The sequence below is a fragment of the Psittacula echo genome (genome assembly GCF_963264785.1).
Source record: "Psittacula echo genome assembly, chromosome: 4".
Taxonomy (NCBI): Eukaryota; Metazoa; Chordata; class Aves; order Psittaciformes; family Psittacidae; genus Psittacula; species Psittacula echo.
Window position 1 is genome coordinate 49460310 of NC_137738.1, and position 144179 is coordinate 49604488.

The following is a 144179-nucleotide window of genomic DNA, read 5'->3' on the forward strand; positions in this document are numbered from 1 at the left end:
TTTTTTTTTTTTTTTCCAACTACTCTGGAAGTACGCAAATGATAAAAAAGGCAGGCTTTTCCACTGCCCAGTATCCTAGGATAACAACTGAGTCGTCTTCTGTCACTAATGAAGTAATGATACTGATGAACAGTGATCAACAGCTGCATCCCGTACCCAAAATTACAGAGGTGGGGACCCAGCTATTATGACAGTCATTCAGTCAATCAGCTCTCATATCTAGATAATTTAATACATTTAATTGCATTTGCCCTCCTGCATTTCTCCTCCATCTTCTGACTGACTGCTCTCAGTGGATATACATGGGAATGACCTGCAAGCCAGCTTCTCTGCAGTGAAAACTTCTGAGCAGATCCAGTAACTACCACCTCCTCTGTCATGTGTCTGAGCTCTTTTTAGCCAGGCTGCCTTGACCTCTGTACAGATTCCAACTAAAATTCACATATCTTTTTCTTATGAGAAGCTGGAATAGGATTTTGGCAAACAAATCAAGGACAGCAGCATTAGTTTTAGCTATGCTGAAGAGGACCGTCATGGCAGAAATGCTGTGCTGGAAAAAATTTCCTGCCTTCAGGTAATTTTTAGGACTTCAGAAACTCCCACATTCTGCACCAGTTCAGAGCCATCTTTCAGGTGAGGAGAGCAGTCAGACAGAAAGGCAACAAAACAAGGAGGATGTTGGTTGTTAAAACACTCAAGTTGGACAAAATGCAGCATCAAGCTTGTGCCTATGAACTGCTCCAAGTAGGGATTTTGTCAGCTCAGCCAGGCATGGAGAAATATAGCTGTTGGCTAGGACTCAATGAGTTCAGGTTGTTTGTCGGCTCAGGAGAAACTTGAAAAAAAACCAAAGTCATGGAGATGGTGTGTTGGCACCTAACCTTGTTCTGAAAATGGTTTGGCTGACAAAGTTGTGCTGGGACACCACTGAAAGCAAATTCAGAGTCTGCAAAATTATTTCATTTCAATGAGCTGACTAATTCATACAAGAAAACACCTCAAAACCCAAATAAGTTTTATTAAGCTTTTTCTGACCAACTGTATCCATGCCCTTTTTTCCCTAACTAGTCAAAGGCACTTTGTACAGTTTTCTGGCTCAGCATGGCATCTCCTGTCGCTATATTTCAGAGAAAGTCTCTCACACATTCTTGCAGATGCTATGCAAAGCAGTCAATAAAGTCAATGCAAGGAGGAAGGAGGTATTGATGAGTTGCACTACAACTGCACCCTTGAAATAAAGGGCTCTGCTACCACCCTCACCACCTTTTCCTCCAGTCATCCACACACAGACTTCCGAACCTCAGGAACACAGCTGGAAGCAAAGCAAGTAGAGAACAATTTTCTTATCCCAGTGTTCAGGAAGATGATTCAGAAGCAGTGAAAGCAGAGAGGGAGCTGAGACTGCTGAAATGGCAGCACAAGCAATGCTCATACAAATCCTGGCATTTAGATTGCAATAACCCCAGGTAAGTTTCTCAAGTTCCAGGCCATAAGGACTTCCCGTGTTAATCTCTGTTAAATATCCTTGAGCACTGTCTAAATCAAGCATATCTTGCATTACCTTTCTGCAGTAAAAATGCCTTTTTTGTCTTTCATTTAATTGTTATTCATTGAGGCAAAGAACACAGATCCAATTGAGTCATTGGGGCAATTCCCTGTTATCATGGGTAACTCTAATTCAGGCTGATTCATAGGTTGACTAAGTTCTTTCTTACAAGTATTTTTGTTTATATCTTGCAATTTCCATTCAGTAGCTGTTCCAGAAGCTTACTGGTAAGAATATGTCTTTCGACTTCCAGCTGGAATCTACTGCTAGCAAATTTATATATCATTCTAATTATTTGGTGCCAACATTGTTCTATGCCATAGATACCTGTTTTTTTCCCTTTCTCTGTTCATCACTACTATCACTCCTAGCAGTACAGCTAGAAATATTGGTTTATGTATCCTCTCAAGTTCTGGGTTTGCTCTGCCTAACAAGACAAGCTTTAAAAATATTTTATTGTTCTGGAAGAGATTAAAGTAGGAAAGAAACAGGGACTTAAATTTCTATATCATAGCAAGAGTCATCCTCTGCTCCTGCTCCAAAATCAAATTACCTTTCAGTAACTGGGATTACAGTGTTCACTTACAGTTTAAAGTCCCTTCACTTACTAAAAAGCAACAAAAATAATATCATTAGTGTGCATTAGCCAGCCTTATATCAGCTGTATTCTGTCCCTACCTACAACTACTACCTCTGGAGACCATGTGAACAACTCTTTGATAAGCTGTGTAGCTACTGACAACTAGCAATCCAAGACAGGGAGGTGTTACCAGTGACAGTGTGTGACCTTTCACTTTGAAGCAAGCCTTTGGTTAGTCAAGAGACTGCTGCAGCTCTGAGTGAACTCTGTACAGGCTTCACAATGACTACGAAGACCACTTGCTTAGAAGTTTCACTGCCACTGATGGTCGTTCCAGGTCTAGAATACAATCCTTGTGCCGTCTAGACTGAGCTGGGCAAAACTGCAAGTAGCTATATGTGAAACCACTCAGAATTAATATCTAAACAAAGAAATGAAGCAATTCTTTGATTTCTCCCCTCTACTTAGCCATTAGGGCATCACTGCAGTTGTTACTCAGTCCAGCCAAGCCCATGTTGATAAATAAACAACAGTACATATGAAACACCTAATTTGTATTCAAAGTGATACATAGAAGTTCGAGAGCAGTTTGCAAATGACACAGAGTAGTTAAAAAAGCAGATGGATTATCAGATACCAGGAGGTAATAACAGGTTTTTTCAGTTTAACCTCAAACCTCAGCAAACAATCCAAGACGTCACACAGGAAAATCCCTGAAGATACACAGCACATTGGTATGTCATACCCCATATATCATTATCCTGTGTTATAGCTGTCCAGAATCCTGTGCAGCCTTGCTGGATGAGAAGTCGACTGTGGATTCAGTGATTCATAAAGCAGGAGCTTTAGCCAGAATGTACAAAGTTTGTCAGTGCTATTTTTCTCTGCAGTTATTCTGAATTAATCGCAGTATAGAAACATATCATGGACAATAGAAAATTCATTCCTACAAAGAAAAGTAATCTTTCTTACAGCTGGTTTCATAAACTTCCTGGGATATTCCAGAAATCAGTTAGACAACTTCCCTTTTGACTTTGTCATTCATCAACTGTGTTTCACCAGGATCTAGTTTTTACAACCAGAAAATTTGTCAAGCAATATTACAGAAAACTGTCCATGGTTGTATTAAGTTGTTCATGACTGGAAAAGAGAGAGCTTTCCATAACTGCACTAACTGCAGATGTCAATTTCTGCTTGCTACTTTGAAATACACACTGCTTGTCTTTGTGCAAGAAATAGAAATCCTGTATTCTATTTTTAATACTCTTTCTAGAAAGCTTTCACGTTGATTTTGTGCATGTTTTAACATTTGGTAGCTTTTAATAACTAGAACATTTGGTAGTACCACTGACAACATTTCCGCTGGAGTATTTGTCTTAAACATTTTTCGCGTGAGGAAGATACGGAAAAAAACACTATATATCCTTCTGTACAGTTTTATAGTATTTTTCATACAAGGATGTTTACTTTCAAGTTGTCACCCAAAAGTCACTCAGACTAATAAAAATGTTCTATCTGAGGGTCTTTACACTAGCACATTAAATGAAATTGGTACCTCAGAGAATCGTTATAATGACATACATGTTATCATAAAATGTTAGTCTTTTGTTACTGGAAGTGCTGATTTCTGGACTTCTCATAGCTCATCCTATTCATTTGGTGGAAGCCATGTGATTTTAATGACTAAATTCGTCACACACTTCACTTTCTGAAAGTCCTGAGTTGCAGAAGCAGCATGATTTCTGAGAAAACATGAGTGGCAGTGATCACAGTCCTGAAGATGGAGCAAGAAGCTAGTTCACATACTGATTTTATTCCAAAGTAATTGCAGTAGCCAAAGGTCACATTGAGCCACACGTGCTGGGAAGAGACATGGCTGAGACTGGGAAGAGAAAAAGACACATGTTGAAGTAAAAGAAATGGTAAGCAGGGACCATGGGAAAAGGAAGATGCTGCACAGCAGATACACACTGCACAAAAAATAGAAACCGATGTGGTTGCTTCTTACACCCAATGTCAACTACAAAGAGGGGTCACTTGCCAGGCCTTGTGCTCTCCACAGCCCACACTCTCCTAGGGAAACATTACCGGTCCTTTTTGAAACATGCCTCACTGCCATCTCCTCTTTTCTCATTTCTCTGCTTTCCCATCAGACAAAGTCCTGTTTGCTGTCACTCCATCAGGCTGTGCCTTTAGGAACAAGAATTATAGGAAATTATTTGCTGCCAAGCCACCAGAAGCATGTTTGATGCACTAAACAGAGCCTGAAAATTGTTTGCAATGTTCATGAATAAAAATCTACTAAATCAAATACAAGATCATACCATGTGTGTTTTCTAAGCCTATGTAACTAAACTGTTTCCCAAACTATATACTACTCATAAGATTAAGTCGCATACCACATAAAATGTGATCGAAGTCATAACCGAGGAAAGGAAATGAGGCAAGATTTCTCATTCTGTGGAAAGAATTAGATTAAGCAACAGTTTGGACTCACCTTTCCCATGAGTCTGTAGTTAAGATTTTAAAAATGCCAAGGAAGAAAAACTTGAATATTCTATTTTTTCCTGTATTCAGACTGTGCTTTTTTACGACCTTCTTCTTCCTTGTAACTGAAGACTGATTGGAAATGCTTAACAGTGCTAAAGAGATATCCAGCATCTGTAATCTGAACAAAAAAAATTTAGAAGAATATAAACTGGTGAGATGAAAAGATGAGGACAATGCCTCTTAGGGAAGATTGGAAAGGAAGGCTGCAAACTAGTCTCTTGAATCGCTGCTGAGTGAAAATGTGCTCCCAGATATAAAAAAGGCATCCTTTTATCTAAAATGGAGGAGAAATTCATAAGGAGAAATTGAAAACATCTGTCATTTCTGAAGCACATTTTGCATTCTTGGCTGATGGGAATATCCTTCAAATGTTCTAGAGATGATAGAAATGGTATTCACAGCTGTAGTTTTGGTAGTTAGACACAAACCTATCAGCTTTTCTCCTGAAAACAAATAGCAGTGGGGAAAAAAAAATCCAAGCAAGAACAGCTGAATAGATGGAAATTACATTTACTGCCTTGCCTGCAGAGAAAAAGAGCATTCCTTTCTAAACAGCTCTTTCTCTTCCATTCCCAGTCAGTCCTCTTTCTCCCCCTGGAAAGCTGGTTACTCCTGACAATCAAGAGAGAATTCTGTGCCATGTCCTGCATACAATAATAAGACAAGGACACAAAGATTGTTAGTTCCCATAGTTAGTATGAAAATTTTGGTTGAACAAACTGAGTGTGTTATATACACAGCTGACTGATACAGCTTCCATGTGTGCTGATGAGTGTTAAGCTGCTCATACATTGTCTGGAAAATTTGAAATGCAGGACATTAAGAAAACTATTTAATTCTCCTTACAGAATAACCAGGTTTTATTCTGCCACTAAGAACATTTCATAACGATAAATAAAACCACTGCCTTTAAAAAGCACTCCTGAAAAAGCACAATGATTAGCCTTGCAACCTTTGAGGCATTCCGATTGCTTAATAGTCACTAGTGATCTGTACTGGGTCCAGTAGTGTTCAGCATCTTTATTAATCCTGAATTACTGTGGATATCCTGCCTGGAGCCAGTTTAGAAGAACGCAGGTTGCTAACAGGCAGAATTAGAAAAAAAAAAGAACCAAAACAAACCAAAAGTGTTTGGTTTTAATGAAATAAAAAAACCCTTACCTTTGGTTTATTTTGCCCTGTCAAGGTGTGGAGCCTAACAAATAGCTCATTTCTCTTTCAGCTACAGCATCACCATAGACAATCATTCAAATGATAGAAAAGCCCTCCATTGCCTTTCTTTTTTTTTTGCGTGCCTTGCAAGCACAGCTGGAGTTGGTGTGATTGGCGTATCTGTGAACTGTTGATCTCACTGAAGTCACAATGTGGTGAAAATTCACTTGTCCAGCCATGGCTCTCCTAAGAAGGTGGTTTCTAAATCATCTCCTGCTATCATTTTAACTGTGAACAACATCCGCTGGTGAGGTACAACCAGCCAGAGAAATTGCTTCCTTACTGCCAAATACCAGATTAGTTGAGTCTCTTCTTTGGTAGAAAGACTGTGCCTTTGTCTGCCTAGATGAGACACTGTGCCTCATAGCTTGTAACACCACTCTACAATCCCTAACCTTGTGTGAAACCACACATGCCTTTGGTGACTTGTTCCATCCGTTAGGCAGCAATCTGACTCAGTGATAAGAGGCAAGCTGGACAGCAAACAATTCTGCAAGTTTGCCTATTATTGGAGCGCCTCTGGAAAAGTGGAGCCCTCTTCTCCCTAGACATGTTTCTCTCACATGGACTAAGACCTGGAAATCTCCCCTTTGCGATCAGTATTGGGAAGCAACTGCTGTCCTTCCAATGGCCAATGCTTACAGGCGAAGCAGGCTGTGGCTGAGCTTCCTGGACAATGGGCAGTTTGGTTTATCATAGAATCATAGAATGGCTTGGGTTGGAAGGGACCTTAAAGATAACCTGGTTCCAAATCCCCTGCCATGGGCAAGGAGACCTTCCACTGCACCAGGCTGCTCAAAGTCCCATCCAACCTGACCTTGAGCACTGCCAGGGATGGGGCAGCCACAACTTCTCTGCGCAACCTGTGCCAGTGCCTCATCATCCCATAATCCTGTGTACAAACATTGCAGGACCAGTGTGGGAGGTAATTTGAAAAAACAGCCCTTTCTATATCCATTAATACTATTTTCCTTAAGGAAGAGTGTCCAAGGTATGAGTCAAGGGTATTCTCTGTCATTTAAATGTCTGCACTCAACTTTGAAGGTAGCCTTTAGTGAGGTGCTAACAAAAAGCCCACAGTCTCTATAACAAATACTGAGAAAAAAAGAGGTTTATTTTATATGGTATCAGACTCACAGAGCCAGGGCGTGGTGTTTGGGAAACGGTAGCACTCGCTAAAAAAAAAAGCCACAAACAGTTGAGCTTTTCCTTGCTCTGGCTATAGGATTTTCTGGAGCAGAGTAGGCTGTGTTTCCCTTACCTGCTCTCTTTCACTATTACTCAGCCTTGCTACAGAGAAAAGATTAGCTATAGGTAGTGCCATATTCCACAATTTGCTTACAGGTTTGGTTCCAGTATTCTAAAATTCAAAACCCCCCATTCATTAGAGAGGAAAACAGACAGGTCCTTCTGAGTTCTCATTTTCAGTGGCTACAGGAGTGGTCAGTTTCTCAGCTTCAGTGGTGGTCTATGGAAAATCATGTTTTATGAATTTATGTTTTTAATTCTCACACATAAGGTTGCTATGAGAGCTGGGACTCAGCAACATCTGCTTTTACAGTCAGCAAATTGATTTATACTTATTCCACTCCAGTTTCATAGTTAGGCATCCCCAAACTGTCTAAAAACATAAAAAGGGCTTGCCATTTTGGGGAATCTATACCCACATCCCCTAGAAAACAGGAGAAGTTTGAAACATTCAGAAAAAGCATTATTTCTTAGTTCTCAGCACAAAGCAGAGTGGTTATCAAATGAGAAACATGTTTTTATATTAAATATTTGCCATATGCTGGTTTTACTATGTGTTATTATCTATTTGTTGCTACTTTCAGTGTTTCTTTATTTTAACTTCTGAATTTCTCAGCATTTCTTAGTAAAAAAAATAATCAGTTTTATCCAGTCAACTTTTCTTTTGTCCTGCTTTTCTTAGTAAGGAACATGTCCCAAGTAGACCTATTACAATGTCACATAGAGTTCCACTGCCCTTGAACCACAAGATAGAACATACTCCTCCCCATCTCTACTCTACGTACCAGAACTTTCATATTTTTGCTAACTTTAATGAAGAATAAGTATTCTTTGTTTTTGAAATGCAAACCAGGACAACCAGTTGAGAGTCTTGAAATGTTAAGTGGCTGAAATGTTCTAGGTCAATGTTATTTCAATAAAATATTTCTTTTTAGATTCATAGAATCACTGTGCTCTAATTTGTGGCTTTGGTGGAGTACGAATTCTGTTTGAAGCAGCTGCTAATTTCCATCTCCATGCAAATCATAGAAGTTACTCTGTTTCAAAAAGGGATAGATCCATACAAATGTCTTAGGCAACTGCGTAAGTTTCAGGCTGTATGTCTACTGGTAATGCAAGTAGACATACGTACACAATATTGAGTGCTTTCTTATGAACTAGCAAGTGGTTTTGTTTTTATTTCTATAAATGGATACATTTGTTTTCAAATTTGAACAGCAGTGCCTGCAAGCCTCTGAAACTGATTTTAGGTACAGGCATCAAATTTTAGATACAGGCATCAAAGCTCAAAAGCTAATGATTTTCCCTTGCATAAATCTCCAGGGTTTGAGGCTGCACTTCCTCCCATGTGCAGTTTTAATTATGTGATACAAGGGCAGTACACAGAGCCAAATCTGTCCCCTAATCATTATTATATCAATTTCACTACTAGTTCTCCCAGTTTCCAGTGCAGGCCCTGACTCATGTAACTAGGGAAGGGAAAGCAAGACAACTTAAGTCTTCCGAATCAGTCAGAAATCCAGAGGTGTTCTAAATCACATAGATGACCTAGACTCCCTGATTGAACTTAGCAGTGACGGGGGAAAAAAAATTTCCTGTGACTGTTCCTGTAAGTAACAGATAGAGGCCTGTGAAACCAAATGATCAGATAACGTGGGCATTACAGCCTCTGGAGATCAGAGGGAACACAATGCTATCAAGAAGCAGTTTGTAGCAGAGTTTGTGTCACGGGGTGTGACAAAAGCTGTATGATGCTGCATACAGGATTGGCTCTGAGAAAGCTGGAGACTCTGCCACGCAAAGAGGGCACCCAGGCATCAGTGCCAAAGTAAAAATAAAAAGCTGAGAACCAAGTCCTTTGCTCACAGAAAATTTTCACTTAGATATTCCTATGCAATCTCCATACTTTTATCTGTAAATGACGCACTACAATTTTGAGCACTAAATATTATGACAGCTGAATGAATAGTAGAGGAAATAAACATGACTATAGCAAAACCACTTTCATATTTGCTTTCTTAAAGTAACTGCAACTTCTGACTCCATTATCATAAAAGTTTGTGTAAAACCCAAATATGTGATCAGGATCTTCTTGTGTTAGATACTATACAAATACTGAACAAGAAAAACAGGTTTTGGCAGCTTGATAGGCAGGGATCTTTACACAGAAGGGGTCAACTTTTATTAGGGGGGTAGGCTGCTTTTGTGGGGTGAGGCTAAAGAAGAACATTAAAGAATCTTTTGAAGGATGACAGCAGATAAATTTTGCTGCTACATAAGTCCAGTATCTGTCATGTGTAATAGCATGGATGAAATTAATTTTCGGAAGTCTGGGCAAACCTCAAAGACATTATTTCATCATGCAGGTACCCAGAGGTATACATAATTCAAACATGAGTGTTCACAAAGGCATATCTACACAAGAAATTTGCTTTCATAATTGAGCTAGAGTATTGGCCTGAAGCTTGCATTGCTGCCATGGTTGGTGATATGGGTGTTAATTCAAATTTAAATATATCAAATCACAACAATCACATCAGTCAAGCTAATTCTACTTTAAATTGCTAATGTAGACATGCCAAATATTATACTCTTAAAAAACTGTTTCTTCTAATTTTTGAAATTAATTTTATGATTCTAGACTAGTTGATTTACATGCCTAGATTAGTTTCTGTTATGCAGAGTCATTGACTAGATTTAGGGTATGATTTACTATGCAGTGAAAAATCAGTTGTATTCTTAATTGAGGCATTTAGCATAAGTCTCTGATTTAGATGGATAGACTCAGATGCCACAGTGTTGCAAGATGAAATATAATTCCATGTTCAAGGAGCTGGTGTAACGGTTTAACCAAATATACAAATCTTAACATTCAGCTTGGTCCCACACCTTGATTGCTAAGCTATGTTTGGAGTGTATGTGCACACACTGATCATCTAAGATGCCGGAGAAAAAATGTCCTGTGATGTTTATTTATTTATTTATTTATTTAAGTATGCATTTAAAGGTCTCTTTTTTAAACAGACATATCTTCTTCAGTCCACAGCTAGTTACAGATTGAAACACTCTCTGACATGCTTCTTTAAAATTCCCTCATTGTGCCTGTAAATCAGACAAATGGGTAATTGTCTGTTGTTATTCATACCTGTGCTTAGCAGCATGTTCAGTGGAGAAATATGCAACATTTCTGTAGTAGGAGAATCTGAGAATTTGCACTGCCTTGTCCCACTTACCTGCCCTCAGGAGGTGTACAACACAGTGTGAGTTAGAGAGTCGCTATGTATAAAGCCTTTGCAGAAAGGAACACTGACTATTTTTTAGATGTCGTTACTGATTTTGTGCTCTAAACTCAGGTTTAACTCTTTAAAAATAAGCACAAACATTTAGGTATTGACAGACATTTGAAAATTGTTGCAAATACTGGTAAATATCCAGACAAAATTCTTCTGGCTAGAGCATTTCTTTTACCTTTTCATGTTCAGAATGCTTTCAGATTTATGAAGGGTACAAAATACATCTCATTTATGCTAACTTCACTTCACTTGTTACTAGCACAATGGATTAACCCAAGTGGAAAACACAGGGCATGATCACGGAAGACACTTCCACTATATACAAACTTTTTGTAAGTCTGAATATATTTTTTTTAATACATCAGAGTTTCCATGTGAATTAATAGGTGAGAAAGAGAAATTCAGAACACTTCAGAACATATTGGTATTAGATAACCATAACCTTTCTGATAAACACAATGGGAAAAAAACACACACACTCTCAAACTGTTTCACTTTTCCACTCCATTAGAGAAATAATTTTTATACAGCTTACAATTCTGGGGTCTCTCTACTATGAAACATGATCCTTTTGGAAGTCTTTACAACCCACTACTAGTAAAATATTCTCTGTTTTGGTAGCCTGGCTCAGCAATGATAATTTAATTTACTTTAGATAATTTTTATGCAGTTCACACTAAACACTTGACTGCAGTACACAAATTTGAAAAGAGAAATTTGCTCCTCTAAATGTGTTTTCCTATGGAAGAGCTGTAGTCATGTTTCCTACTTACTTTAGCAAGGAAAGTTAAGTTAAATCACTTAAATTTGCTTTCTTCCAAACACTGACACTTCTCTAACAGATACTCAGTTAATTTCAGTCTCAAATGTTGGCAGAAATGTCTTTAGCTGCAAGATCTCAGAGACAGGTTCCTTTCTTTCCTGGTAAAAGTCAAGTCCAGTTAGCAGCTCCACATCCTGAACACGGGCAGAATGAGCCTGAACTCTCTCTTCAACCCATTCAGACAGTGTCTTATTTTCCTGCCAAAATGAAGAAGAACAATGTTAAATACACAAACTCTGTTGTTTGGTAGTGGTATTAGACAATAACCAGTGTCTGAAGTGTCTGAACTGGTTTGACAAACTAAAGCCCTCCAATTGATAAAACTCCGTTCAGGTTCTCTAGGCATCTTTACAGACTTGCATTTATGGATCACATTTAAACAGAACCAAATGGATGTCCCTTCTCCCCACCTCCAAAGCAAAGGAGAAGCAAGATTATGCTGAAATGGCAAGTATGATTTTTGACTACAAAGTAAAGCCAAGTCATGTTTTAACCACACAAGTAAGGATATTTTTAGTTACAGTATAAATTAGCTGCAGTGCTCAGGCTAGCCAAACAACAGGCACCTGAAAACCTGAACAAAATCCTTACAGCAGCTCAGTCTTGATTGTTGGACAGCTATAATATTTGTTAGATAGACAGGGAAAAGAACAGAAATGTAAGCACTAATCAATCAAAAATGTTATTGTTCAATTCTTTTACGACAAAGTTTTTTTGCAAACAAATGGTAAGTTGTCTTTCCATTAACAATATCTGCTTTTGACACAAAGGTTCTCTAAATTCATTGTTGCAAGATGCAATGAATACAAAGTACAACAATATTTGGAGTTTGCTGATAAACTTCAGAAATAACAGATGTTTTAAAGTACAAAGACTAATTCATCCAAATTATTAATATTGTATATTTAGTCAACTCTCAACTACCAAAAAGATTACTGGGTATTTGTGGATTATCCCCACCACAAGTGTGTGATAGGGAGACACACAGCTTGTTTCTAAGATGCAGTTATGAGTTCAAAGTTATAAATAAACTAAATCAACACAATTGTATTGCTTTGAGGGTCAGTTCTGTGCAGCTATGTTTTGTATAGGGAGACTGTAATATGCGCACTGAGCTATGAAACCTTCTGCATCCCACAGTTTACAGAATAGACACTCAGCTAGTTTAACAATACGTATTACACTCAGCTAACTTATTTGTTTGCTACAAAACATGAGATTTACACTGTTAGTGTTAAGAATGAATTTTACTTAATTCAAGTATGAACCTCAACTGCAGAATCATCCATCTAAATGCCTAATGTCTAATTTCTAATACAAGTGTAACGAAGGATTGTAGGAACTCTTCAAGCTACACTGAAGGAATTAACACTCAAAGTCCTTTAATACTTGTGGAGAAAGACTGTCCTGCAGCTTTCCATAAAGCTATCTGATCACCCTGTTAGGTGTGCTACAGTTCTCAGCCCTTAAGTGCCAGCATTCTCAAGTCCTCTTATCAAACCCTTCTTTATTCTTCTTCCTTGCTTCCTATCAGCTCACTAGTTTCCAGCTACTTTCTTCTGGAGCTTCTTACTCTCCTAATCATGGCTTTAGCTCTCAACTTGCTCTCAGCTCGTGTGGAATGAATTAATTAAACACTTAGACGTCTAAAGATTCTCCAGATGAATGGATCCCCCTGGGAACCAGTTCACAAAGCTCACTGGCACAAAGGAGCATGAAACTATACTTACAGCACAGCTTTCAGTGTTGTCAGGTCGATGAGGAATGATAAAAGACAAAGCATCCAAGGAGCCTGAGCAGTCCAGTGGAGTATAGGACCTATTCTTGCAGCTAGTCAGAACCACAAAGTAATGGGTTGGGACAGGGATCTCTGTATTGTTTACATGCCTACAAAACAAACAGTAATTAAGAGATTTATCAAGTATTTAAACCATTGATGCCATTAGTAATTTATAGAATGTATCTCAGCATAGATCTTCCACTACTATGTGACATTTATTTTATAATCTAAATAAATACCTGATGGGGCAGACAGCCTTACTATTTGTTCCATGAACAGCCAAACACGCATGGATTAGCACATTTGCTACAAGCGGTCCCACTGAAACCAACAGGATTGCTTACATGATCAACACTGTTTTGCCAAGCCAGACATTTCTACATCTGGAAGAGGCAGGATACAGCATTGTATTTGCCCTTCATTACATTAAGAATTTCAAACATAATTGGAAAACAGTAATGAGAAAACTAGCTTCTGGTTTCTTGACAGCAAGAAATGGCAGCACAATGTCTCGTTGTTGTGTTCTATAGAAACCAGTTTAGGATACCTGAATGAAAATGTCTTTGTCTCCCTTTTCTGGCTATTCTATGAAAATGGTCATTTTTGTATATAAACTTAAGAGGAGCTGAATGCTTTCCAAATTTGATGTACAGCTTCAGTATTCAACAAAACACCATCACTGAAATGATTGTACTGCTTCATATAACTGACTAACCATGCTGAATAAAACATGCTTATTCCAAACTGTAGACAACATTATGTGGTTAGCTGGGTATTACAGCATTCTGCTTGGAAGGAAGTTCTAGTCTCTCCTCCCTTCCATCCTCCTACTTTGTGGCAGAGCTGATTTTCCCATTCTCAAACCATTTTTGACAGATGTGGTATTAAGTCTAGCCTTGAATAAAACATCTCCAGTGACATATTCAGCTGTGCAGATTTCCCAGCACTTTTCTACTACATAAGTGTTCTTACTGTCACAAGGCATATTCCCTATATTTGGAACAATCCAAGTTGTTTGTTCTTATTCTGTTTTTTCCTCCTTCTCTCCTCTTTCATTAACATAAATAATTGGTCTTTATCTTTTATATTTCCCTTTCACAGAATTTTTTCTAATGTAAATCTTCTCTCATTCCTGTTTCTACTCACAGATTTTTAAATGTATTTTGTTATGCTACCAGAGCTCACTAAAGTTTGCCTAGAACTTGTCAGGCCTTCAAGTGACCTGTGTAAACCATACCTATGCAAAGGTACCACTTAGGATTGTTACATTTTACATTCCCAGTTATATGATTCAGTGAAGGCAAACACAGAAATCTGATCTTTGATAAAACACATCAGTTTGAGACAACAGGGAGAAACAATGAACAGGTGAGTGAGCATGACATGAAAGTGTCCTGGGTACTGGTACTGCTACAGCAGTAGCAGTCATTTTTCTCCTTCTTAGTAGCTGGTGCAGTGCTGTGTTTTTTACTTTCGGCCCGGGAACAGCGCTGATAAAGCCGATGGTTTTAGTTGCTGCTCAGTAACGTTTAGTCTGACCAAGGACTTTCTGAGTCTCATGCTCTGCCAGGGAGGACGGGAGGCCGGGAGGAAGCAGAGACAGGACACCTGACCTAAACTAACCGAAGAGGTATTCCATACCACAGCACGTCATGCCCACTATATAAACTGGGGGCAGTTACCGGGAAGAGCTAGCTCACTGCTCAGTCGGGCGGGGTATCTGCCGGCGGGTGGTGAGTGGTTGTATTCTCTTCCCTTGTTATTTCTCTTATTTTTATTATTATTGGTGGCAGCAGTAGTGATTTGTGTTATACCTTAGTTACTGGACTGTTCTTATCTCAACCCATGGGAGTTACATTCTTTCGATTCTCCTCCCCATACCTCTGGGAGCAGGGTGTAAGGAGGGAGTGAGAGAGAGACTGCGTGGTTCTGATTTACAGCTGGGCTTAAACCACAACAGTTATGCTTAAGCAAATATTCTGTATATTTAGATGTCATATATTCTCCCAGTATTTCTGTTGCAGAGGCCCAGAAATCTAGACATAAGCTTGGGAAACACATTACTGGTCTGTATCTGTGGATATGTACCTAGATAACTGCAAAGCCTTTTTGGTCCTTACTGGAACTTCAGCCTCTACAGTACTGTATATGTTTGCAAGAGTGTTTGCTGTTGTATGAGTAACAGCGAATGAAGTGTAATAAAAGGAATACTCTCTTCTCCATGATACTTTTTGGTTTTGCATAGAAGCTTGTTTGTGTAGAAATACAGTGGAAAATAATCTGAGGTTTGACTTCTGGCTTTTCCAAGTACTTACTGTTTGATTTCATCAAAAGTATCAAAATGGCCATCATAATTGTAATCGAACACTGGTCCACTGATAACATTTACTCCGTTCCTTTCTCTAGCATACTCCTGAAGAAGCACATTATGGAAATAGTCCCATATGTCTGTCATTAAAACAAAATATAAGCATATTTAACATAAATTTGAAGTAATTTCATCACTAAAGAAGAAAAAAAGAAACCTTTTTTTCTGTAGATGAATAATAAAGTTTCAATCTAAACTGCCTGTAAAATCAATACTGTTATGCGAAATTTGTATTTCAGCAAAGGTGAAATACTCTCACTCACCATTGAAAGAGGCACAGTAAATGCTATTATAGGTCTGCAAGGTCCATTACATTACTGGAGATAATGCATTTGATCTGCAGCCTATGCTACAATTTTAGAGCTAAGAGGTCATTAATTTCTGGCCTGTCTGCTAGCACCTGCAACTGTACCAGTTAGTAGGAACTGCGATAATGCTTTGTAAGAGGAATATTTACCACCTGAGAGTTAGTCTAACTCTACAGAACTCATGTCAAATATCACTAGATAATTGGATTTATTCCACAGATGTTATTTGAGAAAATACAATTTGGAGGATATAAGCTAGTGAGATTATTCATCTATTTATAGCTATCATGGCAAAAATAACAAGACACATTTTGGGGGTTGAGGGTTGATTTACCTCTTGTTTATAGTCTACAGTAACTTCATGTAAGTTTAAATCTCTTGTACAATTTTCCTTGGAAAATTGGATTTTTCATGTCTGATTTACTTGGAAGATGAAAGCCACTTAGGTTTTCTGCATCTCTGTTTTTTCAAAGGGCATGAGCAAAAGAATAAATGAGGTCTGAATGCATCAGAAAGGTAGCTACCTCATTGCTTTTCCTACAGCATTTTCCTTAAGCATTTCCTCTTTCTATCCTTGGTCTAAGAAAATGAGCTTACTGCACTTGTATAGTAAGAAATGAGAAACACCTGATAAAATAAATATTCCAAGATTAATATTATTTGGTTTGAGTGTCTCCTTGATTAAACAGGCACTGTATCAGGGCATTGTTTACAGACTTTGTCCTGTCTTCTCTTGAGACCTTGCAAAAGGAAAGAAAAGTGCCATTTTCATTCACCTTGAGCATTTCTCAAGGGCACATTTTCATGAGAGTTTCCTATCTAGCATTTCTTGTTAGGAGAGCACATGGGGGATGAAGGGAAAATTCAAAGGTGAATAGGTACAACTAGCAGGGGTCAGACAGGACTATATACAGGGAAAAAAAATAATGTATGTGCATTTTAAAATTTCAAACATCTACTTTTAAAAAGTTCTAAATATAGTTGCAAAAGATCTGGATATAATGCAGGCATGCATTCATGTTTTTAGGTTCTTGTCTTAGCATTATCAAATCCAGAGCCATAATTACAGAAAATTAATCAAAATTAAGCAAAACTTTGCAACCTACCTTTGAAAGCTCTATACATGGGAACAATATTGCTGGTGAGTAAGGCATCATACTGCTCGAGAGCAGATGAATTTAAGTCTATATAACAAAAAAAAAAAAGTATATATTAATGAAATTAAATAAATAGACAAAGAAATGTGATTCATATGTCACTATAAGTTTCAGGTACAACAATTAAATTACATTTTACATTTGAACATTAGTATGATCCTACTGCAAACATGTCTCCAAATTTATTTATACAATCTGTTCAATAAAGTAATTATCAAATTTGACAACAGGAAATTAATATTCATACGGAGGAAGCAAGACAGCCCTTTACTCCAACCCTTTACATCTTTCCAACCACGTTGTTCCATTTTTAAAAGAAAGACTTGAATGTTCTAAACTGAAAATATTTAGATACAACTAGCAGTTGTCCTGGTTTTGGTCAGTCTACAAACACTGGAAACCTTTTTCTGCCCAACATGCTGATCCGAAGAAGTTTGTTTTGGTGTTTGGGTATATGTTTAAACATAAACCCACATCCAGCTGAATAAGACTTTCTAAGCTCTAGCTATAAAAAGAACCATGCTCACTGGGAGGATAGAGGAAACTGCGGGTGAAGGTCAGCCCTTCTGGGTAGTTGGAACAATTTTGGCTCCGAGCAACAGGGATTCTAACATCAGCCCGCAGACAGTCTGAAACGGTGGGAGGAAGAGGAGATGTGTTTTCCTGTGAAAAGGGGAAAAAAAAGAAAATATTACACCCATGGCTCTGGCTAACCCAGCGCCTTGTACGGTTCTAACTTTCTAGAACAGACTTCATTGAATCTTCTCCTATTTTCATAGTGAATCAGGTCAATGCAAGTAACGGACACTGATGTTTTCTGCCTAATGTTTTTCCTCTATTTCTGTTTTTAGGTAATTCAGGGAAATCCTTATGCAGCGTGTAAAACTGCAGTAACAAAATAAGGTTACACCTTAGGCAAAAACAGGTGACAAGTTTGGCTCATTTGTCACTTTTACATATTTCTGGAAACACCAACTTGATGTCACACCCTCCTGGAAAGCCTCTAGTATATAAAGATGAAGCTATCACCTCATCTTACCATCTGAGAATACTATCTCCATAATAAGAGTCTGTTCTGCTGAAGAGTTGAGGCTAAATAAAGTCATTCAGTAAATTTGGTATATTTTACTGGCTAGCTTTAATGAGACATGTTAGCATGCATGCCAGCTAAGACCCGGCCAAAAGTGATTATGATGAGTACAATTGTTTCTATAACCTTTACTTTTCTTTTCTTTAACCTTTACCATAGTTTTACGATATCATTAACTAAAACATCAGGATATGCTTTTCTGTGTTTAACTGGATCTTCTTTTTCATACTGATTTACATGTAATTTATTTTCATTTTGGTACTAGAACATATTTATTTGCCTTATACTTTTCTAAATGTTAGTAAAATGTCTAAATTGACTTTCACTACATTGTTGATTTTGATCAGCTAAGACCAAGCATTAAAAAGGAACTGGAATGTTCTTTTTGTGCCTCTTAGTACTCCTTGATCTATTTACTTAGTTACGTGTATGAGAATTCCTGTAGATGCCCATATTATGGTAAAGTTGTATATTAATGGAAATTATATATATATCGCATGGAATTAAATATAAAAGATTAAAGACTGACTTTGACAGCTGAATAGGTAAGCTGAAATCGTCAAGCAAATGTAAATCTCAACGCAAAACTGACATCCAATTCATTTGAGCATTTTGTCCTTTCTAGTGTCCAAATCAACAAGGCAGGGTTACTAGATCAGGGTTGTTGAAGAAACCAATATTTTAAACTTAATAATTGAGCTGCGGTAATCAACAAGGACTTCACCTTCTTTATGGTCTCCAAAGGGAAACCTGAATCAAAATAATAAAGGTCTGAGTAAACATGCTTGTCCTGGGTTCAGCAGCAGCAGTCAGTTTTTCTGCTTCTTAGTAGCTGGTGCAGAGCTGTGGTTTTGACTTTTGGCCTGGGAATAATACTGATAAAGCCGATGTTTTCAGTTGGGGGTCAGAATGTTTACCCTGACCAAGGGCTTTGTGAGTCTCATGCTCTGCCAGGGGGGAGGAGAAGCTGGGAGGAAGCAGGGACAGGACACCTGACCCAAACTAGCCAAAGAGGTATTCCATACCACAGCACGTCATGCCCGGGGAGGTAACTGGGAGTTACCCGGAAGGGCACGTCCTCTTCTCTGTCGGGCTCATTTCCGGCGGGTGGTATCGTATTCTCTTCCCTTGTTATTTCTCTTATCATTATTATTATTGGTGGTAGCAGTAGTGATTTGTGTTATACCTTAGTTACTGGACTGTTCTTATCTCAACCTGTGGGAGTTACATTCTTTCGATTCTCCTCCCCATCCCTCTGGGGGTGGGGGGAAGTAGACTGCGTGGTTCTGATTTACGGCCTGGGCTTAAACCACGACAATGGCAAGGATTGTCCTGAAGAGAACTTCATTCTTCTCATTAAATACAGTGGTCACACCTAATGTCATCCAAATACAGGAGGGAATCTACATTTGACCTCTATCATGAATCTGGACTCTTAATAGCATTCACATTTTCTCAAACTTGAATTGATGAGGACACCGCTCAACTCCCTTCTTATTATTTCACTTTTCTTGAAGCTGTCTATATGAGCTATGAACTCAAATCCAAATGCCAAGGTGGGAGGTCGGCGTTTTAGAGCTGTCTGTCTGTCACATATACATCATCATCGTATTCATACATTTAGGAGGTGAAGACTGCTTATAACTATTTCCACTGGACATCACAGGAGAAAATTCTCCAACTGAAGAGATCAGAATTCATAATGAACTTATGATGTCTCAAAATACAGAAAGGCAACCACTCAAGAATATTTCAGGGTTTTTTTCAAGAATCTACAAGTCAGCAAGTAAACAATACCAAAAGATGTTGAGAGATGAGATCTCTCATAGTTATGTCTGTGTCACCTTTAAGTACAATGGGATCAACAGTTAACATAACCCCAGATTGCAAGCCATATTGCTAATGGAATTTATATACTCACTCTACTAAACCTCTTTTCATTTCCTTTCCTCAAAATAGAGGAATAAGTTATTTTTAAACAGATCATCTATCCATAAGTATAGAATGATTCTCAAAGAAGCTGTAGAAAGTGCTTATTTACTAAGAAGTGAGATCTTGACAGTAATAACCACCTCTTCAAAACTCAGAATAAGAAAAGAAAACATTTCATCACCAGTTCAACACCTTTAGCCCTTTTGGCTCCTCATCTTTCAAGTTAAAGAACCGTAATGTCTTCTGAAGAAAGCAGTTACAACTAAAAATAGCTTTTCCTATCACATCATGCATTACCTTTTCTGACGCGGGTCATTGTCTTTTGCTGAGCTAGTAATTAATGTTGGGAAGCATGAATTATTTGCACTCCAAGACAAAATTTAAGCATCTGCTGTGGTCTGTCATGTCAACTTTAGCCACCTCCAGGAATCTTTTTTCAGTAGTCAAAGAGTATTTCCTCATGGCAACTTAGAAAAAGGGTCAAATTATAGGGGGAGTTAACCCCATTAATTTTATTTCATTTACTAGCCATGAGAACTCCAACAATTTATTCCAGAGCCACATACCCTTGAACTCTCAGAGACTGATTCAGCCATAATTATGTTTTTCAGAAATTATGTAATGTAATAGACAGCAAATTAATAGAATATACAGCAATATGCATTAGAAAAAACTGTCTTGCGGATTTATACAGAGATTTGATAATAGGAAAAAGATTGTGATATTCGTAGGAAAGCTTAAAAGCCCCTGATTTTGGAAATCACAGCCTGCTTTTCCTCAGGAATTGACAGGCAGGTTGGAATACTGTCTTGACAACTTATCCCTGTTAAAAAACACGCTTCATGGAACCAATTTACTAGCAGCTCTATTCTTTTATCTTTTGTGCCCCTAACAGATGGCCATTCCCACTTTTTTAAACAGTATTTTAAGATAGTTGAAATTTAAAAGATATCAAAGACTCTTTTTCAGAAAGAAAAAGAACGGCCTTAGTCACATAATACCCGTCAGTCCTTAACCAGGAATCCTGGTGGATGACTTACCTTTTCAATCCATTATATTACATATTTATGAATAGTAAAGATATTTGATAACATACAGGCTTATTCACAGTGTATGCAGTCCACAGTGGCATCCAGATATCATAGCTGTATCCACTCACATACTGATGATGGGAAAGGAGGCAGTAGATATTTTCCTTCTGAAGAACTATGGGTCTCCCATATGGCAAATGATATGTGTTTGCCTCCTTAACTAGAATTTAAACAACAATTATTGATTCATTCTTCTATAACATTTTGCATAGTACAAAGGTTTAAGAGAGCAGAAAAAGATATTAAAACATTAGTAAATACAAATAAAATGAAAGGTAAACATGGGCATGTGTTTCAGCTCTTAGCTTGAGTGGAATAAAAAAATGTAGAAAATAGTCTTCAGGTATGTTTAACATACAAAAGTCAATGTAATATATCAGACTTGTTTCTTTATGATTTCATATCAATATAATTTTTTTTAACTTATCATGCCAGTGGTGTGAAAGTTACATCTTATTTGTCTAGGAAGCATTACAGTGGTTCCAGAAACCCCATAAAAAAAGCACACAGAAATATCTAGGGAAATTTTTGATCAGAGAAAGGAAAAGTTGTGGTTACAAGGTGAGGAACAAGTTATGGCATATAGCCTGGAAGTGCTCAGGCTTTCTCCAAGGACCACTGAAACATGTACGGGTTTTTTGATAGATTTCAATGGGAATCATGAATTTTGTGCTAATAGTATCAATTAATATTGTTTAAAGAAATAAGAAAGAAAATAGAAAAAAAGTTATTTTTCTAATTTGGCTTTCCTACTTCACTTTAAATTGTAGTTAACATTGCAAAAATTCCCACTGAAACCACTAATACAAGATGTAAACCAGGCATAGATTTAAAAATACTGCTGTCCTTTTCATTTCTTGCTACTTACTTTCTTCTGTAGTGAGATTCAACCTCTCATTTAATACTGAAATATTTGATATCTGTAAAATATAAGAGAATTATTCAGAATGAATCCATAATATATAAAAAAAAAAAAGAAAACAAACAAAAAGAGAACACATTTGACTAAGAAGATTTAAAGATCCCTGAAACCCTACTTACATGCATACATGTGCATCCCAGGTCATCTATAGGAGTCAGATGGGAAACTGGGCATGAAGAAGGAGATGAGACTTCTTTTGCATGTGAAGGATTGTAAAAAGGGGTTTTTAAGAGGTGATTCAAACTGCCATGTGTTCCATTGTTTGGTGCTGGTGTTATATGCAGCAAATCTGTTGAAACATTTGAAATTTATAAATAGATTTTAAGACTAAATGGCATTTTTAAAAGTCATTATCTTTCCAATTCTACATAGTTCCTATGCATTCATTCTAAATAGAGAAGAAATAGCTTATTCTGTTATTTAAACTATTATAGTAATTACCACCATCAACTTCCAATTTTCTAGATATGAAAGTTCATTGATATCTTCCACTGCATCGAGATTTCATAATTATGTATTTGAGTACTGTTGATACAGTTTTATACATTGGTGTAACATTCATAAGATTAGATGATGTAATGCTGAACACAAATGTGATTGATTGCAAATGCATCACATTGTGAAGCATACTAGCTTATTGCATTTTTGGTGATGACTTAACCCATGCTTTCTGAGGCTCACCCTTCCTAATTACTAACTGTGGGGACTGCAATGGTCCATCTTAAGTTATGAACAAGAGCAGTAGCTTTCTACAAGACTTATCCCACAATTATTCCACAGGTGTCATTTTAACAGCAAGCGCATGTGGCAGGAGTTCTTCTCACCCATTGTTTAGTGGAATTCTTGTGCAATCAGAAACAAACTTCAAAGCGTAAAAATTTAGGGCAGTTAATCTTTAGCACTGTACATAAAGCAAAAGAGCATGGCTTCAGTCTTTTGTGCAAAAACCTAGCTTCTGAATGAGTACATTTAATTTTCAGTTACTCTTCTTTTAGCTCTTACAACACTGGTATTTGAAAACACTGTTGATTTATCATGTAAAGTACTGGATTGCTTCTACTCACCACACAGAAGGTTGTAAACCTCGATGTTTTCAAAAGCATCCACTTCAGTTTGCTCCTTAAAGCTTGGGCCATATGCTAAGAATATGGCCTAGGTTGTAATAAAATAAAAGTTGTTATCTCACGGAATCAAAATTAAAAAAAACATTCATTTGCATTTTACAGAACAGGGACACTGGAAAAAAATGTTGTCTCTTCACAATCATTAAAACTTAAAATACAGGACTGTTCTGGTAAAGAAGGCAAACTTTTTCCCAATGCATATAATTTGAAGAAAAACACAAAATAGAAATAATAAATAGAAATTAATTTCTCAGAATACTTTATATAATGAATTGGAGTGATCTTTAATATTTTGATGCTTACAAAAATTATTGTTTTCATTGCAACAACCAGTAACAATACCATATCAACAAATGCACACTGCAAAGACTATCACATTGTGGTGGTTCACTTAGTACTTCATGATTTTCTATGTAAGAAGGTGCAAGACTTGAATAGAAATCATCTTACCTCCATACTTTTAAATTGGTTGTTATAACCATGGTTACCCCCATCACAATATGTGTAACTTCTGTCCCTAAGGAGAAACCATCATATCGTAAATAAAAATGGCACAAATAGAACCAGTTAATAACAGTGTTCCTGACTCAATGGACTCTACATCATGTCTGAAGAACTGACTCTGGCATTATAATGTAGCACTTTTTGCTTATCCAGTGTTCACTTTTATGAAGTTCTCTTTCTCCTGTAACAGAAATTGCTATGGACAGAAATAAATTATCCTAGGCAGTTACTGAGTGCACAGTGAACCGATGTTTTCAAAATTAATTGAAAAAATGGCTATTTTTGAACTGAGGCCTTCACCCTGCTTCAAATTTCAGAACAAGTGTAATCTGCCTAGGAAGAATTTCTCAGTTATATTCTGTGATATCTACATTTTAATATAGAACTTAAAATGTGAGAACTCTGCTAATTAGCCTCTGTGGAACAACATAAATAAGACTGCAAGGTATTTTGTCCTACAAGACAGTGCATTTTCATCATGGATTCTAAACTGTGAAGGAGGGATGTGTGGGAGGGGTTATAGAATTAATAACATGTCAGAATAGTCTGATTTATAATGACTAACACTTGTTTTAATCTACTCGTTGCTGAGATACATGGGAGGATAAAGAGGTAGTCATCCCATACTGATACAATGTACAGTAGTCAAGCACACGCATCGTGTTTTCAGAGGTGTAAGAACAGTTCAGCATAGTTTAAAAAAGGGTAAATATGAGATTTTTCACAGGGTATTTCTTTTTGTATGTCCAGGATGATTATTTGGTTGCATCAAAATAATCAAATCAGCTATTTTTTACTACTTGAATAGCCTTGAAATTCCAAGCAGGCTCGTTCCAATCAGGAAATTCCAACCTACTACAACACTCTAGCTCAGTAAACACAGTACTGCTAATAACACCACAGGATTTGTATTGAGTTTTCAAAGCCTCAGGACTAAGGCTTTTCTGAACTGCTCTTGACTTACCCAGAGCTATTTTGTTTTATTGTTTAGCTCTTACAGCAATTTTTTGTAATGCCAAGTTGGTTATGTCTAATTTTTATCATATCAGCTTATCTTTGCATGACAAAGATACAGTTTCTGTACAGAATGGAGACCCCAAGGCTCTGAACTCACCAATGGTCAATTAAGGAAATACAAATCTGGAACTGAGTAAAACCAAACTTAGAGAGGTAAGAAAGAGAATAAAGAACAAGTATCTAACACAAGTAGAATGCACCATATCTAGTAAACTGAGATGCAATGCTAACTCTCAGGCCAGTGAAGAATGAGCAAGCTATAGTGTTAGCATACATACAGGAAGGACCCAACTCAGATCACAGAGTGAGGAAGAAGAAACATCAACATCATTCCTCTTGATGAAGGACTCATAATGCTGGTTACTGGCCATATCGACACATGTACCAGACTGAAGACATCAACCTGAGGATCCAGAAGGGCAGTGGAGAGGTGACTGTAAAGCCAGGAAAAGGCTAGATACCAGGAAGGTTTTGTACAACAATATTAACTGCATTATTTTTGAGACGTTTTCTGTGTAATAATATTAATTTCCTTGTTTTCTTTTGCTTTCCAATTTTCTGTAAAAATTGATCCAGAGTAATGATAATTCTTTTATTACAATGTTAAGATTTGAATCATACTAATAATACATTCTTGGCTTTATGTATAAGGCGTATTTCCTTTTTACATATAGTAAGAGTTTAAAGGCAACAAACATGGACATGTAGCGAGTCTAAAGCAAAGCAGGAAATGAGGCATCTGTGAAGGACATTAAAAGGATGAGAACAGAATGAAAAAGGTAACAGTTCCAGAAATTATGATACCTCACAGCCAGCCACTGTCGATCCACCAAAAGATTAACTTTATCAATACGAATGTTGTTAGCATAGTGGAGTCGTTTTGGCAAGTCAGGACTCAGATAAGGCTTGAAGTGCTGAGGGGATTTTTTGCACTGTGCAAGAGGAAAGAGCACTGTCATGAGTTTCGCTCAGTTTCAAAAATAAACCACCATTCAAAATTATCACAACTACCTTAGTGACAGGAATGTAAGCACAAAGCACATTATTCACATATAGCTTTTCAGATAACTTGCAGATCTAATTTTTGGCCCAAGAAGCAACGGAAGGAAAAGTGGCTTTTTTTGGAACTGCTTGAAAATATATTGCTATAATATGCATAGCAAGTTCACAGCTAATGTGGTAAAAGTACACTTAAGGTTGAAGGACATTTAGTAGTATTCTTTCGTCTATATGTCCATCTTAATATCATTGGTATCTAGTATGTAAGATTACACTCTACAAGAAAGTTTCTTGGCAGTTTTTCTGCTATCTTCTACTGCTTTACCATTCAATTAATAACAAAGAAAAGCAAGTATATATAATGTAGCATAGTCTTAGCTGCAAGACTGAACATTTATGTCACATAAATGTCCAGTGCTTAGCCATTAGCTAAAGGTCTTATCTTTCACATCCACATTTAATGTGGTAATATAACTATTGTGTTAGCAGGCACACCATGAATGAGTTTAGCACTGAGAGCCTAATGACAACCATATGACACACTGCAAAGTTTTAACTACATATGGCCATCAGGAGCCATTCCAGCTGGCTGCATCATGGCAATGTTTCAGATGTGTTGGTCCTGGTCAGGAATCCAGCACTGTGACAAAACAGAACATCTAAAATGCTGAGGAAAGAGCTGCTGAGAAGCTGGGTAAGCTAGAGAAGTGGACTTGTTTTACCACATAGGCAGTACAAACTGTAGCATGCTTGGAGTCTGATCTGACATCTTTACTTCTAAGTACTAGAATCGTATACCCTGCACAGAATGACGTTAACAGCTGAAATCTGAGTAAATGTGCCTGGATAGCTGTCAAAGAAACATAGTAGAATCCAGGAACATGAAAAATAAGGATTCAATGGATTTGCTAGCTCAGGAGAGGCAGTCATTCTACAAAGGATAATCTAACTAAAGGGAAAAATAGATAAAATCAATATATAATACAATCTTATGTCTATTGATTAGCAATTAATATACAAATATTTTTTATTTGTATCCTTTACTGCCCAAAGCCCTCATTCTAAGAACTGAAAGGGAAAAAAATACACCAAGATTTATTAATAAAAAAGGAAAGAGGATGTGTCCTGATACCAGATTGTTCCTCTTAGGCAGAGATGTCACATCTCTGTAACTATTAGCAGTTGCAGTTTCACAACTGGGGTGGAAAACATGCAAATTGTGCTATCCCACTCACAATACTGCTCTTTTCATATGGTAAGTTCCATATCATACAATGGGGTAGGGGATGTTGCATTGAAAAGACTTCTGCTATTCCCAGCTATTGATATCTACTCCTCCATCTGCTTTGGATACTGAGGAATAAAGGATGTGTTCCTATTTATTCAGAATATAGAAAAAATTAAACAAGAACATTAAAAAGGAACACTCACTGCCCTTCGGACTTCAGTGGCAAGCAAAATCTACACGGAATATTGCACAACTGAGTTCAACAGGTTAAAGGAAGACCTCTAGTGGGGATTTATCTTCAATATACCCAGCTGAGACTGCCAGAATTTTTGCACGCTGAGAACATTTATTCTAAAAGTATTGGAACATCTGTCTAATGCTTGGTTAGGAGTAGTCAGAGAATAGAAAACAAACTGGCAATGAAGGAAATAAAGGAAAATCATGGCAATACATAGAGAGCAAGCAGTTTAAATTTATCACCTTTCAGTAAATATAGGCTTGGTGTTCTTTGTTTTGCACTCTTTCTGCACTCCTTTGTTTGCATCCTTCAGAGGTCAGCTGTCACAGAGCATACCCGCAAGGAGCAACAGTCTACATGGGAGACACAGACAAGCTTGGACCTGCCCTGAAATGCTACATCGAAACAGTCTGGTGGGGATCCAAGCAAAAATATTGGTATGGGGTCCAATGGTAGTGCAGCATACCCAAAAGCACTACAATTACTTAAGTGGTATGTCATAAAAGATCCTAAAAGGGACATACCGCAAAAGGGCAATCTTGCCTAATACTCTTATTTCTAATCAGATCTCCAGTATTTCCATAATCAGGTAAAGACTTAGTGTCTAAGTCATTCTACTTATATACTTAGAGACAAAGTGTCTAAGAACATATCAAGTATTGAATGAACCTTCTTTCAGGTACCTGCTCTGTTTGCTCCAGGCTTCAGGGATTTCTTAAGTCAGAGGTTGCTTATGGATCCTGTTTAGTAGCCATTACAGGCCTATCCTCCATTAATTTGTCCAAAATCCCACATTCTCTTTATATTTTCAGTCTCTACAACATCCTGTGGCAATATGCTTTATAATGTCATTTTCTGTTGTGTGGATAAGTTGCTTTAACCTAGTCTGGGTACAGTACTTATGGTCCAGAGCTAAAGGATGTCTGTTATCTAAAGCATCTTTGTGTTGTATTCTGTTCTATAATGAAGATATACCCTGCTTTCTCCATGTGAAGCCATCCACTTCTTCTCTTTCAAAGCGAAGTACAGAACTTTTCTTCTGAACAGAGATCCCTCATGGCAAACATTTGTGCACCATCTCTGGACAGCTTTCAGAACTACACTGCACTATTTAAACTGGCACTGTAGTCTCAGTTTTTCATGAACTGTGCTTTTTGATCAGATTCTTAAGAGGAACTATGAGGAAAAAATATGAAAATATTTACTCACTGTGAGGTTTTTAACAATTCCTTCTGAGTCAACTGTTGAAAAAGAAAAGATAAGTTACCATACATTCAAACAGCTGAAGGTTCGAAGCATAAGAAAAATTCTAACATGCTTTTTGTCTGTAGAATTGAATTTCTTCATTAGCCTATAAAGATTATGGTAGCCATAAAATTCTATCGGTAGAACTGTTACATTTCCAAGGGTAACTGTCTGTAAGTGTGGTAGCCTGTGAAAGAACCTAGTACTTTGGGCACATCAAGACAGACTGTAGAAAACTGCCAGAGTGATGACTGCCTACACCTAAAGCTGACACACCATTAGAACCAGATTTTCTTCTCCCACATAACCTCTGTTTGAAGTGTAACCGTTTTTACACTGAACTGGACCTGGAGCACTTGTCTTATGCTTCCAGCAGCAGTCACAGAGAAAAGTTCAATATATCTTAGTATTTTCACCTTCCACAATTTCAAAGACTGATTTTAACCTTTTGACATTAGCTGTCTAAAAAACAAATCTGAGCACCTTACAGAAGGAAAATTCCTTCAGAAATAGGAAGACCATTAGAGGAAAGGAGTCAACAATTACATTGAGATTAAGACACATAAAACCCATCATTTTTCTCTCTTCTGCTCATTGCTCTTGTCTTAGACTTTTACTTAAACCAAGGAAAGCCTGCTTCATATTGTATAAATATTGTGCCTACAAATATAAATACAATTAGAAAAGATTAAAAAGAAGTACAATGGGATCCCAGCTTTTATCTGAGATCTGAAAGAGTTATGCATTTTAGAATACTTTATGAATTCTAGAAACTCACTAAATAGAGCAATTCCGTGGTTTTACCTCTTTCCTTCTTTTCCTGCATACAGAATGTCTGGGGATTTTTTTTTTCCAGTCTGGTAGCACAATATCGATTCCAAGTCACAGTCAGCTCACATGGTTTCAATTTTGTGTTCTTTTGTAATACTAGCTAAAGGGCCTAACCAAGGCTTAGATCCCAATGTGCTAAGATTCAGATTCCATAACATAGTTAGAAATAGTCATCGCTTGAAAAAGACTGAATCTGCCAATGTTGCACAAGAAATCTCTGAAGAGCAATGCACTTACGAAAGACCTCAACTTCCAGGTCAAAACAATGGAACGATCTTTACTTCATCTTTCCACATGCCAAGAAAATGCAAATCAGAGTCTGCAACAAGATTTTCTAACCTTCAATTTCAACTAAAGGGGTCATTCTTGAAAACAGTCAAACAAAAACTTAAAAAAAACTTCCATGGATGTTTAAGCCAGGTTCAGTGAACAGAAAGCTGTTCACTCTGGTAATTACTACTGATTATCCATTTTTCCCTATTTATTTATTTAGTTCCTGTTATATTGATTCTGCAGTCCCAGGACTGATCCACACTTACAAGTATAATAGTCCTCCGGAACATTTCTTGCTCGAATGCGAGATGCGGGCCCAGCATATATGTAGAAATTAATCTGTTCAAAGTAATTAGTCATATATTCTAACTGTGTGCAGTAAGTCGACTCCATCCCTGAAGGATAATATAGAAACAGCTATTTTTTATATGCAATATATGGCAAGGAACATACAGTGAATTACAAAATATATCAGAACTAGTAAGGACACATATTACACAGATGAATAAAACAATGTCTCAGTAAAATTTAGATTGAAAAAATAACTATATACATTACCATGATCAGCTAAAACAATGAGGTTTACACATTTGTGCAGGTTTCTTTGTTTGAGTCCTTCCATTAGCATCCCCAGTGCTTGATCTGCTAGATGCAGGGCTTTCAGTACCTGTGCGATAACCCAGTTTTGTTAGAATTTTTGTTTCTGATTTCAAGTTCTCACTTAAGTGTAATCATCAAAGTTTAAAAAGTTATCTTTTCTGTCAGTTTTCAGGTTCTTAACATTACTTCTTCTTTTCTTTTTCCACCACCGTTAATTTTGTGCAGAATTCCATTGTTCTACCACAGAATACGTGACTTAAAAAAGACTCACAATTATTTTTTTTCCATTACCTTAGAAAAATTGAGCTTTACAATACGTTTATTAAAAAAAAAAATAACACATTCAGATCAAATTTGTTCCTCATTCCCAAATTTATATTAAAATATCAGATTTATGACATTAAATAATTTTTTTTTAGTATGAATACTAACATTTTATTAACATTAAGAAGTGTTCAAAAAATATTTACACACACATATTATCTATAAGACCATTGTAGCACCCAAGAAGGCATGGTGCCCTTCTCTCATATATAGTCCCTTTAAACTTCCTACAGAAAACCACTGATCACCACTGAAATGATGTGGGAGAAATCCGGTACTACCTGCCCTGCAGCCATTCACAGAGGATGGTTCTTCACTAGTTGATTTACAGGAGCAGATTTACAGTTGCTTAAATTCATAGTACAACACCATTTTTAGTGTGATATAGAAAAACACAAAAAAATACTTACACCACCACTAACTGGTCCAAATGAATGTCCAGAAGAATCTGGTTCTTCAATATACAAAGTGTAGAAATCAGGCCTCAAGTTAGAAATAAATAAGAATGGAATATTAGGAGAATTTGGAGACAGCAATAAAAGAACATTCATAAAAAAAAAAAAAAAAAAAAAAAAGAAACTTGAAGTGGAATTATAAATAACTTCTTTAAACCTTAATGAAAGTCCATGCAGCAAACATAATTATTCAGCTTCCTCTGAGTTTTGTAATTAATCAGCTTCGACTATTTGAAATTATAATTTCAGAAACAGTATCCAGTATCTTTAATTGGCATTCAGAAATCACTCAGATAAACTTTAAGATCTCAAACAGCAAAGCAAGCTGTTTCTTTGAGATACTGCCTGAAGGATCTCTTGCTGATTAAGCAGTGAGGCTCTAGAGAGCATGTCCTAACCACAAATATGTTAGGAACTTTTTAACAAGTTATCATATAAAAGATTGCACTTAGTTACATGTCACAAAGTCGAGCACCACAATCAGTAGACATCTACTTTTCATCCTGAATTACTGTCTGCAATTACTTTCAGATATGTAACCTTTCTTGTGCAATATCTTCCATATAAGATCTTTCACCCATACACTTAGACTAGACACTGCATGTCTCATGTTTCCTCTAGGTCATGCACCAAGGAAAAAGACACAACAATAAAAGAAAAATTACAGTACATTCCATTCAGATGTATGTTCACTTTTTCATCTTTAGTATCTACAATCTTATCCTTTAAATGACTAGCTGTACTTGTACAGCAGGCTTAAGTTCAGCAAATTATCTGCAGAAGATTATATGTTTCACATACACCAATAGAAATTTCAATTGCTAAGCATTAAAATCTTTCTAACCTATAGTTTCACAAATCAGATAGATATTACTGTTACCTCTCAGATTTGGTGTAATCAAGCCATTTCAATATTCCTGAAATTCTCTGCTCATATGTAACTGAACTGAAAGAAAAAAGAAATTATGAAAAAACCCAAAAGTATGTTAACAAGGCTTTTCTGATAATTCCAGGATATAGAGAAAGCCTCCACCCTTTAGTCATGTAGTAAAGTCACAGATACGGATTTCAAGAATGATGCATCTTAACAAGTTACAAGCAATCAGGTTTATTATTCTTATTTTAATATTTAATATAACTCCCTTTTAATGCTAAATTAGACAGATCCAGATTTAGCAAACCCAAACATATGATGTAGGTGGGATTACCCATATATTTATAATTATATGTATGAAAAAAGAGATTTAAAGTTCAGGACATAAGCTTGAAGTACAAGTCAGAATAATTTTTATTCTTTACAGCACGTATAAACCTTGGACTTTCATACTTTAAATCCAAGTATGTGCCCAGCAAAATCTTTCTGAGGTCCTGGTTTTCCTCCTATGAAGTAAGTCACCCATTAATAGCTTTGCTTTCTCCCAGAGTCATGCGCAAAATTTATGTCAGTTACCTACAGTACTCAGCTGTTATACTAAATGCATATCACTGCAAAACCTTTGTTATCTACAGAGCCTTATATACTTGCTTTAGATTATCTTTGTAAATGTGCAGAATCATGGGAGATTTACTGAAATCGACATGAAAATTTATAAATAATTTATTAATATCAGTCTTCCATATTAAAAAAATATATATACAATGAAAATAATTGCTATATTTTCACCTTCATAGCCTGTGAATTAACTAGACAAAACATACAGAACTATCTTTCAGCAGCAGTCTACACATTATCACACACAAACAAGACCAGAGGAGATTGATCTAGAGCACATCTTCTTTCAGCAACTTCCTTATCCAGCATCCTCTCTTAAATTAGTTTCTGCTTCCTACAGCCTCGTGCTGTGACTTCCAAGTTTGTGTTCACTGTCTTATGGTAGAAGTTCTCTGAAAGCTTATTCTCAAGTACAACTATTTTTAAAGGGCTAGATAGTATGTGAAGATTTTATGTGTGGAAATATGGTAATCAATGGCAGAGCTCAGCAGTGGCTACTAATCAGTTACAGGATATTTTCCTAGTGGGAGATCATGGGATTGCAGTTGGCTGAAACTTTCAAAACTGTCGAGGAGAGAATATACAGTACCCTTTCACTTTCTCATTGTGAATTCCCTAAATGGTTTTGAATATTTCAACTAGTATTGGTAGTTACAGGTTAAATATGGTTTATTTATAACCATATGCTCATGGTTAAATAAACCAGAAGGAGGTGAAAAGGCACCTACCTCTCAAACTGTTGTTTAAAAATCTTACACTTAATTTCCTTCAACTGTTATAAGGCAATTTGGATTTTTGGAGTAATTTACAGGAATTTACTACAAGTTCTTTAAACACTTACTCATTGTATTCATTGTAGAAGGTGGGGTATGTTCCATTAATTGGAACATCAGAACCTGGCCAAAAGAAGGTACCTGCTTTCAAATTTTGGTACATTGCTGTCAGCCAAACCTATAGGTAAAGATACAAATAAATGATTTTATGGCATTTACACCACTGGAAGTCCTCAGATCACCAAAGTAAAAATACATAATTGGATCAGAAATACAGGCTGCAAGCATGCATGTCTCTTTCTTCTTTCACACAACACACAGTTGCTTAATGACCATATCTGATTTGAAGATTGTTTAACATATATATTCTGAAGAAAAATTAGCAGTATGGAAGCCAGAATGTTGCCATTCCTTGGATATTTTCAATGTAGGAAAAAAATCATAAGTATTTCCAAAATTGGCAACAAGTTCTTTTCTCCTATGACAAATGTCAGTGGAAGAATGGTTCAAAGCTTGATCAAGAATGTTCAGAATTTACATTAGGAAACATTTCTTTACAGAGAGGGTGGTCAGGCACTGAAACAGGCTTCCTAGAGAGGTGGTCAATGTCCTAAGATAGTCATATATACATATATATACACACATACGCAAATACACATACATGTAAATAAATATATAAATAGTAGCTTGATATTTCCAGTAAATACATAATATTAAGATAATAACCATAGGTACAATCCGGGTGGGGGTTTTATTATGAAATGTGCCATATGTTGATATATGTGTTAATTTTGCTGGAAATTCAGCTCTTTGCTATTCTCTTCCTTGCTTTCGTATCCCTGGACTCTGTATATGTATTCATAAATGAATATAACTTGGAAGTAGATTCTCAGATTTCAGTTTGTAGCTAGTTGTGAAAAGACAAACAAAAAAAATACCCCACAATAAAACCATATCCAAAATTTACTGGAGCTTCCTATGGCAAGAGATCCACTGCAATACTATCCAAAATATTTAAGTCTTTTTTACTACTGCCACATTAAGTGAAATTGTTAAGTCTTGGCATTAACATTTTAAGATTTCTTTCACTTTCATAAGATAAGCAGATAGCAACCTGTTTTGTAAGCAGCCTATAATATGAAGCCCACAGGACAATTAGCACATACAGCAAATATATCACATAGCTTTGCATTTTATTCTCATTTTGCTTTATTACATGGCACACGAGGCACTCTAGACATAAAGGAATACTGTGACAAGGAATAAACCTACTGGCTGCCCTTTCCACCATGAAGGGTTGAATTTTTCTGTCGACGAAAGTGAGAAATGCTTGTTCAAGTCTACATCATACATGTTGTTGTCAATAATACCATGAGATTCTGGGTACAATCCCTGAAAAATGAAAATAAACAAAAAAAAAAAAAATGCTGAATCTTGAAATCAAGTGGAACCTGAAGTATGTTGCAATGCACACCGCTGCAGTGTTGCAACTATTTTTAGACCTGTTTTACCACAGTAGCAGAACATGTTTTCCTTACTCACATAGATCATCATACTCCTCCTGCCAATGAATTCAGAATCCTTTTCAAGTTTCCTTGAGTTTCCCTGTTTTCTCCCCAGCCCAATTTAAACCTGATGTGCTATAGATTAGGCACCATATATGTCATGTGGCTGCATATCAGCTGCCAAACCCAAACACCCACTCTTACCAAATGTCTGTGTCCTCATCCATGCTCACCCATACCCAGTTTGACTGACAAAGAGCAGGAACAACTGGTTCACAGGCCAGAAGCAGATAGCTTACATATATAGACACATAAATCATGCCTGCATGTACTATCTCAGCATCTGTCTCTTTTGCCCCTATAGCTTCCCCACGTCCCACAAAAAGATTGGCACCAAAAAGCCTTCCTATGTCACCCAGAGAGTGAAAATGAAAAATAGCAAATTCTCACTTACTGTGACAATAGTATAGTGGTTTGGAAAAGTTTTTGTGGGGTAAACAGCTCTCATGTATTTTGAATGTGTGCCACATGTTTCTGCAACAGATCATGGAGTTAATATAAATTTGTTTACATTTTTTTAATTGAAAAATAACAGTCCTAAAAACAAACAAAAAAGAATCAGTCACTGTGGGATTAGAAGAGAAATGGGACTTCAAATTAAGATGCAGACATTTTGGTGTCTTCTCGTGAGATAGGCTTACCACCCCATTGCAGTCAATAGATCCTGGACACTCAATACAGCTGCCTGAAGCCTAGATGCCAAGGGCCATTTGAGACAGCTTTAATGATCCTGCCTGGCATTCAGATGCTGCTTCTACATCCTGTCTGCCAACGCAAATGAGTGTCTCAGATACTTCTGAGATCCAAAATGGCATTAGACATACACATTTACTCAATGAGACTGCAGCCTGAGGTCAGCCCAGGCAAGATATTCTGAAGAGCTGTCTGGTGACCAGATTTACAGAAAGGACTCAGTTGCCTTAGCACTGGAGTCCAGTACCATTCAAGATATCCTCTGATATCCAACATATCTGCATGAAAGTTGGCAGTTTTGATGCAAGAACACTGGGAGATCTGTGTTCTTCTGTCACAGCTGCTAAAGGCCATCTGGGATATGCCACAGCACTCTGAAGAATACTAGAAACAGAGGTTAAGGCAACAATTTGTCCTGTGGCACCCTGTCTGTTGGTTGAGCTGACTTGCTCTCTTCGCTCTTGCACTGTGCTGTACAGACCATACTAACTATAAACGAACTGACTACACTGAGCATGCAGACATCTCACATGCAGACACCTACCTCCAAGAACACATCTAAATGCAGGTGTCCTGCTCTGGATTGAATCTCAACCTAGGCGTCCTATATTAGCTCCAAACATAGTGCATTTTTCAGCAATTTAAGGCACCTACCATGCCTGAATATCTGTAATATCTAAATCCACCATAGCATCCAAGTTATTTACCCACAAAACAAAGGTGTGAAGACTGGAAGATGCCTTAATGTCATTTTTAAATCTAACTGATGTGGAGAAACAGTTCTGTATTAAGCAGTAGTCATATGATTATTTGGTTCACACTCAAAAACAATTTTTTCTTTGCACAATGTTTCAGGCAAAGAACAGAAATGTATTTTAACTAAACCATCCCAACTAAGCAATGAAAGCCTGAAATTATTCAACAAAACTGTTCCAGTGTGGTACAGGAAAAAAAAAAAAATTTAAAGAGTGTTTAAAGAAGGGCTGAATAATGACAAGTACATGAGAAAATGACCGTAATTTTTCATGGATTTCTCTTGAACACTGAAAGAGCTACATTCATAGTGTAGGTATTCTATAACAATTAGCTTGATTAGCTCTACTGAAAATCCTAGGTTAATAGAGTTAATAGCATGGAAACATTTTATGCTACAAATCAGTTACATTTTTTCTTTTGCAAAGAATTTCCATTTCCTTTCCACTGTAGATTTCTGAGAAGCATAAGCATGAATGTGCATAAGAAATTGTTAAAATTGATCACAAATATACTGAATTAGATCTGTTCTTATGTGAAAGGATTTGTGGAAAATACACATGGCATGATTTTCATACCTTTTGTCAGTTTGGCATTTTCTTTTCATCTGTTTCAAAAGACTGAGCACTGACTTCTGCATGCATGATTTTTTCCAAAGTTCTTTCCAAAGTCACAGTGACATCAAAGAATAAAATACTTGCACACGAAGTCAGGGTTGCACAGTGCTTTAAGTTTAAACTTCTGGATAACCTCATTATCCACAAACCATTCAGTAAAATGTAGTACTTTGTAACATCCATGTGAAGTTTTTAAATGATCACGATGGAAATAGAATATGATATATTCAGAACAGACACAAACACTGTCAATTTAGAACTATTGTTGCTGAGAAGAAATTAATAAATAAGCAGACATCTTGTCCAGATACAAAATATCTTGAGGCCTGACATCTAAAATACTCAGGAAATTTTAATGAAGGGTGCAATAATGAGTCTCATTTTTTAGAGCCCTTTACAGCACAAGATAAAGGCCTTCAGTTTCCTCTTTCTCCCAATATTAAGAAATACTGGGAAGCAGTTACTTGAACCTTGCTGCAATAATTTCAATATATTAAATTATACCAATACATAAATTACATTGTATTTAAGTCTAATATAATAATATTCACTGGCATACTTTTAAATATGCAGGTTCGCTTTAACATCTTAAAATACCTGACTTGAAAAAGTGCATCTTTGAGGAAAATTCCCCAATAACCCAACAAATTTTCTCTTTGTATTATACGTTAATGATGATTTCATCAGCTAGAATTTTTCAATGAAGTACAGAGAACGCAGGAAATCCTTCTCTGAAACTTTTTTCCCAGTCTTAAACTGGATCTGAAAGTATTATTTCAAACCATTTATTTAATTAAAAACTGCTGATCAGCATTAAAAGCCTTGTACAAAAAAACCCCACATGTGCTGTGCACTCAAATGTAAGAATTACTATAGAACATATAATAATGAAAATACTCAACTGATGAGGGAGACCTGATTTGTGATTTTCTTATCGATAAGCAACACATATGCATGACAGCAGTAAAATGGACTGGAGAGGTTGCATGCAGATTTCTAAAGAAAACAGGCAAAGCGCTCTTGGTAACTTACTGAGTTTTTCAATATTTGGCAGCAAAGAACTCCATGTTTGCAAGTATTCTGCTCTAAACCCATCCATTGAAAAAAGGATAAGTGGTGGAAGATCAAACCTACAAGAAAATATGAGTTTGTCATTGTAAAGGAGTTTGGAGTGTTTGTGACTTGTTGAGATCTTTAACAATATAGATTCTATTGTTAAAAGCAGGATCCTGAATTTACATGTACTTCTCAAAATTAACATTACAGGGAGCGATAAACACAGTTCAATTTTGAAAGCAAATATGTAATCCTCCTGAAAAACAAAACAAAATGAAAGCAAAACAAACAAACAAACAAAAACCACCTGGTGGAATAAAACCAAGCTAGTCAATACATACAGAAAGCAGAAAAAGAAATTAGGTTTTGTTAATCTTTAACTTACAAATATTTAATTACAAATACAAATAAATACAAATGCAGCAGACTAGCCTCCCAGTACAAATCCAGAGTATAGAACAGCTAAAGTACCCCTGTACATAGTAATGGATTGAATTTTGTCTCTTGTCCCTTAATGCATCTTAAAAAATCTTCTAGGACAGCTGCACAAAGACTGTAAAAACACTGCAGTCACCCAGCAAGCAGTTAGGGTCAATTAGCCTCAGTGCTGAGAAACATAATCTCTTTGCAATGCCAGGTTTGAGCTAACACCTTACTCTACCACATTCCCTTTATGAAGACATCACTAAGCAGTCCATGTTCTTCGTGGATTACATCTTTCAAGTTTCCCAGCTCTCATGGAACTGGAGAATATTTCTTCACCTCAAGGCCCCCAACAAATTGAACTCAAAGCTACAAAAGGAATGCAGCAGCTGCTAATACACTTAGGGTAAGACTTTATGAAAAGAAACAAGAATAAAAGCCTCAGATCTGACTTCATACAGTAGGTATGACAAAACAGGCACAAAAGCAGCTGATCTCTAGAACAGTGTTTAAATTCTTGTTATAAAAATTCTAACTAGGAGGTGCTAGCTGTGAAACTAAACTTCAAAGTTATTAAACACGTTTTCTCTTCACCAACCTGAAAGGACTGCTATTAGGAAAAATTCATTAGCAGTTCCGAAGCGCTGGTTATATAGCAACTTTTTTCATAACACAAACTGACAGCGTCAGTAGGATCAAGTCATCTAGTGCTGCAAATTCAGTCTTTTTGTTAACTGTCATTATATATTCCATAGACTCCTTAGAAACATATAAAGAAACATTAAAACCCCAACTATTTTTAATTTATAGGGATGGTGCACTAAATAAGCCTGGAAATACTGGGGGAGAAAATTATTGATAAAATGCGGTTACTGGCAACTGACTCCAAACTATTTTTTGGAGTAATACTTTGAGTAATGACTATACAGCTTGCTTCTTATTCAATGGTCTTTCCAAAACACAGAACTACAGTGGTACCAATACTTTGCATAAGAACAGTTTGCATAAAACTGTTCCTGATCTAAATCTGAAATTAAATGGAGCAAAAAAAATTTAAGAAAAAAAAAAAAAAAAAATGCTGTTACCTAGATAAGGAACTGCAGTCACAGATTCTAACAGTTATTACAGCTTGCATTGCATAAGGTGTTTTATCTGAATTATCACAGATACAATATAGTAACATAAAATGGACTATGAACAATTTGCTATACGTGAACTCAAGATAACTTTAACAAGTTTTCCAGGTCTTTGCAAACTGACTTTCAATCTGGATTTGGACTTCCGTACTTTGCTCTAAACTGTAAATGATAAATGCATGTGCAACAAAATGACAAAGTTTTTAGTAAGAAAAATCATTGCTAGCCACAAACTACTTCTACTGAATATTCCTGAAGGCAGCAACCTTATTCTCAGTAAATATGAAAATCTCACAAAGACCTTCTTCAGGCCATTGGAGTAATTCTCACCATCACAATGATTTTATTTGCTAAGAAGACAAAATTATTTTATCCTACCCAGCTGGACACTGAGGAGTTTCAAGTGGTACACATGGTTCTTCTACCCAAGCAATTTCACCTAGTAGAACAACAGAAAATACAGAGTTTGCATTAAACCCAACATACAAACAACAAAGAAGTTTCCAGGTTGATCTTTTTAGAGCTCTTCCTGGTATTTTTTTCTGCTCCAGTATGAAATTATAGAAATGTAGGGCTAAAGATGCCTTTTGAAATCATTTATTGCAACCTCTAATAGGTTTGCCCTCAAACCCTGAAAGGGCTAATGCTTACAATTGTAAGTTAAGAACAACGCACATATTACACAGACAAGCAAACAAATAAAATGGAGAATAAATCACGATGACAGTTTAGCCTAATTTGCATTTAAGTGACAAATATAATTTTACAAAAGTCGCCTGAAATATCTGCCACCTCACAATATAAAGGAATTCTGATAACAAATACTCTGTTTTACGCCACCAGTATACTCCTCAGGTATCGTTCCTATAATATGCTATTCCTTGTGTTTAGCTGGAGCCTGTATGAAACAATCAGGCATGAACAAAGATGTTCAGAAATAAGTAAAAAATAAGAAACCCAATCTGAAAATTAATTGCTAATAAAAAGGATGGGAGATTTTAGAGACTACAATGTGTACTTTGGATTGTATGAAATTTAAAACAGAAAACATGTCTCCACCTATTTTTAATAAAAAGAAACAAGCCTGAACCATCTCATTTGGTATACTACGGCAATATTCAAAATATTTTGTCTTTTTTATGATTGACACACATTCACATTGTTCTTCAGCAACTTTTTCCCAGTCAAAAATACCAAAAGCTTCATTTCAAAGTATTTTAATTTTCCAGAATGTCACTGTAGGACTCTAATCTTGAGAAACAAATGCATCCACCTTTATATTTGCGATGTTTGCCTATGTATTTATTTCACAGGACTATTTATACATAAATCTTTTTGACTTTATATTTACCTTTGCAAATGCTGTTGTAGTTTACACAGCAGTCTTTTTCCTGCAAGCAGTCATCAGAACAGGAACAGTAACTTCCAGGTATCCGTGTCTCACCACACCGGAAATTAGTGCAACTCCAAGATCGGGCTCAAAATTGGAAGGAAAATATTATGATTCATTTCACAGAACCTTATGTAAACTCCTTTATGTGGAAATCCCACAAACAGGCAAAGAAAACAAAAAAGTTTTTGTTAAACTATAATGTACATGTCCTGCTTGAGCTGCTTTAGAATTTTTTTTCTGAAAAGAAAACTCAAGATTTCATTTAACACATAAAGCTTATTTCTGCAGCCATTGAATGGTAACACTGAGTCATAGAATAATTCATTTTACAAAGGTTCCCCAAGTCACCTTCTTCAATGCCTTCCACCCTTCCAGGAAGACCAAAAAAAATAATTAAACCCATATTTCTCCTACACAAAACAAAGAGAAGGAAATGGGTCCATTTCCAGCTCTTGCACACAAGTCCCAGCAGACGGCAAGAACAGATGTTTTTGGCTGAAGTGGGCAGAAGAAGCAATAAGGATGACAAAACATCCAAGCAGCTGCTAGGAAAGCAGAAAGAGTAAGTGAAGAGAAGTCTGGCCTCAGTGGGGAGGTAGGCCAGTCCCTTGGAAGATGAGTGCACTCCTCCAGCACCGAGCCTCCATCAAGCACTGTATGAGGCTGGAGACCGCACCTCACCAGGAAACACCCGTGCATTTTCAAAAGTGCAAGAGGTGCCCTGGTCAAAGATAAACTCCTTACAGTCATCCGTAGCTTTACCTGAGGCAGGAAATATGCACTGCAAATCCTTTGGTTATCCACTGGGGACAAAAATACAGGGATTTGATTTGAGAAAGACACAGGAAGATTTTGTGTCCTGCCAGGCCACCAAGTCATGGCCCTCTAGAGCCATTTGATTTCAGAAGCAGCTCAACACTGACATGTCCTTCCCTCCCTGACAGAATGTGAAATAACTTCTGTATATCTATGTAAATACAAGAATTTATTCCTTTCCTATGACTATCCCATGAAAAAAAACAAGTCCAAAATATAATGGCAACCAGTGAGCACTGCCTGTTGGGGAACATACTTGGCTCCACGCAGGTGTCCTCATAGTCCCAGCAGCAGTCCTGTCGCTCCCTGCAGCCACTGTCGCAATGGCAGCCCGGCATCCCTTTCCTGTGTGGCTCATTGCACTTGTGTCTGCAGCTGACTGTAAGGAGAAGGCAGAGTCTAAGTGCTTGGGTAACCCTGTCCAAGACAAGTCAGTTGAATAGATCACAGGCATGGACTGTGGGGAAAAATGTATTGAATAATTTCCCAAATCTGTTTCCTGAGTTATTACAACATCCCTTGAAAATGTGCAAGTTTGGCTGTTTTGATCAAAAGAAAGAAAAGGGTTCAAATAAAGGGCCTCGAGTTGGATACAGAGACATGTATTTTCTCACCACAACTCTGACACCTCCGTGCAGGGCAAAGGGAATTCTCTGGCTCTCCCAAGGACACCTGAGGACAAGTCCAAATCTCCACACTAGTTCCACAGTTCCACACTAGCCTCCACAACGACAAGCCTTGTGTCTGCATTCTTTATACTGCAGAAAAAGTCTGAAGCACCCTGAACACTTATATTTCCAGCTTTCTTGTCCACTCAATGCTAGACAGTTATAGGTACAACTACTCAGATTTGCTGGTGCAATTCTGTTATAGTTGCCAAAAGGTTCATGCTTTTGCAGGTGCACTGCCTACAGAATTTGGGCTTTAATATCCATTGTGTAGAAAACACATAGAGCTAAAATTATTTTTTTTCAAGCTAGCCACCTTGTTTCACATGTAGAGAGTTCTCATGTTGTACCTTGCAGTTTAAGAGCTTATATCAACAACTATAGTTCAATGCAAGAAAGCTTTACAAATAATTAGAATAACAATATATATAATGAGCATAAGTGTATCTGTCAAAAGTAGAGATAGCAAGAAGAAATTGAGGGTTAAGTGTTTTATGAGTGGAGTCTGTTCTGCCAAGGAAGACCTACATTTTCTCACAAATGTACATATTCAGTCTGTCTTTGCTTTTTTTGGCTGAAGTTTAGCGTATTTCATTTTTCCTCTATCCATTGGCTTTTAAACAACTTAAAGTCGTTCAGACGGTCTACCCAGTTTAAAATTATACTGAATGGTGAGTCTAAGTCAGAAAATATAAAAATATAACCCTTTTCCTCTGTGTGAAATGCAACTGTTCATACTCCACATGATTGGCAACTCTCGTTTCTAATTTCTTTACAATGTTTACATAACTGTGCAAGGTCAGGAATTTAGTATTTCATTAACTTTTATTTAGAATAGTCAGTAAAATTACAGGAGCTATAAAGAAATATACTTTGGTATATAAACATTATCAATTGTACTGTCACCAAATGCAAACTCTGCGCTAATCTTTAAAAATATAGATTGCCAGGTCCTCCTGACTCCATCCACAAGCCTCAGCACATATATGGACTGTGAACACTTGCTCCTCTTTCCCACTGCCCTCATAGCAAATGCAACTGCATAAAGGTGTGTGCCACTCAGGGCTGAGGCTTCACCACTCACTCCGCAGCATAATATTGTGTATATCTAATTCATGTTTTCCAAATAGCTCTAGTTATGAAAGTAGGAAATAAAGTTAGTCCCTATTTAAGGTTGCTCTGTAACATCTGCAGTTAGTCATAAAAATGTTAACATGCTAATTTGGTGCCATCTTTCACTTACTACAACTATGACCAAGTTCTTCATGTAAATGCCAGTGAAGCTCAGGCTGTTGGTATCTACATATTTTACACAGAAAGTTGTAATACAACATATGCACTATCAAAAGCAATTACAGTTCCATCTCATCCTATTTGCTAGGCCCCTAATATTGAAGGATCTCAGAAGGAGCTAAGACGTGATGAATAAGTAAGTAAAGAAGTTCAATATGTGTTAATTAGGAATGAAAAGAGGCTGTACTTCCTTGAACTCCTCCAGTATGAGATTATTATTCTTTTGGTTCTAAAGGAAGTGTTTTATTTACCATGTGGTTTGTTTGTTCTCATAGGGCTTTGCCCCTGACATCAAAACATTACTTTGTTTTTCTAATTAAAAAATTACATTCCATCTAATCAAACCATTATCTCCTTTTTACCATAGCTTTATAGAAATTGAAGTTGGCAGAGAAAATTAATGAACAGTTTTAACATTAGCCACCCGAACTATGCCAATCGCATTTTTACCAGATCTAGCTTCAGCAGTAACTATGCTGAAAGTATTATAAACATACCTTGCTCCTGAGCTCCACGGTTCAGTCCTAGTCCCAAACCTAATCCCAGGGATACAACCAGCAAAGCACACAGCAGAACCTGTCACATAGACACAAGAAAATTTAAGTTCACAATTGTGATAAAATGTTACGTTTATTAGAAATAACTTTGTGATTACTATTTTTGTGAACCTATGATTTCTTATTAACTAATAATTTCTCTGAACTTGTTCATCAAAAAATTGGAGACATTCTGAGCCTGAAGATAGAACCAGCACAAGAATTATAATCTTGTGAACTGCTTACAAGCCAACGCCTTAATACCGCACTTTTAACCTACTGTTAGTCCCATGTTGCAATCCAGAAAATCTTTGCTGGGAAAAAGATAGTAGGAAGTAATCAACATATTTACCCACTTTGCAAATTATTTATCTGTGTAAAAAAGAAGGTAATTCCTTTATTTACCTTCTGTATTTTCTTAAAATGTTCCCAAGGATTTCTTAAGAAACTCAGCTGGATTGGGATTGCAAGTGTCACATCTTCAACCACATGCCAGTTTCTCATAATAAATTAGCAAGCTCAGAGATGGAAAAGAGGCAAATAGAAACAGACAAACAGCTCAAGGAATCCCCATAACAGAAAGCAGCATAAGGTCTGGGAGATAGGGAAAGAGCTGAGGAGACCTCTATCAGCTTAACAGACACTCAATATGAATGGTGACATATGTTGGCTGAAAGGCGCAGTGAAAAGTGACTACCCTTTCAAGAATATTTCATAGGGCATGCACATTCATATGTTCATATTCACTAAGGCAATGATGGAAAAGAAAATGCATGTCACAGAAGACCACCATAAACCATCCCAGTTTACTCCTCATTTTTGTGTCAGAGACTTCTTTTGTCTCCTGCCAATTCCAGCGACCAGCAGGCACTAGCAAATAAGATTCAAAATAAAGCAGAAATAAGAGAGGCTTACTCTCATTCTCAGTATTACTGTAATGGAGTCTCTTAACTGAGACTATAGCAATTATAAGGAGCTGAGAAAAAATGTATGGTAGGATATAATCAAGTGCAAATACACCACCCTGTTACTTTTTCCACATCCTTGCTCACAAAACCATCGTATGCTCTTTGTCAATGCCCATCCTGCCTTGCAGGTACTAGGCATAAGTGTGGCAGCAAGGAGTGCTGCTCAGCTCTCAGGTGTAGGCGTACCATTTGGCCATGGAGCAGCTCCACACCAGGGTAGTCTAAGCACACATTCCTCCTTCACATAGCCCAGAAAGGTCCAGCCACACAAGTGAGAAAGTCAGGAGTGTGGCACACCATCAGCTAGCTCTGTAACAGGGACAACTAGGAGACTTAACTGTGAGCCTGACATGACACATACCTCTTCCTCTAGACAGACACAGAGGAAGGGGCTTCTTACAGACCCCACACTTTCTCCTCCTGCTGCTATGTTCCTTGCAACTGTGCTCAAGAATTTCCTGTTTTCTCCCTTGCTCCCCACCCTCTTCAGCCTCATGTCACTGATTTTTTCCCAAGCAACACCAAACGCCAGCAATGCAAAAGCTACTTCTTTCACGCTTTCTCTCTCCCACAGTTACTTTCTTTCTGCTGCTCACTCCCCAGCTTTTGTACATGAGAAATAGCCTCAAACCAGGAACGGAAATGGAATTGGTGAGAGAACTGGGTCAGAGAGGCAGGTGAGATAAGCATGTTTGGACAGATTGCCCAAAGTAGCACAAAGGCTGAAGTCCCTCAAAAAGAGACCCCAGGTGTGAAGGCAGCAGTTTAATCCTATATCCAAAATAGGAGCAAAGATGGAGAATCAGACCACATTTTGGCACACCATTGTACAGATGACACAAGAGGGCACATTTGACAACCACTCTTTCTGGGCAGGGAAGATAACACTACCAGGGTAACCTAACAGGTCTTTTTTCACTGAGTACTGATAAGCCCTGTCACCAGGGAACACATTCTTCACCTTGAAGTTCACTATGGTTTTACCTCGCAATTTCATTAAAACTCACATTTGTAACTGAAATAAATGGATTGTACTAAGTAGAAAGTACAATTATTACAACAGCAAACATTCCACCACTGCAAGCAATGGCAGAGATGAAGTAAAAACCCAAACCCCAAGGTGTACAGATGAGATACTGCATTTCTTTTAGTATTTACAGAAAAACCCTTGATTTTGGGGCATTCATCCTTAAGATGAAACAACATTGGTAGCACCTATTGAAATCCTCAGACTTTCCACAGCTAAATTCTATGTCTAAATTCAGGACTATGTCTCCTTATTAATAAAAAAGTTGTTCCTAATGCATACACTCTGCTATCTGGAGGACTTATTAGACAGTGTGATTGCTATTTGTGAGTACACAATTCTCTGTCTAAGCTTTCAGGAAAAAGTTGCCAAGGAAGTACTTCATGGATATAGTTTATTAAAAAAAAAAAAAAAAAAAAAAAAAGGTAAATAAATGGTGTGGAATAATATTAACAGTTTACACTTCCAATATTTAGATTTTTGGTTTGTTGTTTTGTTGGTTTTTGGGTTTTTTTATACAGGTACACATTTGAAACTAATGTATTTGAAAGAAATAATAAGTTTTAGGATACTTATATTTCTCACTTTACTCTTCCAAGTACCCCTTGAAAGCATAAATTACTTTCCTTTACAGGTAGGCATTTTTTCTCACATTGTTCCTCATTATTCATTTATTTTTAGTGAAGAATTAAGGAAGGAATGTCTGTCATTTTATCTTCTCTTTTTTTCTCGATTTCCAGTATTTCCCTCATATGTTATGCAATCCTTGCTCAATGCAGCATTAAATAGGAAGTTGTACTATGTCCAATTGTACAGATGACATAGAGCTAAAGAATATTGTAACTTATCTCTCTTTCATAGTGCTGTTTTCAAAATTAAGTTTTGAGTCTTAATAAAATCAGTACTTCTCATTTTCTCTAAATTCCAATTTACAGATGCAAGAGCTTGTCCAAACGTATATACATATATATATATAAATGATTGTTTCTTTTGTGGTTACAAACAGAAGCTTAAAACTGTACTGGCTACAACAAAAGATTTTAAAAACGTAACAAAACCGCCACACTTTATCATATACAAGACAGCCGAAACGGTTCATCAGTTTTTGCCATGCCCTGCTTCCTGAGTGTTTTTCATCAACAGTTTGCCTACAAGTTCGGGTTTGTTAATGACAAATCCAAAGATAAAAAAGTAAGCAAAAAGGAACTGTGGCTGCTTTGGCCACAAACGCATAGTTTTAAACAAACGTGTACAATAAAGTATTGAAGCAATGTCTTTGCCTGTGCAAAAGAACTGTCAGATTACGGTAGTAAAACAAAAAGTGCAGATAACTGTCAGAAAGCAAAGCAAACAAACAATTTGCTTGATAGGTATCAGAAGAACTTCAGAAATCTGCCGGTGAAGTCAGTGCATTCATGCAGTAAAACTTTAAGCACCAATTACCAAGCTACCCTGAATGATCAATACAATGAAACTTCTAAAAATCCTGCAATTTGAGAATTGTTAAACTAGCAGCCCTGAAGAACAGCACGTACTTACAGCGCAGATGACTTTGTATTTCAGGAGGGTTTTTTTCTTCACATAGTTTGTTGGGTTTAAATACACCCCATCCAAATGTTTGCTTTGATGCTTGATAATATGATCCTGAAGCTCCATTTTGCTGGTATCTGCCTCTGGGCTCCGTTCCTCAGCCTCCCCAGCTGGGTTAGCTGCGACTGAAAGGCTCCTACTCCTGCTTCAAGTGTATATGTACTTTGTTCATAGTTTTTTTATGAGATCCTAGCATTTGCATCAGTAATACCGTTGCAGTAAGCCAAAGTAAGCAGGAAAACGATTCAGAAAGGTCAATGGCTGAAAAGCGTTATCTGTGTACAGAGAACCTGTCTGTCACATTACAAGATAAGAACGGCACTAAGTAAACTCTTAACTGGAGATTAGGAATAATATGTTGCTAAGCAATAAAATGCAAAAATGACACAAATTCAAGTCCTCAAGTATTCAGTTAAAAGCTTGTCATCCAGAGTATTTGTTATCTTCAAAGAGAGTGTTAAATACATCAGAAAAAAAACAATATGAAAGTAAACAGTTCCTTAACTCCTGCTCTGTCAAGCCTGTTTTCAGGTGCTTTGCCTTATTTAGCACCAGAGGATTCCTCCCATTTAGTTTCAATCCATCTTTGTCACATACTTCTTTCAGCTTGTTGTATGGTTTTTTCAGTAGTTAATAGATGTACACATTAAAAACTAAGTGCATATAGCCAAACCAATTTTAATAAAAAATAAAAAGGTTTTGTTTAAGAACAATTTCAAATCTATTTGGTTTTCAATTTGGTGGTTAATTTGTGTCGTTTTTGCATTACTGGTTGGTTGTTACAAAAATGCACCTGCATAGCCTACTAGGCTATGCAAGTGTAACTATTCAAATGTGGATCTGATTTGAAACTTAAGCACTGCATGAGCTGTAATTTATAATAAGTAAATTTATAATATCTGTAATTAATAAAAAAAACCCCAAAACCATAGCAGTATATGACTTGATATGAAGAAAATTAACTCCATCACAGACCAGAACATTTCAGTCTCTACCCCTTATTCTATACCATTTGTGTCATGCTCAGGTCCCACATTATCCAATACATCTCCATTAATCACACACACACCCCTCCTTTCATATGCAGACAGATATAATTCCTTTAGACTACAGAAATGCCCATAATATGCCCATTGAGTTCACTTCTTTCATAACCAGGACTTTATCTGTTACAGTAGTTGTTCAGGATAGGAAAGACAGTGTGTAGTGGGGTTATTGGCTACCAAAACCTATTCAGGTTGGGTCACACTAGCAGGGCATCTTGTGAGGATTGTCCTCTGTTCAGGTGATTTCTGCTACAGTACTTCTTATAACACACAACTCAAAACAACAGGTTACAACTTTAAGTTATATCCATTACAGTCACCACTATATCTGGTCCCTTTGAATGAAGCTATGAAGTTTAAAATTGCAATTAATTCCTTCCCTTGCCCACATTCTGGCATGAACTCATACACAGGCTGCAGCACCTTCCCTCAGCTGGAAAGCTGCCTAGTGGAAAAGGACTTGGGAATGTTGGTCACTGGCCATCTGAATATGAGCCAGCGGTGTGCCCAGGCAGCCAAGAAGGCCAACAGCATCCTGGCTTGTATCAGAAATAATGTGGCCAGGAGAACTAGGGAAGTGATCGTCCCCCTGTACTCGGCACTGGTGAGGCTGCACCTCGAATACTGTGTTCAGTTCTGGGTCACTTGCTACAAGGAAGACTTTGAGTTGCTGGAACAGGTCCAGAGAAGAGCAGTGAAGCTTGTGAAGGGTATAGAGCACAAGCCTGATGAGGTGACGATGAATGTGGGTGTGAGTGTGATGAGTATGAGTGTGATGTTTGAGGAGTGGCTGAGGGAACTGGGCTTATTTAGTTCAGAGAAAAGGAGGCTGAAGAGAGACCTTATCACTCTCTACAGCTACCCGAAGGGAAGATGGAGCAAGGTAGGTGTTGGTCTCTTCTCCCCAGTAACAAGTGACAGGAGAAGAGGAAATGGCCTCAAGCTGTGCCAGGGGAGGTTTAGATTGGGTATTAGGAAAAAATTCTTCACCATAAGGATTGTGAAGCACTGGAAGATGCTGCCCAGGGAAGTGGTTGAGTCACCATCCCTGGAGGTATTTAAAAGACACATAGATGTGGTGCTTAGGGACATGATTTAGTGGTGGACTTGGCAATGCTAGGTTAACAGCTGGACCTGATGACCTTAAGGATCTTTTCAACCTACCTGAGTTTATGATTCATGACTGTACCTGCTCCACTGTGGATCTATCCACAGCCACAGACATTTTGGGGTGTATCTGCTCCAGCATACAGGTCATAGTCCCTTCGACTGGAGTTCAGACTGGAGCTGCAGCATGCCTGCTACAGCAGTACAGCAACAGCAGCAATGCCTTGGCCATTTGCCAGCCCAGACACATGATCAGAGCTGTTACAGAAATGTTCCTTGGCACAGCAGACTAAGATGATAAGCACTACAGCAAACAGCAGCCACTAACAATCATTAGACTCTAATATACAGTAAAGTAAGCAAGTCCTGTGGCAAGTGCAGGAGCCTGACAATTAATAGCTAAACAGCCATACTAGTTATAAATCTGCTGTAGCACATTCCAGTCAAACCTGTTGTTATCTTGAACCCCAGTTTGCCCCACACTGAACACAAAAAAGCATTCCTGTGTGTGAATCCCAGTAGGCAGCTCAGAACCACACAGCTCCTCTCTCACTCCCCTGCAGTGGGTTGCAGAGAGAACTGGAAGCATAAAGGTGAGAAAACTTGTAAATTGAGATAAAGACAGTTTCATAGGTAAAGCAAAGTCACACACACAAGCAAATCAAAATCGCCACTTCCAGGAAAGCACCATGTGTAATGGCTACTCTGGAAGAGAAATACCATCACTCCTAAAGTCTCCAGTTCTTCCTCTTTCACCACAAGGTTTCATTGCTGAGCACAGCGTCATATGGTGTGGGGTGTCCCACTGGTCAGTTGGGGTCAGCTGTGCCCCCTCTCAAGCTCTTGTGCACTCCCAGCCTAATTGCAGAGAAAGCCCTTGAGGCTTTGCTTGAGCACAGCTCAGCAATAGCTAAACTCTGTGTGCATATCAATACCGTTTTCATCACAAATCACCACAGCACCATACAAGCTACTATGAAGAAAATTAGCTCCATCCCAGCCAAAACCAATACATAAATTTACAGAAGAAGCGAATTTGACCACTGAGAGTGTGAATCATCAATATAGGCACTCAGGATTAATTTCTGATCCTATTGATATAAAATAAAATAATTTATCTCATATATTTGATTTTGCTTCTACCTAATCATTTCTCTAATTTCACAAATTTCCAATTTCACTGCCCACATGATTAATTTCTATGAAATTTCTCACTGATAAAATAATAATATAAAACTTCATGAACATTAACCAAGAACCCAGACTTTTCCGTTTAAAGATCAAAGGCCTCACAAGTTTAAAAATATTTCTTTTCATCCCTACCAAAAGACAATTCACATAAAAAAGCAATCCATATGATCAATACTTAAGAGTAAAGAAACCAACAGCAAAGAGGAAATTATCAATTATCCTTTCCGTTCTCAGTTAATGAATTGTAAAGTTAAAGTGAGCATACAGTGTGACCCTATACAAGTGCAGGTATAGGGTACAGACAAACCCATTCCCCTATGGTCAAATGGTAGTTCCCGGTTCATCTGGAACTTCCAGAAATGGGAAGATGGTTTCAAAGAACACAGGCAGGACATCTTGCCATATATACATGTTAGCAAGAACCTTAGGGAAACAGGGAGAGACATTTCAGATTAGCATTGTGTTGCAACCGCTTTCAATTTTCACTACAATTCCTGTGGTTTTAAGCTACTAATATAAAGCAGGTGAAAGTCCTCTAAGGCCATCAAGAACTAGACAGAACTTACATATCACCAATTAAAAGACACCTTTATACTTATTTGGCATCCATCTTCTAAAATGAATGCCACTCACGTGAAAAAAAAACCAAACAAACAAACAAAACCAAACAACAAAGATTAACCACTTTCCTCCTAAATGTTTATTATCCTTTAAAAACCAGTCATTTTGGTGAAGGCTTTTTGCCAGAGTGACATCATATTTACAGTCAATTTAAAAAGTGTATTTCATTTTCTGTCTCTGGATGAAGAGGGTAATTTCTTCCACATGCAAATGCCACTTTCCTTGTTTGGTGACGCTTGTGGCTCTGTGTTACCTAATATGAAGAGTCTGACAGGGCTTCCTACCTTGGCAGAGACACCTTAGGCAACGCCTAAGATATGTGCTGTTCCTCCTTCTGGACATTAAGTAAAGGACAGACCAAGTCTGTCTATAAAAGGTAACCAGTTAAATTTGGGCTGGCATGGTAAGTACAGCTTAATGTTGATTAATGACCTAAAATCAAAAGAAAGTGGTATTAGGCACAAAGCTGTGGACAGATTCTGGCTTGATACATGTCAAGAGTGGATCAAGATCTCGAGCCCAAGGCACAGTTAGGAATGGCTGTTAGCCTGTGAGTGTGACAGAGTAGTACGGCAGAAAAAGTAAGAATGGGAAGAGACTGGTCCTCAGAAGAACGATAAGACATAATGATGAGTAAAAATGCTTCTTTTAGGCTCCATTTCCAAGTCCGTTACAGATCATGATGGGAATGGATTAGGAGCTTGGCATAGAACTAGAGTAGACACCTATCCTGGGGGTTGCCATTTAGATAATTTATGAGCCGATCTCCCCAGGATGGGCAAGTACTGACACCACATGTTAACAGGACATCCAAGGGCATGTCAGACTGTACTGAAACACACTTTAAATAAGCACACAGTGAGGAGGATAATGAACATTTCTTACAGAATAAATAGCTTTCTGTTAAAACTGAAGGCAGCCCAGCCATAGAAGAAACACAAGCAAGTACAATGGCATCCTTTCTGTTTTCAGCGATCATTCATTACATGTGTATGTAGGTAAGCTCTGTACAATTAAGCATTATTTGTTTTCCAACCAGGCATTTCCCATTACTGACAAGACTACACTGACTTCAACTATGTGTACTACTGCCTGTTTGCTACAGCACACCCCTTTGCTAGCCGGGCAAGTGCTGGTGCCCTGCATATCCCAAATTCCTGGAGTACATCTAAAATTTATTTATAACTGTTCTCATTGCTTATGTTATATATTCTTTGAGGCTTGCTTATACAAAAGCTATTTACATTTATAACAAATCATCCTCTATTCAATTCCACATGAGTTTTCCCGCTATGGGTTATTTTCCACTCAACTCCAGGCCTGGCAATGTTAATTTTGTGCTGTTCTGGGACCTTAGAATTTGGGATGATCGTCTTTATTCTTCTGCTGTAGACATAAGTTTGTGCCTAGCTGAATTTAAGTTCACAGCCAAGCATCCTCAGGCAGCTCAGAAAACACAAAGAGCCACAAAATTTTAACACTGTCTTGAGTTGGTATTTTACATTTATTTTTAATTTCAAAACCACTGCCAATATCTGATGTGTCCTCATATGTTGTCAGCCAAATGCATTTTCAGTTTTTTCTATGACTTTTTACAGGAATGAGTAATTCCAACTTGATAGTAATTACAGCAAACTATAGTCCCATAAGAACATTGAAAAGAACCAGAACATAGAATCACAGAACAGTTTGGGTGGGAAGGGACTTTACAGATCATCTAATTCCAACCCGCCTGCTATAGGACATGTATTTTGTCAGATTACTCTAAGAACTGATTATTCAAGAAACAAAAAAGTCTAACCAAATATTATGGTTCAAAACAAAAAAAAACCCAAAAAACCAACCAACAAACAAACCCCCCAAAAAACCACAAAACAAAACAAAACAAAACAAAACAAAACAAAAACACACACACAAAAAAAAAAAAAAAAAAAACAAAACACCAAAAAACCCATAAAAGCAACACCACCACCCTCCCACCCAAAAAAAAACAAACAAAAAAACCCCAAAAAAACTCAACCGAACAAGCACAAACAAAACAACAAAAAGCAAGCAAATAAATCTCAAAGAGTCATCTCCCAGGTTGTAAATTGCAATTCCTCCTCCCGCTTCGCCATCTCTTCCCGCCTCCCGCCGCCGCTCCGCCAGGGAGCGCTCCCACCCCGCAGACAGGGCGGCAGGGGGCGGGCAGAGACGGAACGCTGCGCCCGCCGGAACGGCCGGGCCAAGCACTCGCTTCCAGCGGAGGGGCGGGATCAGGAATCGGGGACGGAGCTTCCGGCGCGGGAGGGGTCTCCGCACCGCCGTGTCCGCCTGAGAAAGGCCCCGGCGGGGCCCCGGCGCTGATCCTGGCACCATGGCGATTCCCATGGTGCCTATGGAGACGCAGTTACAGAGCATCTTCGAGGAGGTGGTGGTGAGTCCGTGGTCGGAGCGCCGCCGCGGGGCCGGGGGAGCGCTGTGGGTAGGTCGAGCCGGGGCCGTGCGGCCCGCCGTGCTTCCTCTGAGAAGTGGGGGGGTGGAGGGAATCCTGAAGAAGAACAGAAAACGGGGAGAATAAGTGTTTTTATTTTCCTGACGCGGATTGCTTACCCACAACCAAGCTGTATTGTGCCAAGTTCACTGTAGAATAAGCAGTTTTTAAGGAAACGTTTCGAAGGAGGCTGTGAGTAGATGGATGTCTTGAGGGGACATTTCTCTTAAGCCACCATAATGGCGTAAGTCGTGGAGATACAGACACGCAGTGGTACTTCCAAAATGAAGCGTGGTTTGGTAGGTAACTAGAATAGCCTAGAATATACTATTTCAGTTGGAATGGGCCTGTGACAATCATCTAGTGCAACTGACCAATTCAGTGCTGATCACGTGTTGAAGCACGTTATCTAGAGCATTGCCCAAATGCATCTTAAACACTGTTAGACTTGGGGCATTGACCACCTCTTTAGGGAGCCCCTTCCAGTGTTTGACTGCTGTCTCTGTCAAGAAATGCTTCTTAATGTCCAGTCTAAGCCTTCTCTGGTGCAGCTTTGAACCCGTCTGGATGCCAGGGAGAAGAGACAACGTCTCTTCTCCCTCTCCACGTCCTCCACCTCAGGAAGCTGTAGAGAGCACTGAGGTTGCCCCTCAGCCTCCTCTCCTACACAAGTCCAGAGCCTTTAGCTGCTTCTGTCATAGGACATTTCTTCCAGCCCTTTCATCAGCTTTGTTGGCTTCCTTCTGACACATTCAAGGACCTTGACAGTCTTCTTAAACTTTGGGGCTGAGAACTACACACAGTATTTAGGGTGAGGTTGCACCAACACTAAATACAGTGGGATAATCACCTCTTTTTGACCACCTGGTTATGCTCTGTGTGATTCACCCCAGGATGCAGTTTCCCCTCTGGGCTGCCAGGGCACACTGCTGACTCGTGTTGGGCCTGCTGTTGACCAGCACCCTCAGATCCCCTTTTGCAGGGCTGCTCTGCAGCCATTTCTTTTCCAGTTTATACTTGTTCCCAGTGTTACTCTGTCCTACATGCGGGATCTGGCATTTGAAATTGTTAAATTTCATTCCGCTAATCATAGGCCCGTGTTCCAATGTACCTAGATCTCTCTGCAAGGCCTCTTGTCCTTTTGAGAGAGTCAGCAGCACCTCCCTGTTTGATATCGTCAGCAAACTTGGTAATGGTGCATTTAACTTCTGCATTCTGATTGTTGATAAATACACTGAATGGAACTGGGCCTAAAATCAAGCCCTGAGGAACAGCGCTTGTGACCAGTTGCAAGCCAGATGCAGCCCCATTCACTACCATGCTTTGACCTCTGCCCTTCAGCCAATTCTTCACCCGGCGCACTGTGAACCCACTGTTTATCCCACAGTTGGACAACTTGTCTAGAAGGGTGCTGTGAGGGGCACTATCGAAAGACTTACTAAAATCCAGAAAACCCACATCTACGGCCTTCACTTGGTCCAGTAGGTGGGTGATGTTATCATAGAGGGATATCAAATTAGTTATATCGGTCTTTCCCTTAGTGAACAAGTCATTGGGTCATTAAGTCGTTGATTTTTAAAGCTTTAATGAATGAGCTTCTTGGTAGATATGGGCACTTCATGGCTGGAAACACTGGGGTAACAGTAGCTGATAAGGTTGTGAACAGGAGCCTGACTGATGTTTCAGAGGGAGGAGGTTAGTCAAACTGTCTGAACTGGAAAGAGTGTGTAGGTCCCAGAGAGAGTTGTAATTGAAAGGTGGTGTCTGTAAGATGAATCTCTGTAGAGGGAAGGTTGAGTTTTGCTTCCTGTTTTAAATTTGTATTATAAAATGCACAATGTACTTTTCTTTAAATGGTGTTAAGTTGCTCATAGCATTGTAATTACCCATACCCAACTGATTTCTTGTTTGGGCACTGTCATTCAGATTATGTTTTCTAATGTTTAACATTGCAATTTGACTGTATTGTCACATTGCCTGTTTTTAAGCAATGTTATTTGCCTAAAATTTTTATGGAAGAAGCAAAAAGGCCCTTACAAAGTTTCACTGCATTTTTGAAGCCAGAACTTAGAAAATAGCAAGTTGTTGCTTTCACTGCTGCTATTACTGACTTGGTAGACAGCAATGAACCTTAAGTTTCTGTATAGAACAGATGAGTATCAGTTTCCTTTTTGTGTCTTGAGAAAGCTGTGAGTAGCAGTGAGAGGTGGTTATAGGCTGTGTGATTGAAAAGGTTTGCCAGAAAGGTTATTTGGTTACATGCTGTTATTTCTACAATATAAAATGAAAATACATAGTGGTTAGTTACAGATCACATCTGTGTATAGTGTGAAATTCTTACAGAAGGTAGAAATAGTTGTAGAATAGTATTTTCCAGAACTTCTTTGCTGATGTATTAGAATAATGATGTAGAAGCCTTTGAGCAAAACGGAGGGGTTTGTTTTGTTTTGTTTTGTTTTTTTTATATAAAGTGGAGTGGGAGGATGTAAGGGAAAAAAAAGGAATGTTTTAGAGTAGATAAGTTGGATATTCATATATCCATCCATCCCTGGCAGTGTTCAAGGTCAGGTTGGACAGTGTCTTGAGCATCCTGGTCTAGTGGGAGTTGTCCCTGCCCATGGCAGTGGGGTTGGAACTAGATGATCTTAAGGAACTATTCAACCCAAACCGTTCTGTGGGTCTATGGTAATACATATATGTAGTATATATTATATATAATATTATAATATATATTATTATAATATTATTATAATAATTATATAATAATATATTATTATATATTATAATATATACTATTTCTATTATATATATTATCTATATTTTATATGTATGTATACACACTATATATTTCACCTTGTGGAAGGCCATATAATTATTCAATGGAATTTAAAAAGCAGTGGATCTAAACTAAGATGAGAAAGTAACTGCAATAATTGCCTTGTGTTACTGTCTGTCATGCAACATAAAGGATACAAAAACTTAATGGAATTCAAAAATACTACTTTTTTTCAAAGTATGAAAAAAGCTGCAATAACAGAATCAAAAATTTATCCAACTTCACGAAGTAAATTAGTATCTAGGGGTTCAGAAGTAAAAGGAAAAAACCCCACCCATCCCATCTCAAAATCCACCAAAACAAACCAAAAAGCCTTAGTTTGAATCCACAAGGTGTGTTGTTTTTATGAAAAAAAGCAATTTCAACTTTGAAAGAGTCGAGTGTAGCAGAAGAAATAAACCTTTCTCTGATACAGGCCTATCACAGTATGACTTACTCTTCTGGGCTTCATCCTAGTGGTGTGATACTCATAGGAAACCTTCTCACAATAGCTCACTCAGAGTTTTTCTCTTACAGAAAACGGAAGTAATTGAAGAAGCTTTTCCTGGGTGAGTGCAACGTTAGTTTATTTGTGTCAGACTTTTGGTATATAAATGTGTTTTTCTACTTACGTTCTTTCAATGGGTACAGCTAATAACTAATGTTTTTTATTTGCATTAGTATGTTTATGGACACTCCTGAAGATGAGAGAACCAAACTGATCAGCTGTCTGGGTGCTTTTAGACAGTTTTGGAGCAGTCTTTCCCAGGTTAATATTTAATTTTGTTTCTTACAATTTTTTTAATATAGTGACATGTTGTCTAGTAGGCAAACACTTAAGCTGTAAGGTCTGTGTCCAGTCATTCAGGATCTAGTTTCGGATATGCTGCAGTAAAGAATATAGGAAGACTTTGCGAGAAAAACGATTAGTTTTGTCATTTATAAGATGATAAAGTTGTTCAGCAGAGGTCGGTGTGTAGTGTAAATAGGGATAAGCAAATAAAGTATAACAGTAAAGAAATAAGAAAAGGGAGTTTGTTATAAGATTTCCAGTAGAAGTGAATAAGTAGGGGAGGGGAAAAAAAAAAAAAAAATTGTTGTTTGTGTTCAAAAATTACCTTCCAGAAGTTAGATACCTCTAGGCTCTGTTCTGTAATCGGAGACCTGGTCATCTGTTTTCACTGAATTTGATTGTAACTGTAAAAGGGAAGGAATAATGTAAAACAATTTTATTTTATTCTATTCTCTGCTGACTTCATGTGAAAACCAAAGTTGACTATAGAAATCAGTGTTTCAGCCATGAGGTGTTTCCAGTACTGAGCAACTGGACTGCTTCAAAGTAAGATTGAAAGACTTGTAGGAAAAACAAGACAACTGGACAAATAAGATTTATAATCTTGTTCTTGTGTTAGTGTCATCTCTTTGTGTTAGGGTACTATATGAATTCGACAGTTTTTTTCGCTGCCTGTAAATACATTCTTTCTCTATTCTACTGCTTTTTCAGGAATCCCATGAACAGTGTGTCCAGTGGATCGTAAGGTTCATTCATAGCCAGCATAGTCCTAAAAGAATTTCTTTTCTTTATGACTGTTTAGCAATGGCAGTAGAAACTGGACTTCTGCCACCCAGGTAAGTAACTATGTCAGAATGAATCAATCAATAGGGTTTGTGGAAGTTGTAATATCGGAGGCTATTTTATGATGATGTTGTAAAATTATTGCTGGAGAACACATGCTTATTATCTGTCACTCATTCTTGCATTGTCTCCTTCTGCTAGGATGGTTTGTGAATCTCTGATAAACTCCGATACGCTTGAATGGGAAAGGACCCAGCTGTGGGCATTAACATTTAAATTGATCCGCAAGATTATTGGAGGTGTAGACTACAAGGTATCTTCCACCCGTTCCTGTCTTTGTGCTAAGATGCTTCATTTTCTGGCTTTGTTTTTATGATTCTGTGCCAGAAACACACAGTATTTCAAAGTCTGCTTTGATTATGAAAGAAAAAGATAATTCAGTGAGACCACCTTTTATACTTTTTCATAGTTGAACTTTAATGGGTAATTCTGTGTGGACAACTAAACTCTTCCTACTCTTTATTGCACAGTCATCTTTCGTCCCTCTTTCAGTTACAAGGTAAATACCCCTAATGCAGTTGCAGAAGTGGTAGATGTGATACTATCACGCATGGAGGCTTAAGTTCTGTTATCTGCTCTGTCCTATGTTGCTATGTAGGAAAAATGTCTTAAAAGCTGAGTCTTTGGCAGGGTACAACTCTTAACAGAAGGAGGAGGAAAGTGCATCTCTTGGAGAGAATCACCTCACCAGCATTGGTGAGTGTGTTAGAGCCAAAAAGCCATAAAATACAACATGGTACTTCTTTCAGCCTGTAAAGCGCATTGTAGGTTGGATGTCTCTGGCTGCACATCAGAATTTCAAGAGTTACTTTCTCATCTGGGATATCCTGAGATTAAGAAGTTCCATAAAGGGGCTTAATGTCATTAGTGTAACTAATGTGTCTGTCCAAGTAGTGTCTGACCATATTGATTGTCTAATCATTTTGCCAGAAATAAAGAGTATCTGGGAAAATTAATTTTGTGTGCTTTCTTGTAGGGTGTGCGTGATCTATTGAAAGTGATCCTAGAGAAAATCTTAACAATTCCAAACACTGTGAGCTCAGCTGTTGTACAGCAGCTTTTAGCAGCAAGAGAGGTAACTATCTGAATTCTGTACATTATCACTATAGAGGAAGATAGACTTCATTCTTTTATTATTAGTGAGTTCCTAGTAGCTGGGATGACTCTGAGAGTTGGTACAGTTCAACAGCAAAGACTTACTTTTTGTGCTCTAATTCTTTTCTGTAATTGTATTTTATGCAGTAAACAAAGAGCTTTTTTGGAGTTGTAGATAAGCACTAAAATCTGTAACAGGAGGGTCAGGCCCAATATTTGATTTGCCTAAGATATATGAGTTATAATACTGAGATTAATTTCTTAATTTTTTATTGAATAAAAATAGTAATTGTTTTCAATACTTCATAGGCAGGCAGAGGGGCAGACATTTACATAGGATTAAACAGTACAATTAAAAGCAGGTTTTAAACTAATGTTCTATCAGAATATGACTTGAGAAGAAGTATTTAATTGGTATATCTATTTTCATGGGCTGCCTCAGTAGACAGACTAAACCTTTGTTTACCTTATCCAAAGTCTTTTACACTGATGTATTTTTTATTTATTTATTTATAGGTGGTAGCCTACATTTTGGAAAGAAATGCGTGTTTGTTACCTGCCTACTTTGCAGTTACAGAAATCAGAAAATTATATCCTGAAGGAAAACTTCCCCATTGGGTAATGACATGATATCAAAGCATATAATCTGAGGTTTTGTTCCACATAAACCAAAATGAGTTATGTTTTTATAAATAAAATTTAAACAAAGATTTAAAATCTTCTATTCAACAGTAAGGTCTGTGATCGGGCATGTAAATGAAATTATACAGGCTTGATGTGATTGTAAGCAGCTCTGTGTGTTCTTGCATGAAATTGATGATGTAGTGCTGACCTCTGGTTTGATGTTCAAAACTCTAGAAGCACTGAATTGGTTTTGTTGAATGCATTTGGAAATGCAGGTCCCACTTAATCTACCAGTTTGTGCTTTCTCTATGGCTTCAAGATAAGAGGAATCACTTTAAATAGCTGACCGGTGTTTTCTTTTTGTTTAAATTCAGTCATACAAAAATATTTGGGGCTCTCATGCATTGAAAGTGGTCACTGTTTCCAAAAAGAATGTAACGTTGATCTAGTTTTTAATTTTGTATTCTGTTAAAATAACTAAGTTTTTGGAAAAGAATTAAGTCCTGACTCCCTTGAATTAATGGGGAAAATATTACTGAGTTCTTTTGAGCCAAGATTTAATTTAGTTTAGTTTATAAATTAATTATTTAATTAATACATTAATGTAGCTGCTTTGTGGAATTGTTATTTAAAGGCACAGATTTGTTATGAACAGAAATTCTAAACTTGTCTTAAATCATCTGTTACTAAATGGTGTGCATTGTTTCTCTTACGCATACTATATTATTTCAGTTATTATATAAACTCTTATATGAGTGCAAACGGAGAACAGTGCTTCCTGACCCTTCTTAATTAGGGCACATTTTTCCTTTTGTAGTTTTAGGTTTTGAATTACTTTTCTGACTTGTTGAAATGTGTAGTAAGCCAGTTATTTACTAGAGTACTGTTTATTTTATAAAAACATACAAACTATTTATAAGTCTTAAATACTCTTATTAGTATCTGGAACATAAACCCTTACCTTTCTTTTAATTTTTTTTGTCCTCACCCAGTTACTGGGTAATTTAGTATCGGATTTTGTGGATACCTTCAGACCTACCGCAAGAATAAATTCCATTTGTGGTAAGAGAATGATTTCATGAGTGACTTAAAACTAAATTAATTCATTTTTAACTCCTTTTTTTCTTATAACCTTTTGGGGCATATATTCATCTAAGCTAAATTATTCAGAGCTTATGTTTCATGAAGTATCTTTATTCTTGTCAGTTTGGTTACAGACTTCCCAGTTTTTGCTCTGAAGGGGAAAATTTATATTGATGTGTTCAAAATATTTTTTACTACAAGCTGGTAGTGGAAATGTACGACTTGTTACATGGTCATGTAGTTTCTAACTACAGTAGAAGTTAAGAAAATTGTAGATTTTCTAAGCTCAAGGCTTTTGAGTTAATACAAATCTACTGATATGTTAGTCATGGAGTATTTTATGACTTCAGCTTCCATTGGAGCTTTTGTAGCTGCTCAGCCTTGCTGTTGCTGCAGGCTTCTGTGTGAACCTTCTGTGAGGCCAGATAAGTACTGGCTCTCCTTTTCTGTGAAAGAAACACTCGCCTTTGTTTATTGCTAGAAATCAGAAGGTTAAAATTTGGCTGTTTTGATTGTGATGCCTGTTGCATTTTTCTTCAAAAAGATAAAAATCTTCTGTTTTCGTTGAGAATTAGGTAGCTTATTAGGAGCTGCATTATTTCTTAAGTCTCAGCAAGGTCTATTGCAACTGAGCTTCCTCAGTGCAGAGATTAAGAATGTAAATTCATTCTAATGCTCCAAAGCATTACGTACTTCAGAAGCATGTAGTTATTTGTGTATTGAAAATGTGGCATAGCTTTTATGCATGTGACTTGCAGGGATCACACACAGATTTTTACAAGACTTACATGTGTAAATGTCCTGCATAGATAGGGTTGAAGGGAAGAAAGAAATGTTTCTTTACTTGTTTTATCTGATAGTGATATGGCCAGTCTGGACAATAGAAGTCATGGGTTTTGAACTGACAGTGAGGTTTAGGTCAAAGTTGAAGCACCTAAACTTAGATGCTGATACACAGGTGTGCTAGGGGGTTCAGTTCAGATGCCTGTGTGTAAGCAACTGAAAGAAATCTCAGGTGTTTAATCTTACTAACAGGTCTAAATTTACAGTACAAAAACTTCGTGTATGATGACTAAATCATATTGGCCTACACTGACTGAATTGACTAGATCTCCATTGGCTACATGTACTCCATTGGAGTACAGATGCTTGTATTTGACTGGTTTACTGACATTTTAGTTTTAGCAGTTTACTAGTTAACAGAATCCTGCTCGTATTTGTCTTACAGGGTGAAAACTGGAAGACTAGATTATACCCTTATTTTAGAAATGCCATTTTCTTTGTGGAAAGGGTCAGTGTGCCAAAATTAAATCCCTAGATCAAGCAATGGTAATGAAACAGTCTTCTAGTAACCTAAAAGGGCACTTTTAGATTAATATTTGCAAATACCTCTCTTTTTCAGGGTACTCAATCTGAATAAATGGTGATTTTACTCCTTAGATTTTTTATTAGGTGAAAATCGGTTCTAAAACTAAAATCAGCCTGAAGCAATCTTATGGTGAAAAGCTTTAAACAGTGGAAATTTAAGGGGAACACAAAAGTGGATGAGGCCAGGTTTTGCATCAGAATGATTAAGTGATAGGCCAGTTTCACTGTCTTAGAATTTGTTTCATTGCATGTAGGTCGCTGTAGTCTTCTTCCTGTTGTAAATAACTCGGGTGCCATGTGTAACTCGTGGAAGCTGGATCCTACAACCCTTCGTTTTCCTTTGAAAGGTCTCTTACCATATGATAAGGTATGCCTTATTAAGCTTCTTACAAATGTTATATTCAATAAATGTAGAGCTTTTATATCAAGGGGGGGGTGGAAATAATTGTGAATATCTGATTGTTCCAGCTAGGCTAACATTGAAAACGTAGGTTTCTTCATGGTGTTAGGTATTTTGATGATCTCAAGCTATATGCAGAGGACCTTTAGGGTAGTGTGTGGTATAAATGCTGCCCAGGATGCTGAAGAAAATGAGATGTATGATGTGCTTTGTGGGGGGGGGTGTGTGTGAGAAGAGCAAGTGAGAGCACAGAATAGATTGGAAAATTAGTTTAGCAGTGGAGAGATGGAAGAGAATGGGAATGTAGTATCTTCTTTCTGTGCTCTTTGTTTTTTCATATGAAAGATAATTTTACAGTTCAAATTTCTAAGTTAGCTTATTTAAACTTAAAATTGGGTGTGAAATAGTGGTGTACTGAAAGAATTTAAAAAAACTAAAGGATCAGAGCAAAAATCCACATTGTCCAGCCTCCCATTTCCCGTATCCTAAATATCTAAGGAAGGATATAAGGGTAGTGTATCTAATGACATGTATAATGTTCACACTTTACGGTCATTATCATTTTGGGTATTTCCTGATACAGGTGTTGTTTCTTATTATTTAATAAACCCTCCTCTTCCAAATATTTGTTCAGTCTCCTCTTGAGCCCCTATAAGCTTTTAGCATCCTTAACATCCCTTTGACAGGTAGTTCCGCATTTGAACTTCATGTTGCATGAGAAATCAGCTCCTGTTTGTTTTGAGTCTAGCTTGAGATAACATTTGTCATTGAAGTAATTCAGCTATTGGAAGATACAGCGAGCAGCTGTTCCATTCCTGATTTCTTTACACTACTTACGTTTTTTATGTCCCTTGGTCCTGTGCTTCCTCATTTGTCTTAACCTGAGTTCCTTCAAGGTCTTGATGATCTTCCAGTGCTTCAGGGCTGTTTCAAGAAGTATGCCATCCTTTTACTGAATGAATAATGTTTATCTATTTGGTCCGCCATAAAACCTGTCACTTCCTAGGAACTATGACTATTTCCTTCTTGATTTTGGGTATTAGAGAGCAAAAAGATTTGCCAGATAGGTACTATCTGCATAAATTAAACATTCATTCTTACATGAACTCAGTTAAACATAAACTCAGTATTAAGCGTAATCTTGAGGCAGTATATATTTGTATGTGATTGTTTTTTGTTTTTTTTTAAGGATCTGTTTGAGCCACAGACTGCTTTGTTGAGATATGTGCTGGAACAACCGTATTCAAGGGATATGGTCTGCAATATGCTAGGTCTGAATAAGCAGGTACTGTACTATGCTATAACGTGTTTTAATTCTGCATAGAATCTGCACTATTCTTTTTCTCTTTTCTTTGCTATAGCTAACTAAGCAAAACAGTTTAGGTCCAGAGACTGAATTTTTTTATTTATTTTATTTTTTTTTATGAGATCATATTAGGTTAATTGGACACTGTTGTTCCTATCATTTATATATTGCTTTACAAATGTTAAATTGAAAACTAGAGATTGAAAATATGATTTTTTTTTTTTTGCATTGCTTTTTTTTCCTATAAGGCCAGCCTCAAGTGCACCTTTGACAGACAGTAGGAGACTGCTAGCTCAAATAATAAAAATGGTTATTGTTCCTTAGGTTTTAAAGCGTTATACTCTCTTGTATTAGCATGTTATGGTACTAGGACATTGAAAAACTGGGTTTTGTTTTGTTACATTTTTCCCTTTTTATACTGTAGCATGGGAGGGCTTAGTCTGACTTGGGGATCCTTGAGGCTGGCCTCATAGTCACTGTTTTGTCTTTTCTTTTTTTCTTCCTTTATTTTTGTTCTGTCCTGTCTTGTCCTGCCCATCCTCCAATGCTCTAGACCTTGAACATTGCTCAGGTATGTTCACAACCTTACTGTTGTATTGTGACTAACGATACGCTGGCCGCTTTGTAGCCACTGATTCCAGTTAGAGAATACATGTACAGTCAGGGCTTGAAATTGGCAGGACCACTAGTTAAGGGCAAATTCTCACTACAAATTTCTAGAGATACAAGAGATGTAGCATAAAGCTGACAGTTGGTGGTCCTTTGGTCCTAAAATTTTCATTGGAATGGACTGCTACAATTTCCCTTACCAGTCTTAAGAACTTTTACTTTGTCTGCTGGAATTTTCAGATGAGGAGAGATTCTGAGTTCAAAATTTCTTATGCAGGTGGAAAAACATCCACTGCATTTGATTGTAAAATTATAAAGCTGTAAATACATTATTGTAACACCCTCCCTAAACCAAAAACAAAAAAAAACCCAAAACCAAAAAAGCTTTACTAGTGGAATTTTCTTATCATTAGGAAGCCTCTGTAAGAAACTTCCCAACAGGCAATTATTATACTCTCCAAGCTAGGTTAAAGAAAAGTAGTGCAGAATACCACGTGAAAAGTAGTTCCTTAAAATTTGACTACTTGTTTAAATAAATAAATGAATGTCAGAGTAAATCAATCAAGCAGACTTCTGCTTGAAACTTGAAATTATGGGTATTAGGTTTACAGTTGGTCCCTTGTTACAATTATAAATTCCCCATCTATTTAAAAAAAAACCCCATTATTTAAGATTTATTAAAATAGCGTTGCTGTTTGCAATACTATAGTGAAGGTTGTGTCAGTGTTTCCATTTAAGAAACTTTTTTCAGATTTGTAACTTGACTATAAAATTTACATGATCCTGAAACCTTGTGTATATTTCCCATTGTAAGTGAAATACACGAGTAATTTTTCTGGATTGGGACAATGGTTTTGAATGCGCAGATTCCTACATCTTGGCAAACAGTACTCTGTGTTGTATATCACAATCTTTTGTATTTGAAACTTAAAGCAGCTGAAATGATAACCCTTGTAAATGAGCTGCTAGGTTTAGTGTTGAAATGAGTAATATTTGTATTCTGTGTCTATTTCTGTGTCTACATTCAGTTAGTCAAACTATGCCTCTATACATCTTGTAGCTGGTAAATAATACAAGATCTAGACAAAAATATTGAATCCATTTTGTTCTTATAATTCTGGATGGTCTGTGCCTTCAGGTCAAAACACATTGATATTAAAAATGCTGGGTTTTAACTCCTACTTTACTGTCCGTTAAAAATACTTTAAATGAAGTAATGAAATATATCGAACTTTATTTCTTAAATTTTGTTTACTAGTATAGGAATACCTACACAAAGTTTCAACCTGGCGTGAATTTTTATGGCCAAGGAACAAACTTGAAGAATGTAGCTTATAAAGGAAATGCTGACAGAACATGAACTATAGCTGTGCTACTACAGTTACATCAGCATAAAGATGTTTGGGCTGTTGAAAATTTGTGAGTTAAAAATACAAAGATAGGGTGGTGTAGTGATACAGAACAAGAAGTAGTTTTCCATTTAAATGTTAATATGCTCTGTTTAAAACTGTGGAAAACATTAAAATTTGACTTGCTTTTAGTTACAAATTAATTTCGTGTTATAGCTTGATTTGTTAATGTAGCCATTTGACAAAAAGTAGTAGCATGCTTTTCAGACGTTGTGTAACTGTATCAATGCTTTCAGTGAAATGGCTGATAATTTTGTATTTTATCATTAGAACTGAACTAACCTGCCGAAGTAAATTGTAATATGAGACATTTAGAAATGCAAGTATTGGCAAGGTTGTTTCAAAATAAGTTCAGAAACACCTCAAAGCAATGATCGTTATTTATTTATGATTGTTAATTATTTATGTGAAGCTTCTGGTATGCTGTGTCAACTATTTATACAGATCCAGTTGCAGGATTGGACTCTTTGAATCTTTTGGCATCATAAACTATGTATGGTTGAGCCAAATCTGCCCTAGTTCCCAAAACTCTTGAAGATGGACAATGAAATTTTCCAGTTCAATTTTAACTAAGTAGTTCTGTGTTAGAAAACTGGTCACTCAAGCCATCTCTGGGATGTATTAAAAGAACAAAAACAAAAAAACCCAAACAAAAAACAGTACAAATCCAGCTGTCCTGTAACCTTGCAGAGAGAAAAATGAAGGTAAAATTTGTTAAGTTTATAGATTCATATGTTCCTTTCAGGATTCTAAGTTTTGCTGTGGAATTTTGTTGTGGGATGAGGTTTTCTAATACCTTTATCAAGTATATAGCTTCAAGTCCAGGTGTAAAAGTACGGACTTCAGAATGTTCCTTCAGTTGAAGTCTGGGGTTTTTTATATTTTGCTACTGTTTACGTCTTCTCTTGCATACCTGTTTGCACTGGTCTGTAGGAAGTAGAGATTTAAATTGTATTTTATCATGTGTGTTATCATGGTTTACGGTTGGACTCGATGATCTTAAAGGTCTTTTCCAACCTAAATGAATCTATGATTCTACATCAGTTTCTATTCTGCTAATAGCTGGGTGATGCTCCCCAGTTCTTAATTATCTTTTAAGGAATTTGCTGAGGTATGTAACAGCCTGTGTTTAGAAAAATTATTAGCAGTTCAAAGTGTCTTAATACACTGATGCCAAATTAAAGTTTAGAAATTCTACAGTTGAGCTTTAGTAATGTCTTAAGGACATGAATTTACTTCAGATGTTTTGGTTTCTATCTTTACCTTGTCTGTATGTACAGACTTGCATGAAGAATAAAATGCCATTTTTGCTTGCATAACTGTAGTCAGGTTTGTATTGCAGTCCTTTAAACAATGAAAAACGTTGTCATTGATTTCTCTGGGTTGGAGAATAATTTTATGGTGTCTTGGTTCTGTGATGTTATTCAAACTTCTAATTAGCAGCTATTGTATTAATGATTTTGCTCTTTAAATAGTATATTTGGCTGGTCACCTTTTAAACCAGCAGCAGTGATCTCCAGCTTTTGACTAAGAAGTTATCTATGCCATACTCCATTCAGGTGAATGTGTAGTTGTTTTTTCTCCTAGCTACAAACCAGGATAATTTGCTTGTGGAAGATGTTATTTCATGTTTTTCCATGCATTGTGTAAGAGGAATAATTAAGTGAAGGGAATGACATAATGCAATATTCAAAAATTGACTTACCTTTCCCTTTTATTTTTAAAATATTGTAGGTTGATGCTGGGAACTTACTATGCAATATTGCTAGTGTTACTATGGCAAAGTACTTAAATTAAGGGGTGTGAATATTTTCATGTATTTCTGATTGTGAGAGTGTGCTTTGAGAACACTGGAGTGCAACTTGCTTGTTGAAAATTACTCCTTTTTTAATGAGGAAGACTTGAGAATGCCCACTGAACTTGGTAGAAATAGAATCAGGCGTAATATAAAGCCTTAAGGTTTTGTGGCTTGATAGCATACAGTTTTGGAAAATGGAAGTGGCTGTGGCTATAGTTCTGTCTTGTATTGACTACTTCAAGCATTTAACTTGCGCAGTCTTGAGTTAGATTTTCGGAGACACCATTTACACTTGCAGGCGTCTGAGGCTCTGTGGTTTGATCTTCTGAATCCATTTCTTAAGTGCAAATATTTATTAAATATTTTTGAGCTAGATGTTGTTTGTTCAAAATATTCAAAAACTATAATAGCTTGCAGTTGGCCTTACTGACTTCTCAAAATAGCCTTCTTTTAAGGAACACTTTGAATGCTACACCCCCCCACCTCCCATTCCACCCCCTAAAAAACAGAGCCCAACCAACCAGAAAAAAACCCAAACCAAGTCAAAACAAACCCAATTTGAAGCTTTGATCTGCTTAAAAAAGTACCAGTGTTCCATCAGAGGGCTGGTGCAAATTTGTGCAAAAATGTATTTTCACTGAAAATACAGAAAAAGAATAAGAGAAAAAACGCCAGAAGATTAAATTAATGAAGATAGAATGTGAAGTACTGCTATATTTCTTTATGAAAATTGTTCTTAAAGCAATAAAAGCATGATTTTCAGAGTAAAAGAATGAACTTGGTTTTTTTTTTAATTTCCTGGATCCTAAACTTTTCCCAATTTTAGGATTATTCAGAATAGTGAAAATTCCTACTGGAAATTCTGGCTTTCTTTTTAACGTATTTTCGTATTGTATTCTTTGAATAACATTATTCTAAATTAATGTAGCCTAACATGATTAGGCGTTTGGACATTAACCCAGTGCTTAGCAAACTATTAAATTTTTTTATTAATTGTTAATTTATTAATTATTAAATTTCAAGCCCTGTACATAGTAGTTTTGCATGCTGGATTATAAACTAGTCTGTAGTGTTGTCTGTTGCACCCTGCTCTGCTTCATAATTAGTTGCTTTGGGAGGGGGAAAAACAAACCACAAAAACCCCGAAGTATTCTCAACTGGTGGTGTTATACTGCTTTCTGTAAACCTGTAATGTGGTTGATCCGTGATAATGGCATTGCATACTGGAAGAGAAGGTGAAACTGTAATTGATGCTTTCTGTTTTATTTGGAGGTTTGCATTAAGCATGCTTTAAGAAAGCACAGCTGGAATTGTAGCTTTCTGCAGTTTTGAGCTGGCGAAGAGCATGCAACAGGGGATGCTGTTCACTATTTTATCAACTTTTCCCATTCTTGCATTTTATTTTTAATTGAAGAGAATCTCTTTTTTTTTCATAGCAAAAGACTACCATCGATGAAGGTAGAACAAGCATCTCCTTTCAGCATCTCTCTTTACTTTTATTATTTCTTTATTAATTAAATGGGGTTTTTTAGGCTGCCTGGCTAGTAAGTCAAAGAACTCATTAAAAGGCATCCCTAAAATATTTTATGAGTACTTGGGTGATCTTTTTAAACTTCTTTACACACACACCTTTTTGCCTCTAGAAAAGGATACTGCATTTTCATGGTTATTGTTGGGGCAGCTCAGTTCCTTTTCTTTGGTATCATTAAAGTAATAATGTTTTCTTTAAGGCTGCATTATGTTACAGGCATCAGCTGTAAAAAAACCCAAAACAAAACATTCCTGACCATTCCTGAATAGAGGTTGTAATAAAACAAACAGAAGTTTGTTTCCAAAGTGCTAGCTAGCACTGTTTGAAATTAGTTAAATTCCACACAGCTTTTTGTCCTTAGTAATAGTACGAGAGTAACCATGCAAACACAGGTAGTAAAATATTTTTGCACTAAAGAACATATGATGTGTGACATTATACTTGATGGTCTTAAATTGAAGATTTATAATCTGAGTTCCAAATCGCTGGTAGTGGGCCTGCTATACGTACGTCTGTACTAACATGCATTTGGCTATATAATGCATTCCTTAATCATTATTAAAAGTCATCAAGGAAGGTGTGTATTTTAAATTATTTCTGTGCTTGCATAGCTTAACTGTGGAGACCGTGCCAGTCTAAATCTAATATCTGAAGAGCTCATTGCCATACCTGATTTCTGTTCTATTCACAGTATGTAGGTCATACCACTTTTATCAGATTAATTTTCAAGTCTTTTTGACCTTGTCTTGTACCAGGTGGTACTGCATCAATGGGACAGCACTTAATTATATGTGTATTAATCAGATGTTAATTCTGCTACTAGTTATAGGTGAGCCCAAAATGAGTGAAAAATAGAATAGTCATTAAATATCTATATTGTGTATTGGGGTGTTCCCTCTGGGTTTGGTGGTATAATGATACATCTTTTTCTTTATGGTGATCCCTACTTTTGAAATGGACTTAAAGGAGAAAAGAAGAAAGGAGAGGGGGAAATACATACACACGGAAACCCCAACACCAAACCTCCAACTAAACACAAGTACCCCCACCAGCATGTGAAAAGAATAGACTTTGTTTTCCATTAATGCAAGATCAGAGAAATAACATTTTGTATGAATTTATTAAAAAACACAAAACCCCTAGATGTTATTTGTGCATTGATAACCTGTGTTTTATAACTGAGTAGGGAATTATGTTAATTTGATAAAATGTAAAAAATCACTGTGACCTGTAACATAGTGCAACTTTAATACACTGGATTATCCTTAAGTTCAGACTTCATTTCATGCTTCCCAGCCTTCTGTCAAAATACTGTGCTGTAACTGCAACTATACAAGTTCTGAAGTTAATGGCAAGGCTTTTGGAATACTGTATCTGATCTCTGCCTTACAGCACAAGCAGCGCTGCCCTGTGCTGGAGGACCAGCTGGTGGATCTTGTGGTGTATGCCATGGAACGATCTGAGACTGAAGAGAAGTTTGATGATGGTGGAACCAGTCAGCTTCTGTGGCAGCATCTCTCCAGCCAGCTCATTTTCTTTGTGCTCTTTCAGTTTGCAAGTTTTCCTCATATGGTCCTGTCACTCCATCAAAAGGTAAATTGTTTATATCGCTCCCATATGGTAAGAGAGATTTTAAAAATAAAACAAGTTTTTTTTGAGGGGAAAAAAACCCAAACCAACAAAAACCGTAACCCCTGCAAGAAGTTTCTGATGTGTAAGAATTAAACTTTTGATCACTACGCTCTGTCAAATTCGCAGGTGAAATTCTCTGTGAGCTGGGTCTGTTTCTAGAGTATTCAGTTACAGGATGTTTCACTATATTTGGATTCAAGATGTGCTAGTAACTACAATAAGGACATAAACTGGCATAATTGATAAGATAAAAATACTGTGCTGGTGCATCCAATTTACAACCAAGCTTCAAATATAGCAAACTCCGGGTTCAGTTTGTGATCTAAAGAAACATGCCACATAAATGGCTGTAAGAACTTGTAATTTGTCTAATCAGTCCAATCAGAGCTATCTAATCAAAGGTCATTTTTCCAATTACAGTGATATTGGCAATGACAGTGAAAAGTTATTATTACTTCCTAATAATAATTCTGGTAAGACTGATACACTGTCTAGTATTTACACTTTTCTATGGTCTCAGTGCCTCTCTGAATTCTGACGGGGGTAGTTTTGCCAGTCCTTCACAAGAAAGGAGAGTAGGGGTTACAGTAAGCCAACATCCTGAGCACTTTGCTGAGAGAAAGTACTGTGTCGATGGTAGGAAAGAGGTGTTCTTTCTCCTCACTGTGCAAGTGATTAGATTGTGGCAATTTAGATAGTTTCTAACATGGACAACACATTGCTCCATCTTCATTTGCTCCCATTTCCATGTTACATAAAAATTTGCTGTGTATGTTATGTTTTACTTGTGATGGAGTCTAGTTCTCTGTTCTCTTTGGTATCCTTGAAATTAGTTTTACTAGGGTTGCTTTTCTTTAATTACTCTTAATGAATTGTTGAAACAACGGATCCTATGCAACACAGCTGCACAAATCTAAAACTAAAGCAAGCTAGATAAGAGTAGAGGTTAAGTGTATAGTACTGGTTATTAGAGATTTGCTGTTAACAGATGGAGAAGTTGAATAACAAAAAAATAAATGCAAATGGGTCCGTATGAAGCAAGCCCAAGTTCTGGTTCAGAGACTTTCTTTGTAGATAAAGTTAATATAAAACCTGTGGCCTGCTGCTAGCAGTGGCAATGCTGTACTTGGCTATGGGGCTACAAGATGACAATTTAAATCCAACATTTATGAGTTGTTAATTTTTTCAAAACGGTGATCCTCAAGAGCTAAATATTTTTTTAAATCTTGCCATTAATTGTTATGGCTCTCCCAGAGTCTGTTTCTGTGTTACAACTACTACAACAACAACTACTACTGTATTACAACTACTACTCCCTGTTTGCCATCTTTCTGAAAACATAACATATATTTTGGCTTAAATCCTGCTGTAAAATTCCAAGTAATCTCTGCTGCAATTGTTTTAGTCTGCCCTTTTATAGGAATCTTTGCAATGATTTTTCTTCTATGTTCAGTATTTGTCTGTTACTGAGTGTGTTTAACAGTTGGCAGGCCGTGGCCTCATTAAAGGAAGAGACCATCTGATGTGGGTGCTACTCCAGTTCATCTCTGGCAGCATCCAGAAGAATGCATTGGCTGACTTCCTCCCCGTTATGAAGCTTTTTGACCTCCTGTATCCTGAGAAAGAAGTAAGTCTTCTCTCTGAAATTAAGTTTTGGTTTTAATTCAACTTGAGACCTTCATATGTCAATATCGTTCTTGAGTCACTGATACAGCAGTGTGCTGTGTAGTTGGAGAGAGATGTTTCATAATTAAATGAAAATTTTCAGGATTTCCTAGCTGTGTTTTTGCAGTAGCCACATTTGTGCGGTGTTTTTAGGGGTGAAAAAGACTCTGTTAACTCCTCTCTTCCTTGACTTTGCTTTGACTAAGGTTCTGAGGATTTTGTTAAAGCACTGAGGATACTGTTAAAGAATAGTGTGGAACTTGACTGTTCTATCTGTGCTGTAACAGAATAATACACTGAGAGATGCTTTCAGCGAAGAACTGAACAAGACACATTAAATTTATTCCATAGCAAATAAAATCCTAGTTATGCTTTGTACGTTTGTGCATTCCTCTAGAAATAAGGTTCCTGAGGGAGAGTTTTGGAAAGTTCTCAAACTTCTGTCATGACAGCACTGTCAGCATGAAGTCCTGGTTACTTGCTGTTATCATAGTGACTTCTTTTTTGGGTCAGTAGGTATGTTAACACAGATGTGTGGTTTACCATGCTGGTATGTAGCAATTTCCCTCACCCCTCCCCCCGTCAAGTTAGTTTTGACCCACAGAAATTCTTCAGTGCAGTTTGTTTCATGACCTCACAACTGGTTTTGTCAGTACAAAATACGGGAAGAGTGACAGTACTATTTGCTTTAGATGTAGTGATTGGCTCTGCATTACACTTGTTTAACGTGTTTGTCAGAGTAGGGCATTTCTGAGGATTCAATTTCACAAGCAGCTTAAATGTTAATCTACAGCTGTTGCTCTTCAAAGGATCTTCCTTGCTAATTCCCTTGATTATGTGTTGCTGTTGTCTCACTTGTGCTACTAAGAGTGCTTGTGTGGTGGAAAGCGTACCAAAGGGAGAGAAATGTGGATGTTGGCAAAGGAGAGAGCCAGACTGCCTTTTCCAATCCCAGTAATATACCTGAGTCTGTAGCCAAAACCTTTTGAATTCTGGGGTGTATCTGTTCCTTTTCCTAGGAAGTGTATTGATCTCTTAAGTGTAATGAGATTTTTCAGAAAATGCTGGTGAACCACTGAGCCATAATTGATTTCTGAATAATGTATAAGTGTGAGGCTGAGAGTAAAAGTATATGCATCATAACTATATATGTTTTGAATTTATATACTCAAAGCATGAGCTTCTATTTGCTGAGGTCTTAGGTTATTTATTTGAGGTCCAGGTCTTTTCTAGAGCACTTGATACTTAAAAATGCAAACACAGATGAGGGTAGAATCTGTGCTCTAAAAATGTTGTGTATGGTATTGCAAGTCAGAAAAAGCAAAACTTGACCTTGTGAATGCTGGCTGTCTAAGTTGGTTTTCTGTTCGTTAATACGTGCAATATGTCACATTCATGTGTTTTTTCTTTAGTATATTCCTGTACCTGATATTAACAAACCCCAGTCAACTCATGCTTTTGCAATGACCTGTATTTGGATACATCTGAACCGGAAGGCCCATAGTGACAACTCCAAGTTACAGATTCCCATTCCTCATTCTCTTAAACTTCACCATGAGTGAGTTTTGAGGGTTTTGTTATGTTGTGATTTGTCTTTAGACATAATGGAATAGGAAGCTTTAAGTCTGTATTCAGAATGTATTGTGTGATGGGGTGCTGTATAGGGGTTATCAAAGGAATGAGCGCAGTCGTTCAAAAAGCAAGAGCTCAAAGTCAAAATATTTCATAAAAAATGAAATACTCTTTATTGTACAGCTAATAGGAATGATATATTGCACCTCAAATTAATGCATCTTTTTTACTGATGGAGAATTTGAAAGCAAATTGACAGGGTTTATTACACTGTAGTTTGGAAACTGAATAAGCAGTACGTTAGGTTTTGTCTGGAAAAGTGATTTTTAAAGCGTATTTTTCTCCTGAGTTGTTTCTCTGATACAAGAAAATTGCACACAGTGAAACTGGCGTAAGGTGTAGTCATTTTGATGTGGTGCAATTAATAAGTATTTTGGGGTTTCTACTGTTTCACAATGGATTTTTGGTTGAGGTACTTGTGGCTGTACTCTTGGACTGAATGTGTGGTGTTCTGCTTGTTACTTTCTACTCAGTGTTTAATATCTTTGGCACACAGGTTTTTGCAACAGAGTTTAAGAAATAAGAACTTACAGATGAATGACTACAAGATTGCCTTGTTGTGCAATGCTTATTCAACTAATTCAGAGTGTTTCACTTTACCAATGGGAGTGCTAGTAGAAACAATTTATGGAAATGGCAACATGAGGATACCTCTTCCAGGGACTAATTGCATGGCATCGGGATCTATTACCCCGTTGCCAATGAACCTCTTGGACTCACTCACAGTTCATGCCAAAATGAGGTACAGTATGCAGCTAGGTTTTGTTTGTTTGTGGGGTTTTTAATTTTTTCTCTTGTAAATCTGCGTTTAACTCATTGTTATCAGGAAAGCTTTCCTGTGTCTGGACATGATAAGTATAGATCTGTTTATTTATTTAGTAAATTTCTTAACTTTCAAGATCTTGTTTTTGACTGAAAAATACTTTTTCTCTTTCCTCAGTCTGATTCATAGCATAGCTACAAGGGTAATTAAGTTGGCTCATGCAAAATCTAGTGTGGCCTTGGCTCCTGCTCTTGTGGAAACCTATAGTCGCCTGCTGGTTTATATGGAAATAGAATCCTTGGGCATCAAAGGCTTTATCAGTAAGAAAGAAAACCTTTTTTTCTTCCCCCTTCCTTTTGTTCAGTAGCATTTTCTTTTAATGGCAACTAGAGAACATAGTAAAAATGAAAATAATGATGCAGCATGTTGAATACATGTATAAATTATTTTAATATGAAAGAAACTGTAATATTTATGCTAGTGCTGCAGTAAATTTCAGATGAATGTGCTGCTCTCCCATTATGCCATCAATTGTATGGTCAGGACCTCACTAGTTGCGCTGTGTTGTGCAAAAATATGCGTAGTGGAAAAGAATAAGCAAAGTTACTTAATTGGGCACAAATGATACTTCATTGCTCTTGTTAAAATTATTTGCATGTCTGCTGCCTATGTTCATTCAAAAGATTATTGAGCTCTACACTTTTACAGCATCTTCAGACAGCGCTTGCCCACTCACTCTTTGTAGCTAATACCGTTTTCAAATCAAATACCTGACTTGCAGCCTAATACAACCTCTCTCCACAGTGTACTCTGGAGTTGTATTTTAAAGTGTAATCACTTGAAAAACTTATTTTACAAACTCTTTTTCCTAAGGTCAGCTTCTGCCAACAGTGTTCAGATCTCACGCATGGGGAATTCTGCACACTCTACTAGAAATGTTCAGCTATCGGATGCATCACATCCAACCTCATTACAGAGTGCAGCTGCTCAGCCATCTTCACTCCTTGGCTGCTGTGCCACAGACTAATCAGAACCAGCTTCATCTGTGGTGAGTGATGGCTACCATATTTAATCGTAATCTCAGATTTCTCCATCATATGTGGAAAGCTGTGTGAGAGCTATGTTTAAAAGGGGCATAAGTGCTTCCAGATCTTACTTCTGTGGCTAAATTGTGGTATCCCAGCAGGTCATGTTTCAGAAATACAGATGGATGTTAGTGGTAGTACTCCACAGCATTGCATGAGGCAGTCTGTTGTGCAGACATGGCAGCAGTGTCACAGGTCAGAACACGTGGATGTGCACCAGAAGTGTCATGTCAACATCTGCTGGAAAACTAGAGATAAAGGGCAATGCCCACTACTTTTAGTTATAGTCATTAGCTTGTCTGCCAGCGGGACTGTGCTTGCTTACTCCTGTAGAGGATGTTTAATTTCATTACAAGAGTTAAGTTGGTTCCACTTAATTCTTTTGTGAAGTTAATTTTCAGTCAGATTAGAGAAATGATCTGATTGAGCCTGCAGCTGTAAAGGTGCTGGTGCAAAGTTATGGTGGCTGTACATGAACTTCAGTAGAGAAGAAAGTGTCACTTCCATTGTATGGTTTGTGTCTTACATCAGTGTAAACCATGCATAAAACAATGGCTAATTTGGATGCAAGAAAGGTGAAGAAGCTGATTGAAGAAGCTGTAGAGTTGATATGCAGATAATTCTAGGGAAAAGGTTTGAGTTTAACTTAACTGTTAACAAAGTTGAAGGGTGTGAGGTTTGGTTTATATATAGAATCTGGGGTTTGTTCTAGAAGAGTTAAGGAAAAATGTCCATTTACACTTACAGTAGAATACTTCTCTGTGGGGGTGTCTGAGGGACACAGAACAACCTAATTATCATCAGTTGATATCAAGGAAGTCTAATTGCACACTAATTTCTTAGCCCAGATTCAAATTGCTCTGTTGCTTATCCTTTACCAAGAATAAAGAGAACAGTGTTCAAGGTCGTGTTGGACATGGCTTTAAGCAACCTGTTCTAGTGGAATGTGTCCCTGCCCATGTCAGGGGTTTGCACCTAGGTGATCTTCAAGTCCCTTCCTGAGCCATACTATGATAAGTGAAGACAAGTTTCTCCTTAAATTCAAGGTCTTGCTCTTTTTATTCACCTAAATCTTGTTTTGTCATCTTAGTCTATGAAATATGGATGTTAACCAGTCACTTTTGATAAGCACAGCATGCAACTAGATTGGAGTAAACTAACCTATGGCTTTGGCATTTCAAAGACACAATGTTATAAAAGTCTTTTAAATTACTTGAAGCTACCTGGTGTGAAAAGCAATTCCAACTAGAGCACTGGAAAATAAAGTGCTTTCAATCATTTCTTTAATAAGGACAATTTAGTGCTGTCTGCTTCAAAGTGATAGTTAGCTTTGAAACTTCCTATGCATTATTCATGACTTTTTATTCTGGTTTTGCATACATTTATCTATATATTATTGTTCAGATGAAGATGCTAAAAAGATAACAAAGGAGGGAATGCTGTAAATTGGGGAGACTTGAGAATCTTTTTCAGGGGCTCTGCACTTGGGATTTTCACTAAATCAACTTTTGAGAGATTTATTTGAAAATAAAGCACTTAAATAGTTGCTAATAGATTTATTAAACAGTGGAAAAAGCAAACTTGTGATAAGTTAAGAACATAATTTTTAAAACAAATGTTTTTGTATTATTTGAAGCAGAAAATAGAGGAAAAATAGGTATTTTTGGAATCTTAGCAATATAAGCATTGTTTGCTAACTGGACTGTTTCCTTCTTTCAGTGTTGAGAGTACTGCTCTAAGGCTGATTACAGCTTTAGGCAGCTCAGAAGTCCAGCCACAGTTTACGCGATTCCTCAGTGATCCCAAAACAGTTCTTTCAGCAGAATCAGAAGAACTCAACAGGGCTTTGATCTTAACTCTAGCAAGAGCAACACATGTGACAGGTAATGGCAGTATTGGAAATAACATCTTAAGTGAAAACTGTAGTCAAGCCATTTCTTTAAAATGCCATTTAATAGAGTATCATGGAAATGACCCAGTCATAAACCATATCCCAGACAATTCTGGTTTTGAAAAAAGTATAATTAATTTCCAACTAATTGTTTTCAGGCAAAAAGCTATTATTAAAGCAGTAGTGAAATGGAACATCATTTAAAACTTAATTCTTATACAGAAATAATGTGACGAATTTCTCTTACTGTCTTATTTTCAGGGTCATGAGTTTAAATTTAAAAGTTTGGATTGCTTATTGGTACATGCCATTAAAAATAAAAGAGACCATGTAATATTCACTGCAAGTACGTTGCTTGTGTGGAAGCCACGCTCTCTACAGCTTGCCTCTAAGAAAAAGTAGTGTGTGTTTTGGTTTTGCTTTCTTGGGGAATGGAAAGGGGGAAGCTTTTATTGTGTGTTTTAATGTTTTAACAGTGTACTACAATGACATGGGTCAGGCTTTTGTTAGCTTTGGGAGGGATATTTCTCTCCCTTTTTATGGTTCTTGTCTGGACACCTGCTGGAGAGTTAAAACAGGTGATTTCACAAAAAGGTGATTTGAAAGGGAAGGGGCTTCTTTGTATTAGGGGTTTTGTTTCATTCTATTTTTAACCTTTCCTCAACCTTTAATGTTAACGCTGGATTTGGGGGGATGAGGCTTGTGTTTTATTTCTGCAGCTTCATTGGGAAAGCTGAATGGCGTTTTTAAAGCAATATAAAATGGCATCTGGCAGTTTCATCATAATTATCTTCCCCAGGATTTTTTTAAGTCTAATCAGTTAATCAGCAAAAGCTTGTACTGTCATTACAGGAAATTAAATATAAAGTCTGAAAATCATGATTGTGTTATATGTAGTTCAAACCCTAAAAATAATTTTGTTGTTGTTTATATAATAAAAAATATAATGTCCAGCTTGTTCTATAGAGTAAATAAGATTCAGAGAACAGGTATGGGAGAAGTTGACCAAAAAGGAAACAAAAAAACTGATGCATGTGACTACAAAAGGAATACCAGTAAGAATTTTGTGTGTGTGTGTGAAATTCTAATATCATCAATCCATTTTCTAGACTTTTTCACAGGCTCTGATTCCATTCAGGGAACTTGGTGCAAGGATATACTGCAGACTATAATGAGTTTTACTCCACATAACTGGGCATCACATACACTAAGCTGTTTTCCAGCTCCTCTGCAGGTAATAGTTTCAAACTGATGATTTTGTAGTTAAAATTGCATAGAATTTACTCTGTTAACAAGATACTTAGCCTTTTGCTAGTTGATGTGATTCTTCCCCTGTCCAGACTACATTAATCTCAAGTCTAAAGAATGCAGCATGATTGTAGCATTGCTATTTTTTCAGAAATGCATTAGGTCTGCTGGATTATTATAAGGCTGAGTCTGGCCAAGTGATATTTCCAATGGAAGGTAAATCAGATCCATTTAAAAAAAAAAAATAAAAAAAGTGGAATAAAGAGAAAAGTTGGAAAAGCCTTTTTTCTTGTGAGCAGCTTGTCATGTGGCTTTGTTAGTGACAAAACAGTAGCTGTAGTGTCATGGTGAAGCACAGCCCTACCTGGCAGGTTTATATTGTACGAGGAAGTAGGAACTCATAAGATGCTAAGTCAGGTAAAAGTTCGCCTGTTCAACTTTTTTTATTGTAGGCTCTCAGTCACAGAAAAGGCTACTTTATTTCAGGTGTTCTTCAAACAGAATAATGTACCTCAGGAAAGCCGTTTTAACTTGAAGAAGAATGTCGAAGAAGAATACCGAAAGTGGAAGTCTATGACCAAGGAGAATGACATAATAACACACTTTTCTGTGCAGGGTTCACCCCCACTTTTCCTTTGTCTCCTATGGAAGATGTTGTTAGATACTGATCACATTAATCAAATTGGCTACAGGTGAGCTTAAAAGATGTGCTATTTCTCAAAGTTGTTATAGCAATGTTCTCAGCTCTGAGGATATAGGTCTTGTGCATTAACAGGATTAACAGCTCGATTTGTGCTTTTTTTATTAATTCAGAGCATGCAGAGCATGGAAAAAAGGAGCGGAGCTAGGTATTAGCAAGCATGTCATAATAATTGTGCACTGTTAAAGACTGGTTACACCACACAGTAGGCTGCAGTGCGTATTCTTCCTGGTAAGAGACAAGGATGTGAGGTGTTTGACTTAAGCAGTTTACTTGTAAAGGCAGTGTTTCAGGCAATCTGAAATAGCAACCAGAAAATATAAAACATTTATCTACTTAACCTTTAAACATGAGTAAAGGCCAAATATTTTTTCAAAAAATAAATGTTGGATTAAGATGAAAATTTTCTACATAAGTAGTAGTCCTACAATATCTTTTTTTACTTGTTCTTATCAGTAGCATCATCAGCTGTAGCTGTGAAAAATGGATTCTTTCTTTCCAGTCATTATTAGGTCTGTTGCAACAATTAATATTTTGACCTTGTGTATTACTCTTCTGTGCAATGATGAAATACCAGTATTTTAATGTTATGGTTATATTGTAATGCATACTGCAGGAAAATAAAGGAGTTGCAGAGAATTGTCCTAAGAGGTGTATAACTAAAAATGCATAAGTAATGTGTGGGTTCTGTGCAGAATACTATACATAGGAACTTGAAGCATTTTTTTCTGATTAGTATTTATACTTTGGAATTCCATTGCTATAAAGTTTTTTTTCTTTGCTTTGGGATGTTCTTCATTTAATAAAGGGAGGCTTTTGTCTTTTTTTTTTTTTTTTTTAAGACGATTGTCTTAAACCCCACTGTTAGGAAATAGACCGGTTAAAAATATTAAAACCAGTAACAATTGCTTGCTGCCTTTTTTTTTTTCCTTCCTTTCTGCCCTGCTAGAGTATTAGATAGAATTGGAGCCAGAGCTCTGGTGGCACACGTCCGGACATTTGCAGATTTTTTGGTGTATGAATTCTCTACCTCTGCAGGAGGCCAGCAGCTCAATAAATGTATTGAGATTCTCAATGACATGGTGTGGAAATACAACATTGTAACACTGGATAGGTTGATACTGTGTTTGGTAAGTATTGTCTTAGAAGGTAAAATGACAGTTCATTACGCAGTCTGCTTTGAGTCACTTTTGTAGGAACATTACATGATTCAGAAGCAAATGGAAAATCTTGTACCCATCAGAGTATGCTTTCTTTGCTTAGAATTCAGCCTGTTTGATCAGAAAAGTAAGAGAGAAATGGCTTTCTCTGTCTTTTCAGGTTATCTTACAAAATAAGGCAGAACTCATCTAGCAAGAATGAAAATTTCCTTCAGTAATTATTCTTATATTTTAAAATGTGATTTTTACTTAAAGCTCATTTGAATTTTAGTTTGGTTTTCAAATTGAAGTTCGAACATATCAGAGTGGCCAGAAATTTGAAACAATTTTAACTTAATTAATTGATTACTTTCAGTAAGAGTATTGACAGCTAAAAGAGAGCTAGAGTTCTGGGAGAATGTGCTATCATTGGGGAGTTTGTAAGACTCTCTGCGTACGTAATAAAAAATGTGATGGGTACTTTTCACAGGAGGTGATTGAAACTGCCTCTGTTCTGTGTCTTCAATTGAAAAATAGAGTTGAAAGTCCGTATGTTCAGTGTGAATTTGTGTGCAGATGTACCTGATGTGTAGCCACATTTGCTAGCCAGTGTTCAGGGGTTATAAAGCAGACAACAGCATCAACTATCATCAATAAACATAAACATCAATTCCCCTCAGTTCAAGAAGGACAGGGACCTGCTGGAGAGAGTCCAGCGCAGGGCAACTAAGATGATTCAGGGAGTGGAGCATCTCCCTTATGAGGAAAGGCTGAGGGAGCTGAGTCTCTATAGTTTGGAGAAGAGGAGACTGAGGGGTGACCTTATTAGTGTATATAAATATATAAAGGGGGAGTGTCACGAGCATGGAGCCAGACTCTTCTCAGTGGCAAACAATGATAGGACAAGGGGTAATGGGTGCAAACTGGAACACAAGAGGTTCCACTTAAACTTGAGAAGAAACTTCTTCTCAGTGAGGGTGACGGAACACTGGAACAGGCTGCCCAGGGGGGTTGTGGAGTCTCCTTCCCTGGAGACATTCAAAACCCACCTGGACACATTCCTGTGTAACCTTATCTAGGTGTTCCTGCTCTGGCAGGGGGATTGGACTAGATGATCTTTTGAGGTCCCTTCCAATCTCTAGCATACTGTGATACTGTAACTATAATTCTTTGTTTTCTAATCCTTTTTTTTTAAGGCTATGCGTAGTCATGAAGGAAATGAAGCTCAAGTCTGTTACTTCATAATTCAGTTACTCTTACTGAAGCCTAATGATTTCAGAAACAGAGTGAGTGATTTTGTGAAGGAGAATTCTCCGGAGCACTGGATGCAGAACGACTGGCATACTAAGCATATGAGTTATCACAAGGTATCAAAGCTAATAAAATTGTGTTGTTATAAAAGTTCTTGTGAAGTTGAGATCATCCAGAGTCTTTTGTGCTGTGAATGACAGGACAGCTCTATCAAGTTTTAGTCAGTTGTAATTTATCTGGGCTAGAATAAAAAGTATATGCAAAAACAATCACTATGATTACGTAATGATGTTAAAATTATTGTGCAGTGATATTCAAAGATAGAAGCAGCTGAAGAGTTGGTTGGAGGTTCATTCTTGCTCATCTAAATCCAGTTGTTTTAAAGTCTTGGTTTTACTGATACTCACTTAGAACAGTCTTTGTGCATCAGAGAAAAGATATTTCCTTCTGGTGTTTTATGAGTATAGCAATAGCTAAACTTACATTTTCTCCTAATTGTTGAAGCTGCCATCTCCTCTGTGGCAAGAACATGATATCCTGTTATGTTAGGGAAGGGAATTGCTGGGATTTGAAGGCTGCTGTAACATAGTGGCTTCTGCTAACTAGAAAAGGATGAACCAGTGGAGCATATTATCAAAAGATAAATCAACACGGGGATTAAGCAGATACAAGCAAAGTTGTGTAGCTAAACACATGCAGTCTAGTTCTGATCCAGAAGCTGTTTGGTCTGTATTAGCCTTCTGCTTTAGCCTTGCAGTGTCTTAACAGTGCCTAAAAGTGTAAGGGTAGCAGGGAAGCAAATTATCTTAGCCTGGGAAGTGCTCTGACGTGGCTGCACAGTTATAGACCCCATCTGACACATAGAAATTTCAGTTACAAGTAAAACACTATAAGCACAGCCTTCAGCTGTACTTATCTGGTATTTGAGTGCACTCTAGTTCTTTCTCTGGGAGTTACTATTTCTAGTGTTCTGATTTAGTATATGATACAGAAGCTTTCAGCAGTGCTGATTTTACGTTAGGGTTTCTCTTACAATACTTGGTAAGGGACAGGTAAGCGCTGGCTGCTTTCAGCTTTGCCTTGGAGTGCTTAATGTTCCCTTATGCTCGCTTTAACTGGTGGTGAAACTTTGTTTTGTTTTGTTGGCTTTTTTTTTTTTTTTTTCCGAATAAGTTATCTACTAGTCTAATAACGAAATAATTTCACTTGGAGTTGAATTTTCTTCAACTTTCTTCTTAAGCCTTACAGTGAAATCATCTCACTGCAGTCATACAAGATAATAAGGGTTATGTATTGTCTTTTTAAAGCAGTGTAGATGCTGGATACTTAGTGTATTGCTTTTAAGGAAAGAGCTTTTGATTTTGTTGGATTTCTTTCCCTCCAGAAATATCCTGAAAAGCTGTATTTTGAAGGCTTGGCAGAGCAAGTCAATCCCCCAGTTCAGATCCAGCCCCAATACCTACCAATTTATTTTGGAAATGTATGCCTGCGCTTTCTGCCAGTGTTTGACATTGTAATTCATAGATTTCTGGAATTGCTTCCAGTGTCCAAATCACTAGAAACTTTATTGGATCATCTGGGAGGTTTATACAAATTCCATGGTGAGTTATCTGTGAATATAGCCTTTTATTCCTGTTGCCATCATTCTGTTCTCCTACATTCGTAATTTTTATCTGCTATGACAGCGCTTGAAGCCTTTCCTATCCTGTAAGCTACATGTACATTTCCACGGAGAAGTAAAATCCCTATTTAGCGAATTTCAGCCTGATAATAGTGAATTTTAGTCAGGTAGCTCTTGCTAATTCATGCTTCCTCTACAACTTTCACTTTCATTGCCTTCTAGTTGTAAGTACTTGGACCTGCGTTCTAACAAACTTTCTGTTACCAAGACTGAAACAGCTAAAAAGCAGTTCCTTCATCTGTCCTTACTGAAGATTCAAATATCTGATTTTTTTAACAGTTTTATAACAGCACCTTTATAATGAGTTTTTTGTGTAGATGTCATTGCTATGTTATGCCCAGACAATTTACAGTATTGTCTTTACTGTGATTATACCTAAATTCTTCTAGATATATATTAATACCTTTATACAAAGAGATGATTGGGACATTTTAGTTACAAATATATTAGTTTTATAATTAAGAAACGAACTGCCAGTAATACTGACTTTCTTTGCTCAACTTATACCTTTCTGCACACACATTGAAGTGTATGTAAAAATAAGGAAAATTACTGTTGTATAGAGAAATGAAAAATGCTTTTTTAAAATACATACAACGTACTTTTGTAGAGCTCTCGATTTTAATTTTATGTTTGCCACCACGAAGATAATAGCGATGCTAGAAGTTATTTCTGATCTTTGTTGTTTTCCTTTCCTTCTTGGTAGATCGTCCAGTGACTTACCTGTACAACACTCTTCACTATTATGAGATGCATCTCAGGGAGCGCACAAACCTCAAAAGAAAACTTGTTCATGCCATTATTGGCTCTCTCAAAGATAATCGCCCACTAGGCTGGTGTCTAAGTGATACTTACCTCAAATGTGCTATGAATGCCCGAGAAGAAAATCCATGGATTCCTGATGACACTTACTATTGCAAGCTTATTGGAAGACTAGTAGACAATATCCTTCTTAAAGTTTACATTAAATAAGCTGTACCAATGTCTTATAGCTTCTTTTGATCAAAATATAAAGTTTAATTTCTGTCTATTCAGATATGAAATAAAGCGTAGAATCTTTATTTAGCTGCTTATACCAGTCAAAATTCATATTAGATTACTTCAGTGTACTTGTTTAAAAATTAGTCTACGCAGGAACTGTGCTGTAAAACGTCTTGAAAGATGTCATGAAAACAAAGAACAGTGCAGCTCTATAAATGTTTCACTGTTTAATGCATCACTTATAAATACAAATACTGATGTTTATGTATTCCAAATTGAATTCTAATTGCCACATAAAATCAGCTTGATACAAAGCATGAGTACATAAATGTAGAAATGAGTATTTCTACATTTAAATGAGTATTTCTACATGAGTATTTCTGCATTTAACAAAAAAATGTAGAAAATGAGGCTACTTTTTTCCCCTAATGCCATTATCAGTATTACTAAGAATAAAATATTGTAAGCAGTGCCACATGTAAGATGGTATATAACTAACTGTGTCTAGTTGAAGATCAGTATATGTGCTGTTAGCAACAGCTGAGAATCTCTTTTTTAGGAAGTAAAAATAGAAGTTATATTTTTAACACAAACCTACATGTTCTTAATTGTTGCTTTTATTAGTCCTTATAGTTAAGACTACTGTTGATTTAAATTTCTGTGGAAATAGCTAATGAATCTGTGCATCTGTGTTCTAGGGATTAGTACCAGTGTAATCTCCCTAGACATTGTCTTCTTTCTGTGTCAGCTTTATTGGAGTTGACCAGTTTTCTGCATGTTATGTGTCTTCCTTCAGTCCTCTTCCTGAGCTTGCTTTTCTTTTATGTGTAACTTTAAATCAGTTTATTAGGTCGCTCTAAAGAAAGCTAAAATCATATAAACCCCTCTTTTTATGCAAATGTTAACAGTATGTTCAGAGATCTTTTCTGTGTATAGCTCAAATGAGTTAAGTCTTGGTTGGGAAAGTGGAGTATCATTGCCTCATGTTCATACTTCTGTCCATATGTCTTGTGTTTATGAAATGCAGTTGGTTTATTTGTTCTCAGTGACTTACCTTTCGGTTCAATTTAGTATGAGGCAGTATGCTGCTTACACTAGTCTGTATTGGGGCAGCTTTTTTTTCCTTAATCATTGTCACCTATGGCAGGCAAATCACCAGGTCCATTTCCAAACTGTGACTGGCGATTCAACGAGTTTCCTAACCCAGCTGCCCATGCTCTCCATGTTACCTGTGTTGAGCTCATGGCTCTGACTGTTCCAGGGAAAGATGTGGGCAATGAATTACTGAATGTTGTTCTGAAGAGGTATGTTGGCTTTCTGAAACTTTTCTGCCATATACAACACATAGTTAGAGATACATTGTTAATACATTGTTAAGGTAGTCTGTGATACTCATTTTCTTAGTTTTTTATAAGTTTTTAATTAAGTATAAATACTTAAAGATTTATATATGAAGGTGTCCATGCCTGTGGCATGGGGGTTGGTACTAGAATCTTTAAGGTCTCTAACCCAAAACATTCTATGATTCTTTGATGGTTTTGAGAAGGTGGCTGTGGGGGTGAAACAGAAAATTTAAGTGTTAGATTTCTGTGCTGTAGTGGACTGTGTGTGTGATACCCTTTAAAAGATAGAGGGAAGACCTCACACAGCCAAATAACTCAGTGGGTTCAGTGGAGAGTGGCTTGAAAAAGCCTGTTGTTCTTTCAGCTGTGCTGGGAGGAGAGTTCATCAGTTAATATCACAGCATCTTTGAATGCAAAGAAATGAGCAGGAAGCATTGACAGGACTCTGAATCCTCCTGATACTAATGTAAAATCAGAGGTACTTGAAACAGAGTGGTGTGCCAAGGCTAACCTTTTGTCATGATGCATTAAGTTTGACCTACAGCTCTGTTTCTTGCTCAGCCACTGTGAAAATACCTGAAGTGAAAGGAAGAACCTGGTATTATCACAGGGATTCAGATACTATCTTTGATCAATGACAAACTGAAGTAGTTTGATTTCAGCCTATTCAGCTTAGTAATATATTATGGTTAACTCTGTTTTGGAGTCAATAAAGGGACAAGCTCGCCTTAAACGCTGATGCCTATTCGGTGTAAAGAACAGTGTGATAAGAGTCTTTGAGGAAAATATGCTGCTTAACACAAAATCATGCCGGAACAAAGTTTTGCAAGCAACATCACAGTAGCATTTATACTGTTTGTTTGCTCTCCTAAATACTTGTATATGTTTTTATAGATCTCTCAACTTGAGAAATGTTCTTTGCATGAGTACACTTTGTCTTTAGGCACGCTGGAAGCACAAATTGCAGTTGTGAAATTCAGAGCTTTAGTTTTCTTTGTTTCTCCAGTCAGCCCCTGGTGCCAAGAGAGAATATTACAGCTTGGATGAATGCAATTGGATTAATCATCACAGCCTTACCAGTGAGTCAATATGTTGTATTTTAAAATAAAAAACCCGTCTGCTTCCATGCAAGGTTTATCATATTTCTAGAATATGTTCTAAGAACTTAAAGCCAGCATGTAGATTTTGCAGAATGCTGTTCAGAAGGCTGCTTGTGTGTTTGAGAAACATCTACTCCTCCAGCATGGAAAAATTGACCGGGTTTTCTGAATTTCCATTAAGTTTTTGGGGCTAGGTTGAAAAGTAGTGCATCAGTCCTATTTGAAAACATGTTTAAATGCTGTGTGTATAGAATTGAGAACTGGAGCTATGAAATAAGATCTGTAAGGCTTCTGATGCTAATTTTGTGTTAATCCTTGTACTTGCACATCCTTAAACCGTGTAAATGAAACATGCCTAACTGCAAGAGCACATGTGTGCAGTATCAGGGTTTGTGTATCAGTAGAAACTTTGATCTTCTGAATATAATGTCTCTTGTACCTGACCAGGACTCCCTGAATAATTTTGATCTTGCTTATCTGTTGTTTGTATCTGCGAAGTTATCCTTTCCTTGCGACTTCTCTGCCCCAGCAGTATGGTTCCTCTTCTTGGAAGAAAGCCATCATGGATTTAATCCTTATTATTTTTATGTTTCTTATTATTCTTCCTGTTCCCTCTCCTTGCATCTTCTTTAACTTTTGTACCTTTTTTTTTTTTTTTTCTTGCTTTCGTCTTTGGATTTTCAGTCTGTTTTGTCCTGGCAGTTAGAAGCCTCAGAAAATTCTCCTTCCTTCCATTAGGGGTTTTTGTCTCAGTGCTGCTTCTTTTGGAGACCTTTATATTAGCTAACTAAATAATTAAATGAATGAAATGTGTCTTGATAATGTCATAACTCGAGTATACCGCATCCCTTAACATGGATGCAGTATTGTACTTCTTAATTTCTGTGTTTGTCAGGGTTATAAACTACCGTGTGGTCAAAAACATTTTAGAAATGCACTAATAGCAGAAAATGTTGAGGAGGCATTGTCTCAGATAGTAGTCTTCTCGGAAGCATTTGACCTTTTGTTTTCTCCAGGAGCCATACTGGATTGTTCTCCATGATCGCATTGTGAGCGTTATCAACAGTCCCAGCTTGACGTCAGAGACAGAGTGGGTTGGTTACCCATTCCAGCTCTTTGACTTCACAGCATGTCACCAGTCATACTCTGAGATGAGTTGTAGCTACACTTTGGCTTTGGCACATGCTGTCTGGCATCATTCTAGCATTGGACAGCTTTCTCTCATTCCTAAGTAAGTGTAATGATATTTGATGATCTAATTTGTCTTTTAAATTCCACGCATATTGTAGGTAACAAAGCTGTACCTTTAGCACTTGCATCAGCAAATATGTACAGGGGAGCTTCAAAACTCACCAGATAGATCACAGGTTTTTTTTCCAGCACTCTTTGTTACTCCTAAGCTTTGGGGCTTTAATTTAAAGTCTTTAATGAACCTTCTTTATCTTTATTAGCTTTCATGCTTTTATTAATATAACTTTTATTAAACTTTTGACTGTAGCATATTCCTAAAGTATCAACTGTAATCACTAAGTCTGTCGTTAATTCTAGCAAATACCCTCTACCACAAGTTGAGATGCTTTGCTGACTGAAGGATGTGATAGTGGTCCACTTAATCATTAAAGCAAGTAAAAAATAACTACTTCAATAAAAAGTTGATTAGACTTTCCCCAGGGCCACATTAATGAGAGAACTAGTACGCTTCATTTACAAAGTCTTAAAATACTGAACAAAGTGAAGGTGGTATGAGGTATTTCCCCCAATCCTGATCTTTGATTTAAGGCTAGCATTAAAACGTCAGAGGACAGCTTTTTGTCTGTGTGTAGCATTCTGCTGAGCTTAGAGTTGTTGGCTGTTGTAGTCCAGTAATGATGCCCGGAAATGTTCTATAGCTTCACTGAAATAACTAGTATTTGTAAATCTAATATTTTCAGAGTTCCTCTATGTTTTCTGTAATAAAGGCCCAAACCTGTGGGGCCCATCCTTTTTGGCTAGAATCTGGGACGGGGAAAGAAGGGAAAAAAAAAGAAAATCCACTTGAAGTACTAAGTGCCTTGAAATACTGCAGGTTCCTCACAGATGTATTGATACCCATAGTGAAAACAGAGTTCCAGTTACTCTACGTTTATCACCTTGTTGGTCCTTTTCTACAACGGTTCCAGCAGGAGAGGACGCGATGCATGATAGAGGTAAAGTGTAGCTCTTGGTCTCCTTTATAAAGTATATGTTACTTTAGCTTTACAGTTATATTACAAAGAAGTATCTGATAGGAGGTTTTTCATAAACATTCAGAATTAAATTCTCTACAAAGTAAACAGTACTTTCAAGTATCTGAATTGCTGAGGTGGTACTCAGCTACCCAGTTAACTGAAATCTTGTCAGCTTGGTTCAGGATAAAACACCTAGCACTTTTTCTAAACCCAAAAAAGAAATACAACCCCAAAATAGGAAGCAGTACATGCTTTCTTTGGCCCCTAAACTGCATGCAAAATATGCATCAGACTTACTACCTGTTTTAAAAGCTTATAGGCAGGGAAGTACACAAAAGCTGAATTGTGAGGTTGGAGGAGCATTCCTATCAGTGTGGATAAGGGTAGGGGAGGAGAAAAGAACTGGAGCCAGCCAGTAGGTAGATAAGCTGAAAAACAGCAGGTAGTAAAGATCCTTCTAGAAAGAAGAACTTAACTTGGGAATCCTGTCTTTAAATACCTGTGCTGTCATTAAATATACACAAAGCCTGTATGTCAAGTGTGCATCTTGACTCCCATTAGTTTCTGTGTTGCAACTCTCTGCCCGTCACCCCCAGTTCATTCTGGAATACTTAGTTTGCAAACATTGGTTTGTGAAGAAGTCAAAAAGTGCAGGGATGCATACACAGTGGGAGAAGATCTGTAACTTTTGTTCCTATGTTTTTGGATATATCATGAACACAGGATACTGTAAGAAACTGTATCAGGTAGATAAATAATCACATGCCAATGGTTCTGTATACTAGTTGCCATACTTCCTTCAGTTTTACTCCTGACTTACAGCTTTTTCTGGTTCTTTTCAGGTATACTTTGGAAGTATGAAACAAAAAATACATGTACAGTTCTTTACAAATGTCTTTTTTCTCTTTTTTTCTGTTTTGCCCTTTTTTTTTTTTTTTTTGTCTTGAAGCTACAATAAACATAACTCTAAAAAGTTGTTTCATAAAGCAGTGCTTAAAGAAAAGTACTGGAGAGCAACAGAAAGTACTGTTCATACATGGATCAGTATCATTTTATAGATTACTGTATAATACTAAAAATTGCTAGCAAGTATTGCTTTGAGTGGTTTCTTCTTTCCTCTGTCAGGAAGGAAATCTTTTCTGTGCCTGCATTCTCTCGATTGAGCAAAAATACAAAGAAAACTAAAAAGCTGGTGTCTTTCTATACTTCTTAACATTTCCATCTCCTTTTCTTTGTGAGGAGTTGATTTCAGTGTGAGGAAATTGTGAGGAGTTGCTGTTCTCAGAGTAGACAGCAAATATCATGAGCTTTGTACATACATGATCATTTAAGTCACAAGTTTCAGACTGCCATATTTAAACTCTTTGTAAAGAATGCTTGAACCATTAAAATGCACTGTATGCTGAAGACCTTGCCAGAGACTAGGTACAAGCTGAATGCTGTAAACTGTAATGTCTTGTCTCTAGAAGACTAAAATCTTGTGCTAAACTTTTTCTGGTTATTTATTGAGCAATACTTTTGCAAATTTTCTGGCACTTACTCAAACCAATTTGCAGTCAGTGATGTTTAAGCACTAATTATGCACCATGTATCAAAATACCATCACTGCAGTCGCTGGAAGTTAAATTGGGAAAATGAGATCATTTAGTTAAGCAGAGTGGGTTGAGTTAGACTTGCCCATTTGTCTTTGTAAGAAAGTAAATGGTAGGGAATCACAGATACTTAAAAAGCAGTACATATTTTTATTACACTGTTTAGGTGTATTTCTACTCTAAAGCATTTTAAAACCTGTTTTCATTTGGGGTGCTTTTTGTGTCTGTGGAAACAGATTGGAGTGGCATTTTATGAAATGCTTCTGAATGCAGATCGGTACAGCTCCCACCTCAACTACATGGATCCTATATGTGACTTCTTGTATCATATGAAGTATATGTTTACAGGTGACAGTGTGAAAGACCAAGTAAGTGAGCAGTAGCTATTGATACTTTCATTATCTTTCTTCCCATATAGAAATTTAGGCTTTTTATGAATTATGTTCATAGATAGCACTACAACAAAATGCTTAACAGTTGATTAGTCTCTGTATACAAATTAGAAAGTTGCTGCACTTCTGCACATTTAAAAAAAAGCTTTAGATGCAGTGGACTGAGTATCTCAGATTTCAAGGTTGATTTCTGTAGCCTGAGATTTAAGCTACAGTTTGACGGTCCTTTAAGAACTATTATTAAACCAGTTACTAGAAGTAAAGCTACTGGATGTTTCATACCTTTTCCTTATACCAATCTATATATCTTTCAAGTTTTTACCTAATTTCTGATTCATTCATATAACGTGTGACAAAAGCAAGAATTGCATCCATGTTCAGTGAAAAATCATTCACATGATTTAAGTTTAGTTTATAAGAGTATGCACTTTTGTAAGTGTCAGTTGTGTGAATTGTTTGGCAGAGCTTTGGTTCCAACTGTTACACTAGGGAAAGATTTTTAAGGTTAGTTAACAAAAAAGGTTAACATGATAAATAAAATATTAGCATAAATACCACTATTTACTGTATCTTTTTCCTTTTTTCATTGTGCTAATGTGACGTTTGTGTGTAGTAGTGACATTATGTCAAAATACTCCTGTTTTACTCAATGCATGTCTGTCTTTTTTTTTTTCCCTTCTGTTTTTGGTTTGTTTGGGTTTTTTTTGTTAACAGGTTGAGAAAATAATTTGTAATTTAAGACCAGCTTTGAAACTTCGGTTACGCTTCATAACACACATCAGCAAAATGGAATCAGCTGCTGTTCCACAACAGCCTCTCAATAATGGGTCACCCGCACAGCAGCCTAGCCAAGTGCCTGTTAATGTTGCTTTGCCAGTAACACAGTGAAATGGAGCATTGTTCTCGCCTTGAGATGAAGGCTTCTTTCTGTTACTGATCAAGGTGAAACATTATCTGATCTGAAATCTGGTATGCTGTGTACACATGCAGACTTTTGCTTCATTTTCTTTTGCATAATGAAGCTGTCTTTACTCTGTGCATGCCAGTTGTCTTAGCTAGTGATATCAGACGCTAGATGAGGTGTATTTTGTCTTTCTCTGAAAGCACTGAGTAAAGGTTCTCTGCAAGCAAATGCATGGATTTCTGAAGAGTTTACAGTATCCTGCTCTCTATTCTGGTTTGAGTCCTCTGGATTTTTACTTTCTGTCTGTGATACAAAAGAACACTCAATGTAGCCTGATAGAAAATGGCCTTTTGAATTTGGGTTCTGCCTTATTAAAAATTTCTATTATTGTTGCAGGAGAGTTATATTTCCTTTGGGCAGATAATTAAAGTCCTGATACAGAAACATTCCTAGACAGAGAGATTGCACCAGTTCCATTGAGCTAATTATAACATCCTTCCAAAGACTGAGTGTTTGAAAATACTTGTAAATCTTGTATGTACAGTTTATATTCAACAGATGAGCAATGGATTTGACCTAGCATCACTTACTAGATTGTTAGATTACTACCGAAAGGCCGTCTCTAATGAATCTATTAGAAGTCTGCATATTCAGTTCAAGCTGTTCTGGTTTATATTTTATCTTTCCTGTTTCGGAGATGGTGTAATTTTTATTAAGTCAATCACATAAATTTTATTATATTTTAGATTTATATAATATCCTACTTTAAGTTTTGTGTACTGTGTTCAGCAGGTTTTGATAACAGAATTGAAAGGCTCAATACTTTGTAAATACTCATCATGTTTAACAATTTTTTTTTTTAATAAAAAACCCAGTTTAAAAAGACTGTATTCAGTATTGTTAAGCTTATTTATTTCCTGTACCCATTACCTTTAATTTAAGGATTGACCGTAGCAAGTATATCTCCATGTCCCAAGTCTGTCATCTTTACAATAGTGACACCTGTTACAAGTAGAGCCCAGATTAGTAAGGTCAGGTCTCATTTATATCTCTTTAAAAATGTAACAGGTATGAAAAGGACTTCTTGATTCAATGGGTGGAAGGTTTTTTGGTCTGTTTGTTTTTGAAGGACAGCAAACCTGGATTGCTGGAAACTGCTGTCATTTGTGTTGTACTTGGATCCTAAATTCTGCCAAGTGTAATCTGAGTAACAGGGAGCTGTGAGTCCTCTTCAATGAATTTGTAGTCTGATAGAAAACAGACTGTCTGACTATATACTGTGTGTTTGGTTTAAAAGGTCTTGTATTCCATTCCAGGGTCACACGACTCAGTACCATCGGGCTCGATTTTGATAACAAGATGAACATAGTTGGTCTCCAAAAATCCAGTGGACCATTCTGTACAGGCATTCCCATAGGCTTTCTGGGGCAGACCTGAGAGCAAAATTATGGTCATGAGTTTGCAAAATTCTGTCAGCAGTGAAACTGTGTTAAGACTTCTCTTCCTAAACAGTTTTTGGGATAAAGAAAGAGAAACAGCATGTTTCATGGCTGTTCTGCATACATGTTCTAACTGAGCTGATGCTAACATCACAGGTATCACTCTGAATTGTCTTATTTCATACTAAAGTAGTTTTGGTGCTTGATGTGGGACCCAGAGTGTCTCTTTTAATATTTAAAGTAGCACCTGTTTCCAGTCACTGGGATTTCAGAGACTGTATTGAGGAAGTTGCATAACTGTCTTCAGAAACAAATCATGAGAGCTGTTGGAATTGTTTGAAGCTTTGGGTGTTTCTAGTTTTGATTTGGGTTTTTTTTTTTACTTGTACATCTGAAAAATTAAATTCTTCAGTGCTGTGGCAGACAACAGTGGTATACAGAAACAGCTTCCTCGCTCAGATTTGTGTCTACCAGACATGCAGTTATGTAAAGAGGTTGATTGCAATACGTTGGCCTTGCACATGTGGAGGTGATTTACCACAGCTGTGCTGGCATGAGCAAATCATTGAAAAATTTGCAGTTTCATCAGTACTGGACTGTATTCGAACTTTTGACTTAGAACTTAAAAGCTGTGTATCCCACTAACAGTGCTACAAATCAGGACCCTGAGCCCTTGCTTACCTAGTAGTATTAGTGATTTATGTGGTTTATGTATTACGAAATGCAAAGGGAAGACTCTGTCTTCCCCTGAGTGTGCACTCTTATGCCCTGCAAAACTCACCAGGTTTCTGAAGGTGTTAAGCTCTCACTAGTTGGAGTATCTGTTCAGCTAAAATCTGCACTTGTCTCTTCAGCAGTATTGATCTAAAAATCAATTTTTAATGATGGTTTGAATTAAATAACTTGCACTTTAAAACTCAGCTAACCAAATTCACTTTCTAAAGTACTAGCACAACAAGACAAAATTCCAGGGTAATTTCAGCCCTGTGTTTGTAACTGATTATGGCTGTGATATGGCTGGTTTTTAAAATCCAAAATACTGTGTTTGGCGGTATGCGGGAACTCACACCAGTTGTGAGTAGTGAGGAGAGACTGATACCTGAGGTTTTGGCTTTGGCTTTTGGATTTGGTTTGGGTTTGGTTGGGTTTTTTTGTATTCCAGATTACAGGTAGGCAGCATGTGGAGCTCACAATAGTACGAGGCTTTTTCCACCTCATCTGACTTCTCTAGAGAATATTTATTTAGTAAGACTTGCGCTATTATTACATGGCTGGGAGAGTCAACAGGTGGCTAGAAAAAAATTGAATTCCCTCTTTAACCACCAGAGGGAGAGTTCTTCAAAAGATTTAATCTGCTCTTCAGCTGATGACATGTATAATGCAACGTTTTGAACACTCAGATCTTCCTTGGATCTACCAACATTTTGATGCAAGATTTAGCAACTTACACTGATGTGCTTGATACTTGATGTTTAAAATACGCTTTGATATTTCTCTTCCTCATAAACAAGTTTGCTGGAGGACTCCCTAGAACTATGGGATTTACAAAATCTTCCAAACAAATATCAAGATTTTTAATATTTCAAATTTATCACAGATTTTTTACTTTTTTTTTTTTTTAAAGAGCAGCCAGTCACTTGACGCATGCAACAGTTATCAGAGTTGATGAGAGATTTTTGTACTTAATCACAACAAAAAATAAGCAATAAATAAGAACAGTGTATTTCACTTTGATTTTTAGCGCTAAGACTATTTTAGGATGTAAATGAATACTTGTGGCTAGGCAGACTATACCTGAAGTCATGAAGTCTTTTCTGAAGATGTACAAAATAAGGATAGTATCATTTTAAATGGCTGCTTTGACTGTTGAATTCACATTCCTGTGACTCTCCACAGGATGAGTGTACTCCCACCATGCCTACTGCGGAAATAATCTTACAATAGTGAATGAACACTTGTGGTGCCCACTGCAACTCCAAGAGGTGGTGGGTGGTTTTGGTTTCCACTGTGCCTTTTTTCCTTCAGCACATCAGTTGTGCTGTAAGGCACAAGCTTCTTTTCCTAGTTTAGGATCCAGAAACTCAACATGGAGATGTTCCCACCCAACCCTGCTGTTTCTTCATTTATGCATCTGCTGTTAGCCTGTGGTGCATTTCCAACCTCCTCCTCTGGGATGCTCTGCCATCTCAAGAGTTCTGTTGGGCATTTGCGTGTGTTTAATGAGTTGGGTGGTGAAGCGTCCCTTGACTGTACCAGGAACTCTTGCATGGCTAAGGTGGGAGCAGCAGTGACCATACCATGAACTTCCATTACCTGGCCAAGGTGGGAAGAGCAGGAATAATCAGTCATTCCCTGACAGCTTTGGAACATTCCTCACCTTGGTCATAGCCCGAACAGAACGATACCATTGTTACTGGAATTTTTAAAATTCTAAGAATTACAAACTCAGATTGTGTCTAGGATTGAAATTGACTGAAGGCTAAAGCCAACCATCTTGCAGCCCTGTATACAGTGATCGTAAGTGAGGCCCTTCGAGCTCTCCTGGACCACGCTCTCCTGTGACCAACCATGTCCCTCTGAGTCGACAGAGCTCATTTCTGAGCTCTGAGTCTCTCAGAGCTCATGAACTCTCAAGTTTGTGAGGTTCAGAGGACAGATGCTGAAAGCTGGTGATGCAGTGTGGGCTGAAGACTCCACATTCCTTAAGGCTCAACCCTCACTGACTGGGAAATTTGAAGTGAATGGGAAGGGGAACTTTCAACCACTGTCTAAGTCTGAGGCTAAGATTGGACCTAGCCACATATAAGCTCCATCTAGAAAGGAAGGGGGTCCACTCTCAACCTTGTGACTCAGTGGAGGGGTTTCTGTTACTCTTCTACATCTTCAGCCTGAATCATTTTAGCTCAATTCTAACTATTTTGCTTTGTACATTGCATTCATATAGTAAGTAATAGAGTGAACATTGCCATCAAACTTTTAGTCACCCTTTTATAAATTCATATTAAAACTACTCTTGCTAATACTTTTGACGGTGATTCTTTGAGCAATCCTAAACCTATTCATGACAATAGCCATGGTCAGAGAGACACCACTGTGCTTCTGCATCCTTTCTTCTAGTAATTTCAATAGAAAGGTCTTTGTTTGTTTGTTTGTTTGTTTGTTTTATTTTTGGTGGTTTGGTTTTGTGTTTTTTTCCCTTCACTCCTCTGTATGTCTGTTCTGTATAAGCTCTTGTGAACTGTAATGCTGTTTGGGTCTCGTCCTTCATCTCATTAGTGTTTCACACAGATTTCTGTATGACTTGGTGGTGTGTGTCTGATGTCAGATTTAAGAAGAGTGAGCTGTTGTAAAGATAACTAGGTGCCTTATAGTATTTTTCTCCTAAAATGTGAGGGGATCCTGTCTGTGTCTGTTGAAAGGAACACAGTGGGTTCCTAACAGCCATTGAAGGCAGAGGTTCTATAGTTCTGCCCTGACCCTGTTTTGATACTGAGCAGGTCCAGGCTGCTTCATAGTTTAACTTTTAATTGAAAAAGCTGAAATGCCCCTATACCTAATTGCCCCCAGCTCAGTGCTGCATGGGAAATTTTTGAAGCAACCCAGATGCCTTTGAAGCAAAAGGCTGAGCTGCATTTGACTAAAGAGACAATCAGGAAGGTTATGTTATGTTGAGGGCCCTCTAGAGCCTGAGGAGAGATGACTGCGAGCCTCTGCAATTTGGTTCCTGCTCTGAACTGGCCTCAGGGAAGGTTCCTGCCGCTTTCCATTTACTGCTCATCGAGTCAAGGGAGATTGGCTGATCAAGCTAGGTGCTGGATGGTATGGATACCATGCAATCTGGTGCTGGTAGGATGCAACACCTAGTGATCTTAGGTGATCCTAGGTGAAGTTCCTGACGACTGGAAAAAAGGAAATATAACCCCCATTTTTAAGAAGGAGAAAATGGATGCCCCAGGGGATTACAGACCAGTCAGTCTCAGCTCTGTGCCTGGCAAAATCTTGGAGCAGATTCTCCTGGAAGGCATGCTAAGGCACATGAAAAACAACAAGGTGCTTGGTGACAGCCAGCATGGGGAAATCCTGCCTGACCAATTTGGTGGCCTTCTATGATGGGGCTATGGAACTGATGGACAGGGGCAGAGCAGTTGACATCATCTGCCTGGACTTGTGCAAAGCGTTCAACACTGTCCCACACGACATCCTTGTCTCTAAATTGGAGAGACATCAATTTGATGGGTGGACCACTCGGTGGATAAAGAACTGGCTGGATGGCCGCATGCAAAGAGTTGTGGTCAATGGCTCGATGTCCAGCTGGAGACCGGTAACGAGTGGTGTCCCTCAGGGATCGGTGTTGGGACCGGTCTTGTTCAACATCTTTGTTGGTGAGATGGACAGTGGGATTGAGTGCGCCCTCAGCAAGTTTGCCGATGACACCAAGCTGTGTGGTTCGGTTGATACGCCGGAGGGAAGGGATGCCATCCAGAGGGACCTCGACACACTTGTGAGGTGGGCTGATGCCAACCTTATGAAGTTTAACCATGCCAAGTGCAAGGTCCTACACCTGGGTCGGAGCAATCCCAGGCACAGCTACAGGTTGGGCAGAGAAGAGATTCAGAGCAGCCCTGCGGAGAAGGACTTGGGGGTGTTGGTCGATTAAAAAATGAACATGAGCCGGCTTCAGTGTGCACTCCCAGCCCAGAAAGCAACCGTATCCTGGGCTGCATCAAGAGGAGTGTGACCAGCAGGTCGAAGGAGGTGATCCTGCCCCTCTGCTCTGCTCTCGTGAGACCTCACTTGGAGTATTGTGTGCAGTTCTGGTGTCCTCAACATAAAAAGGACATGGAACTGTTGGAACAAGTCCAGAGGAGGGCCATGAGGATGATCAGGGGACTGGAGCACCTCCCGTATGAAGAGAGGCTGAGAAAGTTGGGGCTGTTCAGCCTGGAGAAGAGAAGGCTGCTTGGAGACCTCCTAGCAGCCTTCCAGTATCTGAAGGGGGCCTACAAGGATGCTGGGGAGGGACTATTCATCAGGGACTGTAGTGACAGGATGAGGTGTAACGGGTTCAAACTGAAACAGGGGAAGTTTAGATTGGATCTAAGGAAGAAATTCTTTACTGAGAGGGTGGTGAGGCACTGGAATGGGTTGCCCAGGGAGGTTGTGAATGCTCCATCCTTGGCGGTGTTCAAGGCCAGGTTGAATAGAGCCTTGGGTGACATGGTTTAGTGTGAGGTGTCCCTGCCCATGGCAGGGGGGTTGGAACTTGATGATCTTAAGGTCCTTTCCAACCCTAACTATTCTATGATTCTATGATCTTTAGAACATGTTGAATAAAGTAAAACAAGCAAGAAAAGAACGTACAAGTGTCAGTGAGTTCCATGATTCACATCATTATAAATGGGTAACTGATGGCTACAAAGAGTGAAAAACTAGTAGAGAGAGAACAGTCTGACAGTCCTGTGTAACACTTGTTCTGAGATACAGGACTTGAAGGGGCCTGTTCCAGGCTAACATGATGAATATATTTGTCATGGCATTTCCTTATTTCCTTTTTTATGAAGCACATTTTGCCAATGCTGCTCTCGAAATGGCAGGTACATTTAAATTTAGCAAAGTTATACTGAAAGCTGCATAAAATACAATTAGCATGTTCAGTGTGAAATGACAGCATGGCATTATCTGTGTGATTGCACTGGAGTTTAGAAATTCAGTGTTGATTCCCATTGCAGCTATAACTCAGGCGTGCCATTATTTATTAACTACTGTCAAAGTAAAGAGCACAAAACAAGGTCCTTAATGAGCCAGTCTCTTGCACTAAGGAACTTACAACCTATTAATGAAGGTGTGCAGAAATAGAATAATTGTACTGTTGAGAAAAAAGTAACTTCTTGCATTTTCTTGTTAGCATATCAGTTTTCCTGCAAGTGCTGCAAAATCAGGGTGCGTGTGTGATATCTTCGGATTACTTTATGGAGGTATTTGGCAAATAGAGAAGGGCCTCAAGAGGTGAGGATGAGTTAAACAGATGGGAATGGAAAGTGTTAATGTTCTCGGAAGAGTTGTGAAATTGAATTCTCTTAAAATCCCCGTAGGCTCCTTCCTTCCTTGACGCTGTTACTGCTAAGACATAACTTAGCAGAAAGGAGATCTGGCCATAGTTTATCACATCAGTATCTTTTCTGTTGCTTTTTTTTTTTTGTATTGTGAAGGCCCAGACAAACCAGCTTTTAAGGGCCCTCACAAGAGTAAATCCTTTCTTTTTATAGTTGCTTTCTTTAAAATGATATATGGTATAGTTAAAGGAGTGGAAGCATCTGCCTTCAGCTGGCATGTCGCCTCTTTTTATCAACAGCAGTGCTCTATGGATAAAAAGGGGAAAGACAGAGAACATATCCCCTCTACCACTTCAGAATCAGCATTGCTCCCGGAGCAAAAGCCATGTTAAAATACATGATAAGAAGAGTTCAGCAGCACTACTGGCTTCCACTTCTCCTTTCTCACCTACTCTGTTCTTTCCTGCCCCCACTGACTCCCCTCCTACATACCTGTAGAACTGTGAAAATAAAAATTGCTTTTCTCTTGCGGGATGGGATCCTCACTGGGAGCTGGTATGGGAGAGGCCGAGAGAGCACCAGGGCCTGGGGAAAGTTTGTCATCGTGAGCATCTCCCAGCCTCCATGCTGCAAGTAGCTGATGCCACTTGTGGTGAACGTGCTAGTGCAGGGCTGTCAGCATGAAACGAAGTCATAAGTGTTGAATGGATATGTTTGGACTAGTGAGTAGCTTTAGAAGTAGATCAATGATGGGGAAAGCTCTAAGAGGTTATAAAGAAACATTTGGGGTGCAGCACTCATCTAACTAAACCATAGCACAGACTGTTGTTGCTGGATGCAATGCAAAGGACTGAGCCCATGCCCGTAATTGGTCTCTAGGCCTGGATGTGCCCACACTTTGGAGGTGCAGGTCACACAGCAGCCATGTCACCTCTTTGTCTTTGGTGGCTTTGTGCCCACTCTCCTTATGAGAGGTCATCTGGAGAATCATTTTTTTTCCAGAGAAATGCCTTTTTTGGAGGCACTGAGTGCAAATGCTTAGAGCAGCTGGAAGCAGGGCCCTTGCCCTTGCAGTCTCTTTCCTACCTATGATCTCAGATGAAGAACTATGATGCCTTGCTTTTAATATTTAGACTCAGTTTTGCACAGTTGAATAGCTGGTTTTGAGCTCTGTGAAGTTCTGGGTTTGGAGAAATAGGCCAAAAGAGAGGGGTGAGGTGAGACACTGCTGAGGAGCCCAATTGCTGTGAACACTGAACAAAAGGAACTTCTGATTTTCCCCAAACAAATTCTGTGTTAAGGTCAAAACAAAGATGACAAATGTCAATCCTGCAAGCAGTGTTTGTGAAAACTTCTTTTCCTTCCCACGAGAAAAAACGTGGCTAAGAGTTTTCCATATTTTCTACAAAGCTCCTTTTTTCACATAAAAGGAATGAACAGCCTTGAAGAAAGGTCACAGTCAGTGGCAACTTCATCATTTGCAGCCTCACACGCTCCAACCAAAAGTGTTTCTAGATTGGTCTGACAAAAGCCAGAGATCCTGTTTACCTATCCGTTTGAAAGAAGAGCTCCAATTATTCCAGCTCACGGCTTCAACTTGACACTCATTATGACACCTGCAACAGAGGTGAAGTTACTGTAAGGAGGAATTGGAGGAATCTGGTTTTCTTTCCATCCACAGGGAAAAACAAATGTACAAACTCAGCAACAGCAATTACTGCTTTCCTGTCCTTAAACCTCTTGCAAAGCAGTAATTGTTTACTGTTTTCTTAGACTGATAATTTGCAGTCTTTCCTCTGACTAAAATGCCACCTTAGCAGTTTTTAAGAAGGATGTGTTTCCATGATGTACAATGCTGGGCAGCACCTCTTGAGTACCTTTGAAGGACAAAGCTTTCACAGAATACATCCTGTCTCATGTTGCTATTTATAACTTAGGTCAATTCTTTTTATTTCATTTTACTGTAGACAAAGGCATTTGCTTTAGAAAGGATGAATAACCCTTGACCAATAGTAACTCTGTCACCTTTGCACTCTGTCAACCATTTCAAATTCCCTGTGAGATTTCTTTAGTTTTTTTTCTGCCATCCATGTTTTTACCGAGCATTTTCTGCAGGAAAAGGCAGACAAATCGAAGCCAGAGGTTTTGTACGATTCCCCACATGGCATCGCCACATTTCAGAGAAAAGTTCCCATGCTTCAGTGCTTGAGAGAAAGTCTGCCCCAGACGCAGGGTACAACTGGGCAGGCACATGACAGGAGGGCTGCGCCTTCCTGGGTTCCGCTGCATTCGGCTCCTGCACCCCTGAGCTTTCTCCTCTCTCACCCAGAGAGCAAATGGAGAGATGGCAGACCAGCCCAGGAACCACTGCAATGCAGTTTCTTGGTTTTCCACAGTCTCCATGCTAGCATTATCCCATTTTTGTCACCATTCCATGCTCCAACTCTCACTGCTGTCATCCAAGCTTTCCTCTGCAGAACCTTAGTGGCCGCAACTTCCACTGGATTCAACCTTCTGCTGCTCTGAGCTCCTCATCCCCGTGAGCACATGGAGCAGCCAAGAGCTGAGCATGCATATGACAAGCAGAAGTAGCCAATTGGTGAAGGCACAGGATTTTTTGTCTTTAAAAGAACAAGAGAAATTATAATAATCAAGAAAGTAAGAAGCACATTCACTGTGATTTCTCATTATTATTTTCAGAGGAAATCTGAAAAAGCCTTTGAGCATTCTGGAAAATGCAATGAACCATATTTGCCACTCAGTGTTGATAGAAAAATACTCATTTAGGGCTTTTTTCTTTTTTCTCTCAGTCACCCTAGCACGTGAGTATGATTAAACATTTGCCACCTGCAAAGGAATGTCACTATGTAATTTTCCATAGCATTCTGAGAGAAAGGCTATCACATCAGCTGTGGCAATTCTCCAGCCTCCCAGCCTTCAAAGAGTTTTATTGAGCTTGTTGATGGTGCTCTCACCTCTTGGAGGCAGTTGAGGCCACTGCTTTCTTCTCTTCAAAATGAACACTCTAGCCTAAATGAAAATAACAGGGTGCTATAATTGTATTCTCTTTTTCTCTTGGTGCATGAAATCAACACTCAAGAAGATGTTGGCTTGATAACACTTCCAGCCATTCAGTGTGCAAGCAGATCCTGCAGTACTGCAAGCTGTGAAACATATTTTTATATACGCATTCCTTGTCTGGGCCTTATTTACGTTGGAAACTGAATGTAGTATATTCAAGCTGTCATGCACTGGAGGTTTTCCTAGTGTTTTATCCCAAAATACCGGTACAGCCCTTAGGATAGTCCCTGCTCTAGGCACTTTTACAATGTTTTGTCTCATGTAAGAAAGCCTTATAAAGCAGAGGTTGCTAGACATGTCCCTTCAGGTCCTCTTTCAAACCTCAGTGAACCTCAGGGGAATCTTGTCATCACTTCACTGGGATTTGGATCTGGGACTGGCACACACACACCAGCCACCAGGTTCCACCAGTGGGGTTGTTCTGTGTCCTCTGGAGCACATGCAATGCTTCTGAAGTGGCATTTTGTGTCAACCGTCAGAGAAAATAAAGCCCTTTGAAATGGATGGAGCACCATGAAAATCCAATTTCTGTGATCCATAAGCAAACTATTTCTTCTGCTCCACTAGATGACAAGCTGACAAATCTTGTTTTAAAGAACATTTTCAACTTGCTTAATAAATGATAAAACGCAGCTTGCAAATGGAATATTTCATTTGCAGTGACATAAATCCCAAACAGATTTTTCAGTAGTGTTACGAATTATGTAAGTGATTTATATGTTTCCTTGGCATCAGTTCTCTGTCTTTCTCCCTAAAATTAGACAAGCTAAAACATAGAAAAGTAGGACATCATTAAAAAAGCATTAGAATAAAACATTGCAAAGTGGGAGTATTTGAAAATTAAAATACAAAATGCTGACAAACCACTAAGGAATGATGGGCTCATGGCTAAGGTGCAGGAAGGGACTGCCAGAACGTAGATTAATTTCTTCTCTGACACAGTCTTCCCAAATAACCTTACTGTCCTGGGTTCAGCAGTAGCAGTCATTTTTCTCCTTCTCAGTAGCTGGTGCAGAGCTGTGTTTTTGACTTTCAGCCTGGGAACAGCGCTGATAAGACCGATGTTTTTAGTTGTTGCTCAATAATGTTTATTCTGACCAAGGACTTTCTGAGTCTCATGCTCTGCCAGGGAGGAGGGGAAGCCAGGAGGAAGCAGAGACAGGACACCTGATCCAAACTAACCAAAGGGGTATTCCATACCACAGCACACCACACCCAGTATATAAACTGGGGGCAGTTACCTGGAAGGGCGAGATCATTGCTCGGGTCAGGCTGGGTATTGGTCAGCGGGTGGTGAGTGGTTGTATTCTCTTGCCTTGTTATTTCCTTTATCATTATTATCATTGGTGGTAGCAGTGGTGATTTGTGTTATACCTTAGTTATTAAACTGTTCTTATCTCAACCCGTGGGAGTTACATTCTTTTGATTCTCCCCCCATCCCTCCAGAAGCGGGGGGAGGAACAGGGGTGGAGGAGTGAGCGAGTAGCTGCGTGGCTGAGTTGCCAGCTGGGCTTAAACTACGACACCTTAGTCAAAGCTTTTTGATTCACTGTGCCTTTATTGTCTATCAGTAAACTATGGCAAATTGCTTCATTGCCTCCCAGTTGAGCCATGGAGACTGTAAAGTACTCATATATACACAGTGACAATCAGGACCATGTGGTGGCCACAGGGAAATAAGAGGAAAAATCATTAACTAAACTGCTAAGAGCATCCTTTCCCTTGAGTGTGGTAGTCTCTGCTTTGTCTTTTCCAGAGGTCCCCAAACTTCTTCTGCTCCTGTGCTGTCACTGTTGTCAGCTGCTCCCCCAGTTTCTGTGTGTCACAGAAAATCTTCAGTTGTTCGGTCATCACCTGTAGGATTTGGATTAATAGCTTCTGCGCCCCATACCAAATCTACCACAATTCAGGAATCCCAGGTCGAAATACAGAATTATTGTTAAGATAGAGGTATGTCTTAATATAAAAGGCATCTCTTTTTCCCCAGAGAAAGGAGAGTACAAAAGGAAGTTTCAGATAGAGGCATGAGCATTCAGGGACAGGTTCATATTTACCCTATAGATTTTTGTTTCATGAGCTGTTCTACACACTCCTTGTTTGCCTGTGTGGGTGACAGTTCCTCCTGAAATCACTGTCCTCAATCCTAGTTATCACCCCAGGATACCTGCCACCCTCTCTGGACTCAGGTCATGACAAGGAGCATCCCTCAGCAAGAGGAGTAGCATGATGGCTCTTTTTCTTTGGATTTCTTCATCCTTCAGACAGGTGACAGAGGAAGGACAAAAAAAAACCATTAGTGAAGGTGTGGGGAGACTGTTGACAAGCCCCTGCAACCAACCAATTAAATTCATCCCTGGACCCAAGCCCCTCAATTTGAAACTGTCAGCAGGCATTGGTTCAGAAGAGAACTAAGAGCTTATTTACAGTAGAGCTTGTATTTTTCAGCTAGGCTTGCGTGGTAGTGGTGCAACTCCAGTGTTTATAGCGGCTGACACGTGGTGCCCCTCATTAAGCTCTTCCACCTCACAGAGAGGTTTCTGTGCTTGTCCTTCCATGTATTGTGCCAAAGCATTTTTAAGCTTCTTTCACCTCCTTGTTTACAAAGGGGTGAAACAACGTCACAGCTGTAAATCAGGAAAAAATCGACTCTCATCATTTTCTCAGCTGTATATCAAGCTGTTTCTCCTGTAAACAGCACCCTTGTGGTCCTACCAGGAATCCAGGGAATAGGTTAGACAAGTAAGCAGATACGAACAGTGACCTCTGGCAGTTTGTGACTCAGCACCGCTCCATAATCCCTGCCTGGCATTAGGTGTGGGGATTGTATGATGGCTCTGGCTGCTCCAGGCACAACTGAACAGCATTGACATCTAGTTTTCTTTCAACATGAAAATACACTTTTATGGATAATAACAGTCCCTCTTGTTTTCTCATCTTAAATACATGATGTGGAAAAAGCTATGCAGGGCACGATTCTTCCACCTGAAGAGGTGGAGGAGGTCACTCTTCAGGTTGCACTATCCCTGTTTCTCAAACCAGTGTTTTTTTCCCCAATAAGTATTTCTCAGTTGAGCCCTGGAAGCAGAGGAGGCAAACTTGGGCATTTGGTTACACCTTCAAGTGATGTGTGGAATGGGAACTCTTCCCACTCTTCCCTTCCTCTTCTTCTTGCCCCTCCTCAGTGCCCATATGGTGTGTCAGGCCTCAGGCTGTGCACTGATCACCCCATCCTGGTCCCAGTGCAGCTAAGGATGGCTGCTGCAGTGCTGCTTGCACTTGATGCACTGAATTTTGGGACACCCCTCCATGTTGCCATCATGGCTCCAGCCAGTCCAACAGGGTGCAAGAAGCAGGGTAGGGCAGGGCAGGGCCACCATGTTCACTGCCCCCTGCAATGGGAGTGCCCTCAGCTCTTCTCTTGGGAGCCTGATGTTCTGAGGACAAGGCAACCCAGTTGAATAGGTGACAGCAGGAATACAGCCCTCACTTTTATGGTCACAAGAAGGGTTTTGTGGAATAAAACGAAAGCTGAGATGTTTCTCCACCCTTGCTAGGTCCCAAAAGTGCTGAAAACAGCGCCCTACTGAGAAGTGCAGAACCTGAGCTTTCAATCGCAAGTGTATGTAAATCCAGTTACCATGGGTTTATACGCACAGGCTCTAAGCTTGCAATAGTGTGCCTATCAATGCACTACAGCTAATCTCATTGCCTTCAGCACTTCAGATTAATATATGGAGTTTATGCAACCAAAGGCAAGAACCAGAAGCAACAATCATACCACTGACAGCAAATTTCAAACCTTTCAGGCAGCTGGAGCTTTTGTTTTTTCCACATGCTAATAGGCAAGACCACAATGACCTGAAAAACTTCTCTTCTGATCAAATGAAGAGCTGGGACTTGATTTCTCCAGTGTTTGCAAATTGCCTTCTCATCTCATTGCTACTGGTTGTTCAGAAATGGGTATCGATGGGAATTTGTTGTGAGAAACTCTGGTACAGAGAAACTTTCTCTTCTATCGTGTTAGCTCTTGTCCTCCTCTCATAACAAAGACCTTTTCATTACTTTTCTGAACATTCAGAAGAAGAAAGAGTTTATTTGCTGAGTGCAGCAGAGCCTTGCGAAGTTACTGCTTCCAAACCAGCAGCTGCTTGTACCTGTGGGCAGTGAAGGGAAAAAAGGTTTGAGTGGTGTTGTGCACACTTTGTGTGGAGGTTCAGGAGTGTGTGAAGGAAGACAGATAATGTACTAAGGCTTTAGAAATCCCAGTAGTCACACAGAAAAATTGCACTCAGCTTCTCTATTCCCCTCAGTTTTCAAGTGGGATATTAAGCTATCTTTCAACTTCATCTCATACTAAACATGATCATTTTACATTGGCTCATACTAAATGTGATCATCTTATATTGGGCGAATTCCCTTCATATTTAGTGTGTTTGTCTATTATGGCTCATCACGTATGAGGTCTGAAGTTCCCTGGGACAGAAACTCTTTTATTGCATCTGTTTTCAGTAACTTAAAAACCAAAGCTTTAATTCCCCTCAGCAGGGCTTTCAGGCACAGCTATGCTGCACCAAGTGCTCTGAAGCCCCAGATCCTCAAAGTTGTAGAAATCTGCAGATTCTGACGTTTGCTTTTCCTTGAGATTTCTACACAGAGCCTCTCAAGAGCTTTGCTTGCCCTGCTGGGAATGCTGTGAAATAGTCCTCTGCTGTTTGTATTTTTGTCTGAGATGCTTGAAACCAGATCAATAAATTGCATTTTAGAAGAATGTCTTTCTGAAGAGGGGGTACTAAATGGAGTATTACAGCCTTTATCATAATACAGTGTTACTACTTCAGTAAAACTTTCTGACTTCCAAGGGAACTGGATTTTGCCTTACTAAGGTTATCTTAAAAGACTGAAACTGGGTATATGCTCCATTTCAGAATGCATGCTCTTTCAAAGTGTTGTACCCTTGTCATATAAATTCCCTGCAGATTATAGATGGGACTCATCCAAGCTTGGGTGTTCACCTTTACACCGAGTAGTGCTGTAGCCATAATAAACCTTCATGTGATAGTGTTCTATTGATTTTAGCAAAGCAGAAGTGTTGCAAGGTATTCAGTAATACTCAGAATAGTAATATCGTGTATTACAGTAAATGAGAGAATAAAAACCCCCCACAAATGCAAACAAATGCAAACCTGGAGTTTGCTCAAGCACCCCAGTTACAAAGCTGGAAAGTAAGTCAGACACATGTGTTGTATACCAAATTGTGACACAAATACAAATCCTACATTAAAGATAAGAAAGTGTGTCACATGCAAGACTTTATACCCATCAGTTGTCTTTCTTGGTTTTATTTTAGCAATAAAGATCAGTGACGTTCCTTCATTATTTGTTAGCTAGGGAAAGACTGTTATAATTTTTCCAACTCCTAAAACACTGCGATAGCACAGTGGGGGATTCACAAGCACTTTGATTAGGACACAAAATAGCAAGGAAATTAAAAAAAAAAAAAAGGCAGAAAGTGGCTTTTTGTAAGTGTGGTTTAAAATGGATCAGGAAGGAAGGTAAGAGGCACTCCAGCATTCTCCCGCTGTGCGGAGACCTTCCGTACACAGGCTGGGGATGAGGAGAGCAAGGTGAGTTGCGCAGAGATGCTGTGGATTAGTCTGAAGCTCACCTGATCAATGTTCGGTTCCCATAGCCTAATCTCTCAGGCCCAATGGGCTGCTGGTTCGCAGGAAAGGTTTTCAGGTGACACAGGCAGAGGGATAGGCAGTGCTTACCGGTTTCCCAGCCTAAGACAGGAGGAGTGAGATGGCAACAGGGGATCTAGGGCGAGGGGCTATCCCAGGAAGGGTTAAAAATAGCTGAAGTTGTTGCTATTCCAACCTGCTTTGCAAATCCAGCTGCCTCTGAGAGCCAGACTGAAACATGGTGTCGTGCATGGTAGTGCAGGCAAGACTGCACCACAGCAAATGCAGAGACAGTGAGTGAGATTAATGTCCCTGTGACCCAGTATGCTTTGATGTGCCTCATCCTGCCAAGCAGTGTAGCCATACTGCTGTGCTCAGCCTATACTGTATGAAGTTAACCTAGCACATCTCCACTGCAATATCCCCTGTATGAATCAGAAACTTTTGCTCTGACAACTGCAATATAGCTTGACCAGGAGCCTTTTCTGCTACAGCCAGCTGCTACATTTCCCATTTCTGCAAACGCTTCAAATCCCTGTCAACAGAAAACCTGTGGAAGGCAGATTACACAAAAGCTTTTGGAGAGCAAGAGAAATTTCTGTGTTTTTTAAGATCTTGTGGTGATATAGCAGGCCACAAGACACTACCAGAATAGCAAAAGCCATCTCCAGAAAGGTTGTTTATTCCCCACTAACAGATGGAGCAAAGTAAGAGTTTTTAATATAGGCTTCTATCAGGGGGAGGAAAAATTGTAATCCTGTAGAACTGAAATCCTATATAAGTATTAAATGTTAAATTTAAATATAAATTCAGATCTGTAAAATGCCCGAACAGTAAAAAACAAAGTGACATGGAAACAGAGTCTTGGTTTGAAAGTGTCAAAGTGCTCCATGTCAATGCTGTTGGACCAGAATATCCAACATTGTGTTTCACTCAAAACAACAGGTTTTGGTATAGAAAGGAAGCAAAGTTAGAAAACAAAATTGGAAGGAGTTTAATTACACGCAACATGTTTTGTTTTAGATGGATGAATCATCAGATTGTTTACGCTGTTTTCATCTGAGAGGATAGTATTTGTTTTGGCTTAATTAAAGCTATTTCCAAGGATAGAGAAGTAAGTAGTTAGTTCCTACTGTTCACCTGCGTACCTAAACCTCTGCATTTATACACCTGAACCACTCTCACTCTGTGACCCTTCTGAAACTCTTTAAAAAAGCCTAATTTTTTTCTCCTGGTCCTCTGGATCCCAATACCTTCCTGTGGTCCCTCCCTTCACTTTGACTCTGCCATGCTTCTCATGAGTCTTGGGTCTCACTGCGTGTTCCCACAGCCCTCACCTTTGGCTAGTGAGCAACTACAAACATGGTAAGTATCCTTGGACTAACCAGTGGTTACTAACTGGCAGCTTGAGAGCACCTTCAAGAGTTTATTTTAACAAGTTTCTTTGCACTAAACTCATTCTTTAATGATGGTTTCTGTGTATTTCCCTCATCTGAGCAAAGTCAACCCCTCTTAAACCTGTGTGGGGAGATCATTTCACCACACAATGTTCTCTATGACACAGCATTAGGGGCCTTTGTTTGGCTTTTGGCAAGGAGGATTAGGACAACAAAAGCACTGGTACCAATTCAACTCTAAAAAAATGTAAGGAGGAAACAACCTTATTTTTATGCTTGAATAATTCAGATTACAAACAGAGCAAATTATGTCAACAAGCAGCTACCTAGTGAGTTAATTTGCTATGAATTTCCTAGTTTGAATTCATCAGCACTCGTATCACTATAAGCCAAAGAATAAGCCTTTTATGTTATTGTCCTAATACTCACAGCTGTTGCCTTAAATGAGAGACAGAGGTTGATTGACTGACTGTACCACAGTCTGGTGGTGAAGAAAAGCTATGAGTCTTTCATTACTGCTTGGGAGTTGACAGCAAATGTCCTTTATTGAGCTGGAAAACCCAATCACTTCAAGAACATGGGTGCAAAGGGGCAGAATTCCACCTATTTGTTCATAAGGTTCAGCAAAGGCAGATGATACTGGAGCTGTGAGCATGAAAACATTTAACATGCTGTGAAGATAAATCTTTAGTGACCCAGATTCTCCTATAAGTACTGCAGCTGAATAAGAAAAATGTATTGATGAGGAATGTGTTCCACACAATCCTCATAATGGGTCTTCTTTCTAAATAGATATTTTTAACTATTCTAAAGTGACCCAATGATGTATAAAACTTGCTTTGCTGCAGGAGGTATACATATGTATTTTTAAAGACTGTTGAGGCTGCTCTGTCAACAAGCCTCTCAGTGTTGTGTTTTGTTCTTATTTTGCGAGATTCAGTAAGATTGAAGCCTAGTTATGAAAAAACATTTTCTACAGAGAAATCAGGCAGAACTGAGTGATAAAAAGTGATTTACGCTTTCCTACAAACAATAGCTACATTTATTTGCTTACTCACTGCCCTTGAGATCCATAAGACCAGGTGTAAATTGTCTTCTTTCCTGAAGAACTTTAATTTTCTACTGCCTTCTCTTGAAAATATCACAGAAATTGAGAACTTCTATTGCATTAGCCTTGCATGCGTAAAATGCCAAGGTTCTCCTTCAATACCTGGGTGGTAAGACTGTTACATGCTTTGTCAGTGGTGTCCATCTAAATGGCATCAAGTCCAGTGGGAAGAAAACAGCTTCTCTGCGAAAGCCTTTGTGCTACCTATTGGAGGATGTGAATCCTCTTTAAGGTACTTGATCAAAACTCAGAAGAGAGAGCTTACATTGTTTACTCTTTCTCTGAAGCTGTGATCCTGTGTCATACAAGGGTGTTTTCAGAGGGGTGCTTTGCATGTTTGATCAGACACTGCATAAGGACTATAAGTTAAACTGAGTAAAAATTCTAACTTTAGCTAATTGTGCTAGCAAATTGAAGGCGGTCTTCCTAAAATCTTTCCTTGCACCTTCTACTCCAGGCCAACCAAAAATAATGAAAACAGGAATCCTAGTTGATGTCCTGACCTTCTTCCTCAGCCGAGAGGCTTAACTGCTTTTTTCATTCCCTGCAGGAGTAACATCCAACAGTGTTGAACTTGATCTATTTCCACTACATTTCTTTTACCCTAGTGTAGCTAAATAGAGAGCTTCTGTCTTTATCATTGTCATGGTAGATGCTCAGTAAAGGCCCAGTCTGACAACTAATAAAGTTCCTGGGAGTCTTTCCACTAACTCTGACAGGAGATTGATACAAATTGAAAACAACATCCTCAAAAGTTTCTGTATCCTCCATCCTAATGTCCTTACTCATGGGCAGTACGTCTTGCTGCCTCAGCTTGGGGTCAAAAGGAGGAGATTGCAATGAGAGAAGACAGGTCTGAAAAGTCCAGCACAAAGTGTCCAAAATACAGCAGCAGAGGGCAAAGCCAAAAATAAAATCTGAAATAAGGAAACAGGAATGAGCAGAACTCAGAATGGAAAATTTACGGGGGCAAAGTAAAGAGTGTGAAATTAATCCAGCCTGTTATAAAATGCAGGATTTTCTTTTCAATCTAGAATTACTTTTCTTACTTTAGGTTTGATTTTAAATTACTCAGGAAACACAAGAAAAGGAAAGTACAACAATAGTTGTCATTTGTACCTGGTGTGCTTTGTGAATGAAATGCTCTTCTCTTGAAATTCTCATGCAGGCCTTACAAAGAAAAAAAGATGAGTGTATTCATTGTGTTTATGCCCTTCTTCCATAGGAACAGCAACGTGAAGTCGTTCCTCCTAGACACAGATCTGGGGTTGCAGATGCAATGATTCCTTTCCTGAGCCTCCCAAGCATTCCTATTCCTTCTCCTCCAGCTACTCCTTTTCCTTGAAGGGCACAGCACAGAGCTTGAGGAACACCAGTGCTATGACTACCACTTCTTTTCATGCTCTCTTTGATGCACGGAGTCTTTGTGCTTTCAGTGTTGAATATAAGTCCCGTCACATATCCCCTGATATCAACGATTTCTTGTCAATCTGCCTATAGAAATAGGAACAAACCAACCAAATGGTAAAAGTTCAGTCAGCTCTTCACTGATTCATGTATTTTTTTCACATCCTTTGTCTACCTTGACAGTAAGACAAAGTGCCAATACCTGCCAGTTGTCCCCACCACATTCTGCCAGAGGAATAAAGCTTCAAAATTGACAGGAGGGTTATCCAGGCCTCTTGCAATCTGAAATCAATATTCTACTTATCTTTACAAAAGATAAATTATTCTAAAAATGGATACCTAAATTGTACTAAAAACCTAAGAGTATCAAGATCAGGATCTCCGGTTCCAGCTGTCAAAGTTTGACAATACTGATATGTTAAATGGATAATTCCTCAAAAGTTTCTGCTGTAGCCTATTTTCTTGCATGCCCTATATAATCTTCAGATAAATTATTCAACTGAGACCTTTTTCTTTCCATTTTATAGAGGGCTAGACTTCTTTCTAATTGTGTAACTGTTACCCTCTGCAAATGAGTAGAAAATGCAGAGGAATTTATTATTTATGGAGAACAAATATTAATAGTTCATGATTAATTTGGTATGATGGTTGCAACAGAAAAGTTTCTGGGTAAAAGTTACCTTATGACAAACCTTTTTTTGTGAATGCTTTCACTGCTTAACATTCACTGTGTGAATTATACTCAATGGGAGAAAAGGAGGTTGGTTTCATTTTGACACCAGCAGTGACAGCTAACGCACTGATTAACTGAAAGTAGTGGCATCATTACTGAGTGAGTCATTAGCATCCTCAGAGAAAAGCATTAATGAGGAGGGCAAAAAAACCAATTGCTTAGAAAAAAATCACAACGCACATGATAGAGTATTTTAATTTGTTCAAAAATAGTTACATCTCCTGCTGCTATAATTAAGGTTTTATTAATTTAGGATTGGAACAGATGAGAACATGAATCTTTGTGTGTCTGCATCAGCTCACGTGTAGTTCATAACCCTGAAGAGAGATCCCAGTGAACCACAAGGACCTGGCCACTTTCAGGGGCAGAGGTTCCTTCATGGTACAGGTGGTGGGAGAAATGAGTACCAGCCTTCTCCGTATTGATGCCTAATTCTGTATCAGCTTTTTGCAGCATGCACATATGGACAATCAGCAGACCTCAACAGTCTGACTGTTTAATCATGTTCAGAATAATTTATTTTCGATGGGCTCCTAATAAAATCCTACAAGTAACACAAAAGAGGCAAAAGCCTACGCCTCTGCATGTAAATGGGAGTGGACATTGGAGTATAACCAGGAGTTCATTCATAATGTAACGACCTCTCACCACCATTTTGAGTACATCTATGTTGCAAATACCTTCAGAAAGTCCTCAGGCAAGGCGCCACTGAAATTAAGGATGGAAATCTGTATCAGGCTCCAAGTCTGCATCTGGCAAAGGGAATTTCCCTCCCTCAAAAAAGTCTGGATTGAAATCCTGAGATTCTGTGCAGCAGCACTGTACAGAATTTCAGAAATACAAATTTTCCTGGTTAATTCCACTGAACATGTTTAAAAGAAATAAAAGGATGAGTTTGTCTCAATTGTCCCTTTGTATGTGTGACTTTCACGTTCAACATATCCAGAGAGGGATCATAACAATGAGCAAAGATTGAAGGCCCATCACTGCCATGGTCTGTGTGTCTGAATCATCGATTTAGGACATCACAGAATAATTTAGGTGGGAAGAGATCTCCTGAGGACCCATCTACTCAGACCTCCTGCTCAGAGCATGTCTAGGTAGATCACCTTTCACAGGGCTGTGTCCAATCAGATGTCTAAGGATGGAGGTTCCCCATCCTTCCTGGACCTGTCCTAGTACTGGACAGCCCTCATGGCAAAAAAGGTTTCATTAATACTTAACTGTAATTTCTCATGTCTTCTGTCTTCTCAGATCCTCCAATCAAGGAGCTGCAGACAGTCATAACATCCCCTTTGAGCCTTCTGTTCTTCACAGGCATATAAACAAAAGCACAGTGCATTCAGCTTCTACAGATTCAGGCTCTGCACTGCTGCCTAGTATGTTGTGGGTACCCAGACTGTGACATTACTCATTTCTACCCACTTTTCTCCTCTGTTTGTACCAGGTACCCTGTCTCTTTCAGAAATACTATTTTAAGGGAATCATGACTTGTAATCTAGTTGCTGGCATACTGAGACAAGCACAGAAAAGCTGTTCCAGCTATTCTCATCCTATATTCCACTGTGTGACGGTGGTTTTCTCCTGTCCACAGAAAGGCTTCAGGGGAGAAAACAGTAATAGATCTCTCAGTCTTTAAAACTCGTGTGAATTTAGTTAAATCATATTTAAAATCCGTTAATCGTTTAATTGCATGTTTGTATTTAAACTGATGGATATTTTACAACATGTTGTCATGTAGTACTTTTTTAGATTTTTGATACAAGCAAAAAATCTTAAGTACGAAAAGCAATGATTTTAGAGTGTGAAAGAGAAAGAGAGCATAAAAACATCTCATCACTTCTCTCTCTGAACAGGAAAGTAGTTCAAAATGATCATCATTTTTTCTGAAAGTGTTGCAGACTTCTGGTTACCGTGAACCCTGGGAACCCTGTGCATTTGCACTTCAGTTTGGCAAACAGGAGCCTTGCTGTTCTCTTTCTTCAGAAAGGTTTAGTTCAGAATTAACAAGCTGATAAAATGCTTTGCTATAAATTTTATAAGAATCTTTTGCTCTCTTTATAAGAAACTTGGCTTATAAATGTTATAAGAATCTATGATGGGTCACATTGCTACGTTGTCATGGTGATGAGAAGTGCAGATGTCAAACGCAAAGTAGAGAGTGGTATGTATGATGGTCTGATTTTGAAAAAGATTCTATTAAAGCAGCTTTTAGGTGGCTTGGATATTCTTTCTTCTGACACATTACTCAGACTTCAGCAGTTATAGGCCAAATCCAGGGACCACCACATGCAGTAACCCTCAGGCTGTTGGATTCAGTGGACTTGGACTTGGCCATTAGGAAGGCACTGACATGAGACAAATACATCAGTTTCCTCTTTGCGCAGAGACAAATCCCTCCTACTGACTGAGGCCCCTACAGCTGCCTGAAGTACATGAAAACCTAATAAGATTCATTTTTAGATGGTTGTGTTTGATATATGGTGCTAAATGGGGTATTACTCTTGTAAAGCTTGCTGTTATCTGAAGGGTACTTTAGAATTAAATTAGAATTAAAATTCTTATTTACTTAACCTAAGTGTAGAGTACAAATATAACTTCACATATAAATTGCAGATATATAGTACAAAATATGGTGAGAGACAATTTAAAAACCAGCATTGACTCTACTGAAGGAGACAGTGACTGGCTTCAGGTATTCATTGGCATTGGTGAGGAATGGAGTCCATAACAAGGATGACAATACTGAAGTCATTCCTCTCTTTCTGTTCTGTCTTTGTTCACATTTTTTAGTCCCTCCTTGTTATTTCCTTTGTGCTAACACCACAGAGAGATGCTTTCATACATGCTTTTGATACTTTTCGGCTCTCAAGGCTGCATCCGTTCCATGACCTGTACTTATTTTATTAATTTAGATTTACATCCTGAGGCCCTCTGCTATGATGCATCCCAGGCCTCTCAAGCCCTTCATCACCACCCTTTGCTTGTACTCTTGGGGGCCTACAGGTCTTTTGGCGAGAGTGTTCACAGCTCCAAGACCAGCAGTAGATGTATCTACATGGTACACTACTGCAATGTTACGTCAAGTGAGGGTGTCAGTCTTCCCCACTCTGCAGCCTGTTCTCCCTGCTCAGACACTACATTCATATCCCTTGTCATCAGCTGAAACATCTCCTACCCTTAGTGTCGACTGCAGCCACCACAAGCTTCCTCAGATTCTGCAGCACCTTTTATGATTCTTGGATGTTGTTTTCTAGGTACAAAAAGCAAAACCAAAACCCAAACCCAAACAATTCTGGGCAGCATAGCCTCAAGTATAGTTGGGATTTTGGGCTATTCTCAATGCAGCATGGACACCATTCATAGGCATCTTACAGGAAATGAGAGGGACATGTGGAGTCATGTTTGTATGAGCTGGGCTTTTGATCTCCAACCTGCTGAGATTTCACTGGGGTATTCTTGCCCTGCCCAAGATATGAGTCCCTGGATGTGACATGAACAATTCTACACGATTGGTTGTATAATCAGGGTGGGGTTTTTTGCCAAAATCAGAGCTTATGTATGGATGGGCATCTGTGTAGTGTTGAGAAAGAGTGGAGTCAAGACCAGAGGGATTTAGCTGAAGCACTAGTAGTAAATGTCTAAATAATTTTCAAAGAAAGAGCTACAGTCCTCAAGGTTTTCCAGAGTTTTCAGGTACAGTGCTCTTTGGCTGAGAATGTATCATCTGATGAGACAGCGGTTCAAAATGGTCCATTCTGGATGCAGACACTTCTTTTCCCCAGAAATGGTACTATTTTATGTGGGCTGTGTTTTCCTGCCACAGCAAATAGCATGGAGACCTGAATTTTCTTTCCCAGAGCTTTTTCCAAAAAATGTGGTGACCACTGAGAACGAAAGAACGAAGGGGAGCATTTATTTCTCAGCAGAAATCTCAGAGATACAGAGTGTGGCTTAAAAGTTCTCACAACAAGCTATATGAACCAGAGGCACACGTTTTGCATTAACCTGTGCTGCTGTGAAAGGAACAAGTGGCCTGAGCTTTCTGAGAATCTCATGGAGATACCTGTAGGGGCAACCCAGATCCAGCCAGGCTGATGTTTGGACAAAAAGTCAGTGACTGAAAATAATCTGATTGGGCAGGTGCACCAAAAGGAATGAAAAGGGCTTTAGAGGTCAGAGTCAGTAAGTGGAAATCTCTCACATTAATTCAAGTATGTTGGCCTCTGATATATTTTTTTCCAGATAAACAGAAATGTGACTCATTTCCAAGACAAAAAATTCATTTGGTAGAACGGCAAAGGGAGTTTTCAAAAAGCAACTTGACTCTGTGTTCTGAGGACATTATTAAAAACGTAGTTAGCTGACAATCTGAATGAAGTTCTCTGTGTACACAATGACATATTGCTTCATCCAAACGCTACCTTCAGAAACCTGGCTTTTTGCCCAGCCCTTTCAGATGGCATTTGGTCAAAAGCCTTATATGAAACAATGATCACAGGGATTTCAGTTTAAATCATTTCACCAGGTAGGGAATAGCAGTAAGGCTGTAATTATTCGTTAGCTACTGGGTGATGCTCAGCTTCCAAAATGAAGGGAAATCTTCAGCTGAGAGTGCAGGCACTGCAGTGGAATTAACAATGATGCCTCCATTTTCTGTAATTGTCACAGCTGCTACCACAATTATGATCATTGCTCCATCAAGAGCTCATGCTCCTGATGTGGAAGGAAAGCAGGAATGTTTGGCTAATGATTTGGTGATGGCTTAACTGTGGAAGCTTTTTCAGAGGTCATGAGTTCAGTTGCGGCTCTGCTATTTCTGCTGCTGGGTGAAAATTCTTATCTGATCGCTCTTGTCTGTTAATGGTTTGTGTGAAAGAGTTGGTGTTCAAAAACTGTTCTGCAATGGATTTTTGCACCCACAATTTAGGATTCAATGCCTTTGTTAGAGGGATTAAAGGAAAGGGAAATGAAGACCTAAGAGCCATCCCCTGGAAGGCGATGGCTTTGCCAAAAAAAGGTGGGATTTCGTTGATATCAGTGGAAATATAAAGCAGCGAATCCTTCAGTGTCTTCAAGACTTTTGTTCTTGAGAAACAGCTTGAGTTTTACACTCAATGCAAGCACAAGAAGAAGAAATCAAAACTTCAAGCAAGTACGATTCTATGATTCTACTCTACATTGAATAATAACATCCAGCTCACCCATAATAATGTTTCATAAATATCCATAGATCTGCAAAATGCCGTATTGATGGCATAAGAAAACAGATTAAGGTCAGGTCCCTGGATAACTGTACTACCAACTTCAGTTGTACACAATCTTGTTTTGAAATATGTAATTCAATAAGTTATTTCAATTTTACAAGGAAGCATTTTTAAAAAGGCATATTTGTGAGAACTAACTCAAGTTACAACTCTGTCACACCCCTGTGTAATACAAAAGGCTTTTGATCTGTAAAAACACCTCAAAAACATTAACAGGGATTTGTGCAGATATCAGGAATGGAATCACATGGTTTCTTTTTTTTCAATATCTTCAGGGCTCAAGTGTGCTCCACACGACATGATATCAGCAGAGATCATTTCTACTTATGAGCTACAGAATCACAGAAGGGCTGAGGCTGGAAGGGACCTCTGAAGGTTGTCTGGTACAGCTCCTGCTCAGACAAGATCATCCAGAGTTGGTTGCTCAGGGCTATGTCCAGACAGCTTTTGAATATTTTCAATGATGGAGATTCCACAACCTTTCTGAATATCTAGGAAAATGGGTGCAGGAGTGCTGGTTATTTTCAAAGAGTAAAGTGCACAGGTTTTTGGAATTTTCACCCCGTTAGAAGGGCATGCTCTGGAATTAGACACATTCCAGCAGCATCAATAGAGAGGAACTGAAGGGCAAAGAATCTACCTACTTACAGACAGAATTTTACAAAAAGGTAAAACATTTAATTGTGTCATTATATTTTGTCAATGTGTCCACCTGATGCTGAAGTGTCTCAGCTTCGGAGCAGGGTAACTAGCCTCTGCAATTTTCCTAAGTACTCCCTACCCTGACTGTTTTTAGAGCTTCAGCTTTTCTGTTCCTGTTGTTAAAAGGAACAACCGTAGCACTTGTCCTATGAAGTGTCCTTCTGTCTTCCAAGATTTGAAGATTTTTCCTCTCTCTTCTAGTATGGATGGACACTAGATACCATACAGTACAGAAGAACAGTGGCATCTCATACTTTTCTTAACTGTTAAAGTTTGTCCTGGGTTCAGCAGTAGCAGTCATTTTTCTCCTTCTTAGTAGCTGGTGCAGTGCTGTGGTTTTGACTTTTGGCCTGGGAACAGTGCTGATAACACTGACGTTTTTAGTTACTGCTCAAATGTTTAGTCTGACCAAGGTCTTTCTGAGTCTCATGCTCTGTCAGGGAGGAGGAGAAACCGGGAAGAAGCAGAGACAGGGCACCTGACCCAAACTGGCTGTCCTGGTTCAGCAGCAGCAGTCAGTTTTTCTCCTTCTTAGTAGCTGGTGCAGCGCTGTGGTTTTGACTTTTGGCCTGGGAATAATACTGATAAAGCCAATGGTTTTGGTTGCTGGTCAGAATGTTTATCCTGACCAAGGACTTTGTGAGTCTCATGCTCTGCCAGGGAGGAGGGGAAGCTGGGAGGAAGCAGGCACAGGACACCTGACCCAAACTAGCCAAAGAGGTATTCCATACCACAGCACATCATGCCCAGGATGAATTGAGAGTTCCCGGAAGGGCTAGATCACTATGGGGTGGGGGCAAGGTACCAGTCGGTGAGTGGTTGTATTCTCTTGCCTTGTTATTTCCTTTATCATTATTATTATTGGTAGTAGCAGTAGTGATTTGTGTTATACCTTAGTTATTAAACTGTTCTTATCTCAACCCATGAGAGTTGCATTCTTTTGATTCTCCTCCCCATCCCTCCAGGAGCAGAGGGAAGAAAGCTGGGGGGGGAAGTAGACTGCGTGGTTCTGATTTACGGCCTGGGCTTAAACCACGACACTGACCAAAGAGGCATTCCATACCACAGCACGTCATGCCCAGGATGTAAACCGAGAGTTACCCGGAATCATAGAATCATAGAATAGTTAGGGTTGGAAAGGACCTTAAGATCATCTAGTTCCAACCCCCCTGCCATGGGCAGGAACACCTCACGCTAAACCAGGCCATCCAAGGCCTCATCCAACCTGGCCTTGAACACCGCCAAGGATGGAGCATTCACAACCTCCCTGGGCAACCCATTCCAGTGCCTCACCACCCTCACAGTAAAGAATTTCTTCCTTACATCCAATCTAAACTTCCCCTGTTTCAGTTTGAACCCGTTACCCCTTGTCCTGTCACTACAGTCCCTAATGAAGAGTCCATCCCCAGCATCCTTGTAAGCCCCCTTCAGATACTGGAAGGCTGCTAGGAGGTCTCCATGCAGCCTTCTCTTCTCCAGGCTGAACAGCCCCAACTTTCTCAGCCTCTCTTCATACAGGAGGTGCTCCAGTCCCCTGATCATCCTCGTGGCCCTCCTCTGGACTTGTTCCAACAGTTCCATGTCCTTCTTATGTTGAGGACACCAGAACTGCACACAATACTCCAAGTGAGGTCTCACGAGAGCAGAGTAGAGGGGCAGGATCACCTCCTTCGACCTGCTGGTCACATTCCTTTTGATGCAGCCCAGGATACAGTTGGCTTTCTGGGCTGCGAGCGCACACTGAAGCCGGCTCATGTTCATTTTCTCATCGACCAACACCCCAAGGCCTTCTCTGCAGGGCTGCTCTGAATCTCTTCTCTGCCAAACCTGTAGCTGTGCCTGGGATTGCTCCGACCCAGGTGTAGGACCTTGCACTTGGCATGGTTAAACTTCATAAGGTTGGCATCAGCCCACCTCACAAGCGTGTCAAGGTCCCTCTGGATGACATCCCTTCCCTCCAGCGTATCAACCGAACCACACAGCTTGGTGTCATCGGCAAACTTGCTGAGGGCGCATTGAATCCCACTGTCCATGTCACCGACAAAGATGTTGAACAAGACCGGTCCCAACACCGATCCCTGAGGGACACCACTCATTACCGGTCTCCAGCCGGACATCGAGCCATTGACCACAACTCTTTGCATGTGGCCATCCAGCCAGTTCTTTATCCACCGAGTGGTCCACCCATCAAATTGATGTCTCTCCAATTTAGAGACAAGGATTTCGTGTGGGACAGTGTTGAACACTTTGCACAAATCCAGGTAGATGACGTCAACTGCTCTACCCCTGTCCATCAGTTCCGTAGCCCCATCATAGAAGGCCACCAAATTGGTCAGGCAGGATTTCCCCTTAGTGAAGCCATGCTGGCTGTCACCAACCACCTCCTTGTTTTTCATGTGCCTTAGCATGCCTTCCAGGAGAATCTGCTCCAATATTTTGCCAGGCACAGAGCTGAGATTGACTGGTCTGTAATTCCCCGGGTCATCCATTTTCCCCTTCTTAAAAATGGGGGTTATATTTCCCTTTTTCCAGTCGTCGGGAACTTCATCTGACTGCCATGATTTTTCAAATATGATAGCCAGTGGCTTAGCAACTTCATTCGCCAGCTCCTTCAGGACCCGCTGATGGATTTCATCAGGTCCCATGGACTTGTGCACGTTTAGGTTTTTAAGATGGTCTCGAACCAGATCCTCTCCTACAGTGGGCCTAGGGTCTTCATTCTCACAGTCCCTGTGTTTGCCTTCCAAGACTTGGGTGGTGCGGTCAGAGCCTTTGCCAGTGAAGACCGAGGCAAAGAAGTCATTAAGAACCTCAGCCTTCTCCAAATCCAGGGTAGCCAGTTCTCCCAATATCTTCCAGAGGGGGCCTACGTTGTCCCTAGTCTGTCTTTTTTATTTGCTACGTACCTATAGAATACCTTCCTGTTATCCTTAACATCCCTAGCCAAGTTTAATTCTAACTGGGACTTAGCTTTCCTAATCTGGTCCCTAGCTTCCCGGACAATATCCCTGTATTCTTCCCAGCCCGCCTGTCACTGCTTCCACCTTTTATAAGCCTCTTTTTTCCTTTGAATTTTCCTGAGCAGCTCCTTATCCATCCAAGGAGGTCTCCTGGCCCTCCTGCTGCACTTCGTTCTAGTTGGGATGCAACACTCCTGAGCTTGGAGCAGGTGATCCTTGCACAACAACCAAGAGTCTTGGGTCCCCCTGCCCTCTAGGGCTATATCCCATAGAACCTTACTAAGCAGGTTCCTGAAGAGGCCAAAGTCTGCTCTCTTGAAGTCCAGGGCAGCGAGCTTGCTGCATGCTCTTCCCACTGTCCTGAGGATCTCCAATTTGACCATCTTGTGATTGCTGCATCCAAGGCTGCCCTGGAGCATCACATTTCCAACGAGCCCTTCCCTGTTGGTGAGCACGAGGTCAAGCATGGCACCTCTCTTTGTCGGCTCCTCTATTACTTGCAGAAGGAAGTTGTCTTCCACACAACCGAGGAACCTCCTGGATTGCTTGTGCCGGGCCATACGGTTCCTCCAACAGATGTCAGGGTGGTTGAAGTCCCCCATGAGAACAAGGGCCTGCGAGCGTGAGGCTTTTCCTATCTGTCTGTAGAGTCCTTCATCCACAGATTCTTCTTGATCAGGCGGTCTGTAACAGATCCCCACAGTAATGTCCTCCATCGCTGCTCTCCCTTTAACTCTGACCCACAAACTCTCTGTCAACTGCTCACCCGTCCCCAGACAGAGTTCCATACTCTTCAGCCTATCCCTAACATAAATGGCAGCTCCCTCTCCCCGCCTGCCAGGCCTGTCTTTTCTAAAGAGCCTGTAACCTTCCATTCCAACACTCCAGTCATAGGAGCCATCCCACCATGTTTCTGTGATGCCTGTGGTATCATACCCTCGTAGATGTGCACACATCTCTAATTCCTCTTGTTTGTTCCCCATGCTATGGGCGTTTGTGTAGAGGCATCTCAGCCGAGCTCCAAATGAAGCTGGCTCATTGGCTGGAGTGGCTGGAATATCTCTGCATCGCTCCGAGCATTTATTATAGGTGCTGGCAACTGACTGGGTGTGATGGGATGAAACAACGCCCCCCTCCCCCAACACATCTAGTTTAAAGCAACCTTGACCAGTCTGGCAAGCCTCCTACCAAAACCACTCTTCCCCTTCTTTGTCAGATCAGCTCCACCAGCCCCCAGTAGACCTGGCCTACAAACTTGGGCCCCGTGTTCAAGACACCCAAACCCCTGACTATGGCACCACCCTTTTAACCATTTATTAACCTGGCCGATCCTCCTAGCTTTTTCAAGGTCCTTCGCTGTATCCTGGAGAATTGATGAAAAGAGCTCCAGAGCCCCTAACCACCTCTCCCAGGGCTCTGTAGTCCTTCTTTATGCTCTCCAGTCTACTGCTATCAACATCACTAGCACCCACATGGATCACTATGCAATCAGAAAGCTCTGAATATGGTTGCTTCTCTGTCAGAAGTCAATAATTTCTCAAAAATATGTTGCACTGCATTGATTTCCACAAACAAACAAACAAAAAAAAAAAAAGAGAGAAACGATTCATCATCAATTTGTTTTTAATGTTCAAAATAAGTTTTTATTACAGGTTTTAAAATGTGTACTTGTTAAACAAAATAAAAATTGAATATTTGTTCAAAACAAAACAAAATCACTGATAACCTTAGGGGTTTTTTAAATCAATTTATTGAGAAATTTTGATTGCTTCAAGTTTGTTCTATCTCTGGTTAGACTTGTCTTCTGATTTCGTGGCAATCTTTGTGAAATGGGAACTCCATTTACTATCCACCCTTGAACTGAGCAGCTGACCAGGATTTGTTCCTAGTTCGTCTGTAAAACTTAACCTGTTGTGTTTCTGTACTTCTTAAAAAATTACATTAATTTTATTTCTAAAAGGTAGAACTTCAATGAAATCCTACTGTTTCTTCCTGGTATGTTTTGTATTTTCAATGATAACAAAACCACCCATTTGGGGATTCTTCAGTATCATTTAAAAATTACTTCCAACTAAAAGAAGAAAAATAACATTTTCATGACATGTATTGATTTCATTTGGACAACAGCATGAGCGAATCAGAACTTATGATGTAATTTTGTTAAAATATTTAGTGAAGTACCATGAGCTAAAGAAGCATGGACGTGGAGTTTTCATTGTGATTATACTGTCTTTGGTAATGGTGTTGTTGTGGACATTGGCACTTTCCACAGTGCAAGTAATACATACAAGCCAGTTTTTTTAAATAAAATGACCACATCTCTTGTTCAAGAGCTGTTATTCCTTTTCCCAAAGCTGATAAAGCTGTGTTTGGTGACCTGGATAGGGTCTAGAAGCGAATCGTCAAGAAGGTTTGATCTTTCAAAAATTGAATCAAAATGGTGAGATGACCTCAAGTTTCCTTCAAAAGAGGCAATTTTGTCAAAAGACATGGTGATGTGAACATGCAGTGTGTCCTGAGAGCAGAACCAAGCTCTCAGTGTCTTCCCATTTTTCTTTGCAGGTCTTCTTTTCCCTTTAAATCTATTTTAGGAGCTTCAGTGCACAGTTCCCACCCTGTGACAGCAAAGGAGTCTTTATGTGGTGTAGGCTAGAACAGACTGCAGTGTAGGAGGATGGTCGATCACTGTAGCTTCATATTACAAGCAAATTTAGCAAGTGCTTTAAAAAGCCAACATAAGAAATAACACCAATAAAATCACGACCAAAAAAAAGTCTAGAAATATAAATCTGAGGCTTATTTTATTCTATGAGCATGCCTAAGTGGAGAGACAAGGACTGGGGATGGGAGAAGCGCACATTATTGCAATAGTAGGAAAGAAGGTCAACCCAAATGAGTGATTTCCTGGTTGACTCACAGTCTATCACATTAATAGGATCATTTATTAATCTTTAACTAAATCTTCTTTTGCCTTTGCTTTTATTTTAAACTATTTTTGAAGTTTAATGAGTTATGTTAGCTAGATAAACATGTACTTAACAGGCAGCAGTGTGAAGAAAGGGTCCAGACATTATTTATGGCTACTGTGACTATCAATGCTCTAGGAAGGTCTTAAATGTTTGAGAGGAATGTAATCTTTTCCTCTCCCTGATTCTTAATTCTTACTGCAGGTTAAGTAACTTCCCCAGCAACCCATAAGTGCCCGGGGACTGCTGGTTTGTCTGTGAATGAGCAACCTCTCCTGAAAGAGAAAGAAAAGCAAAACCTGCCTTTGTCATTCAGTAGATGGTGCTCTTCCCTTCTCCTGAAGTTACGGCTCATGCCGTTGATGCTTTAGGTGCCATACTTCAGAGGTGATTAAAGTCTACAGCTCTTCTACTTGTGCCAACACTGCTTGCTACAAGTTTTGCCAAGATTTGACTATTAACCCCTGTGCCTAAGCCAAGCCAGGTTTTGTTTACTTCATTTAGCTAAAACTTCCTACTTTCTTGCCTGAAAAGGACTATGTAAGAACACATGAGGATTGGGTCTACCAACATTTTGCAGTCAGTCCTCACGAAACAAACTGTATATGCATTGTGCATGGACTTGATATCTCCCCAGATGTGGAGCTGCTGGTTTTCTTTTGGGGTGCAGTGCTGTTCTGATATGTCCCTCCCACTCAGGCACCAGTACAGACTTAGCTATCTGGCTTTACAGGGCCTACATCTATGTTGGTGGACTTCAAAGGGTCCAAAGAGCGAGTGCCCATGTCCTGGCACTCAGTTTGGCTATCTTTATTCCTGACCTGTCCTGGAGCAAGAAGTGGACATGCTCCAGCCTCCACCTGGCATACCGAACCCTGGTTCCCATCAGAAGTAAGCCTGAGTAGAGCAGCTGTTCCTGCCAAGTCCTTGATTTGGATTTTGCAGAAATGCTGAAGGCACATTACAGTATGCATCTCTTGCTCTGTCTGGAGACAACCAGAGGGGTGAGATTTTAAAGAGTCAGAAAAGTTGCAACTTCACACCAAGATGGAAGATCAAGCTCAAGGAGCGGAATGTGGCTGCAACTTTTAGCAGAGCTTCCTAATGGCACCTGGATTGACAGGGTGGATTCCTAGGGTGGATTCTGTTTATTGAAGAGACAAAGAGACATTTGCTTCTTCTGGAAAGAAATGTTACTTGTTATGTTGCAAGCTTATTTAAGTTTGGAACACATTTATGGGCACATGAAGTGGAAGATGACTGGGAAAAGGCAGCTTGCTGAGCTTTGAGTGATAAATCATGCCTGAGCAACCTGATTGCTTTGCATATAAGGCAAGAGCCATGAATGTCATTTACACTGACTTTAGCAAGACTTTCAACTGTCTCCCACAGGGGCCTTGCATCCAAGTCTATGAATGTCTGGATGAGCAGACAACTAACTGAGTAAAAACGTAGTTTGATGACTGTGCTCAAGCAGCAAGAGGTACCAGGTTATATTTTACCTGGAGGCAGGTAAGATATACCTGGAGAAACTGCAGAAATCTATCCTGAGACCTGTCCTGTTTAACAGCTGGAAGACGTAATTGAGTGCACTGTCATGAAATTTGCAAATGAGCTCAGACTGCGGGCACCAGCAATACCCGCAAGGGTAGGACTGTCACTCAGAGACACTTAGACAGGCAGAAGGAGTGGCAGGGCTAATAGGAACCTTATGAAATTCATCAAGGAAAAATGCAAAGTCCTGCACCTAGAAAGGAAGAGCCCTTGGCAATGGTGTAGGCTAGGGACAGGCTGGCTGGGAAACAGTTCTGTGAGGAAGGCCCTAGCATCCTGGCGGCAGTGAGCTCAACACAAGCCAGAAGCAAGCCCTTGGCAGGAAAGGAGGGTTGGAAGAAGAGGTTCCCCAGCTTACTGCTGATTTCTGCCACAGAGTTTCTTCTACCATCACCTAATCCCAGCTGGACCTGCAGGAATATTTCTGATGTATACTTGTCTTCTGTCACAATCTGTTTGGGGTCTGCACAACGCAAGTGTGGGCTTCCCTGTCTGCACTGAAGGAAACAAGCCAGAAAGTCTATGACAATGATTTTGGAATTATTGCTTTGCAAAAGTAATGATGGAATGATATATTTGAACTCTTCTGTCTTTGATGTGCTGCACAACAATAAAGCAAAAGAGAAAAGTCATGCTGAAGGTGGGATGCCTCCATCACCATTACAGATGAGATAGTTGATGCTGGAACTATCATATCTTAATCTCTAAAGATATAGACACTCATTACACACTTATCACACCCTGCAGTACCAACTAGGTTATAGACAGTGGCCCCACCTTTATTGTAGTATAACACACTCTTAGTGAAAAGGCCACCAAGCAAGAAGAGATGTGGATCTAGTTTATATGGGGTTCCAAACCAGAAATTCACATAGATGCTGAAATTAAGACTGCCAGTCTGAGCTTCATCCAGTAAATAAGAGAGGATTCAGAGAATGCTTGAAGCAGCAAACACATATTTTTCTAAGCTGGTTTGCTCATCCCTATTCAGAGGTGAATGTTGGATACAGTTCTGAGTCTAGCAAAAATAGTAAAAATAGTCATCAAAATCAGTATTCATTATGAGCTATTTCATACTCAAAACAAAATGCAGAGTTGATTTTCAAATTCCTTAAATTAATCACTTTTTATTTTGATTTTCTCTTTGTCTCCTATTTGACATTTGCTGTGCCATTCTTTACTAGTTGGATTTAACTCAACAGGATTTTTAAGAGCTCTGACTAATCTTTATACTATGGGAAAAAATTCTTCTGTGAACAAGGAGAAAGCAGGCAGCATTAATTATCTCCAGCACGGAAGAACTCTATGTCAAAGAAATCCAAGCTTTGAAATATATTTTCCTGTCAAAGCTTGGCTCATTAATATGCTCATCAGTCTTGTACATATTCAAAGTATGTGTCATATAATAGAAATCTGAATGTGTTGGTGTCATGGGATTGAAACATACAATCTCTCTCTTTTTAATGGAAAGCCTTTTCAGAAATGTATTTATGCTGTTGTGTGGTTGTTGTTCTGCTTGTCTCCTGCCAAGCCAGCAGCTGGGGGAGGGCTTCCTGTGCACTTTGAGGTTCTGGTCTTTCCAGCAGGAAAACTCAAGCAACCAATAATACTTTTTTTGACCCTAATCTCAAAGCCCAGTAAGGGCTGATGTTCATCTGTACGCACAAAAAGCCTCAGCGTTAAAATGTTTCCCCTTTTTTCCCTTCCCCTGTCTTGTCTTTATGTATAAATGTTCACAAATCAGACACCATAAACCATCTCAGAAGACTGACCATTGAAAGTGTTTCTTAATGTGTATACTTCTGCCAGCTGGGTGCATCTTCAGGCAGAGCCTTTGCTGTGGGCTGAACCAAGACCACCTACAGTTCCTGCATCTTGCCCACAGGACTCTAACTTTCACCTCCTGTTTCTCTCCTTGCTCCAGAACAGTGAAGGCTGATGTATGGAAGGCTGAAGGATGGAAGGCTGAAGGATGTGCATGTGGCTAGCAAGCTGTTCTGTCACTGTGTGGGTAGGCATGTGTGTGTGCAACACACTTACCATGCACTCTGGAGGGGTTGATGCCCTGAGGACCTTGGCAATAGGAAGGGCTCCTGGACATCTGGAAGTGAGTGTCCCTCTTTACTTCACATCTGTTACTAAAACCTCTACAGGCACACTGTGAACAACATATAAATAGAAAACCTCCTTCACCATGTAGAGAACAGCAACTAGCCAGGCTTCTACCACCATCAGAAAGCTTTTGGACAGGTGGAAAATACTGATTTCTCTTTGAAGGCTGAAGAAAATAATGGCTATCTGAATGCCCTATGCTATGGCATCAGGTCAGTTTGTACAAAAAGGAGTGAAGTTTTGCCTGATGCACCAAGGTTCTCCCAGCTGACTGTGTAGCAGTAAGTCAACAAACTCATCTGGCAAAGGTGGCAAATAGGGATTTCTTCTCCTGAAAGCCTTCTCCAGGATTTCAAGAAAAAGCATCATCATCATCATTATTATTATTTTTAGTTAGATAAATTAGTTACAAGGGACATACTGATAAATGCACTTCCTCTTGCCTTCTAAATTCCTGGATTCTCAGTATAAAATAAATTTGGCAGAACTTTTTGCTTGAATTAAGAGATGAGTATTTTGCTGCATATTTTTCACACTCATCTGTCACATATTAGCCCTCTATAGTCCACCCCTACTTTCTTTGAATTCCCTGGATCTGTACAGAAGGAAACCCCTTTTTCCCACATTTACACTGAACACTGAGTGCAGGCCAGGATCCTGGATTGCTTCTTTCATTTTTAAACTTAAACTTAATCTTGCACTGAACTGAGACCAGAATTTTGTTTGGGAGGCAAAACTGGCGAATATTCTGAGGGCAACACTCAAAACTCAGCCACCCATAGCCAGAACAAGCTCTGGTGGGATTTATGGATGGTGGATGGAAATGGCTGTGTGCCCTGATGCTTCCCCAGGCAGTCCGCAGGCAGCAGAGCAGGAGGAGATCCCATCAGACACCAGGCTAAGCCCTTGCTGCACCAGACTGTGTCAGGAGATGCAACCAGGTGCTGCTTTGCTGTCTTTGCCACACACGTCACACTGAGCTTTTCACCACTTAGGCTATTTCAACCTTTAATTACCGCAAGTAATAGGATTGGAGGGTATTTAGCATATTAGAAAAGATATCTCTAAGTCTGGGTTATTGAACCAGTATTTAACCCAAAAAAGCATTTGAACCAGTAGAGTGTCATAAATGTCAATGACATGAATTTATGTGTTTATTGATTGATCATCTTCTTAATTTCGGTAATCAGAAAATTAACTGAGCAAAGCCAGTTTGCTCTTCCAGACTTTTATTTCTAATTAGAACCAACAAATAGTCAGGAGAACAGCATAGAGTAGTCCCTGATTGAGCCATATAACAGATCTCTAAATAAATAGGCTACTTGACTCCCTCTGGGAAAGAAGTCAGCTATGTGTCACTCACAGAGGGTGTTACACTGACAGGTGACAGGGATGGTTTTGGTTTTTCAGCAGAAGCTGAAATTTGTGTAAGTTTATATTTTCTTGAATTCAGAGAAAGAAAACTTTGCAGCCATTTAAGTTCACAGTCTGAAACCTGGCATTGGTAGGCTTTGGTCAAGAAGGATATGTAAGTTTTCCACAGAAAGGTAAATGAAAACAGTTTCAGAACATTCCAGAGATTTGTTCTTGTGACTGGTTTGGGTGATACAGAGATTGCTTTTGAAATTAGGTTGTTTTGGTTAGTTTGTTGGGGTATTTTTTAATACCCTTTGGCTTACACGTGTCCTGCAGAATCCAGCACCTTGTCCTGTGAGGTTAAACTGCTGATCTTCCAGAAAGAGAAAATAGTATGAATAGCTGTCAGCAGGGCAGGACAGATAAGTGTGCTATCTGGAATTTCCAGAGATCCTAAAGTCAGACCAATCCTGCAGCACTGATTCAAGGAAGAAAAAAGAAAAATCTCATTGGTGTCAAAATGATTTTTCACTCAGTAAGGTCTAGTTTGACTGTGATTTCATATCTACGAAATGAGCGCAATAGTGAAAGAAGGAAAAAAAGCAAACCAAAAAAACCTGGCCGCCTCCAAAGACCTTGAAGTAATAATAACTTCTACATTCCTCACTCTAACAAAATCCAAGCAGGCTTGTATGCAAAGATGTCCTTAGCTCTGATGTCTTATGACAAATTCTTAAACCAGAAGGGAGTCCTTTGCTCACCATTTGTGGCAAGATTGCAATGTCTCTGGTACTCCTAGACTCGTAATACAGTTTAAAAGTTCCATCTCACTGCAGCAAAGATGAAGGGTTGTGAGTCAAGAAGCCCTCTTTAGGACATACTGGGGCTCCTGATGGTGCACATTGTTAACCAATGTTTGGTTTGATCTTTAGTATACAATTCTGCATGAGAAAAGAGTGAAGTTCACCATGAATTTCTGACTATTAACAGCATGGGCCTTTAGACACAAATTCTGGTTGCATTTCTTAATGAGTAAAACTGTTACCTGGCAGCAGTATTTTAAATGAAGAACTGGGAACCACAATGGGGCACACAGCTTTTTCACTGAGAATCTGAAGAGTCTTCATTTTCTTGGGTACAGGGACATTTTTTGAATAAGTTTTTTTTGTTAATTTATTTTGCAAGAGTTTAATACGTTTCTGTGCCCTAATGATCCTTGAAGGCATCTTTTGGGTTCGTTTCCTACTGTATTTATTCTCCATTTTCCTTCTCTGCATCTGGTGTTTCTTAATCGTTAGCTTTGCTGATGCAGCTGTTACTGGTAGGGAGATTTTGGAAGAGCACATCCATACAGTCCTCTGCTGCAAATACAAGGACAGAGGAAATACAAACTGACACAAAGAAAAGAGTACAGTGTCTATGAAATCCTCAGATTGTAGGAGAAAATGCAAAAAAAAGTAAGAAGATAAATACTTATTTTCAGGTGGAGGGGTCTTAATAAAATAGGGCATAAAATTTTAAGATATCATATGGTATTTTAAGCTAATTGTATCTACTTTGAGATGTCTCAGCCCAAAATCATCAAAAGAACTCTCATTCCTTAGTACCTAAATGTCACTCCTACTATTCAGCTACACAAATTTAAAGTTCACGATATACATTTCCACTGCATGTTATTATTAACAAGACCAAGACCTAGGTGCATTCATTACTCATGGCTATGAGGTACCAAAATGATATAACCATGAAAGGAGCTACTGAAGCTAAAGGACAGCATTGTCATAAGAATATACATATAGGAGCCAGCCTTTTATAAAAATGACCCTAGGAGATTTCTAAGCATCAAAGCTATGAAGTGCTGATATGCTTTCCTGCAGAATAGTGAGAGGTAAAACTCAAATTCCCCTTAAAGACAGCAACTGAATACTTTGGGGAGAGCATTGCACAGTTATAGGAGAACACACACCCTATGGCTTAGGAAGATGCTTGTGTCATACACACCTTGGAGAAGGGGAAATCAAAATCCATAGGGCACAAGATACACAGACTAAATTTCTGTCCTTTTTTACTTTTCTTTTCATCTTTCCTTTATCTCCATACCTTTTCACCCCAGTATGACTTTTTGGCACTTTTTACCCCTTCTTTCCTTCTCTATGAGGCAGGAATGTGCCTGGCTTGAGGAAAATGAGAAAGTGGTGTAAGCACCAGGAGAACAAATAGAGAGGTGGGAAGATGAAGAACAGACTTAATGAAAGTGATCAAGGGCTGTATCTCAGTGTTCTTGGTGATTGTTTCAGTCTCAAAGTTTGGGGATTGATTTTTTTATTTTTCAGTCTCAAAACTGTACTAAAAATTTATTTTTTTTCTTTGTTCCCTCCAAAAGCCTGAGAGATTCTGGGCTTTAAAAGTTGAGTTTGCATGGCTGGAATTTACCTAGAAAAGCCTCATGAATCCTTTCCCTTCACTGAAGTTCCCCTCCAAGCAGGAAAGACTTTTTCTTCTCCTGCAGGTGCTTGCTAAAGTTATCTGTGAAGAATGGTTGCAGAAGTGTCTGCAGGACTAATCCTGTCTCCCAGCTTTGGGACCATAAATGTAGTCCCAGAATGTAGCTACCTTCCTGTTCTGGATCCTGCTGTCCTCTATGAGGGACTGCAGAGCAACTGGGAGCAGTGGCAAGCATGGCGGTGTCAAGATTTCACAGGCTTTGCTTATAATTGCCTTAAACAAACAATTTGCTATGAGGAAGTCAATACAGTTTCCTCCTATCACACTTCAGTCTGCTGAAAACTCATGACTTGCCTTTGTACACCAGCAGTAGGTAGTGTTTATGGGTTTAATGGTGCAATATTCATGGATGTCTGGCACAGTGACATGCCCCAGAGTGCCCGGAAAGCTCCAACTGATGAGGCATTCAGCCACATGGCTGCCCTGGCACTGGGCCCTTTCTGTTCTTTCTTCCCGGGTGGCAAGGAGCCATGTCCTACCACAATGCCTTCATTGTTGAAACATAAAGAACAAAACGTGCATGTTTAGCCTGATCAGTAGCGGAACAAATAATTTGTACTTATCAGATTGCAAGGCCTTCTCTGGGAGCAGAAATTTGGAGTCCTCAGAAACTCAAGCAAAAGAAACTCAAAGTAAAAAGCAACAGTTGGGCAAATCAGAATACACTGAGATATCTCCACCTTTAAGTATGGTGTTTCACTAGTTGCTTGTTTTTGTAACTAAGTATTATAGAGCTACAGCAACATGCATCCAGACATCCAAACTGGAGGAAACTTCCTTATAATTAACTACACACCTGAAATACTCATCCTTACTGCCTAAAACCAGGTTTGTTCCTGTTAGGAAAGCAGATATGAACTAAAAAATTAAGAATTGCAACCTGGGACAACACTAGCCCAATGTTCTCTCTTGTACCATTTCATTCTTGAGAAGTTGCCAAAGGCCATTTTTGCGTAATTACTCCCCAGGAAGCTTCTTACCGTCCCAGCATTTCAGACATGACTTTGATACTGCTGGCTTTAGGACTAAATACCCTAGCATGTCAGACTTTGACATAGATAAAAATCAAATAAATGTCATCTGTGTAAATGGCTGTCCCTTACTTAAATTTTGCCTGTTAGCAAATGGCTGATGTGCTTGTTAGTCCTGAACCTAACCAGGCTGAAAACAAAGCACTTAGGAAGAGGATCAGCTGATACAATTGCTGGGATCCATAGTTCAGTGACCTTGGCAGTCTCCTTCAGTCTTGTATTATTTCCAGGTCTCTGCAAACAGCTGTTTGATTGTTACTAACCATCTTCTGCATCTCTAAGTAAGCTATTATATGTTTTTTCCTGCTAAGTTTTGATAATACTGAGTTTGATGCCAAAATAAAGAGACCAGTCAATCATGTTGCCTGTTGAGCTTGAGAAATAAGCTATTTATACCCCTCTCCAAACATAATTTTGCTTTTCTTGGAGTATAGTTTATTTAGTGTCACAAGTTCCCTAAAGCGAGTGGAGTCAAGACTTCATGGCCTTCCTTCTAGACTTTCTAACCCTGCCAATCTTTTCCCTACTGTTTTCCAGCCCAACAATTCTGCCTTTATGCTTAGGGTCTCCACAGCTTGTCTCCTTAGGACTTCCTTTCTTCCTTCCTCCAGAAATAGCTTTTCCTGAGTCATTCAGCCAGCCTAACCTTGGCTTTTCTCTTTCCAGGTAAACCAAAGGATCCTAAATACCCGACTGGTTTAGCTGGGAGAGAGAAGAGAATTAGTTTTCCTACTCCACCCTAAATAACACTCAGATACCTTACTGTAAACAGGTCACTATATTTGGAGTGCCTATTTTGGTATTATCTGTAGGGTTCACAAAATCTTTTCAGTAAATACATCCATTTTTGCTCTTCAGCTGATAAAAGAAATAAGTAAAATAGTAAATATTTTCTGTTCTTATTTCTATTTTCTTATTGCTAGCTCTTTTTTCTATTAACTCAGTAAAATTTCTCCAGTGCAATTCACAGCCTCCCTTCAGCATAAAAATTTGCCATGCTTGGATATTTAGGGCATAATCACAGTTTCCATTGACATACACATGAAGAGAAGCATTCCCCTGGCTTGTTAATGACTGGGTTAGGTCCCACAGGAAAAAACTCCCTCTGGCTGTGACATCTGAGAGACACATTACCTTTTTTACTATCCTGGGATAAAAAAGAAGCATTCTTTATTGGTTGTCCTACTATACTAACCGGTTCCCTTCTGTTAGACAGATACTGTTTTGTTTGGAGATCTTCTCATTCCCAGCAGCTGGAAAAGTGGAAATAGAGATTTGTGAGCAGATAGCATGGCTGTCTAGTACAGCCTGAAAGTCTTGCTATTGAGTTTTATAAGATTTTGTAACACGTATATCTCAGTCAGACAGATTGAGGTACAGCCCTAAAACCTGCTCCATGTTAACAGGTCTATCTAAAAATACCAAAAAAGTACAAATCTGATCAACTGCATTCCCATGATCCCACTTTTTCTCCCTGAGCCTTTTCCTTAATGTTCTTCTGTGATTCACACCAGTAGTACAAACCAGTTGTTATTAATTTGTAGAAGATACAGAGGCAGAGAAAGCATGGAGAAGAAAGGAAGCATGGAAGGGTAAATCTTAGTAAAATTATTGGGAAAAAAAAACTGAAAAATTTGAAGCAGTGATAAAGAGTCAAAACTAGGCTTTCTGTATTAGTTAAGACAACATCAAGCACTGTAATTCTGTCAAGAGTGAAGATTCAGAACTCCAGAAAAAGATACTTTGTCAACTTCTGCTAGCTGATGTTGTTTGACTGTGTTAAGATCTCCTTTGACAAAAGGAGTTAATTCATTATCTGTGCCAACTGAGGTTAATGGTCCCTTTACAGCTGGAGGTAGTGGAGAGGGTTTTGAAAGAAATTAGGGGAACAGGAGAGTAATGTCCAAGCTAAGGTACGGACTAAAGGGCAGCTGTTAAGAGAAAGGAGATTGAGCAGTCCTCATATTCCAGACCTTTTCCCCATTTTTCCCTAAGTTTTGTGCTCATTATGCCACTATTGCCATGGCAATGAGCATGGCTGGGGTGAGGATTGGGCCTAATTCTTCAGCTGCAGCAACAAATTCTGTTCCCTACTAACCTGATTTGTGTTTGAACCAGTAACCCAGAGCTGGGAGGCTGCCTAGCTCATTAAAAATTCCCTGAGCTGGTTATCTGACCTAGTTCCAAAACAACAGAGAAAGCTTTTCAAGTTGGTTTTTGGGATTCATGTCATAAAAGATTCAAGTAGCATATGGATTATTTATTCACACAGGGGATTTAAAATTGATGTTTTATGAAAATTAATAAATAAATAAATAAACCCTGCTTTCCAGCACCGTCTTTGTTTCACATCTATTCAGGCAGCTAGTAATGGAGCAGGTGGAGGGAAAAAAGAGGAAATTGGGACAAGGTCTTAGGCATGATCTCAAGAACCCAACAAGTCTAGTTCTAATGCCAAATTGTTTTAATGAAAGAGCTGATTTTACTTTCCAGTTGCCTATGAAGGGCAAAAGGGCACATTTATTATCTCAGCTATTTTATTTGATTCTTTCTATATAAAGAACCTACCCATTCTCCATAATCAGAAGTAATAATTGCTCCCATATTTGCTTGTGCAGCATGCCGTTCATTTCAGAGTCAGATCCACAACAGATGTCACCAGGGATAGGTTCACTGAAGACACACCAGCTCTCCTGATTTGTACCAGCTTCAGCTCTACTCCACGCTCTGTTAATGAATATGAGCACAGGCTTGTGCTTTACCAAAGGTATTGTTCTTGGCTTTGGGCTCTAGTTAGAAGCCCCCTCCCATTGCAGTCGTGATGCACGTCAAAATTCCTTTGAGGAAGCCAAAGGTAAAAATAGAAAAGCAATGTTGCCGTTGCAGACAAATTTCAAAGAGGCAACAGCCTCTCTCCATGACCTTCAGGTAGAGAAAGGTGGGTTTTTTCAGGAAATCTGAGTAGCAGTTGAACTCTTTGGCAGATACAAGGTCTCTTTTGTAGAGACAGAATAAGAAACAGAAACACAGCAAGCTGTAGTTTCTATCCCTTCCAGCGCTGGCTATTGAAAAACTAAGGTGGGACACAAATGATCAGAGAACAGAAGAATTTCACATCGCCTGAAAGAGGTCAGAAGTACAAAGAACAGAGACTCAGGGAAGCAGCAGTGATAAGCATTACATAAGGAATTGAGTCCTGCACAGGGACCCCAAGAGCAATGCTGCCTCTGTGGCCCACAGCCACACTTCCCTCACTCTCACGGCATCCCTGCACGCTCTCCCCCTGCTCTCATGGCATCACACCTGAGGTTTGCCTCACTCCTTCCTTTCTGGATAAGATTTATCTGACCTTGGAGGATAAAACATTCAGCTTCTGAAATTTTCAGCCTGGGAAAAGCAAAGTTGCTGTGCAGTGGACAAGAACCCAGCAGCTTCCCAGCTGACAAAAAGTCTGATGTCTCATGCACTCATCTTGTAGTTCAAAGATTCCCAAGAAAGTCCAGCCAAGGTCACGTTATAACTTGGATAAACACCAATTGCTGCATCTGTGGAAAAAAACCTCAAATAATCAGCCATATCTTGCCAATCTTCTCAAGTAAGACAAATTAAAAAGTCCATGTAGTTATAGGCCTGATAGCCTGAAACTAACCCCAGGTAAAATACTCTGTGGCTGATCTGACAGTCAACTAATAAAAAATTAAAAGGAAGCAGTAAATTTAATGCTGAACAAAGTGCAATTATGAAAAAGTAGCTTGTTATCTGTTGATAATATTAAAGATGATTGCAAAAGCTCACTGTGGCTGTTGTAATAGACTCTGCAGGGTGTGTGATGTGGTATGGCATGGCACTTTGATTAAGAGGCAAAGTGGATTAAAAACTGGCTGGTAAGTCTCAAAATGTAATGGGGATTTTTGTTTTAATGGTTGTATTTCTACTAGTTCCCACAGAGATCAATTTTTAGCATTGTACCATTTAAAACTCATCATTAACAGCATACAGAAAGGCAGTCATTTGCAAACATTAAAAAAAAAGAGGGGGCACTAATCATTTATGAAGAAAACAGGTTTCTGATACACAGCAACATGTATTTGTCAGTAAATGAGATGCAAGTAAACAATCTATATTTGGGTGTGGCCCATTATGAAAATACGTCTTTACAAAAGACTTCAAGTGAAGTCCTGGGGATGACTATAGTGGAAGTCGTGATCTCTTGAGAGAGAAATCAAGGAATTATTTAGTTTATTCAAAAGTATTTTGGCCAGGGAGCTGTTCACTTTTTAAACATTGGGAACAGAGATATGACAATTAGGCTTCAAGCTAACAAACAAATTCAAAAGCTGGAAAATCAAGCTGGCCAAATATAAGGTATTTTTCACATGGTTTCCTAGGGATAGCACAGTCTATACAGTTGGGCTGTCTGCTTATCTTTCATTTCCATCCGTTGTCTTTCCTCTTTCTCTCCCAGCCAGATAAATTTAAAATATCTTCAACATGTTTGCCCATTTACAACCAAAGTTACTGAGGTGAGGCAGTAGGAAAATGGAAATCCCAAAGACATGACAAGCCAATAAGTGGCCTGAAAACCAGGCACAGCATTGTGCACATTCATGCTCTCAACCAGAGGAAGGCAGCTGTGATTAAGCTTCACTCTGTCTAGCACAGATGCCAGCTGGCCCATTCATTGCACACACACACCTACTGCCCAGTTAGCCAGTTCATGCCCCATTTGGCTTGTACTAGATTTTTCTAAAAGACTGACCAAGAGTGTAACAAAGACCAAATCAGAGTAGTCCTGTGGTTTGCATAGAAGATCAAGGTAGACATCCATGGTAGACTTTCTGCTCTTCCTGCCTCTGAATCCATGACCATTTGATTTATAAAAATTAAGCCAGTGAAGAAAGCAAAAGGGGAAAAAAAGTTAACCAGTCAGCTTGTCCAAGGGAAACAGCCATATCAGAGAACAAAGAGAAGTTTAAATGTCACACTCCAGTTTAACAAGTGCCACTGGATCTGATTTGGTCCTGCTCTCCACTGGGATGGTTCAGAACTGTGTGAGCGAGGTTACTGGGGAAGTCAGAGGGGTGGCCATGGCATTGTCTCATCTGTGGAAGACTTCAGCTGTCCGAGGTGGAATAGGGGGCTGCCCTCGCTGCTGTCCTGGCCCTCAGCTGCTATGCCACAGCAGCCACGAGCTCTGCCACTTGTTCCAATTTACACCTAATTCCTTGGGTGGAAACTGCACCATCCCCTGCTATTCAGGCAATACCTTGTGCTCACCTTGTGGGTGAGCATTGCACCTCGGGCTGTGACTGCATGGTCAGTGCAAAGGCAGTTTGCCCTGGCTCACCCAGCCCTTAGCCTGCTACCCCTCCAGCTACACCAAGGCATGCACTGACCCCACACAGCTGGCCTACTTCTCAAGCTGAAGAGCAGCATGGTGAGGAAGCTTAGGGAGCACTTCCAGCTTGCTCATTCTTCAGCTGGACCTGGGTCACCATAAAATGGCAGAAGCAACAGTAGCAGAACTAAGCAGTAGGTGATGAGAGGGCAGAGCAAGAGGTTGGGGAACGCAGGAAGTCAAAGACGCTTGAGTCAATTGAGGCTTGTCAATGCTGTCAGCCAAATCCACAAGCAAATGTAATTTGCAGTCCCCCTGGCAGTGAGTCCAGGCTGAGCCCACTGCTTCAGCGCCATAGTCTGAGCTGCCCTGGTTAATGCTAACTCAGGTATAACTACAGAAATCTCAGCCCCACCTTACATTGTCATACAGGCATAGAATCATAGAATCATAGAATAGTTAGGGCTGGAAAGGACCTTAAGATCATCTAGTTCCAACCCCCTGCCATGGGCAGGGACACCTCACACTAAACCATGTCACCCAAGGCTCTATTCAACCATTTGTCCATCACCAAGGTATGTCCTGTGAGAGTCTCATATACTGTAAGCAAGCTTTCTCTCTAGTGCATTCCATTTGTCCTGAATATTTAGCTTGAAAAACAGTTTCCATAGGAGGAAGGAAGCACCCTGGGTGCTGGGGCTGTGGGGTAAGGTAGTGAGGAGAAGAGCCCCACTGGGTGCTTCCCAGCCAGGAGCCTGCAGCCTTTGAGAGAGAAGCAAAGTGTCAGTTTGCACAACCTTTGTCACCGGGAGACTGTGCCCAGCATTTGCTCAGAACATGCTGAGAGGTGATTCAAGATGGATTTATTCCTACTTTCTTTTCAGATAAACACTTGGTAAATAGGGGTCATGGTGCTGGGGCTGTTGCAGTCTGCCAGTGGTAGACTGGCTTTACTTGAGTACATATGTGGCTGGTGTTCAGGCTGATTACTGCCATTCAAAGCCCTGGCTTTGAGGCAGTATATCACCTCGTATTTTCAGTATTAGAAATGGGGAAGCTATTGATTTCAGCTGGCCTGTTCCACCTTTCATCTCCCAGCTTGAGCCATACATGGGAATTCAAAGGTATCGTCTAATGCTTTGTGGCTATACTACAGACAATGATGGGGGGGAAAATAGACAATGCTGGTATTGCTCTTCTGAATTAAAAGTGGCACCCACACTCCTGCATTTTGCAACCCAGTGTTACATGGCTTCACAAGGAATAGCAGTGTACACCATGGTTGCCAATTCACATCTGCAGAAAATACAGTCCTGGCTAGGTTGGTGCAGGGGCAGGCCAGTGCAGCAGTCTACTGGCTCAGGTTAAGATGTAAGCTGCCCAGTTGCTTATGGTGTAGCACCAGTGCTAATAGGAAGTCCTTATTGCCAGATCCTGAGTAAAAAGCATCTGATCCCTGGAGAATGGCAGGATCATTTTGTGTGACCTATTTTCTTCAATATTTTTTGGAGGCATAATTAATTTTCCTATGAATGTACACAAATGAATAGGAACTAGGAACCTTGCAGAAAGTTGTCTATTGCAGTTGCAACACAAGAAACCCAACAGTTTCCCCAGGTCTCTGGTGCGACCCACCCAGCTCCACTAGTGCAGGTATCTGCAGGCTGCCAGGGCCACCTTTGGGATGAACCGTGGGTGCAGCCCGAATTCTCCTTTTCCATGTCACAGTGCAGTCTTTGCTGTTCCACACCAGGCCTCAAATATTCTGCTGCAGCTTTGAGCCGCACTGCAGTCAAAGCTCATTTTGGAAGCTTACCAGCCTATGATGTGGTCCCCAGCAGATACCTTACAGAAGACCTGTGGGTACCTCTCCTGATGCTGTTTTCTTTTCTCATGTGACCCGTCTGCAGACACCAAAGGGAAGGAGCTGCTGACTCTTCCTGAAGAAACAGCAGCTCAGAGGGCCTCATGCCAGCCTGGAAAACATAAGATAAAAAGAAGAGCCCAGTTTTTATGCAAGGAGAAGAGTATGTTTACAGGGCTTGTTCCAAGGAAGAAATAAAAAAGCTCCAGGGGGATGGTGCAGGAGAGATCTTTAAATACTAGAAAAGGTTTTAATAGCAGTACATCTGCCTGAATCAACACAGTCAAGCAATAGTGTTACAGAGTTAAATATCACACTAATTTCCTTCATATCTTCCTCCCTATGGTCCTAACCTTTACTCTTCTATCCCTGCTACCTGCCTTCTGTGTTTTCTATCTTCTTTGTCTTTCTGAACCTGTTCTGCCTTCCCTGCCTGATGCCCACATGTTTTTCAGCAGTAAATACCAGCTGCTGTTTGGAAGTCAGTGATGGATTGAGAATAAAAGAAGCTGAAGCCAAATTTTCTGTGTTTATTAAAAGGCACTAAGTCTGACCCTGGAGACTCACCACTTTGAAACCCCTGGTCTCTCTTGTCAAAGCTGTTGGCCAAGGAAAACTTGTGTGTGGAGAGGGAAAAGCTGGTGGTCTGCTCATGGTTCACAGCCAGGCTGGTACCAGTCTCTGTGTGAATTGAACAGAGCAGAAGGCAGCACCCAAGTTTTGCTCTGCTTTTCTCAGGAGCCAGAAAGGCCTGCTTTGAAAGCAGTCATCCATCTGCATGGACTGCCCAGAAGACATATCTATTTCTGCTCTGGGAGGTGTGTTAGTGAGGGACGGGACCGGGGCTCCCAGCTCTTCGCCCAAGTTTGCATCTGATTAACAATGTGGTCCTGTGAAATTTCCTTAGCCCAAGCAATACAGTATCTGTAATGGGCCTCAGAAGGGCTTTTGGGAGGAGGCTTTGATGAGGATTAAGCTGTGCAGAATAAAGGAGTTGCTTTTCACTTTGGCAGCATGGACAACCTTAGTAGTTATTCCACTCAGCAAGTCCTGTCAGGGTTTAATGATTCAGATACTCAGCTGGGATTTATTATTTAGTTGAAAGCAGAGACAAAATTAGCAGGGATAAAGCAGAATTTACAACAGCTATGTGTAAACCTCTATCAAACATCCCTTTTGCTCAGAGCTTAACCTACAAATATGCCATGTAGTCCTCCTTTTCTTTGCAGAACAAGTGTGTGGCATCTTTATAGTGGTGAGATCTAGCATAAGAATAAAATCTTTTTCGCATTCATCTTCAATCACACTGATGCAAACACACAGAGGTGTCTGTAACTGTGCTGTAAGTTAAGAGCTAAGAAAACTGCCATGCATATATTTTATTCTAGACTCCCAGGAGCTGTGAGTCAATCACAGCTGAATATGCACAGAAAGTCCCAGATAACCTTGTTGGAATTTCGTTACAGGCACTGTGCAAAGATTGTGCAGAAGTGCAGAGGTTCAGTTAGTATATAGAAATCACAATATAATAGTTTTAAATGTTTAAAAATTTAAAAATGTTTAAAATTCATAAACATTTAAAAACTGCTGGTAAATGCAAAGGAGTTCCCCAGCCAGCCTTCATGGGTATGGTTTTCTTCTGTTATTACTATAATCTTTTGCTTTTCCATCTTCATTTCCTGTAATTATTTCAGTGCCAAACATAACACAAGTGTCAGCAAAACTAGTCTTCTCTTGGCATTCTAAGGGCTCACAGTGAGTGTGGTCCCTAAGAACCCACACTAATGGGTACATGAGAGTGATGGTCCCTGTGGGCTTCCCTGCCCTCGTGATGCTCTTGCTAAGCTGCGGTCCCACAGCTCCTCCTGGGCGGCTCTGCCTCCTCCCATGATGGAGACAGATGTGTGAAAACATGTCATGACAAAAAAAGGATTGGCATTAGCTCAGATCATGGCTTCACCATCCACAAGGTGGAAAGCAGAGCAAGGATAAAGGCTTGCAACACCAGCATCCCAAATGGGGCAGAGTCAGCCCCTTGCTCAGCCCCTCTGGATCTGGGTTAGGAGGCTGCACAGTGGCTTGCCCTGAGCTGTAGCCAAAATGCAAAAGCACTAAGAAATAGTAAGACTTGAAGGCTGGTATGATGATTTTCTCCTTTCTGCTTTTCCTTGGTGCTCTGTACCATCCCTAAATAGATTAATGAAGCAGAGTCCATAAACCCTGCTATTAGTTTAGAATCATAGAATCATAGAATAGTTAGGGTTGGAAAGGACCTTAAGATCATCTAGTTCCAATCCTCCTGCTATGGACAAGGACACCTCACGCTAAACCATGTCACCCAAGGCTTCATCCAACCTGGCCTTGAACACCACCGGGGATGGAGCATTCACAACCTCCCTGGGCAACCCATTCCAGTGCCTCACCACCCTCACAGTAAAGAATTTCTTCCTTACATCCAATCTAAACTTCCCCTGTTTAAGTTTGAACCCGTTACCCCTTGTCCTGTCACTACAGTCCCTAATGAAGAGTCCATCCCCAGCATCCTTATAAGCCCCCTTCAGATACTGGAAAGCTGCTATGAGGTCTCCACGCAGCCTTCTCTTCTCCAGGCTGAACAGCCCCAACTTTCTCAGCCTATCTTCATACGGGAGGTGCTCCAGTCCCCTGATCATCCTCGTGGCCCTCCTCTGGACTTGTTCCAACAGTTCCATGTCCTTTTTATGTTGAGGACACCAGAACTGCACACAATACTCCAAGTGAGGTCTCACAA

General features: G+C 38.9%; 2 protein-coding genes across 3 annotated transcripts; one reads left to right on the top strand and one right to left on the bottom strand.

Annotated features, from left to right (window-relative positions):
* Nucleotides 1–10148: 10148 nt before the first annotated feature.
* Nucleotides 10149–47838, bottom strand: ENPP3 (ectonucleotide pyrophosphatase/phosphodiesterase 3). Of its 2 annotated transcripts, XM_080616150.1 has the most exons (25): nt 47487–47838; nt 43914–43992; nt 41712–41834; nt 40598–40723; nt 39625–39685; nt 37664–37761; nt 34963–35042; nt 34276–34395; nt 33072–33181; nt 31619–31684; nt 30694–30766; nt 29918–30026; nt 29626–29754; nt 28220–28251; nt 25350–25477; nt 23475–23541; nt 22965–23052; nt 22020–22189; nt 21847–21898; nt 20984–21138; nt 17393–17528; nt 16815–16892; nt 15348–15480; nt 12983–13139; nt 10149–11449 (listed from the first exon to the last, which is right to left on the bottom strand). In XM_080616150.1, exons 1-25 carry the CDS (start codon nt 47601–47603, stop codon nt 11276–11278), a joined length of 2661 nt encoding a protein of 886 aa, XP_080472276.1. In that variant the 5' UTR covers nt 47604–47838; the 3' UTR covers nt 10149–11275. The 2 variants fall into 2 exon arrangements, with proteins under 2 accessions (XP_080472276.1, XP_080472277.1); XM_080616151.1 differs by lacking the exon at nt 29626–29754.
* Nucleotides 47839–52820: 4982 nt separating this feature from the next.
* On the top strand, nt 52821–93716 carry MED23 (mediator complex subunit 23). The gene is made up of 30 exons (XM_080616156.1): nt 52821–53918; nt 57328–57359; nt 57472–57559; nt 58295–58419; nt 58568–58679; nt 59403–59501; nt 60038–60139; nt 61138–61207; nt 62851–62963; nt 64186–64281; nt 64856–64873; nt 71042–71242; nt 72765–72908; nt 74359–74504; nt 75075–75320; nt 75519–75661; nt 76215–76389; nt 78146–78309; nt 79427–79551; nt 80052–80257; nt 81215–81395; nt 82601–82771; nt 84040–84256; nt 85043–85279; nt 86456–86621; nt 87667–87739; nt 88777–88991; nt 89826–89946; nt 91796–91927; nt 92666–93716. Exons 1-30 carry the CDS (start codon nt 53859–53861, stop codon nt 92837–92839), a joined length of 4152 nt encoding a protein of 1383 aa, XP_080472282.1. The 5' UTR covers nt 52821–53858; the 3' UTR covers nt 92840–93716.
* Nucleotides 93717–144179: the final 50463 nt, after the last annotated feature.

Excerpts from the sequence above, each read along its gene's own strand:
- ENPP3 (XM_080616150.1), bottom strand. The coding sequence starts at position 47,603 with ATGGAGCTTCAGGATCATATTATCAAGCATCAAAGCAAACATTTGGAT. Across the intron at positions 29,755-29,917 it reads CATTGTTTTAGCTGATCATG|GGATGGAGTCGACTTACTGC; the intron begins GTAATGTATATA and ends ATTATCCTTCAG. Across the intron at positions 16,893-17,392 it reads CAGTTTCCTCTATCCTCCCA|ACTTAAATTCATCTGCTCTC; the intron begins GTGAGCATGGTT and ends TTTGTTATATAG.
- MED23 (XM_080616156.1), top strand. The coding sequence starts at position 53,859 with ATGGCGATTCCCATGGTGCCTATGGAGACGCAGTTACAGAGCATCTTC. Across the intron at positions 62,964-64,185 it reads GTCTCTTACCATATGATAAG|GATCTGTTTGAGCCACAGAC; the intron begins GTATGCCTTATT and ends TTTTTTTTTAAG. Across the intron at positions 85,280-86,455 it reads TATTGGAAGACTAGTAGACA|CTATGGCAGGCAAATCACCA; the intron begins ATATCCTTCTTA and ends AATCATTGTCAC.